The sequence below is a fragment of the Pecten maximus genome, chromosome 11 (genome assembly GCF_902652985.1).
Source record: "Pecten maximus chromosome 11, xPecMax1.1, whole genome shotgun sequence".
Classification (NCBI taxonomy): domain Eukaryota; kingdom Metazoa; phylum Mollusca; class Bivalvia; order Pectinida; family Pectinidae; genus Pecten; species Pecten maximus.
The window spans coordinates 28,558,315-28,702,493 of NC_047025.1; the positions used below are offsets into that span (position 1 = coordinate 28,558,315).

Here is a 144,179-nt window from a genome sequence, read left to right on the forward strand (position 1 = left end):
TTTTATATCCTGATAACCATCAATACGTGAAAACGATATCCCAGGATGCTTCAGTCACGGAAACAGCAATGACGATGAAACTCTGTACAAAATGTCTTTTCAGTGTTATACTTGTTTGGTCAGGCGAACGGACCGTAACCTTTCTCATGGCAGATTGTTTTTCAAACACCAGCTTGTGAGCGGCTGAAATAGTGTTACCACATCACCCTAATGCAGTGAAAGGTAGCATTTAGTAGTTAGTGTGCATGGTGGTTTACCTGTACACCTCTCATGTGAAAACTCCCTTAAAACATCAAAGAGATGAAGTGTAGACAATACTAGGGTGAAGGAAATGACACTTAATGTCGCTTACGTAATACAAAAAAAATAGTAAGAAGTAAAGTACAGAACATTGCATGGTAGTATTGCAAAATCATATGTGGCTAGACTCCAATAGCATTAAGATCATTCAACACCGTAACCAGTGTTACTACATAGACATATGCGTCTAAGTGTTATTTATTTAATCTATCTTCCAAGTGTATAAATTAAATAAACACACGTATGCCACCAATGGTCATGTTGTTAGTTACTACAAAATCATATTCATCATAATATATGACCATCTATTCTAAATTCAATTACTACTGATCGTCTGTACTTTACTGTAGTTTTAAATTATATAAATCGTTTAGTTTGTCTCTTTGGAGAATTTCGGAGCCCATTATTTTAAAAATGGTCGTCCGAGAATTTTTTTCAAATATTCTGTCAAGTTGTATTGAAAATAAGCCCCATTTTAGGTCGACATATCATTTTAGATGCTGGGTTAAGAAAGCCATTTAAATGTTGTTATCCATCAACGAAAAATGGAAGATGTTTCCAAAATTTTAAAGGATATACAGACTTTTATTTCTAATATTCCATTTAATAGGTTCAAGTACGGCAGGTGTGAATGTTGATATACGACATTACATCTTTGTTAGATATCTATTATGACATAATTATATGATTATGTTGAAGCTATAGTTAAGCAGATGTAAAAAGTGATATTCTTTGGTTTCGAGTACAACGCAAGTAATTTGTGAAACGAATCAACATTTTGTTTGCTCAGCGCTTATACATTTTGAAAAATATTTACCATTTTCGTGTACAGTACATGTGAATTGAGATATTATTTAAAGTTTCGAGAACGAGTGCAGATAAAAGTTGTGATATTCATTCAGATTGTTCTACTACAATATATGAAAAGTGTAACATTCATTTTTTTTTTTAAATGAGTATATTATGACGTGATTCCATTGTTAGATGGCCAAATATATTTATAGAGTAAATAGTGGTATATAAACTAAGTAATGTATTATTGTTTGCCTAAGAACCATGGCTGTTTTTACAACACTTTTTTCTTTAGATCCTACTTCCTATATTTACATATTGTGTGAACGCTGAATTCATTCATGAGTTAACAGTTAGAAGTTGGGATCACAACAACAGTTATATTAATACTTTTTTAGACGACACAGTTATGTTTGTGTTTGGCAACAAAGCTCATTACAGCTGGTGATGATTATCTGAGAGTGGAGGTGAGAGTCGGCATGTTATGTCTGGTGTGTACGGTGTCGTGTAGGAGACCAACAATTGATTCTGTTTATTACATTATTACCGTCGTGACCAACGAAATCAGCACAGTAGTCCCCATATTATATAACATATATACTGCTGAATAAGGCTGGCCAGGGGCGATCACAGCCGGCGATCGGAGACACACAAACTAGTCTTTCACACCGGAGCCAAGAAGTTATCACCAAGGTTCTCACCAAACTCTTAGGTATCACAAACACCTATTGTTTTCCTACCTAAGGGATGTTTATCTGTGTAGATTTCCTGTCATAATTTTTAATAAATATTTCTATTCTTTTCTTACAAATACAGTTATATAAATGTTAAATGACCTGAAAAAGTATTTAACCTCGAGGCAGTTTCACTAGATATCAGGTTCTCAAGAAACAACTGTGTATGTACTTGTTCTTTCAACATGGTATACTTAAAACAATATCTCAAAGTGGCAACGACCAAAAGAACCTTGAGAGAAAAATGTTACAAATTTTGATAAATTGTCGCAAACAATGCATTAATGTTTTTGCTTTATTTTGCTTCGAATTACCCGTTAATTATGCATGCATGGGTTACAGAATTCTCAGGTTTAATTCAATTCCATAACTCCGACTGGATCTATTTCACTTCGCTGGGTGGTCATTTCATGGTTTTGCCAAGATTAATGCTGTTACCGGTAAAACCTCTCGACCTTGAAAACAAACATTTTTCCGGTAATGCTTTTGGATCGCGTGCGGATTACGCGGCACCGATAGCAGAGCTGGATTCAGTGATAATACGAGGGGATTCAAACACAGGACTGATGGAGGCAGAACGTGTGTGAAACATTCAACTAACTGTAAACGGCGAGGCGATAACTCCGCCACCTCGACACCCTCCCATGTAGTCTCAATGCCTTGTTCCGTCCTCTTTGTTGTGGGTCATACCACGTCTGGGTATAGGTTACCTTGTGTCCCATTAAAACTAGAGGTTCCGTTACTATTATTATCTGCAGTTAAAACAATAAGGACCACATGGACATTTTGATCACAGCTTGCAATTTTGGAAATCTTCATTGAAGAATATCATTTTAAACAAATGCATAACATATTTTGTCTTGTCTAATCTAAAATTGTAAAAAATTTAAAATTAATGTAATCGATCTGTACATTCTTCAATATGTAGAATTCAGAAATTAACATGTACAATGTAGCTTAATCAACATAATACAACACAATGCGGAAATATAGACACAATTCAATGGTTGATTATCAAATATTCTTCACGACTATGAGATGAATTCTTATACTTTTATCTGACAAAATATGAATGGCAATCAGCATAAATCTTTCGTTAGATGTGAACTATTCATAATTACGTTTACTCTTTATAACATTTCATGTAAGATGTTATAAAAACATACAAACTAAGGATCATATCATATCATGTGCTGTATACCCATACGAAGAAGAGTTATAAAGTACTCGGCATTTGTCTGATTCTTAATCACTTGGCCATTTGATTTTAAAACATTGTAAATGTGCCATATTTGTAATATACATTGTACATGTTCTTTCAACACCGTTGTTGAGAATAATTTTAAAATATTCGTAATATTCTAAATACATTAAAGGTCCGCCAATTTTAATTCCATTTGTGTAAATATAGAACAAAATCCATATACAATGTACCTAGTTTTAACAAAGACATATATTTTTTAGAATTTTGGTCTCGTTTATTTGTCGAATTGTTCAGGGTTTTTGGCCTTCAATAGAAAACTCAAGGAAACCTCTATCTTAAATTGTACCTTTTACCCAGTGATTGCATCATATATCTTTATGCCGAATAAAGAAAACATCAAATATTGGTGAATAAATAGGTTATTTTGGAAATGAATTCATTAACATCCTCAGTATATTAAAGTCAAACACCAGCGAATTTGTAATTATCTATTTCATTAATTAATATATTATATAAATGTATGCCTTATGATAAAAAAATTGGACTGTTTCCTGAATTGGAATGGATAAATCTGAGGAAAGAAAACTAATAAAAAAATCTTTATCTCACAGCTCCTAGCATACCCTGAGTACCTCTTATTGCGAATCAGATTGGCACACTACTGCATGATTTTTATCTAATGGCTCAATCAATAAAGAATCAAAAGTACTTCGTCTGTGTCAAGAACATATCTACATCTCTACTAGATAATTTGTCAGTTTGTTTCATTTTCCAAAGATAAATTAGTTTTATTGGATATGATTGGTTAATCGTACAGTGGAACGCTTTGTCTTGGCATTTTATAGAGTTATTCCTGATAAAATGTCTGAAGTTGCCCTCTGTGTTTAAGCATCTAAAAGTAAGTCGTTGCCACAGGTGGTAATTATTGACTTTGTAGTGTCTATATTTACGGAATTTTACGTAATAAACAGTACTACATTAATCTATGTTTTCGCTTCAGTTCCAATCTACAGAGTTGACTTTTTTTCAATTAAGCCGGCGTCTAGCGGTGATATCTCGCTCCATGTTGTATGTAAGATCCTTTCAATCTTATTATGTGTATCAACCAAAAACGAAATATTTTTATTGCTCCTCCATCTTACAAAGTGTGTACTTATTTTGAAATATCCGATGGCGGCCAGAAGGCAGGCGACTGGAACACAACTACTCGTTATATACTGTACGTACGGGACTAGACGTTCCATGGCGTCTCCGCTGTGATCCAAGAACACAACACCGAACTGCCGCTCCCCATAAACCTTTCTCCTAATCATATGCTGTAAGAATTAGCTGTGTCGGTCAACTGTGGAGAAGATACGGCGAGGATAGAAAAGGACCGTGCAGGGAGTGCGATTTCCGTGTATTTCGCTAATTTAAAACTAAATTCACTCTCAGAATTACTTAGTTTGTCGATTACTCCCCTTTTAGACCCAGTGATTATCTGGTTTAAATGTTCGATTCAGTTTCCCACATAGACTCGTAGAAAATGAAGACCCATTATTGCAGTTTCTCAGTCAAATAGCACTTATCGAGACAAAAACCTTATCCAAAGCTATACGTGTGGATGATACATCTACCTCCATTCATATATAAGTATGTCGTCCAACTAGTATTATATCTGTGCTTTATTTTATCAGCATTTTATTTTGGTTATTAAGTATTAAAAGACACTGGAGACATTTCTTCTGATTCAGAAAGAAAAATGTCAGCAGTAGCCGGATATGGGCAATAACATGGGCAGGATATGAAATAGTAAATAAGGTATCTTATACCATCAATAACAGGATATGATACAGTAAATAAGGTATCTTATATCACCAATAACAGGATATGATATGAACAATTAGGTATCTTATATCACCAATAACAGAATATGATATGGTAAATAAGGTTTCTTATACCACCAATAACAGGATATGATACAGTAAATAAGGTATCTTATACCACCAATAACAGGATATGATATGAACAATTAGGTATCTTATATCACCAATAACAGAATATGATATAGTAAATAAGGTTTCTTATACCACCAATAACAGGATATGATACAGTAAATAAGGTATCTTATACCACCAATAACAGGATATGATATGAACAATTAGGTATCTCATATCACTACCAACAGGATATGATATAGTAAATAAGGTATCTTATATCACCAATAACAGGATATGATATAGTAAATAAGGTATTGTATATCACCAATAACAGGATATGATATAGTAAATAAGGTTTCTTATACCACCAATAACAGGATATGATATAGTAAACAAGGTTTCTTATACCACCAATAACAGGATATGATATGAACAATTAGGTATCTCATATCACTACCAACAGGATATGATATAGTAAATAAGGTATCTTATATCACCAATAACAGGATATGATATAGTAAATAAGGTATTGTATATCACCAATAACAGGATATGATATAGTAAATAAGGTTTCTTATATCACCAATAACAGGATATGATATAGTAAATAAGGTATCTTATATCACCAATAACAGGATATGATACAGTAAATAAGGTTTCTTATACCACCAATAACAGGATATGATACAGTAAATAAGGTATCTTATACCACCAATAACAGGATATGATATGAACAATTAGGTATCTCATATCACTACCAACAGGATATGATATAGTAAATAAGGTATCTTATATCACCAATAACAGGATATGATATAGTAAATAAGGTATTGTATATCACCAATAACAGGATATGATACAGTAAATAAGGTTTCTTATACCACCAATAACAGGATATGATACAGTAAATAAGGTTTCTTATACCACCAATAACAGGATATGATACAGTAAATAAGGTATCTTATACCACCAATAACAGGATATGATATGAACAATTAGGTATCTTATATCACTACCAACAGGATATGATATAGTAAACAAGGTATCTTATATTACCAATAACAGGATATGATATAGTAAATAAGGTATCTTATATCACCAATAACAGGATATGATACAGTAAATAAGGTATCTTATATCACCAATAACAGGATATGATATAGTAAATAAGATATCTTATATCACCAATAACAGGATATGATACAGTAAATAAGGTATCTTATATCACCAATAACAGGATATGAAATAGTAAATAAAGTATCTTATACCACCAATAACAGGATATGATATAGTAAATAAGATATCTTATATCACCAATAACAGGATATGATATAGTAAATAAGGTATCTTATATCACCAATAACAGGATATGATACAGTAAATAAGGTATCTTAAACCACCAATAACAGGATATGATATGAACAATTAGGTATCTTATATCACTACCAACAGGATATGATATAGTAAATAAGGTATCTGATATCACCAATAACAGGATATGATATGAACAATTAGGTATCTTATATCACCAATAACAGGATATGATATAGTAAACAAGGTATCTTATATCAATAATAACAGGATATGATATAGTAAATAAGGTATTGTATATCACCAGTGACAGGATATGATACAGTAAATAAGGTATCTTATATCACCAATAACAGGATATGATATAGTAAATAAGGTATCTTATCACCAATAACAGGATATGATATGGTAAATAAGGTATCTTATATCACCAATAACAGGATATGATATGAACAATTAGGTATCTTATATCACCAATAACAGGATATGATATGAACAATTAGGTATCTTATATCACCAATAACAGGATATGATATGAACAATTAGGTATCTTATATCACCAATAACAGGATATGATACAGTAAATAAGGTATCTTATATCACCAATAACAGGATATGATATAGTAAATAAGGTATCTTATCACCAATAACAGGATATGATATGAACAATTAGGTATCTTATATCACCAATAACAGGATATGATATGGTAAATAAGGTTTCTTATATCACCAATAACAGGATATGATATAGTAAATAAGGTATCTTATACCACCAATAACAGGATATGATATAGTAAACAAGGTATCTTATATTACCAATAACAGGATATGATATAGTAAATAAGGTTTCTTATATCACCAATAACAGGATATGATACAGTAAATAAGGTATCTTATATCACCAATAACAGGATATGATATAGTAAATAAGGTATATTATATCACCAATAACAGGATATGATACAGTAAATAAGGTTTCTTATACCACCAATAACAGGATATGATATAGTAATAATGAATCTTATATCACCAATAACTGGATATGATATAGTAATAATGAATCTTATATCACCAATAACAGGATATGATATTGTAAATAGGGTATCTTATATCACTCATAACAGAATAATGTAATTATGACATGATAGTTTATCCCTTATAAGGATCAATCAAATAAGCATGATAAAAAATTACTAAATAGTTCAAATTGTAAGGAATTTAAAGAGAGACGTATTTACCATGAGCGGAAAACTTCTTTGTTGGTTTGCCTTTCATGCCATAGTTAAAAAAACACAGAGCGAAGTGGATTGAAGTGATATTGATGACATTTATATTGTGTCATCGTTAGTCAGTAATTCAAGTATGTCAGATCAATTGTAGCGGTATTCGTGATCATTCCATGACAATCAAGCAATGCAACTCATTACCCAATAAAAGCTTAGGCCTGTACCCTTACCTTAATGAAATATCACTCGTAGTCTTCACTCCTTGGAATATGACTCGAGTTAATACAGAATGTTTAAGCAAATAGTAGTAGGGTCTTATAACTCTCAACAAGGAAAAATTCACTGAAATTGATATATGACTATGCATTAAGTAAATAAAATATAGTCAATGTTCAAACCCATTGAGAATACTGACATGATAATGAAACTATTATTCTAACTAAATATTGAAAAAAAACTATGTGAAAATACGAACAAAAATAGAATCTGCATGAAACCTTTGATTAAGAAGGAAAATAAGAACATGTGTTCCGAGAAAGTAACCGTCTTCTGATTCGTCGACGACAACCACCATACAAATCTAGGTCACCACGACACCCACCATATAGATCTAGGTCAGATCCGGGTTACGTCATATTCTCAAAATGAGAATTAGTGTGATGTCAACGGAACCACTACCACATTAACTAGCATCGACTTCATATCGCAAAAGAAATTGATGCTTCCAAACGAAATCAAGATCTCGCCTACAAAACACTCGGTCATCAACCTGATTCTCTCAAAACCTATTTTTCCGTCAGTTGTCGACGAAAATCGTGGTAAAAGGGAACAAGTCCTAAAAATATCGAATCAAACGGGACATGCCAACACTGTAGATACGGGAAGCAGCAATATTACTATCTAGAAATGGAAAATGAATCATTGGATATTGAAATTAGCACGCTTCTCATAGGCTTAGTTGTAAATCGTCCTGTTTTGTTATCTAGGGATGTTGTAATTAAAGATCAAGGTAAGCGGCCGATGTTGAAAAGTCTGTATAGAAGCGTCCTTGAGTTCAAGTTATACCGGGTATATCTAATTGACATGATCAATAAAGTCGCTTTTGTCTTTTAAAGATGATGCATCGTCAATATACTTATAGGTGAAATTCAAGGACTTGTCAATGTCTCTGTTGTCTGTTCTGATAAGCTCATATGCCAATGGTCTGTTGGAAGATCTGGTCACTAAACGTAACAAAGATGTTGTTGTTGACAGGAACTCAATCATTTTCATGATTTTATCTTCGGTGTATTTTCTTTTAACCATAGCTGTTGATCATTATAGGATAGATGGCAAAAAGAAAATTTACGGGGGAAAGGTTGAATAAACGAATGGTTATAGTTACGAAAATACACACACAATGATTATGATAGCCAGGATGTTACAAGTAGTCGTGCTACACATACAGCTCGGGAGTGCTTTGTTTAAATGTATAGTTAATCTGTATGCCACGATACCAAATGGGATAATACCTCATAAACAGTAGCACTGTAGAACACGGCATATAATGATAACACCACACTGTCGATATGACAACTAAAGAGTAGAAATGGGTTATGGAATTCATTTTTCCAACATTTCATTTTATAAATCAATGTGTGGAAAGCTAGATACCATGTAAATTTTTGTTTTTTTATTTCTATTTTTGTTTTTTGCTTTTGTTTTTGTTTTTGCTTTGTTTTTTTTTTTTTTTTTTTTTTTTTTTTTTTTTTTTCTTTTTTCTAACACTACAAAACTGATGCACACTTTTACAGTAACAGATGATGACCAGTATAAACAAGCAGGGAGGCAGAATAATGCACAAGATCACTGCCATTGTCCAGTACCCTACACGTGGACACAACTCGCTGCTCCTGTGTACATTAATATGCCACACTACACATTGAGTATGCAAGATATTTTCTGATACGATAGCGATGAAAAAAGGCCCGCATTGTCATATTTGCGGTTTGCTTTTTTAAATATGATTACATGAAGGGGGAAACCGCAAGTGATTAGTTTTTAATTAATGATTAATAATGTTAATGTTTTACACGTAGTTTGAGAACCACGCCCGCTAAACAACCACAAAAGGTGCCAAGTTTATCATGTCCTGCCCTATTCTAGTGTCGGCTAATCTACAAACTATTGGACCGAAAGCGTTTGAAAAAAGAAATACCGTTAATAAAATGATCATATTTTGTCAATTTAAAAAGCATTATTGTTCTCCGGCTATCAGCCGAGCGTGTCCGAAAACCGCAGACTGCCATCAGAGGGGCCGATATGAGAGGATAACTCGATTGGGCCATCTGGACCCATGTAATTGGTAAAGGGACTTATTCCAGGAGATGGGACGCTTTACACTCAGTATGACATCACACATTAGTTAACGTCGGCTAATTTGTCATCATATCATACCAACTTGTGATATTTTCAAAAGATTTTTTTGGTGATAGAAAATTCATTATTCCTTGTGGTTAACAGGAAATGCGATGCCCTCATTGTTTTGGTATAACATTGGATCCCGTGTCAGAAGGGGATCGGCAGTGCTGTATATTTTGTTTGATTTTTCTTTTTAACAAAGAAACATTCCTAATAACTTAGTGGTACAGTATATGCCGAATGATAGATATATTACTGTAACAAACAGATGTATGGCCCCTAAGACTACAGTGATATTATGGACAGCATAAAGCTGTTTGGTCCTTCCATGATTAGTCAATGATGTTAGGGACATCATACAGCTTTTTGGTCTTTCTAGGACTAATCGTTGATGTTAGGGACACCATACAGCTGTTTCGGCCTTCTAGGACTCGTCAGTGATGCTAGGGACATCCTTCAGCTATATTGTTCTTTCGGACTGATCGTTGGTAATATGGACACCATACAGCTGTTTCGTTTTTCTAGGACACGTTAGTTGTTTCGGACATTATACAGCTGTTTCGTCCTTTTAGAACTTGTCAGTAACGCTAGGGACATCATACAGCTGTTACGTCCTTTTAGAACTCGTCAGTGATGCTAGGGACATAATACAGCTATTTCGTCCTTTTAGAACTCGTCAGTGATGCTAGGGACATAATACAACTATTTCGTCCTTCAATGATTCGTCAATAATGATAGGGACATAATACAGCTATTTCGTCCTTCAATGATTCGTCAATAATGATAGGGACATAATACAGCTATTTCGTCCTTCAATGACTCGTCAGTGATGATAGGGACATCATACAGATGTTTCGATCTTATAGGACTCGTTAGCGATGATAGGGACTTCATACAGAAAAGAAGTTGTGCTCTAACAGCCTAATTAAGTTAAAATTAAATTTGATAATTGGATCAGTTCATAAGTACAGTACATGAAAAAACACTTTGCAAATTCTAAGTTAATGATATCCATTTATGTCAATATGACCCGTATAATCCTATGGTCATTGATATATTTCTTGAATATACATATATGTCTTACTAAAACAATTAATAAATCCGAACGATATATTACAGCTTAAGATAATAGGAAATACACTGACAAAGTGATGTATCACTTCCCAGTTAATACCGCTAGTGTCAACTTACATGAGATGTCAAATGGACCGTTAGTTGCAATACGGAAAAAACTCAAACTAAGAATACATTTTAGTAGGTGACTATTTGATTGTTTTAACTCGTAATATAATTATTAGAATCGTGTTTGGGTACGTCTTTTCTTATTTCTGCACTTTTAGCTTTATTAAAGCACCAATAATCAGCAAAAGGACACACACTGATATACAGTATAATGCAATGGTTCTTCTTGCATTAGGTTCAAACATTGAAAATAGACATACCGAACATTCATTTTTACAAAAGACAAAGATAGCCTAAATACTTATACAATGTTTGTAACGAAGATATATCGATATAGATCGTCATTTATAAAAGAAGTTTGTCAATGGCACAATTTAATTAAAATGGTGTCTTGTAATATATTTGTTATATTAGGTAGTAAAACATACATTACCATCAGAGGCATACCTATGGTGGTGTTACCATGTTCCCAGCAGTCATGAACAATGGATATGCTTGACTGAACGTATTTATATTTCCTTTGTCTAATATTCAAGTGGCATTGCTAACATTAACACTAGTTGTGAACATAACATCAATTTCGTTCAACCACTAACGTCCTAATATTTTGATAATTGCTTTCATTGACGAAACAGTAAAAATTCGACGCCATTGTATTAATGAATCAGACAAGTTTGGGTTTTCATGGCAAGGTTATGTTTTCTCATGTATGTTTGATTTTATTCGTTTTTAAGACTGGTGTTCTTGAGAACGATCGCGTGATGTCGGGTCTTCTATTTCTTACGATAGCACCTTAGGGGTTACATTTATATCGTCAACTTTGTTATCCAACTCGTCCAATTTAGGGTGAGCCCTTTGGGGGTCGCCGTTGTATCATCAACTTGGCTATCTAAGTTGTCCATTTTGCAGTAAGCCCTTTGGGGTCACTTTCATATCATCAACCATGGCATCTGACAAATGCATCTCTAGTGACAAGTTCCGACGACATTAGTAGCATCTGTCGAGGAAAGAGGTCATCTCATCTGGTCTAAAACACAACGTCCCCCAGTCGATACACAATTACAAATCCCCAGAAATGTGACCACAGGAACCAATCCAAGTAAGAACGTCCGATGTCGTTCCAAATCAGAATTGCCTTCAACGACATCAAACAATACAATAACACCCTGACAAGGATGTATAATTCGCAGAACCGATTCCGGCCTCACTTTTCCGGATTGGTGATATAGCGTGATATTATCGCCGGGCCTGACTCACTCCGGGTCCGATTGACCAGAGATAGGGAGCACCGACCTCCAAACCAAATTACAATGGCCACATTCCGGGTCGAGCGGGACAGAGCGGGCCGCCGTTTTGGAAAATCTGTTGTAATTATGTGATAACAAATATCACTAACGCGGCAGTCGGTGGGATACATGCCCGCTATCGGAAATTGCGATCAGAACGTTAAGGTAACAAGTAGCATCGACAGGTCTCTAAAGGATTAATACTCCTAATTTCGTATCGAAAAACGCACGAAAATCAACAATTTTCTCATCCTTCAGAATCCCACAGATCCTTGTCACCACGGAAGGAAGGTCAAACCCTATCAGGCAGAATTGCTTCTCGCCCAGACGATAACTTAAGACCATGGTCGACGCCGACAGCGTGAAAGAATGGCTATTTGATTTTAGGTCCCATCTAACCAAGATAATGACTTTCTTTGCAAGAAAGAAGAATCTAAAACACAATAGCGGCATACAGCGAACATGAATTTTGATCATTTGAGAGGAAAAGGAAAACTTAATCGTATTTCTTCTAAAAATAAAGGAATTACTTTTTCTTCAATGACAATAGATAAGAAATATAAATCGCGCCAAATAAACATTTCCAATGAATAATGATGTTTTGAGATAATGATTTGAACTTTTCTCTATCTTAAACTGCCAAATATGCCTCTCGGGGACAATCGTACCGAACTGCTGAATTCAAACCTTTCCATCAATGCTAACTGCGATATGGTGCTGTAATAGGGTCGTTTTACTTCAGTCGTAACACATCGAAAAACAACGTCAGCCCATTTGTCAGAAAATCTTTCACGGCAGACCATTCCTTATATAAAATTCTTTTGGATCGTTACAAATATGTAAAAAGAAATATTAGGGGTTGTAAATAATCTTTTTAAAGGAGGTCATTATTGCTATTTTGTTGTGATGGCCTTATCTGACCATTGCTTGTGTTTGACTTGTGGTGGGGTCCCATTTATTTACATACTATACACAGTGATTTTTCCTCTAGAGGCTTGCCACGACCAAATATGTATTCATCACTAACATATCGAGTGAGAGCTATTTCAATGCAAGACGTATTTGATTTGGAGAGAAAAAGCTAGACATATATTTATAATTGTGATAATTATGATGCATACATGTATATAAGTATTCAATATGAAAGATTAATGTATTTAATATGAAATATAATGTATTTGATATGAAATATAATGTACATTGTATTTGATATGAAATATAATGTACATAATATATGTATATATATGTATAAAAGAATATTTAATATGAAATATAATGTATTTAATATGAAATATGTATTTAATATGAAATATAATGTATTTAATTATATCAATCATAATATATCTACATAATAGTGAAATCTTACTACGTTGTTTAAAGAATCTTTAAATATATAGTAATAGTGATAGTTCTATTTTGTTGACAAAGTCACTTGGTTTTATTTTGTTGACAAAGTCACACGATAATACAAGCAGGGTCACCTATACATATTCCTATCACAAACTATCTACATGTATTAATATAAACTTGAGGAGTTTGGTGTTAGATTCATATCACACACCATCTATTTACATGTACATATATGTATCTAGGGCGTCAGATACTACTTCATTGTATATATTACTTTAGTATATGATACCAATGAATAATGTACAAAGTTGTATTCCTCTTTGCCCGTATGGTTTCAATGCTTTTAACCCCCAGAATATCTTACGAGTCATAGAAAGACAGACATATCAAGAAGATTCATGTTCTACATATACTTTATCTATAACTACATATACTTTATCTATAACTACATATATTTTATCTATAACTACATATACTGTATCTATTACTAAATATAGTTTACATGTTACTACATATGATTATGTATATCCTACTATATATACTTCATCTATTACTAGATTTGTTTTATCTATTACTAAATATGTTTTATCTATGACTACATATACTTTATCCTATACTATATATACTTTATGTATTACTATATATACTTTATATATTATTACATTTACTTTATCTACTACTACATTTACTTTATATATTACTAAATATATTTTACGTGTTACTATATATACTTTATCTATTACTACATATACTTTATATATTCCTTCATATGCGTTTATCTATTGCTACATTACTTTATCTATTACTAAATGTACTTTATCTATTACTACATGAACTCAATATATGACTACATACACCTGATCTATTACTAAATATACTTTATCTATTACTAGATTTATTTTAAATGTGATAATGATAATGCGAATTCACACACACACAATCTATACCTGTATATTGATGGATAGCGATTGGTACCCGGATGTTGTTACGTAATGATTTTCTCGGCAGGTGCGGTTTAATGGAATGTTACTAGATTCAAATCTTGTTCTGAGTGACATTAACTGAAGGAATGTACTTAGGTTTGTAATACTAACGACTTTTTTTTTTTTTGAAAAAATAGTTTATTCGGCTGGATTCTAGTTACGTGCGTAGTCGACTGAAGAAATACTCAGTAGCGGCTTTGCATGCAGTGTGGTCGCGTGGCTGATGAAATCAAACGTACCATCATCGTTAGTGTCAACAGTGATGACGGTACAGGACATCTTTGTATAAAACCTGATGTACAGTCAACACTTTAAGTCTTTTGAAACCAGAGACGTATTTGAAAGTGTAGCTGGTATAACGAGATAATTAATCGCTGCGTATTTATCTAACACCGCCACAGAGACGACACTCGGGTCATCTCTGTACCCTTATCACGTCAAAATGAACATTATTAAATTACAATCGGTTTGTTGAATTTGTACCAAAAAACGCATCTTATTTTTGTCAAATCATCGTTGTCTTGGCGTAAAGAAAAGATGACGAATATGATATAAACGTGATTTTGAGCAATAATAGGAAGACGCTGGACGGAAACAGCCGACTAGTGGGTTGGAAGATATATTTAATTGTTTTGTTGTGAATGTGACTAAGGAGATAGGAACTATGTTGAAGACATAACGAAGTAATGGTGATAGTGTGGTGTCGCCAGAGAGTAGACTGTGAAGTACAATGCGTTATGTTTAGCGAAGAGTCCCCCTTGCAACATCCCGGCGTCCTTGTGTACATTGAAGATTCAAATCTATAACAATATTTGACCTTTTTTAACAATGAAGTGTATGAATTATATCTAATATATTAGTCTCACATTTAGCCATTATGAATGTTACCAATATGAACAGTTCAAATAGACCACAAAGCACTGACTTATCATTCCCTGCCCATTGTCTGACGAACTAGCACATCCAACATGTAAGTGTCCATGTCGTGGGCGCATCATCGAGACCAGCACATGTTATACAAAGATGGCATCCTCGGAGTAATAAAATGCTGTAAATATCCAGAAACACATGCTTATGATAAAAAGAATGTTTACATGTGAAGCTGGTGTTTGATAGTGTTGGTATAATAAGGATACCACCTCGGAGACTGCTCCCCCACAGCTGTACATCCTAACCACGTGGAAAAGGAGAGTGCTGTTCTGGTCGCTGTTCCATTGTAAGCATTATCCGCTTTGCAATCAAGCAATATGTTTTTTTCCGATTCTCATCTTATCTCTTTTCTGATAAATTGTAAAAATGATCATCATTTCAATAATTTCGAATGAGTTATAAATCCCAAAAAGAATAAAGTAAGACAATTGATGAAATAGTTTACATTCAAATGAGCATTAAGCTTACCCTGCACGTGCCTCCAATACCCAGAGTTATTGCCTATAAGGCAAAGGATCAGTGTTTTACGTTAGGTAGTTAGACACCTATAGACGGTCACGGGTCGTTGCTAATGAGGAAAGAATGGCATAACAGCGCATGCGCGGACGAGGCTTGTTGGCATAGTTGCCCATGCTGCCGCGAGGAGCGTGTTTGATACCTATCGCTATACGGTGGTCCACACATCCCAGGTGTTAGTCTGCAATTTCCACTGGAATTAGACTAAAATGGCATCTAATTGGTCATTAGTCCTAGCCTACGCCAGTAACTGGCTTCGCAACATTTACAAAGCACCGACAGGTTTCCAATACACTGCCAATGATAGATAAAAAGAGGTACCTGGCGGGCTCGCAGTTCGCACCACAAAAGGAAATAGGGTTGGTATTTTATCATGGCCTAACACGGTACTAACCGGACCTATGGGGTTATATTTGAAATCCCCAATACAGAACAGGTAACCAAACATGACAAAGCATAAGAAACTGGCACATTATTGTCATTTGCAGTATTTCTTAGAAATTTGTCAACATATCCATCTCTAATTGTTCAGGAAAATAAACATTGCATACACCTAGTGCCTCGGTAAGAGTCCCTACTTCTTCTCAATGGCTTTAGTATGGTCAGAATGCATTGTGGGAATGACTCAAAGAAAGTTTTGGGGATTTGCTATCAATTTATATAGAATATCATAACTATTCCGTATTCTGTTACCACGCCCTTTCAAATGATTTTCTAATGCATTTGTACATTATAGCAGACCATACTACACAAGTCTGTACAGCTTTTAAATTTCTTTGAAGTATATGGAACTAAAAACATAATCAAATTATACTGCGACAAATGACAAGTTATGTTGTGTTTTCTTTTGTTATCTTTTAGTCAAAACACTAATAAGGTATATTTCAGTAAACATTACCAATCCCTTACTGGAGCCCCTGGTGTTGGGACTGACAGAGTGAACATTGTTCTTGTGTTGATAAGTTCGACCCCAATCGTATTGCTATCTCTTCTCCTCTCTACATCGATGAAACATTTGCACCTCAAATAATCTGTCAAAAGATGAAAAACGTTTGACAAGGTGAGAGGTGCACACGCGTAATTTCGCGTTTATCTGTGGGTGAAGGTACAGGCTAGTACAGACTCGTTCAAACGAAGAAACAAATGAGGTGGCAATGGCGAGAGAGAGGCGGCCAGATAGTCATACATAGAAAACAAGCTATTTTCTAATCATGCTATCGGTCTAATGCAAGTGTGATGATGAGTTTGGCTATCAGAATTAAACTTTTTTCGTATATAAACGCGTTATTACCATTGCATGTCTTTGCTCTGAACGAACTTTCCAGCTCGTCGAATATTCGCCTAATGAAGTGGTCCGTTTGACAATCCCCATTTATTAGTTAGTGGTAGAATTAGGAACGGCCCGTGGGTCACGATCGATATATATATAAATGGGATCTTAGATGAGTTGCTATTTACTGAGATTTATGGAACGTTCCTAAGAAGTGTTCATTTTAACCTCTGACGAGATAAAATGAGATTACGTCACAAAATCTTATGAAATAAAAATTCCTTTAAAATCTGCTTTTATCATATGATTTGTTTTCCCTGATTCCCGGCGTTGTATTGTACTGTCTTTTTGTCCTTATTCTTGTCGCTGTATTCTACTGCCTTTTATCCTCAATTCTTGGCCTTTTGTCCTCAATTCTTGGCGCTGTATTGTACTATCTTTTTGTCCTCAATGTATTGTACTGTCTTTTGTCCTCAATTCTTGACGCTGTATTGTACTGCCTTTTTCTCCTCAATTCTTGGCGCTGTATTGTACTGCCTTTTTCTCCTCAATTCTTGACGCTGTATTGTACTGCCTTTTTGTCCTCAATTCTTGGCGCTGTATTGTACTGTCTTTTTGACCTCAATTCTTGGCGCTGTATTGTACTGCCTTTTTCTCCTCAATTCTTGGCGCTGTATTCTACTGCCTTTTTCTCCTCAATTCTTGGCGCTGTATTCTGCTGCCTTTTTCTCCTCAATTCTTGGCGCTGTATTGTACTGTCTTTTGTCCTCAATTCTTGGCGCTGTATTGTACTGCCTTTTTGTCCTCAATTCTTGGCGCTATATTGTACTGCCTTTTTGTCCTCAATTCTTGGCGCTGTATTGTACTGCCTTTTTCTCCTCAATTCTTGGCGCTGTATTGTACTGCCTTTTTCTCCTCAATTCTTGGCGTTGTATTCTACTGCCTTTTTGTCCTCGATGTATTGTACTGCCTTTTTGTCCTCAATTCTTGACGATGTATTGTACTGCCTTTTTGTCCTCAATGTATTGTACTGTCTTTTGTCCTCAATTCTTGGCGCTGTATTGTACTGCCTTTTTGTCCTCAATTCTTGCCGCTGTATTCTACCGCCTTTTTATCCTCGATCTTTGGCACTGTATTACAGTATACATGTACTGCCTTTTTATCCTCGATCTTTGGCGCTGTAATCTACTGCCTTTTGGTCGTGTATTTTTGCGTCTCCTTTGCTGTTGTTGTATTGTTTTCCTCTTTTTCTTTTTTACCTTCGATTCCTGACGCTCTGTCACTTAAGTCAACTTTTGTTCTGTTAATGGAAATTGTTCTCGTCGGTAGCTGTTAATTCATTATCCTCGATTCTTGGCATTATATAACCTGCAGTAACCTCTGATCAATGTTGTGTAACTCTGTATCTATTGTTAATCATTTCTTTAACAGGCAATGTTATTGTTAGTAAAAACAGCAGTTAAGCTCTTTTCAAAAAAATATTTTCTTCCTTTTTTGTGAATAAGTGTCTCTGTAAAATTGATATTTTGTGCTTCTCACATCAATTTCTCCAGCAAGGACAATAACATTCTTTTGATGAGGGCCATTCCATAATGTTGGAAAGTTTGAGACTTTTGTACTTTTGTACTTGTACTTTCATCGGAAAGTGCATTTTTTTTATCGAAGAATGTACATGTGCATTGATGAACAAATGTCAGCAGTTCCCTTCAGAGCATTCAGGAAATGGCACCTTCATTGGTGGTACTATCTTTTTGTATAAAACATTGAGGAACAGGGAAATAAGCCGTTAGTGTCATGAGTGACCATAGTGTAAGTTTTAGGAGTAAATACTAAAAACACTTGTTTAAATGTGATGGCACCTAGATTTAAACTGATAGTAAATCTGGGCGTGCTGTTTTTGTTGGGCTTATCTATAGTAAAAGGAACGTTCATGCATGTCAAACCTCACACACACCGGGACCTGAGAATGGGAATCCCGTAAATGGTTACACGTAATAATGATATATCTAACTTCTGTCCTATGAACGTCAGCACAAACGATACTGATTTCATTTTGATAATTTTAGGAATTATCATTTTACAAAAAAAAAAAACACATTTGCATTTTAAAGTGGTGCTTCAATAACGGTTTGAATGAGAATATATCTAGGCAAGTTTTAACAAAAGCACCGTTGAAAATTTAAAACGGCACGTACAAGTCAATAACACAACTCTGTTAGGTTAAAAATTACTCGATATAAAACACGAGTATCAAACTATTGTAGATTCCTCGTGATTTATTATGTTAACACTTGTTCTAAACGGTGTTTTATGTTTTCGTGTCCAAATTCTATCTCCCTCAAACCAGTGACTGACAGGTATCTGGACATGTCTTATTGCAGAAAACAAGTACCATAAGTTCAGGTCATATCATGGGCCAAGTTTGGTCAAGTGTTATTGGTTCAGGCCGCTGACAGTGTGGCGATAATATACATACCCACGTGTTGTGTTAGAGATATATACATATCGTATTGTTATGTAGATAACAATTGGGCAGATGGACTCTCGTGAGTTCTTCTTTGCGTACGTGACGAATGACGGAGGTTATAGAAGACTTGATGTTTTGCCTATATAGGATGTTGCATATCAGTATTACAACGTCATCACTTTCTCGATTTAAAGTGATTAGTTGTTACTCTGTTAAAAGTAGATGGTGAATTTTGTGTGTGTATTTTTTCTTTTTCTTTTTCTTTTTCTTGTGGAAGAGGGGGGGGGTTTGGTTATAGGGTCACAGGGGCATGTCTAATACTATATCAAAAAATACCTTTTTTATAAATACTTTATATATAGGTATATCTGGCTATTTTTGATACAAAACTAGGCATGATCCTGTGATTGGATTGCACAAATGACACATTAGATATAAGCACATTTGAACACATATTGAGAGTTACATGTAGATATGTTAGAGCCAAAAATTATGCATACCGCTGTTTCTTCCTTCTATAGGGGCTCGTCAGTGATGTTAGGGACATCATACCGCTGTTTCTCCCTTCTAGGGACTCGTCAGTGATGTTAGGGACATAATACAGCTGTTTCTTCCTTCTAGGAGCTCGTTAGTGATGATAAGGACATCATACAGCTGTTTCTTCCTTCTAGGGACTCGTCAGTGATGTTAGGGACATCATACCGCTGTTTCTTTCTTCTAGGAGCTCGTCAATGATGCTTAAGACATCATATATGTTTGGGGGGGGGGGGGGGGGGTGTTTTGTTTTGTTTTGTTTTTTTCCTTCTTGGGGCTCGACACTGATGATAAGAACATCATACAGCTGTTTTCTCCTTCTACGGGCTCGTCAGTGATGATAAGGACATCATACCGCCGGTTTTTTTTCTTCTAGGGGCTCGTCAGTGATGCTATAGACATCATACAGTTTGTTTGTTTTGGTTTTTGGTTTTTTTTTTCGAGGGGTTTTCTTCTTTTCTGGGGCTCGTCAGTGATGTTAGGGACATCATACCGCTGTTTCCTCCTTCTAGGAGCTCATCAGTAATGCAATAGCGATCGAAAAGGTTGGGGGTGTTTTGGGGGGGGGGGGGGGGGGGGGGTTGTTTTTTTCTTGGGGCTCGTCAGTGATGATAAGGACATCATACAGCTGTTTCTTCCTTCTAGAGGCTCCTCAGTAAAATCTGCATTTATCACATGATTTGTTTTCCTTGATTCTCGGCTGGAGACATCATACAGCTGTTTCGTCTGCTAAGACTCGTCAGTGATGATTAGGACATCATACAGCTGTTTCGACCTTCGAGCACTTTTCAGTCATGCTAGGTGCATCATTTAGCTGATTCGTGATTGCTAGGGGCATCACACAGCTACTTTGTCCTTCTATGACTCGCCAGTGATGCTAGGGACATCACATAGCTGTTTTGTCCTTCTATGACTCGTCAGTGATGCTAAAGACATCATATATCTTTTTAGTCCTTCTAGGGCTCGTCAGTGATGCTAAAGACATCATATATCTTTTTGGTCCTTCTACGACTCATCGGTGATGCTAAGGACATCATACAGCTGTTTCGTCCTTCTAGGTCTCGTCAGTGATGCTACGGACCTAAAGTGTGATTATCCAAAGAAAAGTTGGAAAAATTAAAATTGTCCTGAAATAACGTTAAGATATAGAAGAGGTGGTACAATAGTTCCATAATTGAATCATTTGTGTTAATGTTAAATAACTTTTTAAAGGGGTTCTGTTTCATTTGACGTCATTACATGACAGATGATAGAAAGAATAAAAACAGTTGAAGGTGGCCGCTTCCATGATAAAACAATATAGATTCTTCCCTTGACCCGAAAACAATTAAAATTTCCTTTACGTCTTTCAAGGCGGATTACGATACGTCTCGTAATCATGGTCTGATACAGAGCAGTATCACGTTTTTAAAAAAGTGTACTTCAATCTTTTTATCAAACATATAGTGCAGAATCGCCAAACAAAACAATTAAGTATTTGTCTTTAGATATTACTATTCCATTGATGTAATTTTGAGAATGTATGTATCAGGAATACCATAGTCTAGCACTTAAAGCGTGGCAAACGTGGTTTACCTTGTAATTATGAAATGTATAGATGCTATTCTTATTGTATCATGGTTATTTATATTGTATCTTTGTTATTAAGGTTGTATCGTCGTTATTTTTATTGTATCTTTGTTGTTGTTTTTTGTTTTTGTTTTTATTGTATCCTTGTTATTGATACTGTTGTTGTTGTTGTCGTTGTCGTTGTCGTCGTCGTCGTCGTCGTCGTTGTTGTTGTTGTTGTTGTTGTTGTTCACTTGCGCACATTATGTCATAATATCAATCATGAGTTCTGTCTGTACATATTTTTAGGTACAAACCAATTACCCAAACTCCGTCACAGGGAATATACTTTAACCCGTTTTCTATCATACTCTAACACCTTCAACTTTCTTCCTACCATCCTACCAATGGTTTCATTATTTAGTTCCAGTTGGATCTTTCTACATATGACCGACCGTCGGTTTATAAATGTCTGTGGCAAACATGATAGTTGTCCCGTGACATAAGAGAATATATACTTGTTGTTTCTAGAACTTGTACATGCTTCATTAAATAAAACAATAGTGTTTACCCATAGTGATAAGGTTTTATAAGATAACATAGAAAATACCCAGACATAGAGAAAAATGTATAAATGTCAACAGTCACGTACGAAATTCGACCTTTAATTGGAAATAAATGGCAACTGTAATTCTGTTGTAATATCTCCGAAAGAGACCATGTTGATGAAGGCTGTTTAGATGGGTTACTCTATGTTATCGATAACGAAGACATTACGGACAGAATCAGGACGGTTATGACATAGAGTTGGTGTGTTGACTTTGTTATAGATGTCACGGTGTAGTTGTTACCCCTATAAGTGAACTCGATAATAAAGTTGGCAAATGGCGTTTACTTTAAACATATTTTATTGTAAGAACAAAGGGATTAGGCACAAGTTATTCCAACTTATGAAGCCTTCTCCAATAAACATATTATTATTTACAAACGATGACATAGCTATAATATATAGTAAAATCAACATTTATGGGAAGAAAAGAAAAAAAAACAAAAAAAAACTGAATAATTTAATGTAACATGCAATGTACATAATAAAGATATACAAGTATATTATATTCAAAATCTTCTGCTGGACTTTATAAATGACTGCACATGTTCAAATACATAACAATTTACTTCCAAAGCCAAGTTTTCATTTCCATAAAGTAATAAATTTAAATTTACATGTATGTTTAAGTCATTAAAAGCTTGGAGCATTTCAGCACGGGCAGTTAAATATCTCTGACACTCAAAAAAGAAATGATGGACATTTTCACAAATGGCGTTGTATTTGTTTTGTTTTCATTAATCCGTATATATTTTATCTATCACTCATTTCCTATCTAAAAGTTTTATTTATTTATTGTGCGTTTTGTACCGCTACCCTGCATGACAAATCATTCATTTTATGAGATTTTATTAAAAGAGTCTTAGAAGACGAGTTTTATAAAATATCATATTAAATAAAAGCAAATTTAAGATAGATCTACATTTGAACTTTGAATCAAACAACTCGGGGAAAACACTTACATTTTGTCTGGTTTTAAGTCAAAACGTGGAGGTTTAAGAGCTTGTAAACATAGCAAGTTAACCCTGCATATTACTTATATATACTAAAAATATATATTTGTATTCTATACAACATTCGCAATACAGAGTTGAAGGATAAGTAAACTTGTTTTTCTCTGTTTTTAGACCTGTGAAAACCAAAGTAACCACCTCAAAAAAAAATTAACATTGCAAAATATCATGATTTTTTTTTTACACAAAACGACACAATTCCTTACACATTTTTTTCTGAAATATATTTGACATTAAATATGCTTATCTCAAAGACAGAACTAATCTTGTTTTGATAGATGTTCATCATTAGGATCTTCTGCTATCTTACCTCGGCTGTTCCACCCTATATTTTGCTGTAAATCATGCAGGAAAATTAAATCAGATTTTTGAATTTTCTTTTTTTTTTATTTGAAGTCTGTTTATTCTTCTTCGTGTTGAACATACCGATTATAGCTTCTTTTTTTCTTATCACAATACATGAGTAATCTGATTAACAGAACAAACAAAAATCTCATGGCCAGGCTACCCCAAACAGAGGAAGCCATTTTGTTGTGCCATTTATAAACATTAGGTGGGGGAATTAACTTGATAACAGGCCAATCATGTGATATTATATGCGTCGTGTTATTTCAAAAATACATAATATCCAAAAATTACACAAGTGATTGAATGAGGGGGTTATGCTTATGAACCTCCCCTTGTGTGTGTTAACTTTTGTTCTTGTTTGGTCTATGACGTCACTGGCGAGTCCTGGAAGGATTCGTCGCTCCGTATAGAACCTCCACTCTACAAGTGACTTTACTTGAAAGTAGGCTGCCAGGTATAAAAACAATCTTTACATTTAGCATTAAACTTCAACTGATATAAAGTTTTGAAAATAATAAAAATATTTTATATTATACCCCTATGTCGATGCTACAGCTCCTTCATGAAAGGCGATGGAAGGGAGGCAACTCGAAAGTCCCTGTATTAGACCACTTTTTATGAAAATAAAGACGGCATATATGGAGTTCCCTTTCAAAAACATTCAAAATAAGACCATCGGATCTCCACGAAATTGTTAAATGAAAACACTGTTGTGGTTTTTTGTATTTCAGAATTACATAAGCAAACAAGATCTTGAAAAAATACCACATTGTATAATAATTGTTGAAGAATATATTTTCAATATTATATATATTTTTTAATAAATCATACAATGTGTTGCTTATCAATTAAGCTTTCATTACAACTTTGGAAGAAATATGTGAAAAAAATAATCCGCCGTGCCGTAACAGCGACTGACACAGCTCGCTGCCGTGACCAGGATTCGAACCTGGGTTGTCGCGGCCACAACGCGAAGTACTAACCACTATACGATCACGGCTGTATTGGCGGATACGGTAAGACGGGAAATATATTTTGGTAAACCGTTTCATTGTGTTAACAAATTACTATAACGAATTAGTTATCAATTGTGTTTGTTTGTGCAATAATATCAGAATTGTTTGAAAATGTTAATGGTGAAATTATTCCAAAATAGGAGATTATGAAACGAGTCAAAGAGAAATTATTTATTTAAACGAGGCTCAGGCAGCCTAAAATTAAAAGATATGACAAATTTCATCAAAGACCTCAGAAATGATATATTATCATTTTCACAATTTTTATTTTGCCATTTTAGAGCAAAAAAAAAAAACATTATTTACCAAGTCTTCTAATGTTCTTCGTGCAAAGCGTTTTCTTTTTTTTTTTCAATCTTGACGTCATATAATAAATGTTAATGTGTTAAAATCACTTTATACGAGTAGACGTTATGGCAAACGTATTACATTGACCTGCTCACTAAAAAGCCTTTAATCACATGATCAAAATAATAAGTAATGATACATTTTAACAGTTTACTTACTTTAAACAATTATCCTACAGGATATTTTATCTAAAAATAAAGTCATTGCAATACCTGTATTGTGTTTGAAATATTAGATAGCTACATTTACAAAATGTGTTAAGGATACTAATTCGATCAATACGGACTCTTCTGGTATAATAATTATCAATACATCATTTTTAATATATTTCTTAATTAATAAATAAATAAATCATTAATTAAAAATGTAAATAAACAAAATATGATCATCAACTTGGGTTTCTTTTATGAAAATTAAAGAAAAAATAATCCACCGTGCCGTAACAGCGACTGACACAGCTCGCTGCCGTGACCAGGATTCGAACCTGGGTTGTCGCGGCCACAACGCGAAGTACTAACCACTATACGATCACGGCTGTATTGGCGGATACGGTAAAACGGGAAATATATTTTGGTAAACCGTTTAATTGTGTCAGAGACCTATATACTAGTATATAGGTCTCTGATTGTGTTAACAAATTACTATAACGAATTAGTTATCAAATGTGTTTGTTTGTGCAATAGTATCAGAATTGTTTGAAAATGTTAATGGTGAAATTATTCCAAAGTAGGAGATTATGAAACGAGTCAAAGAGAAATTATTTATTTAAACGAGGCTCAGGCAGCCTAAAATTAAAAGATATGACAAATCATCAAAGACCTCAGAAATGATATACAAATGTATTATCATTTTCACAATTTTTATTTTGCCATTTTAGAGCAAAAAAAAAACATTATTTACCAAGTCTTCTAATGTTCTTCGTGCAAAGCGGTTTTTTTTTTAGTCTTGACGTCATATAATAAATGTTAATGTGTTAAAATCACTTTATACGATTAGACGTTATGGCAAACGTATTACATTGACCTGCTCACTAAAAAGCCTTTAATCACGTGATCAAAATAATAAGTAATGATACATTTTAACAGTTTACTTACTTTAAACAATTATCCTACAGGATATTTTATCTAAAAATAAAGTCATTGCAATACTTGTATTGTGTTTGAAATATTAGATAGCTACATTTACAAAATGTGTTAAGGATACTAATTCGATCAATACGGACTCTTCTGGTATAATAATTATCAATACATCATTTTTAATATATTTCTTAATTAATAAATAAATAAATCATTAATTAAAAATGTAAATAAACAAAATATGATCATCAACTTGGGTTTCTTTTATGAAAATTAAAGAAAAAATAATCCACCGTGCCGTAACAGCGACTGACACAGCTCGCTGCCGTGACCAGGATTCGAACCTGGGTTGTCGCGGCCACAACGCGAAGTACTAACCACTATACGATCACGGCTGTATTGGCGGATATGGTTTCTGGTTGAAAAATTCAGACAGTATTCAGATCCCCGAAAAAAATAAACCGGAAGTAAGATATTTGGTGTTTCCGAGTGGCTTTAGGTTGTTATTGAGATTGACATGTTTCCAAGCACACATTATTTCAATAAAGCGTGCATTCTAACACGAATAATAACGTTACGCTACAATCACGGTGAGTGGACAGTATGGTACAAGGCGAGAAGCCCTAACGGAGTAACGCGGCAATCAGAACTCGCCAAGGAAAATCATTAGGCCTATCAATGGAAAGAGAAGACTTCGGTTTTGAACGTACTTATTACTTTCAGTGATTATGTGTTGTTAAACATGTATACTATAGGCTTACACGTTCCCCAGATACGTTATTAATGTGCTTGTGAGTGATATTCTGGTCAAAGGGAGATAACCCAATATTCCATTGCTAATTTGGCTCCTTGCAATACATGGGAGAAAATTACAAAGCTGTCAAAATTATGAGTGACAGTTTTTGTGACAAGTCCCTGTGTCAATGTAAATATCAATGTGAATTTAATCATTAAATTTTTATATATTAGATGTAAGATCAATGTAATTTGATCAAATAAACAAATGATTTACTAATATTGATAATTTAATCATTCCTGTATTAAATTAATTCACATGAATTTCTTTGAACATATTGTTCTAGTTTAACTAACATGCACATCATGACCATTGATATATATTTTATTTCACTCACAACTGAAATAAATCTGATTCATTTTTTAAGAGAAAAATCTTTTTCACTAATTATTCAAAAAAGAATTTCAAAGACATATTATTGAAAAATTGTGATATTTTACAAACTTTTAATAAGTCGCTAATCTGGTGCAATGGAACTGGAGTACATATAAATAAACTTAATTGTTAATATGCATCATGGCTATCAATCGGTCTTGCTTTTGACATTTAATTTAATTGTTAAGCTAATTAACCTGTAAATTTTGGTAAAACATTTCAGGAGAACACAAAAAGCTCATGCGGATCAGACAAAATAATCATGCTGTTATATTGCTCTCAAATGTCCATTTGTTTGACCAGATTTTACTTTATAAAACATGAAATTGCATGATTCTGTTTTGACCTTGAAATGCGAATGGATAGCTGTGATACATATTAACAATTGGTCAAGTTGCTTCTGTTAAATTGCAAAAGAGTCATTATTTGGTCTTGTGAAATATCATTGGATTTACATTTGTACTATTTACATGAACCTTAAACTTTGAATTTTTCATTTTAATCGTGTTCTGAAAAGCAATTAATTATAACAGCTTATTCTAAGCACACAGCTTTATAAGTCTTAGATCCCCATGCACTATGTATAACATATATTTAGCTCACCTGGCCCATATTAAAAGTCTAGCTGTTACTGATACAACTGTCTTATGATCTTATATGCTCAAGTCTAAAATGATTTTACTTGTAAAGCAGATAAAACAGGACAACTAGTTTCACCTCCTGTGATTCTGCAAACACTTGCAATTTCCAAACTATAAATAGATCTCTTGATAACATCTAGTAAGGAATTGCACACTATTATTAAAAGTAAAATAAAACAAAAACAGAAATACATAAAGAAATCCTATTTTATTTATTGTGGTAAATTATAAAAGTATTAACAAAACGACTTATCATATAATAAATGGCGGGACAGACATAACTAGGTAAAACATGTCATTACTACATCAAAACATATTCAACAATAGATATTTGGTATATTTTCCTCAATTCTCATTGGCTAAAACATGGACCTCTGGACATTAATATTTTGAGATAATAACCTGATGCTCCTATATTATGTATATATTTGTCAATAACTATAATATATAAATATAAAATACCCTAGTACAATATTACAAAGTGATGTGTTAATGCCTTTCAACACTTGCAACAAAAACTAAGCATAAAAAGTCAAAGTCAAAAATATGTCAAAAAGCAGGTTTCTTAACCCATAACGTTTTAAACCTGCAGGGACCCTAGTACCAAATATCAATATATGCCTTTTAACACTTGAACCAAAATGTTAATATTAGAACAACAACGCCAACACTGGGGGCCTGCATCAACATTAGCTCTCTCTCTTCTTCAAAGAGACCGCGGTGGCCGAGTGGTTAAGGTGTACCGACACTTTATCACTAGCCCTCCACCACTGGGTTGCAAGTTCGAAACCTACGTGGGGCAGTTGCCAGGTACTGACCGTAGGCCTGTGGTTTTTCTCCGGGTACTCCGGCTTTCCTCCGCCTCCAAAACCTGGCAGGTCCTTAAATGACCCTGGCTGTTAATAGGACGTTAAACAAAAACAAACCAAAAAACAAAACAAAAAATTCAAAGAGACAAGATAAAAATATTTCAACAAGGATCTGTTTAGAAAACAAGTGTGTAAAACTAAGTTGTATATATCGCATGTTAACAGCTAGGGAGGCAGGTAATCTGGACATACATCCTGGTTATAAAGGACTCGCACAACTAAATAATCTACGATATGTTATTACTAGTGACCCCATCCCTTTATTCGCTCGTTTGAAGTTTAAATGATGTGAAATTTATATCAAATTAAAGTTTGAAGTTTTTTCTATCGGATAAATGTTGTTATTATATGGTTTAATTTCCAAACCTCAAGACCCTACACTTTATTCTCATATATAGAAAGTACCCATTTCATATGTTATTTACTCAGGAAAACAGCTACAAACCTAAGAAACACAGGGACTTGGTTCAGGTGAAACACAAGCTGATTGGCTGATTTAGTTGTGTGAGTCCTATAAACACGATCAATGACTGTTATGTTATCCTTTGTTTGTAAGTTATGCAGTAAAATATATAATAAAATCATCCAAATGAAGTGCTGAGACAGAATTTTATATTGGCAATGGGCAATGCTACAACCAAATGCCCTGGTATGTACATAAAGTAAATATATCAATAGGTGACAAAGTGTAAATACAGCATGTTGTGATACTAATCCACATGTTGATATATGTAGCTCTATCAAAAATATATGGTGGAAGAATATACTCACCACAGAACTAGCTAGCTATATCAGTATCAATGGAATGGGTCAGTGTGGCTTGTACATATTATATATATATACTGTACATGTAATCATGGAAATTTATGCAAGGGGAAATTTACGCTAATTACGCAGAAGATTCCTTTTGATCACGAAAATTTCCCCCACGTGTATAATTTTGATGTCAATTTGCGTAATCATGAGCTACAAATGAAGGTGGATCGATCTCGAAAATTACTCCTAAGCATATAGTTTATATATCAAAATCGCGGAATCAACCCCCAATGTAGATCTCGTATTCTCTTGATAAAATTCTGTTTCCACAATGTTTTCAAATATATCTTTATTGTATAATGAACAGAATCTTCTGTATCTATATAAACTTAATTTACTGTACAATAATTGCCAAATAAGTTTCATCAGCTTTCATCAACCCATCTTGTTGGTTGGATGGAAGTGCACAAGTGCATAGGTCTTTGTGTGGAAAGAAACCGGGTTACGGGGGGAAACCCTGGTGACCCCATATACCTTTCCATGTCCGATTGGTAACCGATCCTTGGCACCTAGGTGAAAGGCAAGTGTGTTACCACTGTACCACCCAACCACCCTTCTATTTTTTATTTGTTCCATTTACATGAAAATTTCTTATAGCTTTTTTCAAATATCTTATATGAAAAGAAAACTCATGTAAGATCCTCTCTGTATAATAACAGTTACTAATCCATTACCTCATTTGTTAAAAATTGAATTATACATTATACAGTAAACAAGTATCAAAAACAATTGAGTTAACTGTAAGAAAACATCCATATCACTAACACAGACAGACCTATGATTAATGTAAAGATATGTACTATACATGTATTTATCAGGCAATAAGCCCATGTCAAGAAATAAGTCCAACTAAATTACATCTTGCTGATCAGTTAAATTACCAACAAACTAGGCATTTCCCTCGGAGCCATCACTATTGATGTCGTTGCAGGGAATTTCCCTCAGAGTCATCCCTAGCAATGTCATTGTAGAGAATTCCCTTTGGAGTCATCCCTAGCTAAGTAACTGTAGGGAAGTTCCTTTGGAGTTATCCTTAGTGATGTCACTGTAGTGAATTATCTTTGGAGCCATCCCTTTGGAGTCATCCCTAGCAATGTAACTGTAGGGAATTCCCTTTGGAGTCATCCCTAGCGATGTCCTGGAAGGGAATTCCCTTTGGAGTCATCCCTAGCATGTCCTGGAAGGGAATTCCCTTTGGAGTCATCCCTAGCCATTTCATGGAAGGTAAATCCCTTTGGAGTCATCCCTAGACATTTCATGGAAGGGAAATCCCTTTGGAGTCATCCCTAGCCATTTCATGGAAGGGAAATCCCTTTGGAGTCATCCCTAGCGATGTCATGGAATGGAAATCCCTTTGGAGTCATCTCTAGCGATGTCATGGAAGGGAAATCCCTTTGGAGTCATCCCTAGCGATTTCATGGAAGGGAAATCCCTTTGGAGTCATCCCTAGCCATTTCATGGAAGGGAAATCTCTTTGGAGTCATCCCTAGCGATGTCATGGAAGGGAAATCCCTTTGGAGTCATCCCTAGCCATTTCATGGAAGGGAAATCCCTTTGGAGTCATCCCTAGCGATGTCATGGAAGGGAAATCCCTTTGGAGTCATCCCTAGTGATGTCATGGAAGGGAAATCCCTTTGGAGTCATCCCTAGCCATTTCATGGAAGGGAAATCCCTTTGGAGTCATCCCTAGTGATGTCATGGAAGGGAAATCCCTTTGGAGTTATCCTTAGTGATGTCACTGCAAGAAATTCTCTTTGGAGTCATCCTTAGTGATTTTACTTTAGGGAATTCCCCTTACCCAGTATTATTAAGGAAATGTCTTTTCATATCGGTGTAGGATATCCTTTTAACAAAAGAAACCCTTTAAGCTGCCTCACTTGGTTGTTCGTTAGTAATTTAAGTCATCAGTGCTACCTTCTGTACAATACATATTAAAACATTTGTAACACATTCATTTTATAATGGCATTGCTGAAATATATTACATATAAAAAGAATATATTATATATATGACACTATAGTGTCAGTAAAAACTGTAAAAAATAATTTTAAAAATCGAAACAAAGTAGAAACCATTATATGCAAAAGAAATGAAATACAACATCTGCCATCCACAATAAAGGTCATGAACATTATGTAAAAATAACCACATATAAAGTCAAAGTGTATCACAGACAATATATTATTACAGATTAAGTGATTACTGTTGTCACTATGAAATGCAATTGCTGACTGGACAAATACTAGTAATCCTGACAAGGATCAGGACCTCTACATACATGTAGGAGCGGGACCTATATATAGAATCGAGACTTATATATAGGATCAGGACCTATGGTAGCAGTGTACAGTAAAAATGCCAAATTCTGAAAAATATGGCACATGTTTTAGATATGTAAACATTGCCAGTTAACCTTACATATAACCTCTAATAAAGTATATATATTTGAAATCTGTACAACATTTGCAATTTTAATAGAGCTCTGAAGGATAAGTAAACTGATATTTTCTGTGAGTTTAACAGCTGTGAATACCATGGTAACAGCTTAAAAAATTCTCAAAAATTGCAAAATATTATGATATTTGACCCAAAATGGCACAATTCTCTACACAATTTTTTTTCTGAAACCTAATTGTAATTGTACATCTCTATCCCAAAGACAGAATTAATCTTGTTTGGACATATGTTGTAAATTAAGTTTTTCCGTTATCTTACCTTTCCTGTGGGCTTCCATTTTTCGCCGTAGGCAAAACTAAATTTCCTGTGTAAACACACGTTCGGAAAATCCGGATATTTAAAATCCGGAACCAATTTATTAATTTTTGTTTTAATAAATGTGAAGCCTGTATGTACTTCTTCATACTAAATATACCAATTATAGTGTACATTTATTTTTTCATTTTTTTATGCATATCATAATACAGCAGATATTTGCTTAACAAAAAAATTGCCCATGGCCAGGCTGTCTTACTGTGGTGTGCTATCTATATAGGACGGATGGTTCTGCGACATACCAGATTAGTAACATGAACTGCTATACATGTCTCTAAATTTACACACAAACATGAAAATCATGCAGACGTATAACCAAATCTCCAAGCTTAGTATATGAACTCCACTGGATTCAATACTATTTTCTATAATCCTCATGTATTCTACAGCTGTGTTCTACAAACTCCCATCAGAAAGACGTAGTGATCACACACACACATTTACACCCTTATACACACACATTTACACCCTTATACAAACACATTTACACCCTTATACACACACATTTACACCCTTATACACACATTTACCCCCTTATACACACACATTTACACCCTTATACACACACATTTACACCCTTATACACACACATTTACACCCTTATACACACACATTTACACCCTTATACACACATTTACACCCTTATACACACACATTTACACCCTTATACACACGCATTTACACCCTTAAACACACACATTAACACCCTTATACACACACATTAACACCCTTATACACACACATTTACACCCTTATACACACACATTTACACCCTTATACACACACATTTACACCCTTATACACACACATTTACACCCTTAAACACACACATTAACACCCTTATACACACACATTTACACCCTTATACACACGCATTTACACCCTTATACACACGCATTTACACCCTTAAACACACACATTTACACCCTTATACACACACATTTACACCCTTAAACACACACATTTACACCCTTATACACACACATTTACACCCTTAAACACACACATTTACACCCTTATACACACACATTTACACCCTTATACACACACATTTACACCCTTATACACACACATTTACACCCTTATACACACGCATTTACACCCTTATACACACACATTTACACGGTTATACACACAAGATATCATAGTAGTTTCTTGTCTCTCTACAATTGAATTTTATCCAACAGGTCTGATAATGAATATGATGTCACAAGGAAATTTTAAACTCTCTCTTTTTTAACAATCTTTTCATGCTACATTGTATTACCAGAGACAGAAGAAAACATTCTGCCAACCTTGTTTAATTCGATCTCTTTCAGGTAAGTTTCTATGCCTGTAGACTGGTCAGTCCTCTTTACTTTGGCCATTTGAATCCTTCTCTGCTTCTGCTATTAAATCAATCATGCCATCCACCTAGAAAATATCAAAAGCAGAAATAAGGAGTAATTTTATTGATGAAAACCTTGCTGAAACAGAGTTATCGCCCCTCACTACACTTCATTCTTCCTGTGACACGGTGTCACCCCACTAGTAAAGAGTAATTTTATGAGGCTATATTCCACTGAAATATCCCAAAGGAGGATTCCATGTTTATCAAACAGGTCCCACCCACAGAAGTGGTTGAGGTATAAGACCATGTCATTCAATACGACACCTTTTTTCGGCACCTACCATCATGTACAAATGTACATGCATGTATAGAATTTCTTTATTACTGGGGTCCTTCCATAGAAAATACAATTAATTAATAATAGCCCTCAAGGAATAGAGTTTTTTTACCTTTTTTAATAACTCCTGATCATCAGAGAAACGCTCCTTAGTTATGTTTGCATATTCTCTACCGAGATCAAACTCGCATGCGAGGACCGCTTGTGAAATGGCTAAAAGGGCAATTTCAGTGTCATCTGGTACGAGTTCGAACAATCTTTTTGCACCTGAGAGGGCAATGTCTTGCTGCCCTTCCTTTCTGCGACAGGACACCATGTTTCTAAGGTAAGCCTGCAACATAATGATTAGTCAGGTAACACTATTACAATATTATGTACAAAATACGCAAAAGACAAAAACCTGCAAATGTGATGCGAGATTATTGTGACATGTACAGAATACATGCTAGTCCTTTCCTTAGGTAAGATCAAGGCTAAACATAGTCAATTTTGAGGTTAATTTTTAGGTCTCCTGAGACAAAGTCTCAATTGACCTATTCTTATCCCCTTTTGTCCGTCGTGCGTCGTCCGTCCGTAAACAATTTACATTTTCGACTTCTTCTCCAAAACCCCTGAACCAAATTCAATGAAATTTGGCAGGAAGCTTCTATGGCTAAAGGTCAACCAAAATTGAAAATTATATGGTCCCCACACCCCAGGGGCCTGAGGGGCAGGGCTAAAAAGGGTCAAATTGACTAAAACTTCAAAAATCTTCTTCTCTACTCTCAGATACGATGAAATCAAATACACTTCATAGATGGCAGGGTCTGAAGGTGCTTTACCAAAATTGAGAATTTCATGACCCTGGGGTCTCAAGTTTGCCCCTGGGGCAGGGGTAAACTTTACTATAGTTTATATAGGGAAATAACATTTTTGACTTTTATTTGTTTTATTTCTATTGGAATTCATTCTTATTTGGTAAACATTGTCAGCAAGGGATAACAGTTTGATGGCATGCACATGTTGGCCCTGACTGACCCCCAGGGGCTGATGGGCGGGGCTAAAAAGGGTCAAATTGACTGAAATTTCAAAAATCTTCTTCTCAAGACCGAAATAAAGTGGAATCAAACACTCTTTATTGTTGGGTCTTAAGGTGCTTTACTTAATTGTGAATGTCATGACCCTGGGGTCTCAAGTCTGCCCCTGGGGAGGGGGTAAACTTTACTATAGTTTATACAGGGAAATCACATTTTTTACTATAATTTGTTTGATTTCTATTGGAATTCATTCTAACTTGGTTAATATTATCAGCTTGTGAAGGCAGTTTGATGGTATACACATGTTGGCCCTGACTGACCCCGAGGGGCTGATGGGCGGGGCTAAAAAGGGTCAAATTGACTGAAATTTCAAAAATCTTCTTTTCAGACCGAAATAAGGTAGAATCAAATATTGTTTATAGATGGAAGGGTCTTAAGGTGCTTTACTAAAACTATGAATTTCATTACCCTGGGGTCACGTATTTACCCCTGGGGCGGGGTTAAATTTTACTATAGTTTGTATTGGGAAATAACATTTTTTACTATGATTTATTTTATTTCTATTAGAATTCATTCTAATTTGGTTAACATTATCAGCATGGGATGGTAGTTTGATGGTATGCACATGTTGGCCCTGACTGACCCCTAGGGGCTGATGGGTAGGGCCAAAAAGGGTCAATTGAATTAACTGAAATATTTCAAATCTCAGGTGAATGTTAAGGCCCATGGGCCTCTTGTTATAATTGGGTTTCAGCACATCATTGAAGATTCCAAAAGTAAAGGAGTTCTAAACCTCAACCCTTAATTAATCCAAGGATATTTTATCTAAAGCACACATATACCTTAACATGAGGAACTTTTTCTCCCACTTCTTACCTGAATACAACATCAACAATGCAAGTACGTGTAAATCACAACATAAATCAAATTTTCTAGAACATGCAAAAATAAAAAAGGATATTTGGAATTAATTTTAAAAAAGAATGGTACCTCAGACTCAAAGAACTATGGGAGAATTTCATGAAAGGCAAACTCTTGCAAAGAGCTCATATTCATGGTGTGATATGTCAGATACTGACTGCAAGAATGCAGCATTGGAGCAATGCAATGATGGTCTTTGGTTATAATGTCATATAATGTTAACCTCAAAAACCAATGTCATAATAGTTAACTACAGGTCACCAACTACAGGTCACCAATATCAAATATGATAGTTAACTACAGGTCACCAATGTCATAATAATTAACTACAGGTCACCAATATCATAATAGTTAAGTACAAGTCACCAATATCATAATAGTTAAGTACAGGATTAAAACAATATGGGATGACGTAATTACACAGTGTTTCAAAGCTGATAGATCACATGGATCAGAGAGAATTTTCCATCCTCAGTGTATAACACTCTTCTGGTCTGTGTATACTCTTTAACAATGCGTCTGCGTAAATGTACAGGTACCTGTAAACTGCATGTACATCCACAAGGCTTTTTGTCCGTTTTACAACACACACATATGTTATGGGTGTTAGTGTTTGGCTGGTCAGCACAATGCCAAAAAACAGATCCTTGTTTGATTATTTTTCTCACATGCTTACACATTAACAATTTTCAGTCACAATATACATGTATTTTGATTTAATTCATCTGCAAAAAAAAAACAAATAAAAACATCTAGGGTCAAGACCTGCAGATTACCCATTCAAAACCATTGTATGATATCACGGAAATAAGTAACAATGATGTCACATTTCATCATTATGATGTCATAGCATATGTCAGCTGTCCTTCCATATACCCCTTCATGAGATACATCGTATAGCTATCACTTCCTTAGCATCAACAGGATCAACCTGTCAAGTACACAATGATTATATCCTCTCCTGAGTAAAAACGGGAATGCAGTTAATGGTATTAAAGACAATCCCATGAAACCCCATCATCCTTTAATACCAGAACAAGTCTACATGTTGATCATGTTAATAATTGTACATATATTAAAGTAGTTGACTTACAACACTATCTGGATATTTCTCCAGAGCCGCTTCGGACACTGCTAATAGCATCACTGTATCAACATTATCACTGTTCAGCATCTGTAGCCCAAAGTCGTACACAGCCGAACCATGGCTTGTACAGTCGTGTAAATTGTTCAGCAGTCTCACAAACTCTTGTGCATCTCCTTTAGGAATCAAGTAGTTCACAGCTTTCTGTTGAAGAAGATCTGGGCTATCTGGCCATCTGGGAATGAAAAATGTTTGAGATTAAATTATTCACAAATAAATTTTGCTTTGAATGTAACTCATTCTACTTAAATATTTAACTAAAATGATGTGTGATTTGAAGACCTGTAAATGACACCCATTGTGAGCCCATACTCTATATATAATGACATCATGATTACAGCAAATGAAGGGTTGCAAAAGTTCAACAACATATGGCTGTTCCATCTAAAGGATTCACCCCAACAGTAATATAAGACAGCAAACTACATGTAACTACATGAAATGTGAACAGCAGATCAACATGATGTTTGCCAGGAAACGGCTCTGTCATTTATATTGACAATGTGTAAGATGAGTTTTTAAGCTCAATATGTTACATATTGTATCAAGTATAAATTAAGACCATTATTATTATTTAGTATTATTACTACACTAAATGCCATTGAAAAACTCTCATATGCTTTATTAAAATTCTTGATAACTTCATAGTGATCATAAATATTAGCATTTAGATTTTTTATTTGTTAAAACAAGCAATCAAGTTGACTGACTTTAAAAAAAGTCCCTTATGGGCTTTGTTACTGGTAGCTCAGGAGCCAAACTGAATTACCTAGGAAAGTTAAATGACTTACTTTTCAAAGGCATGGTCTAGTGACATACTGACTGGACGCACTGGGCGTTGGTCCGGAGGGTGCATTTCCGTGTCAAGGTGATCTAGATGGACAATATTGACTGCGCTGACCAGCTTGCTGTTGATAATGTCCAGTGTGATTCGCAAAGCCTCCTCATTGCGTTTCTCCGAGATGAGGTGTTTAGCAATATCAGTCAGGAACCATCCCAGACAGAAATCAACCCGTTCTTCCTTCTCCACAACATCCACTGTATCAAAGACAATATTAATACACTCGGGACATTTGTATGAAAGATCACATGAAACTCAGAGAAAAGTATAAACTGAGAGATAGCTAGGCTGGATCTTACACTCTTGCCAATGTAATACGGAATAAACTTAATAGTTTGATATACATGTATGTCACCAGCCTTAATACAGCAAGTGGCATAATATATATAATTATGGCACTTTGATTCTATCAAAATGATAGCATCCGACCTTGGCAATTATTTGTAATCTTTGCTCCATAAATCATCATAATGAGAGAAACAAAGTGCCAGAACTATTTTATTACATTTTAGTATCAAAGCCAGAACAGAGAATACTTCTTCTCACTCCCAATCAAATTAAAATAAGACTTGTAACTTCCGCTCCTCCATGACACACTGCAATTTACAGTGTGTCGTAGAGGAATGGAAATTACAAATCTAACTTTAATTACATTGTTCTCATTCCATAATAGCCACCTCAACATCGTTAATACTCCATCTTTGATTAAACATTGTACTGCACTCTCCTACAACATGACAGAATGTGTCTGACAATCTGATTGGCTGAGCACTTACACAAGCGTGCAATACTTTTTATCACTGCAGCAAAGTACAGTTTGATGTTAAATGGAATAACATGTGATTGGACATAGACCAATCAGCATCTGATAAAAACTGAAAATATAATACTTAGTAAAATATTGAAAAAGTTTGATAAATTCTACATGGACACGAGTGTAAGATTTTCTTTTATATAACTAACTCATATCTATGATGAAATAAGTGAAGACTTTTAAATTGATTACCTGTATGACCTATGACTCAAATGGAAAGTTACCCCTATCAAACATATAAATGACATCACAACAGTGTTAATACACAGGTGTTTAGAGATATTTAAGACATGGCCATAATTGACAGGACAGAACATGCCACTTTTGTGTAATTATTATACAAAACAATTAAGTTTAAAAGAGTTCAGGGTTTGGTTTGAATATTTTAATGATATGTGAACATATAGAAATAGACACAATTATGCATGGATAATATCATTTGATCAAAAACTGCAGTTAATGCATAATGAAGATCATGCCAGAAACATATTATATATAACACAGGGGCTTGGCACGATTTTCCAAATGATATTGGTCCATATATATATGTATTATAGTGATACTATTATACATATATATATGGACCATCATTTGAAAAATCGTGCCAAGCCCCTGTGATATATAATTTATCTATCTGTAAATAGGTTCTATCTGTCAAATCTACAGTCAACATATTTATCTTGGCCTGCTCAAATTTTAGAGCAAAAGCTAATTAAAACGGAATAGTGGAGTGATAGATTGGCGTACCGACAATGCTTGCCACATTAACCATTGTAGATAAACTACCATTAGCACAATCAAAATTTAGCAAAATTTTCCAAGTGTGAAAATTGCTAAAATAATGTTATTTTACAGTATTTTTTCTACATGTGTATGATGATACTTACAATAAAAATACCTTGTGACTATATAGTACCTGTGACTAGAATGATGAGTTATGGAACACAATGTTCATTCCACAGAGACTTGACATGAATTTTCTACTCACAGTCAAAATAATTATTTAAAATGGACTGTGGGTTTGAAATTCCTGCCAAGTCCCTGTGGCTCAGTCATCACTTAGAAAGAATGAACCATACGCAACCTTGGAATCGTTCAAAAACCTTCATATTTGTGAAATTTTATGAGTATGATGAGGGGGTGATCATGAAAACCATACTAAACATACAGAAAGGCCAAAAATCTTCCAGAGTTTCTGCAAATTGTCCCATTTTCCATCTTGTGAGAAGAGCATTTTCCTGGAGCATGAGATATTGGACATTTCCTGGCAATACATTCAGTGCCTGGAATAACAACCATAAAAAGTTGTGAAACAGTGATCAGAGGCATATCAGTAATATAATTTTATCATCATAATATACAATGTATATAATGGTGGCACAACCATGTCATATGACTGCATGATGACAGAAACCTACTTTTTGTTATGTTTGAGAAATATCCTCAAGTATTATGATGGTATAGGCAAAAATACTTATGGAACTGGGATAATTAGTGTTATTAATCTTAAAATACACATCTTATATTCTTATATCAACTGTTAAAATGTCAAATCTATGGGGCTTCAATTACCATAATAATTTCAACAAAATATCATAAATGAATGATATGATGAGGATAACCATCTCCCTTCTTTAAAATCATGTGTTTAACTTGCACCGTCAGTGATTGTGATTGAAGATCTGGATTTTTTGATAATTTTTGAACTGATGATGCAATATCTAATACATCTGACAATTTGACATCAGTAAAAGCACAAACAAAAACACCGTTTATTAACAATAATAACGCAAATATTTTCATCCAAAATCGACCCAAGTCTGACTACCATTACGGACCAAATCCAAGATGGCGACGTGCATTTCGGCTTATCGGGTAAGTCGGTTAATCGGGTAAAAAGTCCCCGCAAATAGGCAACCCGATTAAGCGGAATGCACTGTACATACATTTGTATGTAGTTCCATATTACACAGATATATATATCACAAAGGATGGGGAAACCATAATGACAACATATTTTATTAATTTGTAATAGGAAATAAAGACCTTGTAGATGCTGAGGCCCTCAAGGAAATAGGTCAGTGACTTATCAAGGTCTCCACGAATGCCTTCAAGGGTACCTAGGTTCATCAATGAAATTGGAATGTCAATGTGGACGTCACCATATGCCTGTCTCTTGATCTGTAAGGACCTGCAGAGTAACAACAGTAAATTAACAAAGGTCAGGTGTGTCCATATTATTATGTATTTCTGTACAGATGTTTCAGTACAGGTGTGTAGATATATAGATGTGATAGTACAGGTGTGTCTGTACAGGTGTGTTACTACAGGTGTGTTACTACAGGTGTGACAGTACAGGTGTATCAATATAGGTGTATCTGTACCGATGTATCATTGCAGGTTTGACAATACAAGAGGGTTGAAGTGTATCTGTACACATATGTCAGCAGAGATTTACCTGAAATAAAATTGCTCGGCTTTGTCCAGGTCCCCTTTCCTTCTGTAGATAAGTCCTATGTTGGTGAAGAGGTTGCCTATCTTCGGCGGTAGGTGACCAAAATTGATATCCTCCTCCATCTGTGAGTGTGAACACAAATCTGATTATTTTCTGTCTCCATGCTTTCTATAAGGTATTGATAGCATGCAAAACAAGACTGAAATTTTAGCCTTTAAAAACGGACAATATTTAACAAATATTCAGTTTTTGTCTTCACTGAATAATTCATTCTGAATCATTTCATCTACCAACTACAGCAACAGTACAAGGAAATCATTTAAATATTTTATTTTTAAAGTACACCTGTATAAATGTTTTGGAATTAAAAACTCTGGAAGCATTAAGGGGATCAACTTTAACGACATTTTTTTTTTTTTGCAAATATAACCTTCAATGCTTTCACAGCGAATTCCAGTGCTTCATCTAGAAGTCCTAAATTCATTTTGATAGTGGCCATGTTCGTGTATGAAGCAGATAGATCACTCGAGTTGGAACAATTTTCTTCTAGTTCAATAGACTTCTCCAGGTATTCCAAAGCCTGCAACAGTAATGAGGATATATTGTATCATCCGTATTGACTGTGCCTGTGTGATAATTCTTGTCTTTAGCTCCAAAATGTAAAGATACTACAGGGCGATAGCGTATACATGTACATTGCTTGTCACAAAAATGCTTAAAATGACATCACGGTATCGACATATACATTAATCAACACAAACTTATTGGAAAACTTAATTATATAATTACAGCATCCTTAAATTGATCGCTTACACAGACCGACAGTTCCACACCAAATATAGTGGTGGAGTACAGTAGAATATTTGCTTAAAATATAAAAGATGAATACAGAAGCTGAACATTTTGGAGGGTGGCAATAATGTGGACTAAATCCTGTCATTCTTATTGAAGAAGAAAGATTTTTTTTTTTTTTTTTTTGCTAATATTTCCTCCAATTCTGCCAAAAGGGAGCCACACCCTGTTCATGCAACAATAGATCTCCTTAGCCCAATAAGACACCAGAACAAATTTCATCCACATCTATACAGTCGTACAGGACAAGTAGTGATTTAAAACATGTCTATTTCACCTACTGGGTCCTGGCCGCCCCTCCAGCATCGGGGGAGCTACACCCTTCATTTATAACACATTAGATCTCCAGTAAGGTATGATGTTCCTAGCGCCCAAACCTACCTTTTCATTATCCATTAACTGTTGGTACAGCCCATGTAGGCCGTGGTATGATGTTCCTAGCGGCCAAACCTACCTTTTCATTATCTAATAACTGTTGGTACAGCCCATGTAGGCTGTGGTATGATGTTCCTAGCACCCAAACCTACCTTTCCATTATCCATTAACCATTGGTACAGCATATGTCGGCTTTGGTATGATGTTCCTAGCACCCAAACCTACCTTTTCATTATCCATTAACTGTTGGTACAGCACATGTAGGCTGTGGTATGATGTTCCTAGCACCCAAACCTACCTTTCCATTATCCATTAACCATTGGTACAGCACATGTTGGCTTTGGTATGATGTTCCTAGCACCCAAACGTACCTTTTCATTATCCATTAACTGTTGGTACAGCACATGTTGGCTTAGGTATGATGTTCCTAGCACCCAAACCTACCTTTTCATTATCCATTAACTGTTGGTACAGCACATGTAGGCCGTGGTATGATGTTCCTAGTGCCCATTTGTCATCGACAGCAACATTGTCCCCAGCTTCATCCACAATCCTGTGATGTAAAAATCACAAACCAGGTAGGTTAATTAATAAATTATCCTAGTACTATATGAAATGATCATCAAACAATAACAATTGTAGCCTTTAGCTTCAGTCAGTGGTGTACATCGTATCTTGTAATTAAACAACCTTTTGATTTGAAAAGTTTGAAAATGTGACCTTAGATCCATTCTAAGCTCAGTTTGGTGTTGATGCAAATTATATGTATCTGTCACGTGACCTCCATTGTCACTACGTTCTACACTATATAAGCTGTGCGCTGATGACCCCTGGCTAAGGCCGAAAGGTGTCGGCAACCAGCTTTAGAAGGAAGAAGAAATTAGAATATTACTGTTTGGCAGCCTGGCTTCAAGAGTTAATTGCTCCTCTTCTTTTTCATTTGTTTACAACTTTTTGAGAGCCCTGCATTTTGAGGCAGGGGATCATGATAGTAGTTGGTGACTACCTCACTGAACAACATACAGGAGGCCTGTTGCATGTCATCCAGATTGATCAGTGTAAATTTTAAGTGTCTTGCCCATGGACACAACTACGACAGCACAGATATGCCTGTTTTTCAGCTTCTGAAGAAACACAAACTGACACAGGCAGACAGCGCGTCAAACAACGCACCATGGATCTTCACCTGGGGTAACATGGTCGGCGCCAGTATGAGTAATCAACTGAGCTATCACCAACCCTGAAGCTTAGGTAGATAAACAACAACACATATAAACACAGCAGGAAGCCAGTTCTTTAAGGATCTCTCCAACAGGATATTTCTTTTTCTTTCGGTTTTATATACATTTATATGTTTCTATGTAAGTGTTTCCCAATGGCTCTACATGAGCTACAAAGATCCCCTTGTGAGGTTTTATAAGTTCACCAGGAGAGGTTTTACACACTATGGAAGCAATGAATATATCTTAACACTAACCGTTGGCGAAACTCCAAGACTTCTCTGTGAAGTTTCTCAGCAATAGCAAACTGACTGTGATCCACATATAGACAGGCTAAGGAATATTTCTCCGTCATCAAAACTTTTTTGTCCTGAAGTTTCCCTGTAGCAACGTTTTCCTCCTGAATATGTTTAATACAAATTCCATAAAGTCATATCAACTTTCATGAACAGGTTTGATAATTTCTTGATTGAAACAATGATAAATAATTCTACTGTACAAGCCAGTCTGGGACGTTATTTTACATGGATTTAGTCAATAAAACCATGCAGCTATATTATAGTGTGAAACGACCTCTAAGAGTTTTGTTTGATGAACTGAATAAAGCTTGATTAGAAATAAATGTTATATATAATGAGTCCAATAAGTTGATGTGACATGAACCTTAAGCTCGTGTTGTATCAAATCATTTAACATATACTAAATCAATTACATATTTCATTAATTATATAATACAAGTGCAAGATTCTTTTCATCACTGACCTCAAAGAATTTAGAAAATCAGACAAAAACTCTCAAACTTATTAAAAACAATCAAATTTCAAATTTGACAATCTAGTTTTCAACAATCAAGTAACATTTAATTATGGTGTCACAATATTGTTGTTACACATCTGCCATCTGATACTGATGACAAGACCGTATTATATAATGGAAGAATATAGCTAGGCCAATTAATGTGATATCTAGACATTTAGGTGAGAATTTTTCTTTTCACTCACACAGATTTTGATATGGTACTCCATTATAATTGATGCTGCATGGAAATCTCCAACTTGTTGAAAGAAGTTTTGCAAAGTCAGCACAGTATCCAGGATCTGAAATTATAAATAGTTTATTACAGGTATATGTATACCCCTGTTACTGAAATCATCAACAGTTTATTACGGGTATATGTGTTTATTACGGGTATATGTATACTCGTGTTACTGAAATCATCAACAGTTTATTACGGGTATATGTATACTCGTGTTACTGAAATCATATACAGTGATATGTATACTCGTGTTACTGAAATAATCAACAGTTTATTACGGGTATATATATGTATACTCGTGTTACTGAAATCATATACAGTGATATGTATACTCGTGTTACTGAAATCATCAACAGTTTATTACGGGTATATGCATACTCGTGTTACTGAAATCATATACAGTGATATGTATACTCGTGTTACTGAAATCATATACATTGATATGTATACTCGTGTTACTGAAATCATATACAGTGATATGTATACTCATGTTACTGAAATTATATAGAGTGATATGTATACTCGTGTTACTGAAATCATATATAGTGATATGTATACTCGTGTTACTGAAATCATATACAGTGATATGTATACTCGTGTTACTGAAATCATATACAGTGATATGTATACTCGTGTTACTGAAATCATCAACAGTTTATTACGGGTATATGTATACTCATGTTACAGAAATCATATACAGTGATATGTATACTCGTGTTACTGAAATCATATATAGTGATATGTATACTCGTGTTACTGAAATCATATACATTGATATGTATACTCATGTTACTGAAATCATATACAGTGATATGTATACTCGTGTTACTGAAATCATATACAGTGTATTACAGGTATATGTATACTCGTGTTACTGAAATTATATAGAGTGATATGTATACTCGTGTTACTGAAATCATATATAGTGATATGTATACTCGTGTTACTGAAATCATATACAGTGACATGTATACTCGTGTTACTGAAATCATATACTAACAGTACATACTTGTACTGCTGAAATCCTTTACAGTGTATAACTGGTATATATCTGGATTTTTGGTATAAACCTGTATCCACAGCAGGTTTGTCTGGATTTCTATGATTCACTACCTTCTGGGACGTTGTGTCTCCACCCTCCCAACCCCCAACCCCCCAACCCTGCAACCCCCATCACCAATCCCCACCTTTGACCTTTCAAACTGTTAATTAATTCTAAGCAAACACCTTCAGTGTGATGTGCTGAAAGCAGTTTGAGATAGAGAGTTAGATTGGCCAAAGCAAAATCTAGATTTTGCATGGAAGGTGATTTGTTTATTTGTATTTAGTAACAGTAACCTCGACCTTTGAATTTGGACACTGAAAAGTAATTTAAAGCAAGCTCTTTCAATAAGAAAGCACTGTATGAAGTTTGAGGTAGATCGGCACAAAGAAAACTCATGTTATTGCAAGGAAACTGATTTTCTATTTATACACTAAAAATCAATCCCAATCTATAACACTTTAAATAAGGAAACACTGTATGAAGTTTAAGGTAGATCGTTTTGAAGAAGAAATTTGATTGGCAAAAGCAAACTAAAATTATTGCATCTATATTTAGCAAGTGACCTTTACATTTGACCTTGACACAGAAAATCAATCCCAAGCAAACAGTGTCAATGAGAAAGCACTGTATGAGCTCAATTGGCCTGTGGAAAAGTAATTGCACAGAAATAAAAGTGCTGAGGGACAGATGGATGGACACTTTTATGTGTGGCCCTTATTATCTTTGTTACATCAAATTTAACTGCTGTGGTACCCGTAACAATCATAACAAACATAAGTTCCAGCAATACACCAAGTATTGGAGAATTGTACCTTGACTCCAACATAGTCAGTGTTTAGCTAGCCTTAAGTTTCAGCAAGTGTCGGAGAATTGTACCTTGACTCCAACAGAGTCAGTGCCTAGCTCGCCTTAAGTTCCAGCAATACGCCAAGTATTGGAGAATCATACCTTGACTCCAACATAGTCAGTGTTTAGCTCGCCTTAAGTTCCAGCAATACGCCAAGTATTGGAGAATCGTACCTTGACTCCAACATAGTCAGTGTTTAGCTCGCCTTAAGTTCCAGCAATACGCCAAGTGTCGGAGAATCATACCTTGACTCCAACAGAGTCAGTGCCTAGCCATAAGTTCTGACCTTACCAGGAGTCTTTGAGATTCATACCTTAACTCTGGCAGATTCCATGCCTCCTGGATTCTGAGAAAACAAAAGTGCTGATGAATAGACATACAGACAGATGGCTGGATGGATGGATGGACAGACACCATGATTACTACAGAACACCCACAATTCCATGCAGATCCTAATAATGTTACTTGTCACAACTGCAATTAATTATCTTTGTAATATAAAATATTAAACTGCAATACATATAGTACTCCTAACAGTCATAATCTCGTAAGTTCCAGCAATACACCAAGTATTCGAGAATCATACCTTGACTCCAACAGTCAGTGCCTAGCTAGCCTTAAGTTTCAGCAATACACCAAGTATTGGAGAATCACACTTTAGCTCAGACAGAGTCAATGCCTACCTCAGACAGAGTCAATGCCTACCTCAGACAGAGTCAATGCCTAGCTCAGACTGAGTCAGTGCCTAGATTTAAGTTCTGGCCTCACCAGGAGTCTTGGACAATTATACCTTAACTCCAGCAGATTCCGTGCCTAGGGTATCTAGGTCCTCCATTTCTAAATAACTGTTGACAATGGTCTGCTTGAGGACTTCAATGTAGCGTTTGGCTATATCTGACCACTCTAGACCGGTTGCCTTCCAAATCTCAACTAGGTACAGGCCACCATCTCTGTAAAACAGGATAAAAACATAATACATAATCTAACTGAAATGTGATGGACAGATCTGAAAAAGACATTTCAATAAATTACAGTCACTTACCCAAAAATGAAATTATACGCCAAGAATGTACAGTAGAGTCTAGACAATCTGTTTTCATTGATGTAGGTCAAAGGTTGAAATGTAGGTCAAAGCAACCTATTTTGATACATGACATGACCTGTGCCAAAGGTATAAAATTCCATAGCCAAAAAATGTAGGAAATGGGCTCAAACTTTTCCCTGATGTACTATGTCAAAGGTCAAAATGTAGGTCAAAATGTCCAGTGACCTGTAATGTAATTTCAACCTCAATCTGTCCATAAAAAGAAATGTAATATCATATCGAGGGCAAATGAACACCATCCCAAACAGTACCCATTAATTAACACACTTACGCGTCTAGTAAAGTCAGGACTAACTGTAAGTCTAGCAGGGCCACGGCGAGGCCTTCAAGGTCTCCCAAACTCTTCAGCAGGTAGGGTAGTTCATAGGCTACACGTGATGCAGTGTAATTCACTTTCCTCTTTCCAGAAAAGTGTCCTAAGCTCTGCAAAATCAATACATATAATTAAGTCTGTCATATTATATCAGTACTACAAATCAGTATATACAGAATACAGATAATTGTGATACTGAACAAAATTTAAAATTAGACTTACCTTTCGTTTTTCTTCAAAATAACTTATAACTCTCTTCAAGTAGTATGAGCTTTAAAAAAAAACGCATATATCAGATTTAGATTTTGAATATATAATAAAGATAACAAAAAATGATAGGGGGAAAATATTCAAGACAGCTCCTTTAGCCTGAATCATTTGAGATCTTCTTTCTTTTTTTGGCATTTTCAAATTGTGAAGAAAAGTTTGAAGCAAAATGCAAACCTGTAACACTTTCAACAATTGATCACATGTTCTCAACAGCTAGCTCACATCCTCATTTAAATAAAAAGAACAGTATCAACATTATATATCCTTCAATTACAAGCTTACTCTCTACAAGTTTACTCCCTACAAGTTTACTCATTACAAGCTTACTCACTTCAAGCTTATTCACTACAAGCTTACTCGCTACAAGTTTACTAATTACAAGTTTACTCATTACAAGCTTACTCATTATATGCTTAAATTACTCTCTACAAGCTTACTCATTACAATCTTACTCACTACAAGCTTACTCACTTCAAGCTTACTCTCTACAAGTTTACTCACTACAAGCTTACTCACTTCAAGCTTACTCACTACAAGTTTACTCTACAAGTTTACTCACTACATGTTTACTCACTACTATTTACTCACTACATGTTTACTCACTACAAGTTTGCTCACTACAAGCTTACTTATTACGAGCTTACTCCCTACATTACAAGCTTACTCACTACATGTTTACTCACTACATGTTTACTGACTACAAGCTTACTCATTACAAGTTTACTCTCTTAAGCTTACTCCCTACAAGCTTACTCATTACAAGCTTACTCCCTACAAGCTTACTCATTACAAGTTTACTCTCTACAAATTTACTCACTACAAGCTTACTCTCTAAAGCTTACTCTCTATCAGCTTACTCATTACAAGATGACTCGTTACAAGTTTACTGATTACAAGTTTACTAATTACAAGTTTACTCACTACAAGTTTACTCATTACAAGCTTACTCACTACAATTTTAATCACTACAAGCTTACTCACTACAAGTTTACTCTCTACAAGTTTACTCAATACAAGCTGACTCACTTCAAGTTTACTCACTACAAGTGAACTCACTACAAGTTTACTCACTACAAGCTAACGCACTACAAGTTTACTCGCTACAAGTTTACTCACTACACGCTGACTCACTACAAGTTTACTTGCTACAAGTTTACTCACTACAAGTTTACTCACTACAAGTTTACTCGCTACAAGCTTACTCTCTACAAATCTACTCCCTACAAGCTTACTCATTACAAGCTTACTCACTTTGTTTCTGGTTTTTGTAGATATCTGTTATATATCGCCGTCCTTAGATCATTAAGTCCGATACTACAACAACAACAGTGCTACACTACAATACAGGCCTTTATCAAGCTAGAGAATTAGGTATAATTTATCTGTATTCAAACTAACCAAAAAGATTCTACATGTATTACTTATGAATGTTCATCAGCATAAATAACCAAAAACAGTATATTACTAATGAACAGTATCATCATAACCATCATCAGCATACAACAGACTCAAAATGTTTTCATATTTACCAAAGTCGTTACATTTTGTGTAATAATTTACTCAATACAAACATCCAGTCTATTAAATGGTATATTATACAGTAGTTCTGCTCTAACAACTGATAATTTACTCACTACAAATGTCCAGCCTGGTCGATGATATAGTTTTCTACAGCAAAGTACAGCGGAGACCAGACAGGCCAGGTAATCCCGTAAATCTCAGTTACCTCCCTTTCTGCCAGGCCCTGTCGGCTGAGGTAGAGGGAGCACATCACCTGTGGGACACATTCTCTATGTATACTGTCACCACATCACCTGTGGGACACATTCTCTATCTATACTGTCACCACATCACCTGTGGGACACATTCTCTATGTATACTGTCACCACATCACCTGTGGGACACATTCTCTATCTATACTGTCACCACATCACCTGTGGGACACATTCTCTATGTATACTGTCACCACATCACCTGTGGGACACATTCTCTATGTATACTGTCACCACATCACCTGTGGGACACATTCTCTATCTATACTGTCACCACATCACCTGTGGGACACATTCTCTATGTATACTGTCACCACATCACCTGTGGGACACATTCTCTATGTATACTGTCACCACATCACCTGTGGGACACATTCTCTATGTATACTGTCACCACATCACCTGTGGGACACATTCTCTATCTATACTGTCACCACATCACCTGTGGGACACATTCTCTATGTATACTGTCACCACATCACCTGTGGGACACATTTTCTATGTATACTGTCACCACATCACCTGTGGGACACATTCTCTATGTATACTGTCACCACATCACCTGTGGGACACATTCTCTATGTATACTGTCACCACATCACCTGTGGGACACATTCTCTATGTATACTGTCACCAAATCACCTGTGGGACACATTCTCTATCTATACTGTCACCACATCACCTGTGGGACACATTCTCTATCTATACTGTCACCACATCACCTGTGGGACACATTCTCTATGTATACTGTCACCACATCACCTGTGGGACACATTCTCTATCTATACTGTCACCACATCACCTGTGGGACACATTCTCTATGTATACTGTCACCACATCACCTGTGGGACACATTCTCTATGTATACTGTCACCACATCACCTGTGGGACACATTCGCTATGTATACTGTCACCACATCACCTGTGGGACACATTCTCTATGTATACTGTCACCACATCACCTGTGGGACACATTCTCTATCCATACTGTCACCACATCACCTGTGGGACACATTCTCTATGTATACTGTCACCACATCACCTGTGGGACACATTCTCTATCTATACTGTCACCACATCACCTGTGGGACACATTCTCTATGTATACTGTCACCACATCACCTGTGGGACACATTCTCTATGTATACTGTCACCACATCACCTGTGGGACACATTCTCTATCTATACTGTCACCACATCACCTGTGGGACACATTCTCTATCTATACTGTCACCACATCACCTGTGGGACACATTCTCTATGTATACTGTCACCACATCACCTGTGGGACACATTCTCTATCTATACTGTCACCACATCACCTGTGGGACACATTCTCTATCTATACTGTCACCACATCACCTGTGGGACACATTCTCTATGTATACTGTCACCACATCACCTGTGGGACACATTCTCTATGTATACTGTCACCACATCACCTGTGGGACACATTCTCTATCTATACTGTCACCACATCACCTGTGGGACACATTCTCTATCTATACTGTCACCACATCACCTGTGGGACACATTCTCTATCTATACTGTCACCACATCACCTGTGGGACACATTCTCTATCTATACTGTCACCACATCACCTGTGGGACACATTCTCTATCTATACTGTCACCACATCACCTGTGGGACACATTCTCTATCTATACTGTCACCACATCACCTGTGGGACACATTCTCTATCTATACTGTCACCACATCACCTGTGGGACACATTCTCTATGTATACTGTCACCACATCACCTGTGGGACACATTCTCTATCTATACTGTCACCACATCACCTGTGGGACACATTCTCTATCTATACTGTCACCACATCACCTGTGGGACACATTCTCTATCTATACTGTCACCACATCACCTGTGGGACACATTCTCTATCTATACTGTCACCACATCACCTGTGGGACACATTCTCTATGTATACTGTCACCACATCACCTGTGGGACACATTCTCTATGTATACTGTCACCACATCACCTGTGGGACACATTCTCTATGTATACTGTCACCACATCACCTGTGGGACACATTCTCTATGTATACTGTCACCACATCACCTGTGGGACACATTCTCTATCTATACTGTCACCACATCACCTGTGGGACACATTCTCTATCTATACTGTCACCACATCACCTGTGGGACACATTCTCTATGTATACTGTCACCACATCACCTGTGGGACACATTCTCTATCTATACTGTCACCACATCACCTGTGGGACACATTCTCTATGTATACTGTCACCACATCACCTGTGGGACACATTCTCTATCTATACTGTCACCACATCACCTGTGGGACACATTCTCTATCTATACTGTCACCACATCACCTGTGGGACACATTCTCTATCTATACTGTCACCACATCACCTGTGGGACACATTCTCTATCTATACTGTCACCACATCACCTGTGGGACACATTCTCTATGTATACTGTCACCACATCACCTGTGGGACACATTCTCTATGTATACTGTCACCACATCACCTGTGGGACACATTCTCTATGTATACTGTCACCACATCACCTGTGGGACACATTCTCTATGTATACTGTCACCACATCACCTGTGGGACACATTCTCTATCTATACTGTCACCACATCACCTGTGGGACACATTCTCTATGTATACTGTCACCACATCACCTGTGGGACACATTCTCTATGTATACTGTCACCACATCACCTGTGGGACACATTCTCTAATATACTGTCACCACATCACCTGTGGGACACATTCTCTATCTATACTGTCACCACATCACCTGTGGGACACATTCTCTATGCTATACTGTCACCACATCACCTGTGGGACACATTCTCTATCTATACTGTCACCACATCACCTGTGGGACACATTCTCTATCTATACTGTCACCACATCACCTGTGGGACACATTCTCTATGTATACTGTCACCACATCACCTGTGGGACACATTCTCTATGTATACTGTCACCACATCACCTGTGGGACACATTCTCTATGTATACTGTCACCACATCACCTGTGGGACACATTCTCTATGTATACTCTCACCACATCACCTGTGGGACACATTCTCTATGTATACTGTCACCACATCACCTGTGGGACACATTCTCTATGTATACTGTCACCACATCACCTGTGGGACACATTCTCTATCTATACTGTCACCACATCACCTGTGGGACACATTCTCTATGTATACTGTCACCACATCACCTGTGGGACACATTCTCTATGTATACTGTCACCACATCACCTGTGGGACACATTCTCTATCTATACTCTCACCACATCACCTGTGGGACACATTCTCTATCTATACTGTCACCACATCACCTGTGGGACACATTCTCTATGATATACTGTCACCACATCACATGTGGGACACATTCTCTATCTATACTGTCACCACATCACCTGTGGGACACATTCTCTATGTATACTGTCACCACATCACCTGTGGGACACATTCTCTATCTATACTGTCACCACATCACCTGTGGGACACATTCTCTATGTATACTGTCACCACATCACCTGTGGGACACATTCTCTATCTATACTGTCACCACATCACCTGTGGGACACATTCTCTATTATACTGTCACCACATCACCTGTGGGACACATTCTCTATTATACTGTCACCACATCACCTGTGGGACACATTCTCTATTATACTGTCACCACATCACCTGTGGGACACATTCTCTATGTATACTGTCACCAATCACATGTGGGACACATTCTCTAGTATACTTCACCACATCACCTGTGGGACACATTCTCTATGTATACTGTCACCACATCACCTGTGGGACACATTCTCTATCATACTGTCACCACATCACCTGTGGGACACATCCTATGTATCACTGTACACCTACATATCACCTGTGGGAACATCTTATCTATACTGTAACGATCACTGTGGACACATTCTCATGATATACGGTGATACACAGAACATCACCTGTGGAACATTCACATAGATGGATATACTGATCACCAAGATCACCTGGTGGACACATGTTGTATCATGAACTGCATCCACAGTACCTGTTAGGATATCACATAAACAAATCATGGACACTAAAACCAAGGAAAATGGATATCACATGAGGATGGATATGATGGATATCACATGAGGATGGATATCACATGAGTATCACATGAGGATGGATATCACATGAGGATGGATATCATGGATATCATATGAAGATGGATATTACATGAGGATGGATATCATGGATATCACATGAGGTTGGATATCACATGAGGATGGATATCACATGAGGATGGATATCACATGAGGATGGATATCATGGATATCACATGAGGATGGATATCACATGAGGTTGGATATCACATGAGGATGGATATCACATGAGGATGGATATCATGGATATCACATGAGGATGGATATCACGGATATCACATGAGGATGGATATCACATGAGGATGGATATCATGGATATTACATGAGGATGGATATCAAATGAGGTTGGATATCACATGAGGATGGATATCATGGATATCACATGAGGATGGATATCATGGATATCACATGAGGATGGATATCAGGGTTATCCATAGGATGGATATCACATGGAGGAATGGATATCAACATTAGATGATATCAATGGATTCACATGAGGATGGATATCATGGAATATTCACATGAGGATGGATATCACATGAGGATGGATATCACATGAGGATGGATATCATGAAGGATGGATATCACATGAGGATGGATATCAATGAGGATGATACAAATGAAGGATGGATATCACATGAATGGATATCACTAATGATGGATATGATATCACATGAGGGAATGGATATCATGGGATATCACATGAGGATGGATATCACATGAGGATGGATATCATGGATATCCATGAGGATGGATATCACATGAGGATGGATATCATGGATATCACATGAGGATGGATATCACATGAGGATGGATATCACATGAGGATGGATATCACATGAGGATGGATATCACATAATGATGGATATCATGGATATCACATGAGGATGGATATCATGGATATCACATGAGGATGGATATCACATGAGGATGGATATCACATGAGGATGGATATCACATGAGGATGGATATCACATGAGGATGGATATCACATAATGATGGATATCATGGATATCACATGAGGATGGATATCATGGATATCACATGAGGATGGATATCACATGAGGATGGATATCACATGAGAATGGATATCATGGATATCACATGAGGATGGATATCATGGATATCACATGAGGATGGATATCACATGAGGATGGATATCACATGAGGATGGATATCACATGAGGATGGATATCACATAATGATGGATATCATGGATATCACATGAGGATGGATATCATGGATATCACATGAGGATGGATATCACATGAGAATGGATAACACATGAGGATGAATATCACATGAGGATGGATATCACATGAGGATGGATATCACATAATGATGGATATCATGGATATCACATGAGGATGGATATCATGGATATCACATGAGGATGGATATCATGGATATCACATGAGGATGGATATCACATGAGGATGGATATCACATAATGATGGATATCACATGAGGATGGATATCACATGAGGTTGGATATCACATAATGATGGATATCACATGAGGTTGGATATCACATAATGATGGATATCACATGAGGATGGATATCACATGAGGTTGGATATCACATGAGGATGGATAACACATGAGGATGGATATCACATAATGATGGATATCACAAAATGATGGATATCATGGATATCACATGAGGATGGATATCAAATGAGATTGGATATCACATGAGGATGGATATCAAATGAGATTGGATATCACATGAGGATGGATATCAAATGAGATTGGATATCACATGAGGATGGATATCACATGAGGATGGATATTAAATGAGATTGGATATCACATGAGGATGGATATCACATGAGGATGGATATCAAATGAGATTGGATATCACATGAGGTTGGATATCACATGAGGATGGATAACACATGAGGATGGATATCATGGATATCACATCGGGTCAGATATCACATGAGGATGGATATCGATATCACATCGGATGGATATTAATGAGATTGGATATCACATTAGGATGGATTTCACATGAGATGGATATCAAATGAGATTGGATATCACATGAGGTTGGATATCACATGAGGATGGATAACACATGAGGATGGATATCATGGATATCACATCGGGTCAGATATCACATGAGGATGGATATCGATATCACATCGGGTCAGATATCACATGAGGATGGATAACACATGAGGATGGATATCACATGAGGATGGATATCACATGAGGATGCATATCACATAATGATGGATATCACATGAGGATGGATATCACATGAGGATGGATATCACATGAGGATGGATATCACATAATGATGGATATCATGAGGATTGATATCAAATGAGGATGGATATCACATTTTTACAGATACAAATGTATGTGCATATTGAAAAAAAAAAATGAATAAAATATTTTTAAACGTATACCAAAAACTTGGCTTGAAAGACCAATATGGCCTCTGTCTACACATTAATATTATATTATGAGAACGTTTTATTGTTATATAAGAAAAGTTAAACACACAAAAGATATCACAGTGATCTAGGACCATCATAAAGAATGGTTTGCTTAGTGATATATCAGTATTCTTTATTACTATCATATTGTGATCTTGCTACGAATAAAGGATCTTATCTGAGTGACTTTATGTGATATGAAATTAATTAAACAAGCTCTATACTTTGACATGACACAAGCCTTCAGGTGAGTTGTATATAAAATTTTTGAACAAGTTTAATTAATTTCATATACTATATAATCACAAGTGTAAGAGTCTTTTTATCACATAATTCATATTTATGAGAATGTAATTAAGTAAAGCCTCAAATCAATTTCTATAATAAAGGCAGTAAAATTTCAAATCAGTTTGTAAGTTTTTCTCTAGATATATACTTGTGTGACAGCATAGCAAAATAAAGCATAGCCGATTCAACTACAGTACATCATAGCATCTCGTACACTTCTTTGATTCTATTTTATTTTTACCATCTCATAACACTATTTTTCTAACTTGGTTTCAATAGGATCATGATAAAGACGTAACATCCTTCAGAGTCGGTCGAGTCTTTCACCACCTCAGACACTACATAAGACAGTGCTAGTACGCTTCACATTGGTCATTAGTCTTGATGAAGGTGACAGTGTAGTCATCGAAACGTCACACTCTTTAATATCATATTGGTTGTGTCATATTATATAACTTCTATCATATTTACTTCACCAGCCAGAAGAAAATGTTCCAGAATAGGAAAAAATGGACTCTATATTCTTGTAGTACCCCTACCTTTGACAAGAAACAATGGAATCTATCTTCTTATAGAACACCTACCTTTGACAAGAAACAAGGGAATCTATCTTCTTGTCCAGGAGTCGAAAGTAGCCAAATGATACCAGCTCCTGTAGAATATCAACATCTGTCATAAATGAGCCATATCAAACAACACAAAATAACGATCATTATTTTATTTTCATTAATACTTCAAAATTTGACAATAAGCTGTCAGATAACTGGTAAAATATTTTCATGTGTTTTATACAGAAACTGTTTCTATAAAAAAGGCCTCACTAGTAAAGTGTAGACTTTATTTGGAGATGAAGGCATTGACAGAGGCTTGAGACGTTATTCTGAAGACTTGTGTCTATAAGACTATACCTCCCTCTAAACTGTTCTAATGATGACATGTCTCTCTTAAGACTTCATAGATTACTGGTATCTGAATGAGGTTACTATACTTACATTGAGAACAATTTTCATGAACAGTGCATTTTCTGTCTGCTTGGCTTGTACAACTTTGTCCACCTGGGCTGGAGACAGTTCTTTTCCGGCCATGCGTAGTGTATTCTGAAGGACATTATCAACTCATACAGGGAGAGAACAGTAATACGGGAAACAGCATGACAGAAACAAAATATGAATTTCATTCCTTTTACATCCCCCCTCCCAATAGTATGACAGACTGAGCTGGATGTTCTAGCAAAACCATACAATGATGTTGTGATAACTACACAATGAGGTCACGTCATATCAACACTGTGTTACATTGCAATATTTTTTTATATATTTGAACAATTGGACCTGGCATGAATAAAAGAGTAAGATGAGAGAAAAGTAGCCATCCACTACCTTGAGGACGTGACAGAGAGATCCCCAACCCTCGGGATGATATTCATGGTCTAACCCTCGGCAGAGCCTTGGGTTAAGCAACCAGGTATACATGTATATAATCAATGGGGTTGGAGATTTCTCCATCTAACCCTCAAGGTAGGAAAATATTCTATTAATCTATGCTCTAGTGTGACAGAATCTCTCAAAAGGTATAATTCTTCACCTATTGATACTCCAAATACAAGTCAGCTTATTTTTTATAGTATTGACAGGCACACCTACCACACAGATTACACGCTGGGTGTCCAGATCAAGGGGAGGTAAATCTATCACACTAAAGTCACGTCTTTTCAATTCATCAATGATGTCCTCATCCGACTGCTTGGTGGACACTACTAGCACAGCCTGCTTTGGAAATGTTGGTAGCCAATATACTGCCTAAAATAAAGGTTGATTGTAAGGGAAACAAGATTCTTGATTTAATTATGACTGTTGAAACAAGTTCAGACCCTAAATATAGACAAATATCATTCATAAAACTGTTTCATTGAGATATTTATTAAAATCAAATCCATCCACAAAAAAGTGGCTAAAGTAAAAGTGGTTTGTAAGATATTAATTTGTCAAAATGAGGTCTATAAATGTACTTTTCTTGAAGGCTTGAACACAAGCAACATCGACACAATTGCAATGGAAATCCCCCGATAATTCACTACTGTAACATCCAACTCTTCATCAATGGAACACTTTATTACATCATCCTTCTGACCAAGTGAAAACTTCATTACATTTCCCTCTTGACCAATTGAAAACATCATTACATTACCCTATTGACCAATTGAAAACATCATTACATTACCCTATTGACCAATTGAAAACTTTATTACATCTCCCTCTTGACCCATGGTATAATTATTACCTGGTAATAAAAGACCGAAGAAAAAAGGAGAGTTTAATCAGTACAATTGTAGTACTCTATTACCTTTTCAGCTTTTGATGATTTCTTCACATTCCCCAGGCCATCAATGACCACCACAGGCTGTTTACCCAATGATGTTAGCCTATCCAGGACCACAGACAACTTCCTCATCAGCTCTCGTACATCGTCTGAACCTTCCTTCTTTGAATCACCATGGCTATTACTCTCACCTGATTTTAGTTCTTCAACTTTCTCTTCTAACTCTTCTGTCACCCTTGTCAGAATACTCTGAATCCCTATAGATACAAAGTAACCATGAGGATGCTAGGTACTCAGTAGAATATAGTTATGTAAACAGATTCCTTACTTTAACTTAGCTTTTATATAGATGTGGTTGTAATACACAGATTAGAGTTCTATGGGTAGTATTGTTGATCAGTACAGGTGATTAGACAATTATATTACAGACACCTGTATCAGACAAAGGTAATTAGACAATTGTATTACAGACACCTGTATCAGACAAAGGTAATTAGACAATTGTATTACAGACACCTGTGTCAGACAAAGGTAATTAGACAATTGTATTACAGACACCTGTGTCAGACAAAGGTAATTAGACAATTGTATTACAGACACCTGTGTAGACAAAGGTAATTAGACAGTTGTATCACAGACACCTGTGTCAGACAAAGGTAATTAGACAATTGTATTACAGACACCTGTATCAGAAAAAGGTAATTAGACAATTGTATTACAGACACCTGTGTCAGACACAGGTAATTAGACAATTGTATTACAGACACCTGTGTCAGACAAAGGTAATTAGACAATTGCATCACAGACACCTGTGTAGACAAAGGTAATTAGACAATTGTATCACAGACACCTGTGTAGACAAAGGTAATTAGACAATTGTATCACAGACACCTGTGTAGACAAAGGTAATGTAACTTACTTGCACTGTCTCTGGCACATCCTACAAAGTGGTGTACTACACAGCAGTGGCTATAGGCAGGGTTCTGCATCAGTTTGTGCAGCCAGTTGCATACTAGAGCTGATTTACCACAGCCAGCGGGGCCTGTGACCAGGTATGGTACAGGGGGTTCTGAATAAGGTAAACACATCTACATGTACATACCATATTTACATCCAAAATTTGTGAAATTTTTCAAAATATTGTACAAATTCATAAAATTATACACAAGTGCTGTTGATATTAAGAAATGGATTAATTAATTCATTATTTCAAGTACATGCCTTGATTACCTGAATCAAAATTTCAAATTACATGTCACAAATACCTTAGTACATGACTATATTTCCAGTTACACAATTATCCAAATGAGTCATTATTCCGTTACATGATTACTTGAGTCTATATTTCAAGTTACTCAATTACCTCAGTCATTATTACCAACTATTTTATTACCTGCATCAACATTTTTCATGAGCTGTGTAATGTAATGGTCGCCACCCTCATACAGCTTGACCTTATTGGCTAGGAAGGCACCGTGGAGGGACTTAGCCAGCGCCTGGCGATCCTCCTGTACTACATGTACACTGCTAATCATCAGGTACTTTGTCAGGTGCTGGTGTATCGCTTTAAACATCAGCTCGGCACCCTTGTAATTTAACACATAGCAGGGTCAATCATTCCATTAAAGGGGCATTCCTTCATTCTGACAGCAGAAACATGCCATATTTCTCTTGGTGAAATCTATGTCCGAACAAGGATTATATGAGTGTTTGTGCCTACTAGTAATGAAAGTAACGTCCAAATGTTCAAGAAAAAGGCGTAGTGTATACAAATACTGTATGTCTTTGCGGATATTAGTGATACTTTGGGGTGAATTAAGAATTTTTAGGACTTAATACTTAAAGAACTTAAGTTTACTTTGTGAGTAAAACTGTCGTATTAATGTCAAGATTATAACTTTAACTACTTGGGAAAATATATATTTTCCATTAAGTTTCATTTTGACAACCTAAACTTTATTCAAATGAAGGAATGCCCCTTTAAGAAATATCAATATCAAATTATATATTAGTCAAAAGAAATAGCTTGTTACCCAATCAGAAAAACAGGGAATACACTTTTGTATACAGAATTGAAAAACAAAAATTAAACTGGAAATCTTTATAAACTCTGTAAAATATATATTGTGTACATTTAATGATACCTCCCAAAATAACCTAACTAACAATTGCACATGAAAAGAGTCATAAAAACTTCATCCAAGATGTGTGCTTTGGACACTGATGAATACTTACCTCTTTGGGATTCTTGTAACACAAATCAACACCCAAGGTCTGAAATATATTCATCAATACAATTAAGCCTCAAAACAAAATCAAAGCATAAGTCAATTCATTATATAATTGAAAAAGAAAAATTGGGAAAAGAATGATTACATAATTGCATAAAGATTTTCACTTTCTCTCCTCAGCAATAATGAAAACTTTTCTCCACAATTTTTTTCTATTTCAATCATAATATACTTGCACAATGTTACTTAATAAACTTTAAAAAGAAACCTTGATATATAATATACATGTATATATATCAGGGTTTCTTTTTAATTTGAGCCCTGTTCTTGTCTAAAACTGATACCCTGCTATTGGTATACATATATATATTGATGCTCAATACAAAATAATAAGGAAAAAATTGTATATGTAAATTCTGTCTAATTTCTTACCAAACTTTCAGTGTCCTTGCATCTGTGTTTGAGATCATCCAGTAATTCTGCGGCATGATCACTCTCAGGCGAATACTTAAACACCATTTTCTTGTCACCTTTCTTTCTTGCCTCCTCACAGATTTTGGCATCATAAGCCTTGATAAACAAATATTTATATACATTTGTATTTACATTTGTGCTGCAACCCATTCATTCAAATACTGTCAGAAATAAAATACTTTGTTTAGATGTTGATGCTTTCAGATCCGTGTCATCTTGATGCTTACATTTCAGCCTTACAAAGTATTTCCATTATATTGTTTTCACTGAAAGTTTAGAAATTTCAACAGAAATACAAGATGCATTGCACATAGTACCTCATCACATATTTCAATATGTCTTTATGATTTAATAAAATCTCTAGAATCTTTAATCTCTAGAAAATATCTAAACTACTAATGTACTGTTAATATAAATTTGAAATGAAAATGAAGAAAATTTCCATACAACATCCTAATGCTATTACTTTGTAAGTTGTTATGGCCCTTAATAGGCAACATACATTACTAACATTAGACTCAAACTGTTCCTTGGTTCTAAATATTGATGTACATATATCTAAAATAAACCTGAATCCTTGTTATATAATTTACAACTCTCATTCAAACTCAAACCTTGTCCCTGAAGCAGAGGTATGCTGGAAGAGATCCTGGGTTATTGAGATGTCCGTGTATAAACTCTAACTCAGTCACGCTCTTGTCACGCACAGAGGACACCCAAGGGTAAGCACTAGTGGCATTGTCAAAGTTTTCCTGGAGGGCAGCATCATCAACTCCATGCCATCCATATCTCTGTGATCATAGAAATACATGTTGTTGGATACATTTACTTAGTTTGATTGTTTTTTATGTTGTGTACAGGTATACAAAAAACTCAATATTTATTTTTTTTGTTTTCAATTCCATCACTTTGCTTTCCACCCATAGCATATCATCATGCTAATTTTCAGAATCTGTATGCATTGCATGCAATTTTATCATAGTTTAAATAAATTTTGAATATCTGAAAATAGTTCTCTTCCGTTTATTAAAAAAGTACCAATAAAATGTATACCACAATGTACTGGAAAATGTTTATTGGCAGTTGGTTTAAATTGATTAAATCCTGTTTTAAACCAGCTGTCAATAAACTTAACTATAATAATTAAGGTATTCCCCATTAGAAAATTTAGATTGCCAAAATAGTAAACATAGGCATTAGGAGAATTTGGGCTTTATAATATTGAACCTTCAGAATATATGACGATCTCCAATGAAACAGGGGCGACAATCTTAATTTTATTAAATCATATTTATTTTCACGTGCCCGATTGAAGTTAAATTTTGCACGTTAGATAAAGGTATAATCTTTATGTTACAGAAAAAAATAATCAACAAATATAAATCAGCGACTTCCTGGACGTGAAAAATACGCCTGGGACACTCCGAGTGCACGCTGCACTGCAACTTCATCGGTGCATTTTTATAATATGTACTAGTCCGATCGAAGCGAGATTTTGCATGGTGGTAGATAATGGGATAATATGTACGTTACAGAAAAAATTATCAAAAAAACTTCATTAACGAATTCCTGGGCGTGAAAAATATCAAATATATGGACACTCATTACTCCCCGGTCACTCATTACATGTACATTTGTAGGTGCACCTCCATTAGGAATCGAACCGGGACCTCCGAATTATTACAATGTACATGACATCATAGTCTTATATTAAACGATCAAGCTAAGAGAAGTTCTCTCGAGGCGAACGCCTAGTATAGATCAGGGTTGTATTTACAAAGTCTACAGTAGACTACAACTACATGTACTTATATTACCTGTCCAAAGAACCCAATGAACATGTCGGACCTGTCCAGCTCCTTTAGACATAGATTGATGACCTGTGCACTGGCCGAAGACTCCGTTGTAATACCCCACCTCATGTCAACAGCCACGAATTGGACCCCTCGAGAGTTACATATATGGTTGATATGTGGGAAGTACCGCCGTGTCAGTTCCTCTCTCTCCTCCTCCATCCCGCCAAACGGAGAGGAGAAAAAGATCCGCAAGGTGCTCGGGTCTTTGAGCATTTTCTGGTAATTTGTCATGATGAATTTGAAGGGATCAACATTAATAAAACATCTAATGTGTACCGCAGTGTTAACGTCCGAAACTCCAGACTTTAGCCCCTAAAGACGCATTCTTGCCGACAGGTTGTTCCTTTGTCAGCACCTTGTAAACGGATGTAAACAAATCATTCTCGCGTCTACCACAAGGGTGGTAGAGAATTTGTGTATCCCGAGCCGAGCCCGAGCCCGAGCTTTGGATATTTTCGTTTTTCTCCTTCATTACTGAATGGATTAAAGTGATTTTTTCTACAAAGATTTGATTTCAGGTTTTAAATCAATCCGTGTAAGTGGATTTTCATAAAATGTATTTTAACGTCCTAAATCGACGATTTTCATTTTTTAGGGGGAGAATTTGTGTAGCCCGCAATCAAGCGTGACTATTAATGTTTTTTGCTGATTATTTCCGATATATGCTATTATTGAGAAATATTACTAGATACAAACAACAAGTAAATATAGCTGATTCTAAAAATATAAATTTCAACATATATCTAATGTGACTTGATGTCAAATTTTGACATTTTTGTAACCGCGCCGACGATCAATGAACTCGCCGTGTTTACCGAGCTTTCACCGAGCCCGTACGCGTGCTAAGGGCAGATAACTCTACCGATCTCGAGCTTTGTGACTGTACATTAGTAAAGCCTTTAGTGATATATGTGAATTGATTGTGATTAAAACATAAAAAATTGGCTTGAGATTAAACTTAATTCCAATTGAGTGTTATTGTTAAGACAAAAAAATAAAATATGTATATTAATATGTGATTCCCCCCCCCCCCCCCCCCCCCCCCCCCCCCCCCCCCCATCAAAATAAGGTGATCACAACTCATTAAATTCCAATTCAACAAGTCCATTGGTGAACACTAATTACTGATCACGGGGCCTTATCCAAACATTGACCTGGCAACTTCAGCTTCTTTTAATCCCCTGATTAGAGATCAACTAATTATCATACAAAGAAGCTTGGGTTCAGTGTTTGATTCTGAACGACATCATACAGGTGAGGACCATTGGGTAGTATCAGTACAGGAGGTAAGTGGTAACGAAGTTTATATTCTTGATAGTTTGATAGGTATAACTAAGCAGAAAGATCATTTGTCAGCGTCATTAGAAATGCAGGTAAGTTCATCATACGGGGAAAATAGGAAAATCTTAAAAACAATTTTACCTAGCATACAACAGCAAAGAAATGGGGTTGACTGTGGGGTTTTTGCCATCGCTAATTTAGTAGAGTTTTGTTTTAATGGGTTTAAAGGTAGTGAAGAAATAGAATTCGACATAGATTATATGAGACAGCATCTAGTAAATTGTATTTCAAATGGTAGGTTTTCTAAATTTCCAAAGAAAAAACTTAGTAAATACAGAAAAAAGAAAGTTTCTCAAGCCTTAACTTATGATATTTTTATTGATTGTGAGTCAGATGGATGTTTTTGATGATATGGTAAGTTGTGACGCTGGTTGCGATAGGTGGTTTCACAATAGATGTGTTTGTGATCAGTCAGATTTTCATTTTTCAAGAGACAGTTTCGTTTGGCATTGTACTAAATGTTCGAAAATTCAAACTAGAATACAATAAGAAAATAGTAATGTAGTTGTATGAAAATCATGCATTGATGAAAATATTTTTTTTACTAAAAGAAATAGCTTTAGTAACAGATAAAAAGTAAACCAGTGAATTGGTTTATACCACAAATGAAAACTTTATTTTCTACGTAAAAAAATACAAAAGTACAGATGTCGATACAAATATTTTAATGTGATAAACAATAATGAAAAGATGGGTAAATATATTTAAAATCATTAAGATGATATGGGCTCTTGGTAGAACTGCGTCCTCGTCGCAGAGCCCGGAAACATTCTTATACCAGAATGGCTAAAAGTTCTACAAAGCTCGGGATCGGTAGAGTTATCTGCCCTTAGCACGGGCTCGGTGAAAGCTCGGTAAACACGGCGAGTTCATCGATCGTCGGCGCGGTTACAAAAATGTCAAAATTTGACACCAAGTCACATTAGATATATGTTGAAATTTATATTTTTAGAATCAGCTATATTTACTTGTTGTTTGTATCTAGTAATATTTCTCAATAATAGCATGTATCGGAAATAATCAGCAAAAAACATGAATAGTCACGCTTGATTGCGGGCTACACAAATTCTCCCCCTAAAAAATGAAAATCGTCGATTTAGGACGTTAAAATACATTTTAAGAAAATCCACTTACACGGATTGATTTAAAACCTGAAATCAAATCTTTGTAGAAAAAATCACTTTAATCCATACAGTAATGAAGGAGAAAAACGAAAATATCCAAAGCTCGGGCTCGGGTCTTCGGCTCGGGCTCGGCTCGGGATACACAAATTCTCTACCACCTACCACAAGTTGCCGAGTAGCATTAGGGGCGAGTCAAATTATTATTGTGAGAGTTACGCCCCTTTGTTCTATGGAGTTGTTCTCACAACTCAAGTGAAGAAACGGGGACTTCAAACCCTGAGATTAAAAAAAAAATCGCGACGTGATTATTTTTTGAAAGTTTCGTTAAAAAATCACCGTCAACTACAGAGTTTCTTATTAATTTCATTATATTCAAGTTATCCTAAATGCGTATTCTATCATTAGGCTACCTGTTGATTATCCAGTTCATTCATTGGTCATTTAAAACTCTGATATGGGCCGACTAACATCAGAACTCATTCCATAGTGATAAAATGAGTGGATTGACTTGTTTATGTATGTTGACATGTATGCCCGTATATGTGTGTTTTCTATCCACGCGACGGTATAGAGGTCTATTAGCTGAAGAAGTACATTTGAATGTGAAACGGTCTCATTTGGAACGAGTTATCTACAGATAAATATCAATGTTTTGCCAAGCATGATGTGGGTTATACTAGAATTATATAGAACTTACAAAAATCATTCAATGGTGATGGGCGCCAAGACCAATCTTGGATCTCTTGGGTTTTTATTTATTTTATTATTTATTTATTTATTTAAAATATATTAACCAATAATTTACTGATCTATGTATTTATCAAATAATTTAACCTAGATCTGTTTGATTAATCAACTGATTTATTTTAATTTATTCATTTTACGGCATATGATGAATATGAGATTACATATGAATTAACGAAATGTGAACGATAGTGTGGTGTCTGTATGGGTTCATGGTTGTCATAACATATGCTGTCTGTCAAATATAAATTATGGTTTAAATATTGTTTTATAGTACCATGAATTTGAAAATGAAATAACCTGATGTGTTCGTTAGTTTCAACTGCTATTTTATTGATAAATCAATACAAACAACAAGCAGTACAACAACATTAATGTCACGTGTTAATGTCTGTTAAATGTAATGTGTAAATATATGTATGTCTCATTCAACTTCAAAATCCTGGAAATAGCTCTTCTCTTTTTTATCTTTGATACTTTCCAAAGATCTTCCATCTGTTGTTTGGTTATGCCAGAGTTGTATTTCGCCTCCTACTTTTCGTTGTATATGTGTATGATTTATCAGCTGTACTTTCTGGGTTTTTTTTCTCTGACTTCTAACTTTCCTATCACATCTATCCTATCCCTGACTCCTCTATAAATGTCTGACTATCTCATTTATTTTATTTTACCCTTTATCCCTGCTGTTCTCGGTGCCGAAAGTATTTTGATGGATGCCCATTACGTAGTGTATCTCTTGTATTTTGTATTCGACAATGACCAATTCCTTGAAAGCACATATGACACCAATCGGAAGGTTCCATGGTAGTTTACTAATCGCTCACTACTTCTTCAAAATTACGCTGAATTTTCTGTTAATTATTTGATTTGTCATTTAACTTAGACGCTTACGGGGCAGACTCCTTTCGATATCGCCATTTTACCCATAGACATATAGTGTATATAGATATTTTTTACGACGCAGCAAAGCAAACTTAAACATTTATTTAAGTCGCTGAACACTTCAAGTAAATGCAGTCGATATGGTTCCGTAGAGTATGTTTATAATGGTCTGTGATGCTTTTGAGGCAAGATATAAGACAGATTTCTGCCCTAAGGTTCAAATTATTTCGAAAGTATTTTTCAAAGCTTTCGGAATAATCGTAAAGGTATCTGCATATTTAAACAAATGAACTATAGTGGTATGGACAAATCGTTTATGTTAATAAAATAAATTATGATATAATTATAATTTTGCCATACAAAATAGCGAAGTCTACGTAATAGCCACCATTCACATTAAAACGGTGGCGGTGTTGGCAAAATACGTCAAGTCGGACAAAAAACTAATAAAGATGATGATGATGACGATGATGATGATGATGATGATGGTGGTGGTGGTGGTCAACCATATTGCAGCTATTTGTGGTAACTTGATAATATGAAATATTATAAAATATAATACATAAAAACAATCAAATTATTGTCTCAGATATGGAAAAGGCTGATTTTCTGCCAATGCTACTTAAACCTCTCCGTTGTACCCGTTTACTCTGTACTCTCAGGTTGATTTACCAATCGAGATCCTTCTGTAAAGATGCCTCCAATGGCAGTGTCGTTGATCATGAATCTGCCACCATGAAGTAATCCAGACTTTAGAGACTGTGAGCCGTGCTTTGGTTTGGTTTATTTTATTTAACGTCCTATCAACATCCAGGGTCATTTAAGGACGTGTTAGGCTTAGGAAGTGGAGGAAAGCCGAGGTACCCGGAGAAAAACCAACGGCCTACGGTCAGTACATGCCAACTGCCCTACGTAGGTTTCGAACTCGCAACCCAGAGGTGGAGGGCTAGTGATAAAGTGTCGGGACACCTAAACCACTTGGTCACCGCGGCCCCATTACCTAGGTATAAGGACCATTTTGTGAAACAGTTTATCATCTGTAACCAGGAAGTCGAAAACCTGGCCAGATTCAAGAAGGTGGTTAAAACTCACTTGTTTACATTTTTTTTTTTTTAATTCTTACAGAGGTCCTGTACTCATTATCATCTGTTTGAGTTGATATAGGTCACATGTTCTGTGTAACACTTGAAATGAAATGTGTTTTAGAGTTGTTTTACAAATCAGGCAGTGCGCTATATCAATATTGTATACTATTGTTATTTCAGTATGAAATACGATTATCCGTCTCCAAAATATAACAAGTGCAATCAATGATTGCGAAAGCTCACCGGTGGCAGCAATCACACTATGCATTCATTTTTTATGTATGTATAAGCATGTCATTTTGAGATTGTATGTCACATGATATCGCTCTTAGACCTCTAATGGATGTATAAACAAAATAAGAAGGGCGTGGACTTACAAGCTTTCCAAAACTAACCCCCAAAATCTTTAAAGTGGGTTTTTGTGTCAAAAAAAGTAAGTCCACAAAATGGTAAAATGCGAAAAAATCAAAAAAAAAATTTCTGCATGATTTTGCTATAGCATCACTCCTAGACCTCTAATGAATGTATTAACCAATTTAGAAGGGCATGAGGTGTATACTTTTGGACTTACAAACTTTCCAAAAACTGACCCCAAAAACTTTAAAGTTTTGGGGTTGGACGCCGACGCCGACGCGGAGGCTGGGGTGACAGCATTAGCTCTCGGTTACTCGTAACCGGTGAGCTAAAAACGGACGTAACTGATTAAACGAAGTACAGATATAAACAATCTGTTTGAATATTTCATTATACGCCATTTATCTTATTACGATTGCTTACATTTCACAGTATATTTACATGTCAATTTAACAAACTGGAGTATTGCTATTTTAAAACGAATATGTGAAAAATTCTTCAGCGTTTTTTTTTGTACCACTTGTTAGAGCTATGCTCTTCGTTGTAGCTATATCCGGTATACAGATGATAGACGGTGATACATCCTCCCTCTCATCTGTTCACAAGCCCTATCATTTTTTGGTTCGCTCCCAAATGCCCTTGAAAGTGACCACATGTTTGACATTTTGTTCAAGACCACTAAATCTAAACCGAAATTTATGTTTAAGATCTAGATATTAGTGACGCGAGCTGGTGTTGTATTGTATGTAATCAATATGTACTTTTCGAACCTCCGCGGGATCAATACATCTAATCCTTATGACACATTGTCTCTCCTTGGTGAACTAGGTGCCACATGTAGCTGTAGTGACTGCATTCAACTCCTGTCAGACAAAAAAGAGAATTATACAGAAGACCTCGTAAAAACCCGCCCAAAGTCATTAGCATCAATTTCCAATCCTTTCGCGATAAACTACGAAAGCCGAGAGAGGTCAAATTTGAAGTGGCGAAAAAATTATAAAAAGTCGTTATTACGAGAAAAAAAGTAATACCTGACATAGTGATTGGGACCGAGACCTGGCTCAATCATAAAAACTGGTCAATGTTTTCCTCATGGATTCAAAGTCTTCCGAGACGAAAGAAAAAACAGATACTGGCAAAAGTGGTGGTGGTGGTGTACTAATCGCCATAACAGATAAGCTCATCCGCGATGAAGAGTATGATCTTGCCCCTAACGAGCCCAGTGAAATCATGTTTCTAACGTAAACATAGTTTGCAGTAACACACCGATGCTCTACCATCCTAAAACATCTGACGTAGATAGACTGAGACATTTTAACTATTCCATCAAGGAAGCTGCCAAACAGGACTGGAAAATAAAGTCTTCAGACCTAAAACTACTCACGCAGACGTTCACTTGTTGGATGTGCTGCCCTCACACAACTTATCGAACAACCAAACAGAAATGGCAATATCGTCAACCATCTCATCACAAATCTTCCAAATCAAATAATTCGCACAGAAATTATACCCGACAACATAATAATCAAGTAGCTGCTAAAAAAATTTGAATACCCAGATTTGTCTTTAAAAGATATGTGTAGCCAAGGGTTCAATCATTTCCTGCACTTTAATTGTTCAGTGTTGTTTACAAACGAGAGCCTGTAATACGAAAATATTGTTTACTATTTCAAGCTAGTAACTTAGTAGATAATAACAGATATCTAGATAATAACTTACATTGTATCCAATGATAATAACTTAAACTTTATCTTATGTTTATAACTATAATACTATCTTATGGCAGTAACTAAAACAGCATCTTATAATAGTAACTAAAAGAGTATCTGATGATAGTAACTAAAATACTATCTTATGACAGTAACTAAAAAACTATCTAGATTCCGCGCGAGCTGGCGACATTGTGTACCTAGTACACCCGGTCACACATTCCCCCGCTTTGGAAAATGAATGCCCTAAAACTCGTGCTAGCAACAATGGCCAATAACACTGCTATATAGATATAGGAGTGTGACGACTTCCACAATCAGAAAACCCATACAATACGGCCACGAGAGTGGAGTAATATATAGGTATAAGGGAGGTAACTCGCATTATCGCTTGCACTGTCTAAAATTTGATAAAGCACAAAAAGAACTAAACGCTTATAAAAACATTTGAGCAATTAAAATGGCCCCAGGTGACACAGGGCTGAGAATACTTTCCGGTACGACTGATGGTTCATATAAATAGCAAATCCACATATATTTTACAAGTCTATAAATCACGGCTCTGGTGCAATTAAACAGGAGTAACTTGTTCAATGTTAGTATATATCATTTCTAACCATTGGTCTTGATGTTGACATGTGATTTATCAAGGTGCATGTTAATTTCGCCAAAACATTTTACATGAACGTCAACTAGACGGCGCCATTTTTAAAGGACTGATCAACGCAATTGTACCGTTTTCTCCTGTTACTCGATGATTTCTGCTCAAAAAGCTAAGTCAAGTAAGCATTTTGTTAAAAAATAAACTGAATATTGCGGAAATGGGTGCACATTATAACTTCTCCACGAGGTAAGCTAACAACAAATGACTGAAGTGTACAGTTCCTACAGAACATTTGACCACGTCACAACTAAATATGTGTCAATACACCATGTGCTTGACAACTATAGTTAATCTGAAACGGAAATTGTGGATTGTGAATAGGCCTACATCAATTAATTAAATACGTTAAAGATATTAGCAAAAATGTTGAGCTGTTTCTTTTAATTTTGTTAACAACACTGGTGTCTTTACGTAGATTCACTGGAATTATATTATCTTAGCAACCACGGCTGCCGTAGTTACCAACGTCGCAACACACCTAGCATTTTATTTTCTTCGTAGTGTATCAAAACGATTTGTTTGATGTAAATATAAGGATTTAACCTCATTTTGGTAGTGCTAACCATAGGAAATGTTCGTTGCCAACTGCGGGCATACTACCTTAAATAGCAGAAAGTGGGAACATCTTTATGAAAACATCAGCATTGATTATCTTTTGACCTTGAAATGTATTAATTATAACTAAAAATCTATGAAATGAGCAAAAGACAGAGCATGCGTTCCGGAAGCGTAAGCGTCCTCTGTCCATGTAGATGAAGGTCAAATCCACCCGGTGAAAAAAAAGATATAGTCCATACGTTGTCTATCAAATGGTAGCCTGACTCGGTCTGGTGATCGCTTGCCTGACTCGGTCTGATGATCGATAGCCTGACTCGGTCTGGTGATCGCTAGCCTGACTCGGTCTGATGATCGCTAGCCTTACTCGGTCTGGTGATCGCTAGCCTGACTCGGTCTGGTGATCGCTAGCCTGACTCGGTCTGGTGATCGCTAGCATGACTCGGTCTAGTAATCGCTAGCCTGACTCGGTCTAGTAATCGCTAGCCTGACTCGGTCTGATGATCGCTAGCCTGAATCGGTCTGGTGATCGCTAGCCTGACTCGGTCTGGTGATCGCTAGCCTGTCTCGGTCTGATGATCGCTAGCCTGACTCGGTCTGGTGATCGCTAGCCTGACTCGGTCTGGTGATCGCTAGCATGACTCGGTCTGTTGATTACTAGCCTGACACGGTCTAGTAATCGCTAGCATGACTCGGTCTAGTAATCGCTAGCATGACTCGGTCTGGTGATCGCTAGCATGACTCGGTCTGATGAACGCTTACTTATTTTCATAGTTTAATATTCATTTAATCCGACTGTTTTAACTTTCTTTGCCATTTGGTGTAAGGGACAACTCTGAGTAGATATTGCAGGTATACCATGGGTAAATCTTTCCCGTATCAGCGCACATCTATTTATCGATACTTTTTGTGGTTTCTACCAAGTACTCAATTGAGCCTAGGTTTGGTTTAGTACTGTTTAACGTCCTATCAACAGCTTAGGCCATGTAACGATGGACGATATCAATTAAACTTCATAACATCCAGACTGACATCAAATATCACAGAATTTATACACCAGTTAATCAAAACACAGTGTATAATCGATTTGTACTACTAGCTGCGAAATTTGAGTTTGTACGCGTAGCTGTGAGTTATGAAGCGGTGAAACGATCACATGGCGCTCATTCTGCGTTGGACACAGGCAAGTTCAACACTTATTCATATGTCTTTTTGTGTACCAATTTTTAAAAAGCTAACCATAGTGTAAAGATAGATAATGTATGCATCACTTGCTAATTTCTTAGCAACGTAAGTTATATATTTCACGTAAAATATCTCTTCTGATCCGAAAAAACTCATAGCCAAAAACCACCAACACCAGGGAAGAGATCATATTGATAAAAGAACGAATGGTTTTAGACATCCATAAACATCGGAATCCGTTCCGTAATTATGTTCAGATATATATATAGCAAAAATGTGCATGCATGATTGTGACTGAAATATGAATAATACGAGATCAAATACATGCTCATGCGACAGAAAATTGTACGATCAGCTGTAAGGTTTGTGTACGATCAGCTGTTGAAATATTGAGAGTTTTTGTACGATCAGCTGCTGAAATGACCAGTTATTTTTGTACGATCAGTTGATATTATTTAGAATTAATTTAGTGTATTTGCCCTCTTTGCAGACATCACACTTGACATTCAAGAACTGATGGCAGCCACATTTGCATGTTATTATTGTGCGGACAAATTCAATATGTTTGCAGAAACAATTGACCACGCCATTATTAACCACAGTAACTCTATACTAAAAGTGAAAATCTTTCATAACCACGGACACAAGCTTATTGAGAACACAAAAAACTACAACATTATCCCTGCAGATTTGGAAGACAAAATTATTGTCCCAAACAATGATACATTAACAGTAAAAATTTCTAGGCGCCCTTCAACTTTATCTCCTTGGCAAACGCTGAAAAATTTAGATGGCAGTCGACCCCTAAGAAATTGGACTTCGAAACTGCAAAAGAATTGGTAGAGGATCAAACCGATGTTCAAGAAAGTAATGATTTAGACCAAACGTTACACAATTCCTTTGCCAACATATCTATCAATGAGACGTCGAAGGAAGAAACGCCTAATGACGTACACTTTGTGGAAGAAACCGCGACATCGTTCGAATCGGTTTTCTCCGAAAAATCTCAAGTGTTTGAAAATGAACCTTTAACAGTTCTTACTGAAATGCTACCGGATGTTATTGATACTCTGAAAATCTCTGGACATTTAGAAACATACATTAAGTTCAATAAACTAATAGTAGAACAAAAACTACCAATGAGAAATATTGCATACTTGTTATTCCAGGACGTTGTTCAGTGGTACTCTTTGGAAGACACCCGTTTGATGAGATACTCGCCAGCCGTTAAGCAGTTTTGGAGAATTGGCCTAAAACTTTTTAAAGGGAAATTTTTGAGTTTTATGTCTGGTTTGAAAAATAAGGGACAAGAAATAGATACATCAACTACCATTGACCCAGGTCTTTCAGAGATTAATTTCGCCGTTCCAAACCGCAATTGTCTTGAAGGTACGGATGTATCAAAGGAACTGTCAAATGTCAAGCCTCGAATTATTCATGAAATGATAAAAGTAGTGCATGATGATGGATCGCTGATGCAAACATACAAAGTGTGTTTTGATGGTAAGAAGGTGAACACCGGCATTGACAGTGGTGATATGGGAGATATCAATTTGTGGGGATACGAAGGTCCTCCGACATAATCACAAAGACAAACGGCTCTAAATGATGACCTGAAACTTGTTCAAGAATTTGAGACCATCGTTTTATCATGTGAATGTAGGGAATTGTCTAGTTTAACAGATTCACCGGAGGATATAAAAGAAAATATCGTCACAAATGCTCAAAAGGTGATTACAACTCTTAGCCATCGGTTGAAAGAACTAAGACCTATCAAAACTAAAAAAGTTATATCCTTGGAAAAGCTAAAAAAAAAATGTGTATCAATGACACAACAAAGAATAAGTATTCATTTGCAATAAGTGCTGTCAAAACATACATATACCGGCTGGAATCCTGTTTTGCACGAACACTGAACCTTATTGACAATTTGGGACGCATAGTTGCCATTCTACATAATGTTTCTTCACTATATTGCTCCGGCAGGGTGTGTGACCTAGGAAGTCAAAGCAACTATCAGTGTTTATCGGGAATAAACAAACCGAATATCACAAAAATGGAGTTGAAATCGGCCGACACATCCAAAATTCACCAACGAACAGATACTTGGTTCAAGGCTCGTTCATTCGCACGTGTGACTGGGAGTACATGCTTTGATGCTCTTGGATTAGGTGGTCTAAAGAAACAGAAGCAGCATTTTGAATATGTGTTCAAATCTGTGCCAAAGCCGTCTCCTTCTCCAGAAGTCGCCAGCTTCATGAAACATGGATCTGACAACGAAATAAATGCCATCGCAACACTAGTGTCAAAAGTCATGCCTGTGTATTTGCCAAAATGTTCATATGTAGAGGAAGGGTGCCGTTGTGTATTTGAAGATGAGGAGTTGCTTCTACTTGTCAGTCCTGATGGTAGCATCAGAAATACAAACGATGAAACATTGGAACCTGCATTGTAAAGTCAGTTTGCCGTAGAAATCAAATGTCCTTGTCCTGAAACTTGTACAAACCCCGTGTATATTATGAAATACCATACTATTATGTACCCCAAATACTTTGCGAGATGGCAGTACAGGACAACGCACCTATCATTTTCATATGTTATAGTTCTGACACAACCGTGGTAATGGAAGCTGAATTTGATGATGATCTTTGGAGGGTAATTACGTCCAAGATTGCTGAATTATACATTGGAAGTGATTGCCAAAGCCCAAACAAACAACAACCAGATATCAAGGAGTTGGAGAATCAGTTGAAGGCGTACGCCAAAAATAAAGTTCGCTTTATAGCGGAAGTTCCTTCTGTGGTGGCAAAAGAATGCAACCATGATACTTGTAACTTAGCTCTGTTTCTATCGTCTCCTCATGAAAACTTTCATCCACACCTTCTACCTCAAAAGAGTCATCCATTCTACAAGAAATGAAAATGTTTAAGCTTACTGCTGCTCACAACTGGTTGTACACACAACTCACAGCTAGGATTACAAAACATATTCCCATGTACACATAAACCGGAGAGCTGACCGTACAGTTTGCAAATGAACCCACGGGGAAAGAAAGTTATACAATTTCCAATATATAATAGGTCAGCTTTATATAGAACCTAGAATATGTCTACTAATAACTGAAAATGTTATACATATATCCAAACTTCCAATTGATTCGTTAGTTTTAACATAGAATGAAGATTTTCGATTGATGACATTGATTTTACCAGTGAGCATAGCTACTTTCGCTTTCAAAAAAAGTGTTGATATGTCGTTTTTTCTAAACATACATTAAGATTGAACATAAACGAAGATGGTAAGTTCTCTAGTGGACCACATGTCAGCATGCATTGCTGGAAATACGTATTGAAATTGTAGAATTTACCTTCTAAACTACCAGCCCTGCTGCCGCCGTGTTCAAAATGTACCGCTTCGCAACTCGCAGCTACATGTACAAAACTCAAATTTCACAGCTAGTAGTACAAATCGATTATACACTGTGCAAAATATACCATTAAATCACAATAGCATCTTCATAGAGTCGTTTTAAATATTGAAATGATAACATTTAGTTACAAAGCTGACTTTTATTACATTAATGTAAAACATCAAAGAACATTTGTCGCTATTGTAATTACTCTGACCAGACAATAAACGTTAGGGACAGATCTGTACACACAGGGCTGTCAGGTTCTGTAGTCTCATCTTCTGTGTGTGAAAATGCAGCGTTCCGTCATAATCTTTGAAAAATCGTGAATATTTTCCATGGGAGATCCTATAGCGACGTTAGCGACATGGGATATCGTTGATATACTGATAGACGAAGTCATTAAATAAAGTCTAGAGCATTTGGCCCGAGATTGCGGCAGGGGAGTGAACTTCAGACAACGGCTGGCCACGCACGAGTTAGCCACAGGGTATGTCGTGAAAGGGTGTGTGATATTATCAGCACGTGCATATCAGACTATTCTCTAATGCTCCAACGGGAGGGTGTCACAGAAGAATATACAAAACAAAATTTGTCCCAGAGTACATTGCGGTACATGTAAACCTTTACGCGTATGCAGCTCGTCCGATTCTTCCTTGCACCCTCCGGGACGATTTGCATTATACAGGAAGTTGAGATAATCGATCGCCCTTTGCTATCGTGATTGTGTCATTGGACAAGACACGTTACCTCTGTTGCTCTGGATAATACATCCCGAATGCTGTTTAAAGGGGTAGCCACCAGCTACTACAAGGAAAGAACATGGTTTTTCTCTAGGCGATAAACCCAAAAAGAAGACACAACTTGTGCGCATGTGACCAAATTGACACAATTGGTAAAATTTTGTCTTACCCTGGGAGTATTGGCTGGACAGACACGCCACCTTGTGATGACAATTCTGTGTTATTCTCGCTATTGTTTTACCTACCCTACCTAGATTGTAATGAGGACAGATTCCTTGGTCACTCACATTTTAATAAAATATCATTGCAATCATGGGTCTTTATTTTGTCATTTATTTTTACCTTTTTCGGGTTGATCAAGCTAGGCCCTTAGCATCACTGCCGAGTCCTAAAAGGACGAAACAGCAGTATGGTGTCCCTAGCATCACTGCCGAGTCCAAAAAGGACGAAACAGCTGTATGGTGTCCCTAGCATCACTGCCGAGTCCTAAAGGACGAAACAGCAGTATGGTGTCCCTAGCATCACTGCCGAGTCCAAAAAGGACGAAACAGCTGTATATGGTGTCCCTAACATCACTGCCGAGTCCTAAAGGACGAAACAGCTGTATGGTGTCCTTAACATCACTGCCGAGTCATAAAAGGACGAAACAGCTGTATGGTGTCCCTAACATCACTGCCGAGTCCTAAAGGACGAAACAGCTGTATTGTGTCTCTAACATCACTGCCGAGTCCTAAAAGGACGAAACAGCTGTATGGTGTCCCTAACATCACTGCCGAGTCCTAAAAGGACGAAACAGCTGCATGGTGTCCCTAACATCACTGCCGAGTCCTAAAAGGACGAAACAGCTGTATGGTGTCCCTAACATCACTGCCGAGTCCTAAAAGGACGAAACAGCTGTATGGTGTCTCTAACATCACTGCCGAGTCCTAAAAGGACGAAACAGCTGTATGGTGTCCCTAACACCACTGCCGAGTCCTAAAAGGACGAAACAGCTGTATGATGGCCCTAACACCACTGCCGAGTCCTAAAAGGACGAAACAGCTGTATGGTGTCCCTAACATCACTGCCGAGTTCTAAAAGGACGAAACAGCTGTGTGGTGTCCCTAACATCACTGCCGAGTCCTAAAAGGACGAAACAGCTGTATGGTGTCCCTAACATCACTTCCGAGTCCTAAAGGACGAAACAGTTGTATGGTGTCCCTAACATCACTGCCGAGTCCTAAAAGGACGAAACAGCTGTATATGGTGTCCCTAACACCACTGCCGAGTCCTAAAAGGACGAAACAGCTGTATGGTGTCTCTAACACCACTGCCGAGTCCTAAAAGGACGAAACAGCTGTATGGTGTCCCTAACATCACTTCCGAGTCCTAAAAGGACGAAACTCTCCATTTATTTTATAAATGTGCCAATATCTTGCGTGTCTTTTGTACGACCTTTCATAGTCTCATTGCTGTAGTCCTTTGTGTCAAGGTTATTCTGATTTCCAATATTAGATCTATTAACCAAAATAGTTTGTGGTATGTTTTACCAACCCGAAATACTTTTTAGTACCAATATGTAACCGAAACCGTTATTCTAACGCGAAATCGGTGAAATCACGAACCATTACAGACAAGGTCAAGGAGAACAAGACAGGGCTCTAGAAAGGTGTCTTCATCTCTTTATGAACGACACTTCCATATCGCTCTGGGTAAAATCCAGGTAATGTCACGTCCTCAAAACGAGGCTGGTGACAACGGAACCAAAAGGCATATCAGCGATATATATACATCTTTACCATATCGTCGTCATAAGCCTATATCTCTAGAAACAAAGCGCTATTAGGTTGGTTTTTATCAGCAGTCGATATCTGTCGCAGAAATCGTGAAAGGGAACAAATGGAAATTTTAGACAATATGATTAAAGTACATTACAAGGTCTCTATTTATGGAATATCTTGTTACCAAACGATGTCATGCTTTCCGGGCCTTTTCACGATTCCATCCTCGGTGTATCAAATTTTACCTTATTCGTGTGTTTGACGAAATGTGGTTCTGTATCTTTCATAGCCTTATACTTGTAATGCAATACTTTGCAACCAAACCCCTTATATCTCACGATGGTTCAGAGCCTTAGCTTATATCACGTATCAGTGACTGTTATAAGGCTACGTGTATCGGGCAGTTATAGAACAACTAAAACGTAGTTTTCAATATGTATCATACATGCATATGCATGTACTTGTATTCAAAAGAAAATTATGTTATGCATCAAAATAGTCCGAACAAAAGTTATGCAAACAGTGTTGGTCGATTTGATAAGTAGGTCAAATGGTCATGGGCAGCAACTTGTTAAAATTTCAAACTTGTAATTTTGACAGGATACAACATAGGTAAACTGTATCTATATTGATTATGAAGTATTCTTACGTCATATTATGTACATTTGTATATTTTCTTATCAAAACTCGGAGTAGTAAAACGTAAAGAATTAGAGAAGACAATCGAAATGACTGCTTTATTTGGTTTCGCTACACATCGACCGTCTCATTCCTTGGCGGGACGACCCTGGACCGACCAATCAGTGGGCCGCTGCATCTTTGCGGGAGGCAGACACCAAGGCAGGTATCGCACCTGTAATCTCGCTAGAGAAGCTGGTCTTGCTAATTACCAGACCAAGGTATGTGTCTGTGCATAGATATGCGAGAGCGTCCACTTCAGGGTGACATAACCGGCTTGTTAAGCGATAAGAACCTCACACAACCCCGTGTTCACACATTCCTCCAGTGATTGTACCAACCTTCACAAACTATTTCTCATACTGCAGTGTACGCTGCATCTACATAAATGCATTACACTCGACTCCCTGTATATTTTCTTAAACACTCTATTTTCTTTGCTTTGTCTAGATTACGTTTTTAATCCAGTAACTAGCTTGCCACATTGTGTCCGACATACCGCTACAATCCAGTTCCCTACATATATGTTTGACAATGTTTTGACTCGATAACAGATTCCTGTCGTGTTTTAAATTTTCATAATGTATCATCATATTATATACATATATTGTTATCAAATGCCGTCTTTCACAATTTCAATAATATAAGTCACCAGGAACATATTCGCAACATCGACCTGGCTCTCCATACAAACGACTAGATATTGTATAATCTGTCTACCCGTCCGTCTATACACAAACGACTAGATATTGTATAATCTGTCTACCCGTCCGTCTATACACAAACTACTAGATATTGTATAATCTGTCTACCTGTCCGTCTATACACAAACTACTAGATATTGTATAATCTGTCTACCCGTCCGTCTATACACACACTACTAAATATTGTATAATTTGTCTACCCGTCCGTCTTTACATAAACTACTAGATATTGTATAATCTGTCTACTCGTCCGTCTATACACAAACTACTAGATATTGTATAATCTGTCTACTCGTCCGTCTATACACAAGCGGTTGGATGTTGTATTATCTGTCTATATACCCACGAATAGATGTCCATCCGTCCGTATATATCCCTACGGCTCAATCTTGTATATTGCACGCGACTGTTGCCAAACACGATTTTGCTCTCCCTACATTACACGAATCTTCGGCAGGAAGTTTTAGGCGTTTCTATGATCCCGCCAAAACTGTGTTACATTTTCCTAGCCCAATGTGTTCAATTATTATTTTGCTATATTTATGTACGTTTTGGAATCTTATCATCAATTAAAATAATTCCACTCTGATTTCCTCTCCTTTATTTAATATTTTCTAATGCAGAAATAAATCATCAATAGTCACGTATTGTAAATCACGTAGAGAAGTAGTCATGTGACCCGTGCTCTCGACGACGTGGGTGGTAGAACTCGGGACCCCAGGGGAAGATACCTTGGGTACGAGTCCTGTGTTGTACACTCAGGTGAATAACTTATTGCTAGATATTGAATACTGGGTGATTCACAAGATTACTGAAGACACGTAGTCAGCTACCTCATCTACCTGTAGCTTGTGTCCTTTGTTCTATGTCTTCCATGTAGTTTTACGGCCTATTGAAAGATAAAACTCTCAAGAAATTAAGTTTTTAAAAATGTTTATTTGTAAAATGTACAATAAAAAGAGCATAAATCGATTTAAATAAATAAATATGTACAAGGAAATATATATACAGCCCAAAAACACGAAAAGAGACATCATTTCAAAAGGTAAAAAAAACAACACAAAATAACAACCTGGGTGAATCGAAATCTAGTTCAGGCAAAATCTCGCTGGTCACATAGAAACAGGCGAGATTTCCCCCAAACGAGATCAAAACGACACAATAGCGATGAATACCTGTATGTCCCAATACATATATAATGTATAAAGTTCATCCACTAGATGGCGTTGGGTTCACAAGAAGGCGACACCTAGTGGAGACAATCGTAGAGTGACTTGTTTGTCCAAAATGAGACTGGATGCGAATAAACACACAAAACAATGAGAGAAGAGTGGATTCACGCGCGAAACAGAATGAGAGAAAAGTTGTCTTTGGATCTACTAACGGTGCATCTGTGTGTGGTTTCCTTGCCGCCATATTGGTTGAAAATATTCTTGGTGATACCACGGTCTGTGACGGTCATTGATGCGCGACTGTTTGGGGTGATTCGCACGTCAAAATGGCGGTATGATATGACGTTCTCCGATTGGGTGTTAGTTATGGTCCTCTCCAGGGCCACGCCTATTTCTTTTTGGTGTTCGAATATGTCATAGCCTGTCAATAAACAATGATTATTTCACTTTACATAAATTAACACTACTCGCACCAAAATATTGCGCTCGAAACAAACGCATTTTGATTTTTACACGTACTCAGATTGATATCAATCCACGGTTTTAGATTTTACATCGATCGGATTAAGATAGTTCATAATCTTTTTGTCATTTCAATTATTTTTATGAATCGTGATTTCCACTCAAACTTACTATAATGAGAAACCGATTTCAATATTCTTGTTAAGTTACCTTTAAGTTCGCCTCCAATAATTGTCTGTCTGTCTTCCGATCCGGCACAGTTGGACAGATCGGCCACCATTCGGATGTTCCGGCCCTTCTGAAGGGAGTACTTGAGTGACTTGAAGGACGTTTCCACACGAACCTTGAGTCTGGGGTCAAGGGTAAACCGAACGTCACCTTTCCTGGAAAATAACAAATCCAACAGTTTTTTCATTAGAAGATGAAGTATTAACTGTAAGGACTCTTGCTATAGTATAGTGTTACTGGAAAGTGATTTGTATCGCTTTTTTGTAAACTTTTCGCCCAAAAGTTTGGCGCAAGTTGCAAAGCTTCAAACACGTGTACACAGCGCGTGTAAACAGCGTGGGAGTTGACAGCCCTATAAATCATAACGATGAGATATGATTTAAACGTTCAGTAACCACATCTATAAATTATTAATTTCAATTGACAATTGGTGCGAGAAATTTAGGACGCAACCACAGCTATAAATCTTAAATTTCAATTTACAAAGGGCGCATAGACGTGTTTAACACCGTATGATGTAATCAGCAAGGTACTGGTAAGTAACACGTACAAAGTAACACGTACAAAGTAACACATACAAAGTAACACGGGTACAAAGTAACACGTACAAAGTAACCCGTACAAAGTAACCCGTACAAAGTAACACGTACAAAGTAACACTACCTACGGTAATTAGCTGTCATAAGAAGGACGGCCTACGGTAATTAAACGTCGTAAGAAGGACGGCCTACGGTAATTAGCTGTCGTAAGAAGGACGGCCTACGGTAATTAGCTGTCGTAAGAAGGACAGCCTACGGTAATTAAATGTCGTAAGAAGGACGGCCTACGGTAATTAGCTGTCGTAAGAAGGACGGCCTACGGTAATTAGCTGTCGTAAGAAGGACGGCCTACGGTAATTAGCTGTTGTAAGAAGGAAGACCTACGGTAATTAGTTGTTGTAAGAAGGAAGACCTACGGTAATAAGCGGTCGTAAGAAGGACGGCCTACGGTAATTAGCTGTTGTAAGAAGGACGACCTACGGTAATTAGCTGTCGTAAGAAGGACGCCTACGGTAATTAAATGTCGTAAGAAGGACGCCCGGTAATTAGTTGTTGTAAGATGGACGGCCTACGGTAATTAGTTGTTGTAAGAAGGACGGCCTACGGTAATTAGCTGTCGTAAGAAGGACGGCCTACGGTAATTAGCTGTCGTAAGAAGGACGACCTAAGGTAATTAGCTGTCGTAAGAAGGACGGCCTACGGTAATTAGTTGTTGTAAGAAGGACGGCCTACGGTAATTAGTTGTTGTAAGAAGGAAGACCTACGGTAATTAGTTGTCGTAAGAAGGACGGCCTACGGTAATTAGTTGTCGTAAGAAGGACGACCTACGGTAATTAGCTGTCGTAAGAAGGACGACCTACGGTAATTAGCTGTTGTAAGAAGGACGGCCTACGGTAACTAGTTGTTGTAAGAAGGACGGCCTACGGTAATTAGTTGTTGTAAGAAGGACGGCCTACGGTAATTAGTTGTTGTAAGAAGGAAGACCTACGGAATAATAGCTGTCGTAAGAAGGACGCCTACGGTAATTAAGCTGTCGTAAGAAGGACGGCCTACGGTAATTAGTTGTTGTAAGAAGGACGGCCTACGGTAATTAGTTGTTGTAAGATGGACGGCCTACGGTAATTAGTTGTTGTAAGAAGGACGGCCTACGGTAATTAGTTGTCGTAAGAAGGACGGCCTACGGTAATTAGCTGTCGTAAGAAGGACGACCTAAGGTAATTAGCTGTCGTAAGAAGGACGGCCTACGGTAATTAGTTGTTGTAAGAAGGACGGCCTACGGTAATTAGTTGTTGTAAGAAGGACGGCCTACGGTAATTAGCTGTCGTAAGAAGGACGGCCTACGGTAATTAGCTGTCGTAAGACGGACGACCTAAGGTAATTAGCTGTCGTAAGAAGGACGGCCTACGGTAATTAGTTGTTGTAAGAAGGACGGCCTACGGTAATTAGTTGTTGTAAGAAGGACGGCCTACGGTAATTAGTTGTTGTAAGAAGGACGGCCTATGGTAATTAGTTGTTGTAAGAAGGACGACCTACGGTAATTAGCTGTCGTAAGAAGGACGCCTACGGTAATTAAATGTCGTAAGAAGGACGGCCTACGGTAATTAGTTGTTGTAAGAAGGACGACCTACGGTAAATAGCTGTCGTAAGAAGGACGCCTACGGTAATTAAATGTCGTAAGAAGGACGCCTACGGTAATTAAATGTCGTAAGAAGGACGGCCTACGGTAATCATCTAGCCATTATTTCCAAACATATTATCTCGTTAATTCCTAAAGCGAGAAGATTATATACATACGTAGAAACTGGAATTTGACCGGAGGTCGAACCAAGGACCAAACGCATTGACGACCCGAGGCTGTGGATCTATGATCATCCTTATGTATACATAACCCGCCCCTCACACAAACATGTCTGTCAGTCACTCGGGTTTATTTACTCGTTTTCATAAACATGATTCTTCTAGTCAGCATAAATATTGCACACGTGAAGTAAACTGTCCCGAAATAAAAGACCGGTATGCATTTATTAACTATAAGTTATAAGCAAATAGAGGTATTCTATGCTGTAGGCTTGTATCCTGTGTAGCCTAGCTCCGCAGTGCAAGTCCAGTGTATAGTGTTAGTAACGCCATATATCAGTATGTTGTTGCATAATATTGAGACAACCTCATCGATTAGTGACTTGTTTAAAGTAGACCCTTACTATAGTTGTGTACCACAATATAGGGTAATGTTACAGCCAATTAGTCCAGTCGCATGATACCTCAAACGAACAATAGATTATAGCTTTACTGGAAGCGTTAGAGTCGAATGAATAATTAATTAGAATTTTTAAATGATTTCGTGTGCATGTGAAACTTTCCCCCAAACAATAGCTTTCACAATTCACCTTAGCCCCTTCTCTGCCTCTTTATAAGACAAAAAATATCCCCTTATCTGTATACCGACATGCCATGACAGCATTTTACATATCAAATAAATACTGTTACAGAAAGTAGAATAATAGGAGTAGGTCAGATTTATAAGGGGCACAGCCTTAATTTAGATCCCGAGTCAACAGGTACGTTGCCTTCCCAAGGATTGTAGCTGGATAGGTATGCAGAGTCAGAATTTATGTTAGCCGTAGTTACGTATCTACTGTTTGGCATCTAGGATCAGAAGGTAGGTTAGCCGTAGTTACGTATCAATTGTTTGTAATCTAGAATCAAAGATGTTATATTTACGAATCTATCATTTAAAAGCGAAATAAAAGTATTTACCATCTGAGTTTAAAGTGTCGTGATTTATTTACATAGCTATCGGAAACGCTACCATTAGTAATCTGTCATAGTTACACAACTTTCCGTCCACTGAGGTTTCTGATAGAAATTATGATAATAAAATATTGATTCGATATCTTAATAAATCTGACGTATACATATTGAAATATATGGTGGCATATTTCTGCCACCGAGTTGCCGACTTACCATTTATAGATGTCGACATATTTCTGAGAAGATGTCGACATTATAAACAAATATGTCGACATAAACCGAAAATATGTCGACTTATTAGTTGACCTGCCGAGATAATAACGCCGGGATAATTATCTAGGAAGTCGAAAACTCGAAATTATATGGTATGGTGGAATATTTCTGCCAACGACTTCCTAGATAATTATCATATCAATATTATCTCGGCAATTAAGCTGATAAGGCGACATATTTTTCGGTTTATGTCGACATATTTTTTGATGATGTCGACATCTTCTCAGAAATATGTCGACATATTTAACTCAGCAACTCGATGGAAGAAATATGCCACCATAGAAATACAATCGCCCACAATGTCGTACTCCACTGAAGCCACATGAGAATGGCCACTTCATATGTACAAGTTACGCTCACTGGGATTACCATTGTAAGTTATCAGGAGCGAACATTTTGATAGTTTAAACTGCATAACCAGCACAAGCAGATTGACATGTTACAGTAGTCATTGATCCGTATCTTATATATGATTTTGAGTTTGACAGCAATAGTTTGATAGCCGCATTTACGTACCTAGTTTTGGGGTTGTAAAGCCAGCAGACAGCGGTAGTTTGATAGCCTTATTTACGTACCTGGTTTTGGGGTTGTAAAGCCAGTAGACAGCGATGGTTTCATAGCCGTATTTACGTACCTGGTTTTGGGGGTGTAAAGCCAGCAGACAGCGATAGTTTGATAGCCTTATTTACGTACCTGGTTTTGGAGGTGTAAAGCCAGCAGACAGCGATGGTTTGATAGTCTTATTTACATACCTGGTTTTGGGGGTGTAAAGCCAGCAGACAGCGATGGTTTGATAGCCGTATTTACGTACCTGGTTTTGGGGGTGTAAAGCCAGCAGACAGCGATAGTTTGATAGCCTTATTTACGTACCTGTTTTTGGGGGTGTAAAGCTAGCAGACAGCGATGGTTTAAAAGCCGTACTTACGTATCTAGTTTTGGGGTTGTAAAGCAAGCAGTCAGCGCTGGTTTGATAGCCGCATTTACGTACCTAGTTTTGGAGTTGTAAAGCCAGCAGACATCGATTGTTTGATAGCCTTATTTACGTACCTTTTTTTGGGGGTGTAAAGCCAACAGTCAGCGATGGTTTGATAGCCGCATTTACGTACCTAGTTTTGGGGGTGTAAAGCCAGCAGACAGCGATAGTTTGATAGCCTTATTTACGTACCTGTTTTTGGAGGTGTAAAGCCAGCAGACAGCGATGGTTTGATAGTCTTATTTACATACCTGGTTTTGGGGGTGTAAAGCCAGCAGACAGCGATGGTTTGATAGCCGTATTTACGTACCTGGTTTTGGGGGTGTAAAGCCAGCAGACAGCGATAGTTTGATAGCCTTATTTACGTACCTGTTTTTGGAGGTGTAAAGCCAGCAGACAACGATGGTTTGATAGTCTTATTTACATACCTGGTTTTGGGGGTGTAAAGCCATCAGACAGCGATGGTTTGATAGCCGTATTTACGTACCTGGTTTTGGGGGTGTAAAGCCAGCAGACAGCGATAGTTTGATAGCCGTATTTACGTACCTGGTTTTGGGGGTGTAAAGCCAGCAGACAGCGATAGTTTGCTGGATGATCTCGTTTGTATCTGGGTCGACAGTATAGAGATCAATCACAGTGGTACCATCCGAATACAACGTCACGTCTCTGAGCAGTTCCACAAACTCTGCAGCGATAACATTTCAATATTAAAATGGATTTAGTATTAAATGACATCCTTATTCATTTTACATGGAATCGAATGTTAATTCAGTTTGTATCGGCGTATACACGCAAAAAACACATTTGTAATGCCCGGGTATACAATATGTTTTCGGCAAGAAATTCGGCAAAGGATTTCAAAACAAGATCAGTTATTTCTAACAGATTACGTTATCTGAGATAGACAGTTTAAGAATCCGCTACTCACCATTACCATGTTTAACCTTCTGGGAGCTGGAGAACTTGATGCTGTTCTTGCCATTGTTACCGTTACTCCTATGAATTTCAAACACATTGATGAAGTCCCCGAATGATGTACGGTCCATATCATTTCGCCCTACCAGGCTGCACTTCCGAATGTCTGCGGCATAGTGCACCTTCCTACCTTCCATCAAGGCCGACATGACACCTTCAAAGTTGTGTAACTTCCACGAGCGGTGTTTTCTAGGAACGGCTATTCGATCATTCATGACGTTACCGCTCTTGTGCCTCGTGTTGGGCTTAACAGGAATAGAGCTGCTACTGTTGGCCCACCTCTGACCGACCTTGACCCCCGTGTGCGCGGCCTTCCTTGCCTCTTCATCCTCTGCATCACTAGACGGAACGTACCTGTAACACATCGTGATAAATAAAATCTATTGAAATTGACATCACATTTGATTAACTCCTACAGAAGTCTACAGCTTGGTCTTGAAACAGTCTTGGTAATCCAAATGCGCATCGTCGGATGTCCACGGTCGATTCCACCACGATACCGCATTGATAAGCGTAGCATTGTGCATTCCACCGTGGATATCAGCCGATGCTAAAAAGCATTTAACCGAAATCAGCTCAAGAAGACTTTCATAACTACACTTGTACTCCTTCCAAACCCAAGCCAGCCGCCTGTTTTGCCTATATATAAACAAATCAAATTATGTGGATACAAATAAATTTGGTTAGAAGCAAAAGGAAGTTTTCCAAATACTTAACGAAAATTCACAGTATCGTAAATTCGACCACTACAATAACTTTATTGGAGCCAAAATTACGTGTGTGGTTGGTGTACATTGACATGTTTGGTACCGTTGGAGAGATGGATATTTTTTCGCTAATGTATCCAAATAAAAAGTATTATCTTACCACAGATGTCCTCCATAACAAACCACGCGCATTTCGGTGTTTTAAAATCACCGTGCCACCCTGGAAGGACGCACATTCAGGACTCACATGCATAACTTGAATTTGTTTTGCGAGAAAAGTTAGGTGGGGTCGAAATTTCGACATCGCGAACTTTTTTATTTCAAGATTTTAGACCACACAGCGGGTCGCCATGTTTAACGATTGCTAATCTAAACTCCCCTACAACGTCTAATAAATTCAAATTCCGGCTGTCTTTGAGTCGGCTTTTAGCACATATAGGGATCTTTCCTTAACCTTTCCTATTTCACATGACTGTCACGTGCCCACGATCGTTAATGATGTAGTTTATCACTTTGGCACTAAAGTACGCCAATATTACAGGCTGTATAAATGCTACATTACGTTCTGGGTTAATTATGTAAATGAAGTGCACCTGAGTGGATATCAACGCTCAATCATAACCATCGTTTCTTTTTGCGCCCTCCGCTGCTGTCTAGTGGGGGTGGCAAGGTCTTGTAAATGCTTGATGATAACTAAACGCAGTATTGACAAGGACATTGCATTATATTTGTCCGTGAGCATCACCTGATCAGGACAGTGACAAAGCGGTGGTTAGGGGATAGTTGTATGGACATACGTTAGACATTCACTAACGATAACTCCTACTTGTCCTCGGGCACAAATTGAACATGCACCTCTATATATTAGAGATACATAATGATAATTCATGTCGACCTACCTCTCGCCTTTAATCTTCTTTATCTTTAACATGTCATAAGGACTAACAGTCTTGACAACCTCGCTCCCATCCTGTACCCGGTACCATCCCTCGTGCCACTGGAGCGAGGCTTGTGTCAGGGTCGCAGACATCGCGATCCGCACCTGTCGGAAAAATACAATAAATATAATGAAAGGAACGGCGTGCTAGGCAGTGAGGTAAACTGGTCGTCATTGTAACTAGATAATGTATGACACAATCCCTGTACATTCATGTTCCTGGTGATCGATCGAAGTAATATATCTTGTAAATTGTTATTCTTTATTTTATCGATATGACGAAAGGACGGAGCAGTGTGTGTGCCCACGAACCCCCTGCTGAGGTGACATGGTACGTGTGCCAACCTATCCCGTCTATCAGTTAAGACAGTTAACCACATATTTGTGTCAGAATCATACAGTGTAAAATCTCTTACACAAACATGTAGGCTAGTTCGATCTGTCTTTTGTGTTATTGTTCAAATCGTCACCATCAATAAGCGTTGTCAACGCCAACCAAGACTGTCCATGACACGACAAGGCCACAATGGCGAGATCTTCGCTCCTTTTTGCTGCTGACAACACTCCATACTGATTGCGACTGCGCATAGCTTAAACAGATTGTTTTATTTTAATGTGTTTGTCCTTTCGACCCCACACCTGCAGGTCGGTGAGTGAAAATAGAAAGTATGTCTTTTTTATTATCAACAACATTGCCGCAAGATGCGACTCCCTGCAGTCACGCAGATTTGAATTTGGAACATTGAAATGCCCAAAATAAACATTCCATTGTCGATGCTTTATTTTCTCTCTACCTCCTAACAGTATGCTTCTTTCCAAAACATTGGTTACACATCACCTTTTAGCCTTAGCGAACAATGCTTTAGGTTCTATCTCTTGACCAAGGCAGACAAATGTCCATTAAATTGGTACATGCGGCATGGTGTTCAACTTCGATTGGCAGTATAAGGAACTTATTAGCCAATTGCCAGTATAACCATGGCAGTATATGAAATGGGTAAGTCCATTGTCAGTGTAACCCTGGTAAATACTAGCTGCAATATACCGCTCGGCTAGAGAGATATCTTTAGCTCGATCGATGAGCGAAAGACTAGAAAGCCAGAGGTTCCGGGTTCGATCCCTAGCGGGTCAGTGATTTTAATTACTCATGCATCCTGTTATATCACTATAATGTGATTAGCTAGAGGGTGTGCCAGTCACTATATTACACGTACACATTTAAGTGGTAATCTTATTCTAGCTCTGTATCCGCTTATGTCGTTCCGATGGACTATGAATGCGCTAACGACAGTTTCTACGGGAAGTACTATGGAAGAAGTGTCATCATTGCACTGACCTGTTCAGATTCAGTTTTACGATTAATTTAAGTTCGCCAAATTAAACCTGTTTACAGTAACATTTCAGTATAAAGTCACCGTGAAACATCCTGGAGAGTCCCATCATCCGTGGGCACCGTCAGTATGTTTATGATTTGTTTCGAGAAGGTGTCACCGAAACAAACAGGCATTTACCAACCGAGCGGGATTGTCGTGTTTTATTCTCATCTACCTCTGTCTGACTTCAGTCCATTACGTGTTCTATGAACACACTACTGCGAGAATTTCCGAAAAGATCGAAAGGACAAAATAACTTTAAAATGAACCGAACGGTCGCAATTGTTGTTTACATAATTCAATGTCCAATTGTTGTAAATATCGTTAGTGATATAAACAGAAGTGCTATGCTATTTGGTTTGCTTATACATCATGTGTATGAGAAAATAATCACACTAAATTCATTGAATAGAAATGTCAATAAAGTTTGAAGGCTGGTAGGTCGAAAGCAAATTGTTGATGACAACTGACGGTTTTAAGAGAATCTACAAGGCGTAAAGCATTTGCTAAAGCAAGTAGGGTCATGAAATGCTCTTCAGACGTTCAACTGTAGGTGGGTAGGGCCTGGACAACGCCTTGTCGGGACCATGTCTAGTATATTACTTTGTCATTTCCGTGACGTATAGAACTAAAAGTGGTCCCATAACTAGGGGCATCGTCTTCGTAGTCAGCTTAGCTGTTGTTGTGACGTCCCAAACAAAGACAGCCACCATTACCGACTGATGATTTATTCTAAATGACACTTGATTTACAGACTTGTCAATTGTTGTTCTAAAGAAAATTGTCAATAATGTAAGTCGGTTTTACCAATGTAACAGAAACAAAGGGACGTGTACAAGGGTTGTAACGGGATATAGCAGCCACCAAAATATCACACTATTATGTAGACATTTGGGAAAGTAAACAGTAAATGTGAGCGTTCAAAAGTCATCTTTATTCGATAACAATTGGGATGTTTACAAGCGTTATAAAGGTTACAGTTTTTATGTTTTGGGTTGTTTGGTTTTTTTTTTAACTCTTGGTGGTCTGTAATTGTAAACACGGAGAAACCTCAAGTTGCCTAGGGACCAGAACTCCGGAAGTAACTCGGGAGGGCCGGGGGGAGGGGCAAAATCCGAACGACAGCTATCAGTAAGATGCTAACGTTCACAGTACGTACGGTTGCGACATTAAATAAATGTTTAAAATGGGATAAAAAGCTTTCGGGGCAGATTTATACCGATATGTAGCTGAACCATACAGGTAAGGTGTAACATGCACGACACAGTTAGACACGTGTGTGTAATGATTTACTATCAGGAGCCATCATCTATCCCCCGGGTAGTCTCTGTCCTTAATGAAATGATATTTACATTAACACAAAAAAGTGTGTGATAGTCAAAAGGTTTTACGGCAGACACACAACTGTCTAGCGCCTTTAAACGGGAATTCATTCATAGATGTAAGTGTAAACTTCATTTATTGACAACAATTGTGAAACGTTAAACCAACTTATATTCATCACGATTTTTGGCCGGATTGAAGGGCGCAAGAAGTCTAACTGGGGGAGGAAACCAGAGTACCCGGAACTGGTGACCTGATACCTTTTCACGGGGAATCGAACCCCGGCCGCCTAGGTGAAAGGCACATACAACGTACGCGATAACGAATATAGAACTGCAACATACCGCTAGCAAAATCTACGTCATCAACGCCGTTAACACTAAATCTTAGTCTATCAAGCACGATTCTAGTTCTTGAAAGCACTGCCATAGATACAGGGTTGTCGCCCCTCATGTTATCCCTCGTTTTCTATCTTACCAGCGAGTGTTCTGTGCCTGGCTAATGGAAATGGAACTTCATATCGGGTTTAATATAGGATTTTGTTAAATCAATTTAAGTTCGTAAGAAAATAATTCTAATGTCAGTATTAAATGTTAGTGAGGTGAAATAATGAATATGGCGTTTTCCAGGGTGAGATCGTTAGAAGGGTCGCGTTTTGGGGTTTTCGGGTTTTTTTTTCGTCGGAATTTGAAATGTTATAAATGGGCTCGTCCCAGCAATTTTTTTGTTGATTTCTTTCCTACTCTGTTATTCAAATGCAAACTGTCTGAAGAGGACGGGGAAGATGGACGAGTTGGTCGCTGGGATACAGACTGCAGGGCCCGACAATCGTGCACGGGGAGAATTTGATAATTGTAACAATAGCTGTGTCATTTAGCTCCGTGGAATTTGTCACTTGTGCCATGTTTTGTTGCTAACCTCTAAATTTTCACACGTGACTCACAACGGTAATACACGAACGTTTGATATGTTGCTTGTAATGTCACGTAATGTGCCACTAATCACAGCCGGGTCCGTGTTCACTTTGGATTTTAGTGTGTACCGTAATCCGGGTTTTGTGTCCAGACTCCGAACCTTTGATATTAATCACCCTCAGACCGCACAGGGATATGTACATGGCGTCCTTTTCTGTAATCCAAGTGATAGCAACTGACGGATTTGAAATAAATTAATTCATTTAATCTGTCACAGAGATTTAGTTTCCACGTCTATGATAAATGCTACAGTCATTTTATCTACTCAAGTAGGTCACTATGCCTTTGAATTTGTATTTGGTTAAAGCGTCTTAAGGGCACATCATTTATCTTTGTCATTTGAACAAGACACACTCACAATTGCGTAAAGGTGATTTCAGTCAGTTTATATTCATTCACTGTATTTGCCGTGTCGTGGAGGGACTTATGGAACAAAACGGCTTAATTGTAGACGTGATCGTTGTCGACCATAAGGTCTCCGAGTGCCGCGCTTGTCGTCTGTGGATAACACAATATAACAATTCTCTGTGGCGTCTGAAGAAATCATTGTTACAGCAAACAACCTATCTTTTCAGTGATTGTTTGTGTATATTTTCCTATAGCCTTATTTCAAGGTTATTGCGTTAGTTTGTCCATTTTATCATAAAAAATAACTCGCGGCAAAAGGGGTCCAACAGGATGTGACCTTTGACCTCAATTGAAACGTGACTTTTTACTTTTATATGGACGTTCGACATTGGTATTAATGTAAATAGTAGTTATTTACTCTCGGTCACGCACCCTCGTGTAATAAATCGCTGTCCCTACGAATAGAGATGGCCTTTTTCTGTACCACAGCAAGGCGTGGCGACTATGGGGTCGCTTATAACACAGCGTGTCACTTGTGACATTAAAAACAAGGCCTTTCCTTGTCTCGCTTATAAAAATTCAATATATTTACAGACATGAAAAACAATTGGTATGTAATGATAGGTAAACATTTCGTGTTCGGTACTAACATGTTACGTTAATTACACAGAACAAGCGCACGGGCTACAAACAATGCTCAGCCATTATCGCCTGACACTTTTCCGCCATAAAGGATTTGACGCAACGATCGAGATGAGCGGTTTTCGTGTACATCATCGCGCACGAAGCGTTTCTGCTAGTAATTAGTGCTACTACAATCGACTGTAAACGTCAACTTCCACGAATGACCGCAGTACGATCATCGTCGTTTACCTCCTCTCCCTACCGTCAGGTCGAGTTAGTCCGTGCTCACGTGCTACTGACTCCGACAAGACGATAAGTCAGCGTTATATCTGCGGATAACCGTGTAACAGCTGACGTAACACTTCTGTGTGTAAGGTATACATACTTTTACATGGTCGTGCACAGTCTCGCATCAAATGTTGAGCACGAGATCACCGCGAGATTCGACAATCCCATCACCTCGGTGCAATAACACCATAAAACAATTTGTATATGTAAATGAAATAAAACCAATCGGGAAATCCCAAACACAGACTAACTCCAATATTTCCAATAAACTGATTCGACTAATCGAAAAGCTCCGAAAGATGAATTTCAAAGCTCAATCAGCGTGACTTCAAAAGAGAAATTGTGGTAAAATAAGTGATGTTCCGATATACGGACGGACGGACGGACAGCTAGCGTATATGACAATTATATCAGTCAACGTCGGCTGAGTGAGAGTTAATACTGCACTTTTCAATTCAGTGTTAAAAACACAGACCGTAGGCCAGGAATTTGTTTATGATGTACATATCCTTTATTATTATAAACAATATTAATAAAACTATATAAAAAATATTGGCCCATGTTGAGCGTCCATTTGTCCAATTTGTCAATCCATTTTATATCACGATATATCAAATTGTGATTGGAACGTGTTTATCCATGTTGTTACCATGTTATGCTGCGACGCCTAAAGTACACGAACTATACACAAAGACTGTAAAACTATTGTATTATTAATTACTTTGGCATGGAGACACGAAACATTATCAGAAAGTATGTCAGCTGTAGATCTCAGGACATGTACAATGTATATCAAAATTAAGGAACCGACCGATAATTAACACAGATAGCATCATTAAGTGATTCACACTGGTACTGTGTGTTATATATCCTATTGCTAAGACACATGATGAAGCTGTTGGAGTGAAAATTAAATGTATTAATATTTACATGAACCCGCACCCCTGGGTTTATTGTTGGACCCCGTATACACCCCTGGCTTCCCTTGATACGTCACTAGGGCGTGTGGAAGCTGAACAACGGTTAAATAATCAACTACCCATCAATGCACGGCAAGGCATGCTAATGAAGCGCGTGTTTTACGTATCTTTTGCACGACATGTGCGATACTGTACATTACATGTTTTCGTATTTCAAGACAGATTTAATGAAAAAGGGTTTGATATATTGGACTCACTTATGATTCCTCCAGTTTACGGCCCTTTATGAACATTCTATTGACGACATGTGGATATATATATACAGACATAAACGAGCAGTAAGCAGAAGGCGCTATACGTTCGAGTATATAATCTATAAACGGTAAAATTGTCTCGACGTCACTTGGAGGCGGTGGGCGGTGGACACAGGGTGTGGTATGCTGAAGAGGACTAGATTAAAATGTCAAAATATAATATGTATTAATGATTAGGTAAATACACACATTTGGTATACGATTCCTTTCATTAAGTTGGAATATCCGTCCCAGTGAACCCAAGTAAATCGCACAGCAGTGTGCCGATAATGATATTTAATATAGGGCCCCAGCCAGTCGACACCAGAACGCCCTTCTCACAATGACAGATATGGACCTAGCCATGTTAATGATGACTGTTTTTTTTCAAACTTCTAACAAAAAGTGTTGTCATCCGTCACAGGCAGACCCGAACACTACCATCTGTGTAAACATCTAAGACTGTTGTTTGGCTCCAAACCTCTTATTTTCAAGGCATTTTATTATAGTCTTGACTTTTGGCAGTTTTGTTTTGTCACTAACCCCTAATTTTTTAGGCGTTTTTACGTTAAAACCTCAAATTCTGAAATAATAATTGTTGGGAATGCTTTTATATCATCTAATCAAAACCTAGAGAAGGTTTTTTAGCAGCTGAGAGGAGGGAAGGCTCGCCGTGGTTTGTAACTGTCTTCCATAGAAAGAAATCTTCCGTAAAATATCTGAATGCTCCGTCGATTTTCTAATTAAAAAATCCTCTCTCACGCTGACAGTGGTATTTATTTCCGAGTATTTTAAGAATCGCATTATAGTGTTTGTGTAATGGAGGTACTATCGTGATACCGCGTCCCGTGACGACCATTTCTGGATCAAACGATAACGTAAAGACCATATCAATCGACAAAGTTATTTGGACAAAAAGGTTCGAATTTTTGCGTGATCTTTATTGAATTTCCGTAACACCCGGGTCTATAAAAAACCTATCGATGTTATATCTCCTATTCACTTCACTGTCTTGCTTACCGGATGCTGCTCAGCAATGTTTGAACTACCGAGCGCCGTTACTTCTCAAATTTACGTTTTAATCGTTAATCTCCACCTTCGCCTCCAAATTCAGTGTTGAAGGCTTGGTTAAACTTGAATAGTTAAATTTCTCCTTTTGAAATCTTGATTTCCTCAATTACTTGGTAACTCTGATGGATAGAGGCTATCATTTATATACAAAACTACTTAATTATTCGACTTTGACGCAAAAAATTGAAACGATAACTTAACCATGCCTACATGAAGCTACATAACGTTGACGTCAGTTTTTACTGTAATCATCTCATCGTTTTCCATGCCTATCAATTAAGTTGGTTACATTTTTTGTAATGATATCATCATTTTCTCCAAATCAATTTTATATTTCTGCCCACCTTACAAACAAGTCGATTTATTTTCTTCTCACTGTTTTAAATGAAGTTTATGTGTCACCGAAGCTAACCAGGCTTTATTATGTGGATATGCAACAATGAATGTCCACTGACGCATGGATCTCAACGCTGTATACACCTGATACGTAAAACATTGTCTCTGTAACACACTCACTAGCGACACCTCTGATAGTTAGCGACATCGCAAATACCTCTGATAGACACATTTTCACATAATTAATGATTAATTAACCTTAATATTTCATCAATTAATTCAAAATTAAACTAAAACATTATTGGAGTATGGCGAAGACTTGTTAAGTGCCTTTTTAAAACTCTGTTATGCTTTCATGCAGAAAATTTTAATGTGGTATGAAACACTCGTCAAATGCTACCTCCCGAGAAAAAGATTTCTAATCGAACGTCAGACCTACTTACTTAAGATTACTTACTTGCAGGGAAAGTTTCTCAACTAAAATATGAGTCTCCTATCCATACTAAACATTTACAAAGACTAGTGGCATTGTCCCATCCTTATTTTGAAATGATAATTTTTTGAAAAGTTGCATGATTTCTCAAAAAAGTCTCGATATTTAGAATATTAGCACGGAAAGGCATGGAGCTTTTTTGCAACAAAGCAAATGGTGGCGCAAAGATCATTCGTGTGAATTAATTTTAAAGACAACTGGCTCATTATTCCCTGGCCGTGTCCCCAAAGTTATGAAATCTCCTCACGTCGAGGAACATTGATGAACCTTGGGGCCTAGATCATGTAGTGGCACTTTCAAATAAGAATTTTATTTAAAACTAACAACAGGAATTTGTTCATAATATCACATTGTCTGTTTCACTTTCACAATAGTATTTTAGGAATTCCTGTAGAAAATATCTGGTTTTGATGGACTTCTCAGTACCGAAAGATTTTTTTTCTTTTTCCATTTTGTACCAAGGAACCAGCTATCTCCAAAAGAACAACAAACTGTTAAGCCCACCTATATGTACAATCAATGTCTATGATTCCATGTTCCAAGCGTGACTCCGTAAAACTTCAAGACCCATCTGAAAAGTGGGGGTACAGAGCCTTCTACTTCGGCATGGCATTCACACACTATTTATAATATATTCTCTTGCTTAACAAATGTATCCATGTATTATATCATATGTCCTGTACACATTTGTATGTATGTACAATTTAATTTTCTACACTTTACATGTTTATGAGGATAAAGTCTTATCATTGTCATTACCATATAGACTCTCGTAAACTTCTCTGTGTTTTTGGGTGGTAATAATGACAATGATTGGCATGATATAAACCAATGACGTGGAGCGCGTTAGGTAAATCGAGAATCGTACCCTCGTATCTTAAAGATGTCACATTTATTACAGCACTCGTTAATCGACAAAATGATTCAACACCTTCATTCATTCCATACCTGTTAGTCATTTGGTTATAATTCACGTGTACCGTCAAAATTAATACAGTTACATGTAGTATTGACGTGATATTAATTAATGTGCATGTAGGTCAGTGTGACAGTCGAGGTCACGTGGAGTGGTGACAGGTGATGGGACTAATTACCTAGTCAGACAGGTGTATACCAGGTTCCATGTTAACAAGTCGCCCGACCTTTGTCGGGATCTATGTGAAATTGCCCCGGTAATTTATTTTGACTGAATTTTACACATCAAACCTTTTAAACTTGTTTGTACCAAGTTCACGCTCGTATTAACAAGTAAATAGGCATGTTTGCATTCGATATGTCTGTGTATCGGGTTTGAAGCATGCACCTGACCTGGTCGGTCTCACACACTCAGGAACCGGAGGTGTAGGCTGCGAGCACGTTACGTAACTGGTACTTTAGTGTGATGTGAACTACTATATACCTATGCTAGGCGAACATGTTGTTGCTCTGTCATATAAAAACCTGTTGATTTTCACTGACACCACATACTGACACATGTCAATCAAAATGCTTAAAAACAAAGTAATCGACATTTCTAATCAAAAACACATAAACCAAGCTATAACAACACCATAAACGGAAATACTGTAAGTTGTATTGGTATATCCAAACTTTAGCTAGCTCTAGCAGACCGTTATAGCCAGGTACAATGTAGATAGCTATAGCAGGTAGATACAGACCTAAAATAGCCCGAGAAAAAAACGCTTTACAATTATTACTGCTGAAATATGTAGACACCATACAATATAGAAAGCACCAATTGCCATTTTTGCGAAATTCAGAAACAAATTAAGTTCACCATCTTCAGACAAAAACTCAAACTGCCAAAAACGAGAAAAAAAATAAACAACTGGAATAAATGCTGACACATGGGAAGTCAAACTACAACGACAGTAACAATATCACACGGGAACTCAAACTACAACGACAGTAACAACACCAACATCACACGGGAACTCAAACTACAACAACAGTAACAACACCAACATCACACGGGAACTCAAACTACAACAACAGTAACAACACCAACATCACACGGGAACTCAAACTACATCGACAGTAACAATACCAACATCAAACGGGAACTCAAACTACAACGACAGTAACAACACCAACATCACACGGGAACTCAAACTACAACAACAGTAACACACCAATATCACACGGGAACTCAAACTACAACAACAGTAACACACCAATATCACACGGGAACTCAAACTACAACAACAGTAACAACAACAACATCACACGGGAACTCAAACTACAACAATAGTAACAACAACAACATCACACGGGAACTCAAACTACAACAACAGTAACAACATCACACGGGAACTCAAACTACAACAACAGTAACAACACCAACATCACACGGGAACTCAAACTACAACAACAGTAACAACACCAACATCACACGGGAACTCAAACTACAACAACAGTAACAACACCAACATCACACGGGAACTCAAACTACAACAACAGTAACAATACCAACATCACACGGGAACTCAAACTACAACGACAGTAACAACACCAACATCACACGGGAACTCAAACTACAACGACAGTAACAACACCAACATCACACGGGAACTCAAACTACAACAACAGTAACAATACCAACATCACACGGGAACTCAAACTACAACGACAGTAACAACATCAACATCACACGGGAACTCAAACTACAACAACAGTAACAACACCAACATCACACGGGAACTCAAACTACAACGACAGTAACAACACCAACATCACACGGGAACGCAAACTACAACAACAGTAACAACACCAACATCATACGGGAACTCAATATACAACAACAGTAACAACACCAACATCACACGGGAACTCAAACTACAACGACAGTAACAACACCAACATCACACGGGAACTCAAACTACAACGACAGTAACAACACCAACATCACACGAGAACTTAACTATAACAATAGATGGATTTTTACAGATGTTATGTATGCCAAATCGTTAATATAAAAACTGAATATAAAGCTGTCTCGTCCTTCTGTGAACTCATTATATACAACAATTACAACAGTAAAACCCTGGACTTGAAATACAACGGTTCCACCCTATACGTGTTCCGTTACACCGGACCGGACGGGAAATGATATCGGTTCGGTGCCAATACCTACATTGTCATCATTTCATGGTTATTAATTCTAACTACCTTAGAACGGCAATTAACAAACTTTAATTGCTACCAACGGTGGACACGTTAGTTACTCCAACACAATACGAAATACAACAATTATAAAGGTCTCGTGGACACCGGGAATTTAGAATTGTCTAGACCGGATGACTATTAACAGATACAAAACGGTCGAGTAGTTAATATCTTTGTCAGTTTATGAGGTTGTAAAACCGTCGATAATAACCTCCTGGGACATTCGCCATAAAATCTGCGTCCAGTGTCGCCCTCTAACGACCATTTCTCGGTCACGTGTTTCGCAGTTGGATTCTACTCCAAAATTTGTAATCACCGTTTGACGCTTACCTATAAGGTATCTGTATTGTGGACGATTGATAGTTATTGACTTCTGGCGTTTTAATCGATTTGTCATTAAAACGATCCCTAACAGGACTCACGCCGGGTCCCGTAAACCCCTAACCATAAACACGACGTGCAGTGGTATAACAATATTCGCATGGATTCACAAAAGCCCACTTGCCCTGTAAAATACATATAATCCTCCTGCCACGGTCCATCATCCCCTTGGCTAGGACGACCGCTAGCCGTTAACAGCCTTTGATCGGTCAGTTTTATCATTCTGTTTGTCAATTATTACATGTTATCATAACTTCAATCACAACAGGGGACAATGTTAGCATTCCGCTGGACTTTGGGACGACATCATAGCGAGGATGACCAGGCAAAAACGGACAAAAACACAGTCCACGCAGTAAACCGTGAAATTATTGAAATAAAGTATGACAGGGTCGTGAAACATCTATCGTTCTGTCATCACTTGTAACTCTTTTCATAAATAGATAAATCATCTCCTATTTTATAGTACGTGAAAATGTGTTTGATTCACAACTAACAAACGTAATACAAAAATGTATTCAAAATAGTTTAAGAAAATAATTAAAATCAAACACAAAAATATGGTATTTTATAATATAAGAGAAATCTGAATATCTATCTCATCTTATGCCTATAGTTGTATAGCATTCGCTACTTTTTCACATAACCTCACACCTTATGCACTGGTGCCACAGAGGGCGCGAGCGGTGATACTAACACGATTTGAAGTTAATGGACAATGTTGTCAAAAGGTACAGCGGGCCTGTCAGTACCAATTTTCTGCAGTCGATGACATACTTATGTAAGGATACCGACCATCTTGATCGTCTGTAAATAGCGTTTCTTAAGAGAATAAAGTAAATAGGATTGATAGGATTTACTCTTTAAACCTACGGACTCCTAAATATCAGCCCGTGTGCTGATGTCTAACATTTGCCAAATTGTCCACGCAACATCTCAGTATGTTAAACTATTTCATAGCGATACCGTGATGTTTTGAATTGTATTAAATGCCTATAGACACTGTCGGTATGTATACTGCCTGAGCATGACTTCATTGACATTTGAATCATAATCTATTTAACATACACACGACGTCACAAAACCTTTAACAAAATTCTTCTAAAAGGACAGAGCAGCCTACTGGAAAGGCCATCATGTGAGGAGAGTTTAGTTTTAATTCTAATGCTACATGTACTTCTTGGAATTGTTTACATAGTTTTTTACTGTGGGACATTGGAATTGTTTACATAGTTTTTTACTGTGGGACATTGGAATTTTATTTTAAGTCGTCTAAAACTTTATTATAACACCTTAGATGGGGACAAATTCTTTAATGGATTGGCATGTATTTATTTCGAAATAATTTATGCTGGGCAGGGAGGGGGCGATTGGTACGACACAGAGGCACACTAAACCAAGGGGATGTGAACGTGCTGATCGTCCCAGGCCGAACGCTGCCTCCATAAACGGCTGCAATATCGGAGTTTAATGACTCGGCGCCATTGTAGCCGATAGATAGATACAACAGGCCTCAGTCGAATTAAAACTATATTACCCAACAACCAGTCATAGATTATCACTGCATGACCGGCATGCTTTCATGTGTAAATTAGAACGTATACACAACACTAGACAATAGCATACATGTATCATTAATCAATATTGCATATATATCATTCTCTTCCATTTTTTATTAATGAAAAGTTTTACTAAATGGAGGATATCGGGTTCACGGTTACCTGAGGCTGAGCTAACCAGTATCTGGTAAATAAACTCAACACTCGGAGTATACATTACATTTATAGTCACGAATACATCAATTGGTCCTGTTCGGATGGCGTCAATACTCACAGCCATAGCATATGTGATACAATATGAGTTGTCCCTAGTACAGACGTGGGGGTCAAAGATCATCGCAAGCAAATTCGCCAATTTACAAATCTGCTCCACAAAGGATGAAGGTCACGCGTTATACATGGCGAAGGTCAGCGTTTTGATTTAAACGTCATTCGCCAGGCTTATATGATTAGGCAAAAAACTTTCTATGGCAGTCATATAAAATGATTCACTCACGGACGACTTATTTGTAGTTTAGATTTGACATTAATAAAAAAAAAACACGCTAAATAGACACACTGGTAATATAATACAAGAAAATCAGTTTATACTTCTCCACAAAATATCTCAATGAACACATGCTGGGTCGTACTTTGGACATTTCAAATGTTCCCGGTCGGATAAACACGTAAAGGCAAATTAAACATAGCATAGAGCAGAACAGAGAAGGGAGATACTCGCGAGTTTGTCGGCGTGAACGAAAGTTTCGGACGAGAATATCCTCACACTATGTCCTCTATATATGTTAACCTACACTCGTTATGTTTTAATTTAATGCAGACTCGACAATATTACATTATTTGACAGGACAGTGTCGTTTTTAAAATGCACATATTGCACAACGCATACATATACTAATCTCTGTCATGATGATATCATAGTATATAAGTTAATTAGTGCCAAGGTCACACATGACGGAAGGACCGCGAGAAACGTAACACAGGACCGCTTTTATCTAACACATTTTTTTACCAGGCACACTGTCAGGTGTGATACAAGGTAAAATCAACAGGTGTAAACCATTATTACACCGACAGTATTTACCGGATACCTGTGGGGTACCACTATATACCTGACACACCGACATGTATGGGGTACCACTATTTGTGTGTAATGGTATAAATTAATATTATATCGGTTGTGTTCTCCGCCATCTTGTTCAAATGAATTGTAATGTACGTTTATGTATTATGTAATTCCTATATGTTGTGCTACATTCGGAAATAAACTAAACTAAACTAAATATACCTGATACACCGACAGGTATGGGGTACCACTATATACCTGATATACTGACAGGTATGGGGTACCACTATATACCTGATACACCGACAGGTATGGGGTACCACTATATACCTGATACACCGACAGGTGTGGGGTACCACTATATACCTGATATATCGACAGGTATGGGGTACCACTATATACCTGATACACCGACAGGTATGGGGTACCACTATATACCTGATATACTGACAGGTATGGGGTACCACTATATAACTGATATATCGACAGGTGTGGGGTACCACTATATACCTGATATATCGACAGGTGTGGGGTACCACTGTATACCTGATACACCGACAGGTGTGGAGTACCACTATATATCTGAAACACCGACAGGTATGGGGTACCACTATATACCTCATTCATCGACAGGTGTGGGGTACCACTATATACCTGATACACCGACAGGTATGGGGTACCACTATATAACTGATACACCGACAGGTGTGGGGTACCACTTTATACCTGATACATCGACAGTTGAGGGGTACCACTATATACCTGTTACACCGACAGGTATGGGGTACCACTATATACCTGATATATCGACAGGTGCGGGGTACCACTATATACCTGATATATCGACAGGTGTGGGGTACCACTATATACCTGATACACCGACAGGTGTGGGGTACCACTATATACCTGATATATCGACAGGTGTGGGGTACCACTATATACCTGATATATTGACAGGTGTGTGGTACAGCTATATACCTGATTTATCGACAGGTGTGGGGTACCACTACATACCTGATGTATCGACAGGTGTGGGGTACCACTATATACCTGATACACCGACAGGTGTGGGGTACCACTATATAACTGATATATCGACAGGTGTGGGGTACCACTATATACCTGATACACCGACAGGTGTGGGGTACCACTGTATACCTGATACACCGACAGGTATGGGGTACCACTACATACCTGATATATCGACAGGTGTGGGATACCACTATATACCTGATACACCGACAGGTGTGGGGTACCACTATATACCTGATACACCGACAGGTGTGGGGTACCACTACATACCTGATATATCGACAGGTGTGGGATACCACTATATACCTGATACACCGACAGGTGTGGGGTACCACTATATACCTGATACACCGACAGGTGTGGGGTACCACTGTATACCTGATACACCGACAGGTGTGGGGTACCACTACATACCTGATATATCGACAGGTGTGGGGTACCACTGTATACCTGATACACCGACAGGTGTGGGATACCACTATATACCTGATACACCGACAGGTGTGGGGTACCACTATATACCTGATACACCGACAGGTATGGGGTACCACTATATACCTGATACACCGACAGGTGTGGGGTACCACTATATACCTGATACACCGACAGGTGTGGGGTACCACTATATACCTGATACACCGACAGGTGTGGGGTACCACTACATACCTGATATATCGACAGGTGTGGGGTACCACTATATACCTGATATACTGACAAGATGACGGTTAGAACTGTTGTTGTTGTTTGCATATTCCTGCAGAATTTATTGGTATGTATTTTTTTAGTGAATGTACAGTTAACTAAAATAAAATGCTCGTGCTCGTGCTTAATGAAGATTTAAAAGATCATCTTTTATTTGTTTATTACACCACGATATCAATTTATTTCTATTGAATTTGAGAATAATATATCATACCGAGAGTTTTTCCATCACAGAAAAAGTATAATAAAGGAGTTGATCACAGTAAGCACACTCTTATCGGGTTTTATAAACTTGTATTTATTACAAAGAGGATCTGAATGACTCAATGTAATAAAGAACTTGACATGGTTTATTGAAATGAGTGGGGTAATATATCAATATATGTTAATCTTACTCTGTAAATCTTTCCATTGTTATTCCAACTTTCGATATTTGTAGAACTGACTAAAATCGGGTAACCCTTCCCCAAATGATCAGTTTATGCCGTGTCCATTGGTATAAAACTTCCCCAAAGTATCAGTTTATGCCGTGTCCATTGGTATAAAACTTCCCCAATGGATCAGTTTATGCCGTGTCCATTGGTATAAAACTTCCCCAAAGTATCAGTTTATGCCGGGCCCATTGGTATAACTCGTCCCCAATGGATCAGTTTATGCCGTGCCCATTGGTATAACTCGTCCCCAATGGATCAGTTTATGCCGGGCCCATTGGTATAACTCGTCCCCAATGGATCAGTTTATGCCGGGCCCATTGGTATAAAACTTCCCCAATGGATCAGTTTATGCCGGGCCCATTGGTATAACTCTTCCCCAATGGATCAGTTTTTGCCGGGCCCATTGGTATAAACCTTCCCCAATGGATCAGTTTATGCCGGGCCCATTGGTATATGCCGGGCCCATTGGTATAACCCTTCCCCAATGGATCAGTTTATGCCGGGCCCATTGGTATATGCCGGGCCCATTGGTATAAACCTTCCCCAATGGATCAGTTTATGCCGGGCCCATTGGTATAAACCTTCCCCAATGGATCAGTTTATGCCGGGCCCATTGGTATAAACCTTCCCCAATGGATCAGTTTATGCCGGGCCCATTGGTATAACCCTTCCCAAATAGATCAGTTAATGCCGGGCCCATTGGTATAAACCTTCCCCAATGGATCAGTTTATGCCGGGCCCATTGGTATATGCCGGGCCCATTGGTATAACCCTTCCCCAATGGATCAGTTTTTGCCGGGCCCATTGGTATAAACCTTCCCCAATGGATCAGTTTATGCCGGGCCCATTGGTATATGCCGGGCCCATTGGTATAACCCTTCCCCAATGGATCAGTTTATGCCGGGTCCATTGGTATAACCCTTCCCCAATGGATCAGTTTATGCCGGGCCCATTGGTATAAACCTTCCCCAATGGATCAGTTTATGCCGGGCCCATTGGTATAAACCTTCCCCAATGGATCAGTTTATGCCGTGCCCATTGGTATAAACCTTCCCCAATGGATCAGTTTATGCCGGGCCCATTGGTATAAACCTTCCCCAATGGATCAGTTTATGCCGGGCCCATTGGTATAAACCTTCCCCAATGGATCAGTTTATGCCGGGCCCATTGGTATAACTCGTCCCCAATGGATCAGTTTATGCCGGGCCCATTGGTATAAACCTTCCCCAAAGGATCAGTTTATGCCGGGCCCATTGGTATAAACCTTCCCCAATGGATCAGTTTATGCCGGGCCCATTGGTATATGCCGGGCCCATTGGTATAACCCTTCCCCCAATGGATCAGTTGCGGCCATTGTTCCCCAATGGATCAGTTTATGCCGGGCCCATTGGTATAAACCTTCCCCAATGGATCAGTTTATGCCGGGCCCATTGGTATAAACCTTCCCCAATGGATCAGTTTATGCCGGGCCCATTGGTATAACTTGTCCCCAATGGATCAGTTTATGCCGGGCCCATTGGTATAAACCTTCCCCAAAGGATCAGTTTATGCCGGGCCCATTGGTATAAACCTTCCCCAATGGATCAGTTTATGCCGGGCCCATTGGTATATGCCGGGCCCATTGGTATAACCCTTCCCCAATGGATCAGTTTATGCCGGGCCCATTGGTATAAACCTTCCCCAATGGATCAGTTTATGCCGGGCCCATTGGTATAAACCTTCCCCAATGGATCAGTTTATGCCGTGCCCATTGGTATAAACCTTCCCCAATGGATCAGTTTATGCCGGGCCCATTGGTATAACCCTTCCCAAATAGATCAGTTAATGCCGGGCCCATTGGTATAAACCTTCCCCAATGGATCAGTTTATGCCGGGCCCATTGGTATATGCCGGGCCCATTGGTATAACCCTTCCCCAATGGATCAGTTTTTGCCGGGCCCATTGGTATAAACCTTCCCCAATGGATCAGTTTATGCCGGGCCCATTGGTATATGCCGGGCCCATTGGTATAACCCTTCCCCAATGGATCAGTTTATGCCGGGCCCATTGGTATAACCCTTCCCCAATGGATCAGTTTATGCCGGGCCCATTGGTATAAACCTTCCCCAATGGATCAGTTTATGCCGGGCCCATTGGTATAACTCCTCCCCAATAGATCAGTTTATGCCGGGCCCATTGGTATAAACCTTCCCCAATGGATCAGTTTATGCCGGGCCCATTGGTATAACTCGTCCCCAATGGATCAGTTTATGCCGGGCCCATTGGTATAAACCTTCCCCAAAGGATCAGTTTATGCCGGGCCCATTGGTATAACCCTTCCCCAATGGATCAGTTTATGCCGGGCCCATTGGTATAACTCGTCCCCAATGGATCAGTTTATGCCGGGCCCATTGGTATAAACCTTCCCCAAAGGATCAGTTTATGCCGGGCCCATTGGTATAACCCTTCCCCAATAGATCAGTTTATGCCGGGCCCATTGGTATAACTCGTCCCCAATAGATCAGTTTATGCCGGGCCCATTGGTATAACTCGTCCCCAATGGATCAGTTTATGCCGGGCCCATTGGTATAAACCTTCCCCAATGGATCAGTTTATGCCGGGCCCATTGGTATAAACCTTCCCCAATGGATCAGTATATGCCGGGCCCATTGGTATAAACCTTCCCCAATGGATCAGTTTATGCCGGGCCCATTGGTATAAACCTTCCCCAAATGATCAGTTTATGCCGGGCCCATTGGAATATGCCGGGCCCATTGGTATAGCCCTTCCCCAATGGATCAGTTTATGCCGGGCCCATTGGTATAGCCCTTCCCCAATGGATCAGTTTATGCCGGGGCCCATTGGTATAGCCCTTCCCCAATGGATCAGTCTTCCCCAATGGATTAGTTTGTACCGGTTCCAAATTATTGAACACATAGATAAACTTATCAGAAGACAGAAACTACGAGAAAATGTTTCGATATTATTTTCTAGTTGGATAAATGTTTCAAGAAAATAGATAATGCGTTGTGTAAGTGGGGTTCTTTTTATAAAAGAATTATTTTCAAAGAGATCTAGAAGATTGTACGCTTAACGGACTAAAGCTTGGGTAAATTTGTTGGCTAATCCTTATCTAAATCAACAAACTTTCATCTTTTCATAAACCATTCTTGTCATATTCGATGTTTAGTCTTTATGGTGAAACAAATTGACACCGCTATATAGAGCCAAGTTTGTCTTTAGGAGAAACAAATTGACTTGGCTATATAGAGCCAAATTTGTCTTAGGACAAACAAACTGACTTGGCTATATAGATCCAAATTTGTCTTTAGGACAAACAAATCGACTTGGCTATATAGATCCAAATTTGTCTTTAGGACAAACAAATTGACTTGGCTATATAGAGCCAAGTTTGTCTTTAGGAGAATCAAATTGACACCGCTATATAGAGCTCAAGGCTTTTGTTTAACAAAACGACAGTAAATATTGGCATTATTTTGTTTTCAATTTAACCTACCTGCTCGCCATTTATGTTCGCTAGACATTGGCGCCTAGTGGTGCCTATGAACTTCTTGGACCCAAGTCTACGCCAAAGCATGTTACACTCGGCGCTCGAGTTTAAGTCCGACACGTCCAGTTGTTTTATCGTTGTAAAATCAGTCTTCAACATTGTTTTCACTTCCTCGGAATTAAAGTTGTAGATTTTCATATCAATCATCATACCTTTATAGTCGGTTCGTAAACTGTACAGCCACTGTTTAAAAGGGGCCCGATCGTAGTTGATATACTGCTCCACATAAACATTGAATGAATTGGGAAGAAAATGAATTTGAACGGGACGGAAGATGAACTGCATGGATAAATGTCTCTGGTCTATTGACAGATTATTTTTTACATCTTCCAGATATTGCTGTTTATTGCTATAAAGTCCTGGTAGAAATTTGGACAGCAGTCGCAGGTCTTTGTCCAAATGACCTGATGTTTTGGGGAATAAAATAAAGAAAATCACAACCAAAAATCCCCGTGAAAACACTGTGTGCCAATGGCAAATACTGGTGTCCGATGACGCCATCCTGGAAGTCTTTGAGAAGACAATGGTTAAAAGCACATAATCAATTTTGTTTACAAAAGGACAAGTTAAAATCCCTACTCCATCCTATACTGTTACGGCGATTCCATGTTTAGGCCTGTGGTCGGAGCAGACGTTACTTGGTGTATACCACGTACATATATGTTTTTGTCCCCCAGGTAGACACTTATATATACATGTACACAGCAGGAATATGATAGAGAGCCCCCACCGCTTAACACTCTATGCTTAACACTCTATCGTTGTACAATGATGTATGCGGCCAGGCACAGTGTATACAAATGATGTATGCGGCCCTACGCTTCGTCCTAAAACGTAATACACAGTAGTCTAATTACGAGCTATAGGAAGTCCTTTATACTGTTACCACGTGCTTTAATGAATGAACATGGACGGAGGCGGGAAACTAGCTATATTTAAGGGCGGAGGGAAGGAAAAGGATGTTTACTACTCTAAATCTACAGGGCCCACTTACTCTTCTCGTTATATACTGAAACACGCGCGTGTTGGTTCTCGCTCTCTACTCCAAATTAGGTGTGCGGTGTAATTTCTTGCAAATATTTGCTCTATGGTTTTGCCTACTTTCTACTTAGAGATAAGGATGGGATATAAACCTTCAGTGCTGCACGAAGACTGGGACTACATGTATTACTTCATCACACAAGTACAGTTATTGACCCCGTATTTCATTTTAATATCACGTCATTGATGTTGAAGTTCAAATATCATTTCACAGAAACGCGATACAATAGACGTTTTTGTTGATTATGATATTGGATTTTGTTATTTGTAATCCAGTTCCCAAGGATTGTGCAAAAGATATACAAGTGTTTAAAGGCACCCTTATTAACATAAATTTTGTAATAAAATTCAATTCTATTCAAGTTACTAGTACTTTATTTAAGCGTCACATGTAAAAGGTACAATTATTGCAAACTTTACAATAAGTCTTCTCACCCACCCTGACATCCAGTCTACTATTAGACGTATGAGACACTCGCTCTTCCCCTGTCCTCTCACCCATCCTTACATCCAGTCTACTATACGATACACTCGCTCTTCCTCTGTCCTCTCACCCACCCTTACATCCAGTCTACTATTAGACTGATGAAACACTTGCTCTTCCCCTGTCCTCTCACCCACCCTGACATCCTGTCTACTATTAGACTGATGAAACACTTGCTCTTCCCCTGTCCTCTCACCCACCCTTACATCCAGTCTACTATTAGACTTATGAGATACTCGCTCTTCCCTTGTCCTCTCACCCACCCTTACATCCAGTCTACTATTAGACTGATGATACACTCGCTCTTCCCTTGTCCTCTCACCCACCCTTACATCCAGTCTACTATTAGACTGATGATACACTCGCTCTTCCCTTGTCCTCTCACCCACCCTTACATCCAGTCTACTATTAGACTTACGAGACACTCGCTCTTCCCCTGTCCTCTCACCCACCCTTACATCCAGTCTACTATTAGACTTACGAGACACTCGCTCTTCCCTTGTCCTCTCACCCACCCTTACATCCAGTCTACTATTAGACTTACGAGACACTCGCTCTTCCCTTGTCCTCTCACCCACCCTTACATCCAGTCTACTATTAGACGTATGAGACACTCACTCTTCTCCTGTCCTCTCACCCACCCTGACATCCTGTCTACTATACGATACACTCGCTCTTCTCCTGTCCTCTCACCCACCCTGACATCCAGTCTAATATTAGACTTATGATACACTCACTCTTCCCCTGTCCTCTCACCCACCCTTACATCCAGTCTACTATTAGACTTATGAGACACTCGCTCTTCCTCTGTCCTCTCACCCACCCTTACATCCAGTCTACTATTAGACTTATGATACACTCGCTCTTCTCCTGTCCTCTCACCCACCCTGACATCCAGTCTAATATTAGACTTATGATACACTCACTCTTCCCCTGTCCTCTCACCCATCCTTACATCCAGTCTACTATTAGACCCATGAGACACTCATTCTTCCCCTGTCCTCTCACCCACCCTGACATCCAGTCTACTATTAGACCCATGAGACACTCATTCTTCCCCTGTCCTCTCACCCATCCTTACATCCAGTCTACTATTAGACCCATGAGACACTCATTCTTCTCCTGTCCTCTCACCCACCCTGACATCCAGTCTACTATTAGACTGATGATACACTCGCTCTTCCCCTGTCCTCTCACCCATCCTTATATCCAGTTTACTATTAGACTTATGAGACACTCACTCTTCCCCTGTCCTCTCACCCTCCCTGACATCCAGTCTACTATTAGACTTCCGAGACACTCACTCTTCCCCTGTCCTCTCACCCACCCTGACATCCAGTCTACTATTAGACTGATGAAACACTTGCTCTTCCCCTGTCCTCTCACCCACCCTTACATCCAGTCTGCTATTAGACTGATGAAACACTTGCTCTTCCCCTGTCCTCTCACCCACCCTTACATCCAGTCTACTATTAGACTTACGAGACACTCACTCTTCCCCTGTCCTCTCACCCACCCTTACATCCAGTCTACTATTAGACTGATGAAACACTTGCTCTTCCCCTGTCCTCTCACCCATCCTTACATCCAGTCTACTATTAGACTGATGAAACACTTGCTCTTCCCCTGTCCTCTCACCCAACCTTACATCCAGTCTACTATTAGACTTACGAGACACTCGCTCTTCCCTTGTCCTCTCACCCACCCTTACATCCAGTCTACTATTAGACGTATGAGACACTCGCTCTTCCCCTGTCCTCTCACCCACCCTTACATCCAGTCTATATTAGACTTATTAGACACTCACTCTTCCCCTGTCCTCTCACCCAACCTTACATCCAGTCTAATATTAGACCCATGAGACACTCACTCTTCCCCTGTCCTCTCACCCACCCTTACATCCAGTCTACTATTAGACTTACGAGACACTCACTCTTCCCCTGTCCTCTCACCCACCCTTACATCCAGTCTACTATTAGACTTACGAGACACTCACTCTTCCCCTGTCCTCTCACCCACCCTTACATCCAGTCTACTATTAGACTTATGAGACACTCGCTCTTCCCCTGTCCTCTCACCCACCCTTACATCCAGTCTACTATTAGACTTATGAGACACTCGCTCTTCCCCTGTCCTCTCACCCACCCTTACATCCAGTCTACTATTAGACTTACGAGACACTCACTCTTCCCCTGTCCTCTCACCCACCCTGACATCCAATCTACTATTAGACTATGAGACACTCGCTCTTCCCCTGTCCTCTCACCCACCCTTACATCCAGTCTACTATTAGACTTACTAGACACTCGCTCTTCCCCTGTCCTCTCACCCACCCTTACATCCAGTCTACTATTAGACTTACGAGACACTCACTCTTCCCCTGTCCTCTCACCCACCCTGACATCCAGTCTACTATTAGACTGATGAGACACTCGCTCTTCCCCTGTCCTCTCACCCACCCTTACATCCAGTCTACTATTAGACTGATGAAACACTTGCTCTTCCCCTGTCCTCTCACCCACCCTTACATCCAGTCTACTATTAGACTTACGAGACACTCACTCTTCCCCTGTCCTCTCACCCACCCTGACATCCAGTCCACTATTAGACTGATGAAACACTTGCTCTTCCCTTGTCCTCTCACCCACCCTTACATCCAGTCTACTATTAGACTGATGAAACACTTGCTCTTCCCCTGTCCTCTCACCCACCCTTACATCCAGTCTGCTATTAGACTGATGAAACACTTGCTCTTCCCCTGTCCTCTCACCCACCCTTACATCCAGTCTACTATTAGACTTACGAGACACTCACTCTTCCCCTGTCCTCTCACCCACCCTTACATCCAGTCTACTATTAGACTGATGAAACACTTGCTCTTCCCCTGTCCTCTCACCCATCCTTACATCCAGTCTACTATTAGACTGATGAAACACTTGCTCTTCCCCTGTCCTCTCACCCAACCTTACATCCAGTCTAATATTAGACCCATGAGACACTCACTCTTCCCCTGTCCTCTCACCCACCCTTACATCCAGTCTACTATTAGACTTACGAGACACTCACTCTTCCCCTGTCCTCTCACCCACCCTTACATCCAGTCTACTATTAGACTTACGAGACACTCACTCTTCCCCTGTCCTCTCACCCACCCTTACATCCAGTCTACTATTAGACTGATGAAACACTTGCTCTTCCCCTGTCCTCTCACCCACCCTTACATCCAGTCTACTATTAGACTTATGATACACTCGCTCTTCCCCTGTCCTCTCACCCACCCTTACATCCAGTCTACTATTAGACTTACGAGACACTCACTCTTCCCCTGTCCTCTCACCCACCCTGACATCCAATCTACTATTAGACTATGAGACACTCGCTCTTCCCCTGTCCTCTCACCCACCCTTACATCCAGTCTATATTAGACTTATTAGACACTCGCTCTTCCCCTGTCCTCTCACCCACCCTTACATCCAGTCTACTATTAGACTTACGAGACACTCACTCTTCCCCTGTCCTCTCACCCACCCTGACATCCAGTCTACTTTAGACTGATGAAACACTTGCTCTTCCCCTGTCCTCTCACCCACCCTTACATCCAGTCTACTATTAGACTGATGAAACACTTGCTCTTCCCCTGTCCTCTCACCCACCCTTACATCCAGTCTACTATTAGACTTACGAGACACTCACTCTTCCCCTGTCCTCTCACCCACCCTGACATCCAGTCCACTATTAGACTGATGAAACACTTGCTCTTCCCTTGTCCTCTCACCCACCCTTACATCCAGTCTACTATTAGACTGATGAAACACTTGCTCTTCCCCTGTCCTCTCACCCCCCCTTACATCCAGTCTACTATTAGACTTACGAGACACTCACTCTTCCCCTGTCCTCTCACCCACCCTTACATCCAGTCTACTATTAGACTTATGATACACTCACTCTTCCCCTGTCCTCTCACCCACCCTTACATCCAGTCTACTATTAGACTTACGAGACACTCACTCTTCCCCTGTCCTCTCACCCACCCTTACATCCAGTCTACTATTAGACTGATGAAACACTTGCTCTTCCCCTGTCCTCTCACCCACCCTTACATCCTGTCTACTATTAGACTCATGAGACACTCGCTCTTCCCCTGTCCTCTCACCCACCCTTACATCCAGTCTACTATTAGACTTACGAGACACTCACTCTTCCCCTGTCCTCTCACCCACCCTTACACCCAGTCTACTATTAGACTTACGAGACACTCACTCTTCCCCTGTCCTCTCACCCACCCCGACATCCAGTCTACTATTAGACTGATGAAACACTTGCTCTTCCCCTGTCCTCTCACCCACCCTTACATCCAGTCTACTATTAGACTGATGAAACACTTGCTCTTCCCCTGTCCTCTCACCCACCCTTACATCCAGTCTACTATTAGACTTACGAGACACTCACTCTTCCCCTGTCCTCTCACCCACCCTGACATCCAGTCCACTATTAGACTGATGAAACACTTGCTCTTCCCTTGTCCTCTCACCCACCCTTACATCCAGTCTACTATTAGACTGATGAAACACTTGCTCTTCCCCTGTCCTCTCACCCACCCTTACATCCAGTCTACTATTAGACTTACGGGACACTCGCTCTTCCCCTGTCCTCTCACCCACCCTGACATCCTGTCTACTATTAGACTTATGATACACTCGCTCTTCCCCTGTCCTCTCACCCATCCTTACATCCAGTCTACTATTAGACTTATGATACACTCGCTCTTCCCCTGTCCTCTCACCCATCCTTACATCCAGTCTACAATTAGACTTATGAGACACTCATATTATTACTTTGACAATTTCAGGGGCCATTATTTCGTGCTCCTCCCACGCCCCCCCCCGCCTCCCCACGCCACCCCCCCCCCCCCCCCCCCCCCCCCCTCCCCCCTTAAATCCACCAGTGACTCTTGCAAACTACATTTATATTCAAAGTACAAATTAGAACATGTACATCATAAGCTCTCCTTCTTCTTCGAAGAGAAGAGCTAAAAAGAGGTCTTAGTACCACTTACATTAATTTTTTTTCTTCCATTTTTAAGGCTATAAAAAACGATTTCCTCCTCCGAAAATAGGGAAAATTTACCTAGAATACTGTAGGTATTCGCTTTAAAAACTGATTATTTTTCCTTAATAATTGACAGGTTTTTAACTTTTTCGAATCTGATAGAATGTGTATCTAAAGCGAACCCTATATGCTGCTAATTTGTCGACAACAGATGCCAGTGCCATTCGTACCTGTTGGTAATTTGTATTACTCTATTCACGTTAAAACCGCGCATTCTTAACCATGTTGTGTTTCTGTCTTGTTCTCATTATGAAATCAATCAACTTCACAAATTATCATCAACTTATCGAATTTATGTGATGAGGTTCAGCAAAATTCCGTATTAAGATATAAATATTGACTTACCAGGCTAGTGCAGACGACCGACACACAGGTCTAAGGATTGATACTAGTATAAAAGTCGGAATGTTCCGGATGTACAAGTTTTTAAAATTTTAAAATTTACAGATATTTATCGAAATAAATATCAAATCCGTTAGTTTTTTCCCATTTTTAAGATGATGGATGTCAAAAAGTGTGTGGTGGGGCGCAAAAAGGCATGTTTTGCCCCCCCCCCCCCCCCCCCCCCCCCCCACTTTTTGACATCCAAAATCTAAAAAAAAAAAAGGGAAAAAACTAACTAACAATTGCCCCCACTGCACACACCCCCACCCCCGCTAGACGCAAATCAGGATATATATTTTATAGTAAATATATGTAATATTCAATGAGAAACCATTCGATATCCTCTATGTGTCGTTACCAATATAACATCGCCACAGTCATGGAAGGGTATACCCAGTGTCTGGGCGAGTCTTTCCCAGAGTATCCTCATTTTTTTCACACATAAATAGATTATGTTTTAGAAATGTTTCACTCCTGTGAGACAGACGTATTTTTGGACGAAGCTAATGAGGTCTCTAGCCCCGAGTAGTAATGGCTTATTTCATATTGTTCCCCATTTTTATGTTGTTGGCCATCTGTTCTTCAAAGCGTTAAATTATTGAATTCTGCTTTCGGGGAGAGACCCATTGATAGATGTCATCTGAGGTGTCTCCTCCGACACCCCCGGGACCTGTTAGTGTCGACGTCGCGCCCCCGGGCCGTTTAATGAGGGGGTAATTAAATGTGGACCCACATTGACAGATTACTGTGTAATGGTTCTAGACACTCGCCGTCAACAGAACTTTGTCGGCTTATCTGTCGACTTTCGCGCTATTGTCTTCTCCGGATAAATGAGGCAGCATGGTGTTGTGTACCTATAGACCAAATTTCTACAACAACCATGTTCCTTTCCAATCCGATAGGTGGCGCCTTGATGATGATTAATAGTTAATGTGTGCATGTAAGGATCGATCTCTGGTTATGAATATATACTGCAATTGCGAAATAAAAACAATTGACGTTTTAGATAAAATCGTTTTGGTACAATAATCACTCTTTCCTATCATCTGCTGTATTTTTGTTACAGGTGATATATTCTATACCGGATATGCATTTTAACAATTTGCATTTTTAAGTTTTGCGTTCTGTTAGAAGAATAAACAATCTGGCAAATTAAATATTTATAATATTCCAACATTGCAAGTCATAAGCTTCCAACGTGTTTGCGAATTTGTCTAGAGACCTGTAAAAATATTATAGGTCGCTGATTTGTCCTACAAATTGACCAAAATTAAACACTGTCCTTATTACCTAATTGTGTTCTTATATATCAGTATAAACCCAACAAACAGACGATGTTTCGTTAAGGTTATAATGTCGCCTTGTATAGGCTAAGTTCAACAAAAGAATGTCCTGTGGTATATTTTGTAGTTTGACATTTACGTAGAACATATAGTTTTTATTATCCTATAAAACAATAACACTTTACCTGTCCGTAGTCGGTCAGCGACACCTGCTCTTGTAGAAGATTTACAGGCATAAGTGTATAACATTGTGTAAATAATTATTTACATGTATGCCAAGCGATATATTCGGTTTTGTACCCGGGACTATGTTTAAACTATGAGGTATTGCAAATTCGTGTGTTTACAATGAAACGGGATTTTCCTTTGTGTACGAACTATACAATTTAATTTGATAAAAGTCTAGGTCCGAGTATTCTTTTTTTATTTTTTATGTTGTCAATGTGATGTAAATTTGTATATTGTGTATGTGTAGGCTACTGATGAGTCGGAAGATTCAAAGTTAATAAAGAACGTGAGGTACCTAAATTCACTCAACCAGCGGTACTAAGGATATTTTTTAAACAGCGAACAGATTATTTTAAGAATAATAAGTATGTAATTTCTTCTATAAGTATGCAAGTTATAATAAAGTAATAGATGTATCTTCTATACGGAGATGACTTATTATAACAATGGTAATAAGTCTACCTTCCACAAGCTGACCGTACCGGAAATGTGTCCCGACCTTTTCTTATCTACAAGCTTGTTATCGACCTCATGTGTGTACGCACGTGGTCAGTGTGTCAAACACGACCTTGACCTTGATCATCGGTTGTGTAAATTGGAATTAAGATGTCTGATGATTATAACATTAAAATTGAATGTTGGACCTTAAAAACCTCTCGACATCCGAGGATATTTCTTTTAAAAACATTCAAAGCCTTCCATAATTATTTCCTAATTTGGACAACTTCGCGAAGAATTTTGAAATTCTCATGATTCATAGACAACAGGCATAACGTTAAATACTGTTTTTACATTTAGCTAGAATAGTTTGATTCAAAGTGCTATCGAAGTAGCATACCTATCTATACATTTATTCAAGGGTTAAAGGGTTACGGCCTTGCGGCCTTTCAGCTGACGAGAAAAAACAGGTATAGTTCAGGTAAGTTTTTATTTCATCCAAATGCAAAACAAGCATGAAAGTGGTAGATGGGGTATAGTATGAAGTAAAAGGAGAAAGTGGGGTGTGAGAAAGGGGAGTTGTCTGTTCTTGGAAACGAATCCAAGATTCATCATACCAACAAAGGATTCAAGTTGTATGCCGGTAGTGAATTTAACCAAACACAAATATTAAGTCAGTAAAGCAAGAATGAAGCAAAACTGCCTAACATAACAAGTAAAATCAAGTCAACTAATTTCCGGTACAATGTACTAACAAACATAATAAACAAATACATATTAAATCGTAGTCTTTCTGGATAAACTCCAAGTCGTGAATGAAATATCAATGTGAAATGGGATAACATTTCTTTACTAGGTAAAGAAAGAGAACATCCAAGGCCGTTTGAACCTTTGTGAAATTGTCATAGTGAAACTCGTCGGCTTGGCTACTCGGCTAACACGGAGCAATGTTCTAAATTGATAACGATTTGGCCTCCAAACCTCTGACACTAGGGTCACTATGAACCACAGGGACCTGAAATATCCTAACTGTGTGTATATTGGGAGTGTACAGATAAGTATGAGACGCGGGGACTAGATCAACACTCAATAAAATGTCTCTAAATACGGTATAATATCGTGAATAATGGAAAACTCGCGATGGCGCTTGATAGCAATAAATGAAAGTACATTTGTACATGTAAAATATGGATATGTCCTTCCTTTTCTTTCTCTAACCTATCCCCCGTTGTATATTCATAAGGTTGACGCCACGCTACAGTGTCATTTGTTCTATAACAAATATTTTGCAAAAATAGTAAAAATGCTTTACGGAAGGCGTCTGCTTTAAAGCATACATGATCAAACATCAGGCGGGGTTACGTCAAGATCAATTGCAACGTTTCGGCCAATTCAAGACTCGGAATAAAAACTCCACGGCATTAAACCGAGGTGTATCGATAGACCAAAATGGCGGCGTCAGTTAAATAGAACCGAGGAATGTGCAATAGAATCAAAAAGAATTTTCAGCTAACACAACGAGAGACAAATAATTTGCGTGTTTCCTTATTATCAAAAATATTCTTTCTCGGTTTCAACGTTTTTTCCTCAATTCACGATTGACCGTTTCCAACTGTTTTCCGTATATAAGTTATATACACGACAAAAACCGAACACATCGCTGTATATCGTCATATCGATCGTTATACTCTCACAAGAACAGGTCAAGATGATTAGGTAAAATAACATTCTTGAAAATTGATTACATTTCCTTAATTGAATTAACCGGTGTTTTATTTGTTTAGGAATAGTGTGTAATGTGCAACGTGATGCCGGTGGGTAGAAAACACTATCTTGCGTTATAGCTAAACATGTCAAACTAATCTAAGGGACAAAGTTCAACCGAAAATAGACAACGTATGTAACCATCTCTTTATGGGAATTAAATTATCTATTTAGAGAGACACCAGGTGTCTGTCTAAACTTACCTGTATCGCGCGCCGGAGGTATTGCTCACAGCCAATGACAGCAGACCACGGAATATGTATGTGTAGCGATGTCCAGGAACTCCCGACGTCTAATCAGATCTAGGGATTCCCAATGACTTGTCCTGTACGGGAATTCCCGACGTCTAGGCAGGTCCGGGGAGGTCCGATGTTTAGTAAGGTCCGGATACCCTAGAGGTCTCGTTAGGTTGTGGAACTCCCGACATCTAGGCAGGCCCGCGGAAGTCCGATGTCTAGTAAGGTCCGGAGACCCTCGAGGTCTCGTTATGTTGTGGAACTCCCGACATCTAGGCAGGCCCGCGGAAGTCCGATGTCTAGTAAGGTCCGGAGACCCTCGAGGTCTCGTTATGTTGTGGAACTCCAGACTTCTAGTCAGGTCCGGGGAGGTCCGATGTCTAGTAAGGTCCAGGGACTTCCATTGGTTAATCCTGATCAGGGACTCCCGATGTCTAGTCAGGTCCGGTGACTTCCGGCGTCTGATCAAGTTCGTGGTGTCCCGACGTTTAGTGCAATCGGGATACCTCGGATGTTCTTCAAACATCACAAGGTTGTTGCGGTGAGTTCTGAGTGACGTTCAGTCACGTCCACGGACTCTGGCCATTGGCTGAATTGTCATGTCCAGGGATTCCCGGCGTCTAGACTGGTCCAGGGACTGGCGTCTGGCAAAGACCGTGTTGCCCTGGTGTCTTGTACGACCGAAACTCATCGACTGGCTTTACTTCCCACAATACGAGGCGATGTTGTGCGAGTCACATTTGCAGAGTTCCGAGTGACGTCTAGTCAAGTCCATGGTCTCCATAGATCTAGCCATGTCTGGGAATCCCGACGTCTAGTAACTCCGGACGTCTAGCCCGGTGTGGGACTCCAAAGTTATAGCTGTGACAAGATATTGCCCGAGTCTTGTCTAATTTTAGTCTATCCACGGCTTGTCATTATGGTTTAATCTTCGTATTTTTTCAGCAGGATGTAACCTATGTACTATCTAGATAAAAGAATCTGACGTTGTAAATAAATAATAATAAAAATTTGATTATCAGGACTGAATACATACAATGACAGAATGTCATTCTCTAACGTGTAATACGCGGGGACTGTTTCGTCGGATGGCCGTTCTAAAACAGCGGTTTACCAACGGACGTCATTTCTTCTTTTTAATGTGATCAATTCCGTGATAAATGTATTTCTGGCTTATAACAGTAAGTATTTTATTTGGACATTAAAAGTTATCTAGGATTCTTGTTTTTTTATATGTTTTGTCAGAGTTCATTGCCACTTACCACAAACCGGGACTTTCGGCATTTTACGGCACACCGCAATTACCTTATGCCATCATACCGGAATAGGAAACGAAAACAGTAAAATCGGGATCCTAACCTAGGATATCCCTAAAACTTAGACGGACGCTCCAGCGTTACTGAATGTCAATCAGTCGGCTCTTTCCATCATTCTTAAGAAAAACACGAAGAATGACGGAAAAACCTGTTGTGTGAATTTCAAGAGGCACGAGCCTCCTTTGGACGTGTTACATACACGGTCTGTGCTTACTCTCTTTTTATATGCCTAATACCTATATAGCAAGACAGAGCTACACTATATCGCCGGTAATGTTTCCCCAACTCTGTGTAAACTGTATGCTAATTCACACAGAATGTGACCGACAGAAACTTTTAATGGCGCTCAAGATAAAGAAAAGGGCAGACCTTTCACACATTACGGAGGCCCCAATGCAAGCCAGATTGGCAGCCGCGACAAATAAAACTACTTTCTCTATCGTACAAATCAACTAAGGCAAACACATTTCGTACATTATTTTAAAACGTATTTTGCATAACACAGGTAAAGAGGAAAGGCTGCAGAGTTTTACACGGTTCATTGAAACGTTACTAAGGGTAGACTTAAAAGAAACGCACACTTCAATTAAATTACTTAGAAATATTTATTTGAAAGATGAAACAGGGCGTAGGAATGTCTGCGGGCTCATCTGATAGACCTCCGACGGATGTATTTTAAAACGTTACAGTTAACATTTTGCGTACGTCACGATGATTTCCCCGATAATCTGATGAAAACATACAATATTGAATGATTATGTACCCCGATGAATAGGTAATGCCCCGGGCAGTCCGGTCCCTCGGTGCATCATTTCCGTGCTAGGGGCAGCCTGGCCCTTAATAGATATATCCCCTTGCTGGTCAGCTTTGCTACCTCGGTAGATCTACCCCTTTCCGGGACAGGTTAGTCCCTCGGGATATATCCCCTTCCGGGACAGCCTAGCTCATAGGTATTCCTATCCCCTTCCCGGACAGCCTAGCTCATAGGTATTCCTATCCCCTTCCGGGACAGCCTAGCTCATATGTATTCCTATCCCCTTCCCGGACAGCCTAGCTCATAGGTATTCCTATCCCCTTCCCGGGACAGCCTAGCTCATAGGTATTCCTATCCCCTTCCCGGACAGCCTAGCTCATAGGTATTCCTATCCCCTTCCCGGACAGCCTAGCTCATAGGTATTCCTATCTCCTTCCCGGACAGCCTAGCTCATTGGTATTCCTATCCCCTTCCCGGGACAGCCTAGCTCATATGTATTCCTATCCCCTTCCCGGACAGCCTAGCTCATAGGTATTCCTATCCCCTTCCCGGACAGCCTAGCTCATATGTATTCCTATCTCCTTCCCGGACAGCCTAGCTCATATGTATTCCTATCCCCTTCCCGGACAGCCTAGCTCATAGGTATTCCTATCCCCTTCCCGGGACAGCCTAGCTCATAGGTATTCCTATCCCCTTCCCGGACAGCCTAGCTCATTGGTATTCCTATCCCCTTCCCGGACAGCCTAGCTCATAGGTATTCCTATCTCCTTCCCGGACAGCCTAGCTCATTGGTATTCCTATCCCCTTCCCGGGACAGCCTAGCTCATATGTATTCCTATCCCCTTCCCGGACAGCCTAGCTCATAGGTATTCCTATCCCCTTCCCGGACAGCCTAGCTCATATGTATTCCTATCTCCTTCCCGGACAGCCTAGCTCATATGTATTCCTATCCCCTTCCCGGACAGCCTAGCTCATATGTATTCCTATCTCCTTCCCGGACAGCCTAGCTCATTGGTATTCCTATCCCCTTCCCGGACAGCCTAGCTCATTGGTATTCCTATCTCCTTCCCGGACAGCCTAGCTCATATGTATTCCTATCCCCTTCCCGGACAGCCTAGCTCATATGAATTCCTATCCCCTTCCCGGACAGCCTAGCTCATAGGTATTCCTATCCCCTTCCCGGACAGCCTAGCTCATATGTATTCCTATCCCCTTCCCGGACAGCCTAGCTCATTGATATTCCTATCCCCTTTCCGGGACAGCCTAGCTCATTGGTATTCCTATCCCCTTCCCAGACAGCCTAGCTCATATGTATTCCTATCCCCTTCCCGGACAGCCTAGCTCATATGTATTCCTATCCCCTTCCCGGACAGCCTAGCTCATTGATATTCCTATCCCCTTTCCGGGACAGCCTAGCTCATTGGTATTCCTATCCCCTTCCCGGGATAGCCTAGCTCATATGTATTCCTATCCCCTTCCCGGACAGCCTAGCTCATTGATATTCCTATCCCCTTCCCGGGACAGCCTAGCTCATAGGTATTCCTATCCCCTTCCCGGGACAAATTAGCCTCTCGGGAGATCTACTCTTTTTCGGGACAGTCTAGCTCCATGGTATATCTATCCCCTTTGCGGGACAGGTGAGCCCCTCGGAAGATCTACCTTTTCCCAGGAGATCACCTTCCAAGAGCTACCTAGCATCACGGTAGGTATATTCAAATTTCTGAACCCTCGGCATGACTCCCCATTTTCCTGACCATCTGGGCCCTCGGTAGGTATATGTCATTCTAGGGACCCATCGGCATGACTCCCCCTTTCCCTGACCATCTAGCCCCTTGGTAGGGGCCCTTCGCCAGATCTATCCCCTCCCTGGGGCATCATAGCCCCTAGGACAAAATAATTATTACTGCATTCATGCTTAACGCTTATGGTAAACTTATTTCATCGTGGGTCATTCTATTTCAATTTGATGTTGATGAAAAAGAGGACGAAAAACTCAGGGATATGTTGAGACTAGTCATTACGGCTACACGATTCGTGAGACGTCAACAGTGAGAAATTAGTCATGTGAATTTCCGTCATAATCTAAATTTGACGCCGAGATCTGTCCCATATGGCGGTACAAAATGTTTCCGACTGGAAAATAATACCATAAACATTACCTGTTTTGTAGGTTTAAAGGCTGTATATACAGATGAGGAAATAACAAACAAAAACATAACAAAAAAATGTATATAAGTTTTATGTTGATAATTAGACTACAAGTTAATGAGTCTATGATAATAAACAGAAATAAGGTATGTTTTGATGACTAGATTACTCTTTAAATAGTCCCCGCTAAATGTAAAAGTAAAATCTAGATATGTTTTGCTGTGCAGTATAACGTGTGTGTCACGTGTAAGTGACGGCGGTCATTTTATCAGGGAATACGCATGACCTCAAAAGGGTTTGGTGTGTAGCCAGCACCGAGAACATTATGGTGAACTCCCTACAAGTTGAAGCGAAGAAATGCGTACACTATGGATGAGAAATAGCCGAATGCAGTTTAAGTGTTGTTAACACCTAAAAGATAAACTTCAATGCGGACAAATTATTTGGCACTTTGATAATAAAGAAGCGCAAAAATGGTTTCTTAAGAGAAAAAACCGTCCGCCGATCTTGTTCACTGCTAGCTGATTGGTTCCGGGTTGGAACAGAAGCCTTTCATAACTGTTGTCAAAGCTCTTGCGTCAGTTGTTTGACGGTATCGGAGATAATTAAGCTCCGTAGGAATTCTTTAACTTGCTAAACTATAGCCGTTCTTACGCTGAACAAATATCTGAGATATCTGATCTAATGCATACAGATCAATGCTGGTGATACCAACACATTGGAATTAAAAATTAGTATAGACTCATACGGGACCGTCCGACTAAGGTTAACTATAGACTCATACGAGACCGTCCAGCTAAGGTAAACTATCGACTCATACGAGGCCGTCCAGCTAAGGTAAACTATAGACTCATACGAGACCGTCCAGCTAAGGTAAACTATAGACTCATACGGGACCGTCCAGCTAAGGTTAACTATAGACTCATACGGGACCGTCCAGCTAAGGTAAACTATAGACTCATACGGGACCGTCCGACTAAGATTAACTATAGACTCATACGAGACCGTCCAGCTAAGGTAAACTATCGACTCATACGAGACCGTCCAGCTAAGGTAAACTATAGACTCATACGAGACCGTCCAGCTAAGGTAAACTATAGACTCATACGGGACCGTCCAGCTAAGGTAAACTATAGACTCATACGAGACCGTCCAGCTAAGGTAAACTATAGACTATTACGAGACCGTCCAGCTAGGGTAAACTATAGACTCATACGAGACCGTCCAGCTAAGGTAAACTATAGACTCTTACGAGACCGTCCAGCTAAGGTTAACTATAGTCTCATACGAGACCGTCCAGCTAAAGTAAACTATAGACTCTTACGAGACCGTCCAGCTAAGGTAAACTATAGACTCTTACGAGACCGTCTAGCTGAGGTTAACTATAGACTCTTACGAGACCGTCTAGCTAAAGTAAACTATACACTCATACGAGACCGTCCAGCTAAGGTAAACTATAGACTCATACGGGACCGTCCAGCTAGGGTAAACTATAGACTCATACGAGACCGTCCAGCTAGGGTAAACTATAGACTCATACGAGACCGTCCAGCTAGGGTAAACTATAGACTCATACAAGACCGTTCAGCTAAGGTTAACTATAGACTCATACGAGACCGTCCAGCTAAGGTAAACTATAGACTCATACGAGACCGTCTAGCTAAAGTAAACTATAGACTCATACGAGACCGTCCAGCTAGGGTAAACTATAGACTCATACAAGACCGTCCAGCTAAGGTAAACTATAGACTCATACGGGACCGTCCAGCTAAGGTAAACTATAGACTCATACGAGACCGTCCAGCTAGGGTAAACTATAGACTCATACGAGACCGTCCAGCTAGGGTAAACTATAGACTCTTACGAGACCGTTCAGCTAAGGTTAACTATAGACTCTTACGAGACCGTCTAGCTAAGGTAAACTATAGACTCATACGAGACCGTCCAGCTAAGGTTAACTATAGACTCATACGAGACCGTCCAGCTAAGGTAAACTATAGACTCATACGAGACCGTCCACCTAGGGTAAACTATAGACTCATACGGGACCGTCCTGCTAAGGTAAACTATAGACTCATACGAGACCGTCCAGCTAAGGTAAAATATAGACTCATACGGGACCGTCCACCTAGGGTAAACTATAGACTCATACGGGACCGTCCTGCTAAGGTTAACTATAGACTCATACGAGACCGTCCAGCTAGGGTAAACTATAGACTCATACGAGACCGTCCACCTAGGGTAAACTATAGACTCATACGGGACCGTCCAGCTAAGGTTAACTATAGACTCATACGAGACCGTCCAGCTAAGGTTAACTATAGACTCATACGAGACCGTCCAGCTAAGGTTAACTATAGACTCATACGAGACCGTCCAGCTAAGGTAAACTATAGACTCATACGAGACCGTCCAGCTAGGGTAAACTATAGACTCATACGGGACCGTCCAGCTAAGGTAAACTATAGACTCATACGGGACCGTCCACCTAGGGTAAACTATAGACTCATACGGGACCGTCCTGCTAAGGTTAACTATAGACTCATACGAGACCGTCCAGCTAAGGTAAACTATAGACTCATACGAGACCGTCCAGCTAAGGTAAAATATAGACTCATACGGGACCGTCCACCTAGGGTAAACTATAGACTCATACGGGACCGTCCTGCTAAGGTTAACTATAGACTCATACGAGACCGTCCAGCTAGGGTAAACTATAGACTCATACGAGACCGTCCACCTAGGGTAAACTATAGACTCATACGGGACCGTCCAGCTAAGGTTAACTATTGACTCATACGAGACCGTCCAGCTAAGGTTAACTATACTCATACGAGACCGTCCAGCTAAGGTTAACTATAGACTCATACGAGACCGTCCAGCTAAGGTAAACTATAGACTCATACGGGACCGTCCAGCTAGGGTAAACTATAGACTCATACGGGACCGTCCAGCTAGGGTAAACTATGGACTCATACGAGACCGTCCAGCTAAGGTTAACTATAGACTCATACGGGACCGTCCAGCTAAGGTAAACTATAGACTCATACGAGACCGTCCAGCTAGGGTAAACTATAGACTCATACGAGACCGTCCAGCTTAGGTTAACTATAGACTCATACGAGACCGTTCAGCTAAGGTAAACTATAGACTCATACGAGACCGTCCAGCTAAGGTTAACTATAGACTCATACGAGACCGTCCAGCTAGGGTAAACTATAGACTCATACGAGACCGTCCAGCTAAGGTAAACTATAGACTCATACGAGACCGTCCACCTAGGGTAAACTATAGACTCATACGGGACCGTCCTGCTAAGGTTAACTATAGACTCATACGAGACCGTCCAGCTAAGGTAAAATATAGACTCATACGGGACCGTCCACCTAGGGTAAACTATAGACTCATACGGGACCGTCCTGCTAAGGTTAACTATAGACTCATACGAGACCGTCCAGCTAGGGTAAACTATAGACTCATACGAGACCGTCCACCTAGGGTAAACTATAGACTCATACGGGACCGTCCAGCTAAGGTTAACTATTGACTCATACGAGACCGTCCAGCTAAGGTTAACTATAGACTCATACGAGACCGTCCAGCTAAGGTTAACTATAGACTCATACGAGACCGTCCAGCTAAGGTAAACTATAGACTCATACGGGACCGTCCAGCTAGGGTAAACTATAGACTCATACGGGACCGTCCAGCTAAGGTAAACTATAGACTCATACGGGACCGTCCACCTAGGGTAAACTATAGACTCATACGGGACCGTCCTGCTAAGGTTAACTATAGACTCATACGAGACCGTCCAGCTAAGGTAAACTATAGACTCATACGAGACCGTCCAGCTAAGGTAAAATATAGACTCATACGGGACCGTCCACCTAGGGTAAACTATAGACTCATACGGGACCGTCCTGCTAAGGTTAACTATAGACTCATACGAGACCGTCCAGCTAGGGTAAACTATAGACTCATACGAGACCGTCCACCTAGGGTAAACTATAGACTCATACGGGACCGTCCAGCTAAGGTTAACTATTGACTCATACGAGACCGTCCAGCTAAGGTTAACTATACTCATACGAGACCGTCCAGCTAAGGTTAACTATAGACTCATACGAGACCGTCCAGCTAAGGTAAACTATAGACTCATACGGGACCGTCCAGCTAGGGTAAACTATAGACTCATACGGGACCGTCCAGCTAGGGTAAACTATAGACTCATACGAGACCGTCCAGCTAAGGTTAACTATAGACTCATACGGGACCGTCCAGCTAAGGTAAACTATAGACTCATACGAGACCGTCCAGCTAGGGTAAACTATAGACTCATACGAGACCGTCCAGCTAAGGTTAACTATAGACTCATACGAGACCGTTCAGCTAAGGTAAACTATAGACTCATACGAGACCGTCCAGCTAAGATTAACTATAGACTCATACGAGACCGTCCAGCTAAGATAAACTATAGACTCATACGAGACCGTCCAGCTAGGGTAAACTATAGACTCATACGAGACCGTCCTGCTAAGGTTAACTATAGACTCATACGAGACCGTCCAGCTAAGGTAAACTATAGACTCATACGAGACCGTCCAGCTAAGGTAAACTATAGACTCAAACGAGACCGTCCAGCTAAGGTAAAATATAGACTCATACGAGACCGTCCAGCTAGGGTAAACTATAGACTCATACGGGACCGTCCAGCTAAGGTTAACTATAGACTCATACGAGACCGTCCAGCTAGGGTAAACTATAGACTCATGCGAGACCGTCCAGCTAGGGTAAAATATAGACTCATACGAGACCGTCCAGCTAGGGTAAACTATAGACTCATACGGGACCGTCCAGCTAGGGTAAACTATAGACTCATACGAGACCGTCCAGCTAGGGTAAAATATAGACTCATACGAGACCGTCCAGCTAGGGTAAACTATAGACTCATACGGGACCGTCCAGCTAAGGTAAACTATAGACTCTTACGAGACCGTCCAGCTAGGGTAAAATATAGACTCAAACGAGACCGTCCAGCTTAGGTTAACTATAGACTCATACGAGACCGTCCAGCTAAGGTTAACTATAGACTCATACGAGACCGTCCACCTAGGGTAAACTATAGACTCATACGGGACCGTCCAGCTAAGGTTAACTATTGACTCATACGAGACCGTCCAGCTAAGGTAAACTATAGACTCATACGGGACCGTCCAGCTAGGGTAAACTATAGACTCATACGGGACCGTCCAGCTAAGGTAAACTATAGACTCATACGGGACCGTCCACCTAGGGTAAACTATAGACTCATACGGGACCGTCCTGCTAAGGTTAACTATAGACTCATACGAGACCGTCCAGCTAAGGTAAACTATAGACTCATACGAGACCGTCCAGCTAAGGTAAAATATAGACTCATACGGGACCGTCCACCTAGGGTAAACTATAGACTCATACGGGACCGTCCTGCTAAGGTTAACTATAGACTCATACGAGACCGTCCAGCTAGGGTAAACTATAGACTCATACGAGACCGTCCACCTAGGGTAAACTATAGACTCATACGGGACCGTCCAGCTAAGGTTAACTATTGACTCATACGAGACCGTCCAGCTAAGGTTAACTATACTCATACGAGACCGTCCAGCTAAGGTTAACTATAGACTCATACGAGACCGTCCAGCTAAGGTAAACTATAGACTCATACGGGACCGTCCAGCTAGGGTAAACTATAGACTCATACGGGACCGTCCAGCTAGGGTAAACTATAGACTCATACGAGACCGTCCAGCTAAGGTTAACTATAGACTCATACGAGACCGTCCAGCTAAGGTAAACTATAGACTCATACGAGACCGTCCAGCTAGGGTAAACTATAGACTCATACGAGACCGTCCAGCTAAGGTTAACTATAGACTCATACGAGACCGTTCAGCTAAGGTAAACTATAGACTCATACGAGACCGTCCAGCTAAGATTAACTATAGACTCATACGAGACCGTCCAGCTAAGGTAAACTATAGACTCATACGAGACCGTCCAGCTAGGGTAAACTATAGACTCATACGAGACCGTCCAGCTAAGGTTAACTATAGACTCATACGAGACCGTCCAGCTAAGGTAAACTATAGACTCATACGAGACCGTCCAGCTAAGGTAAACTATAGACTCAAACGAGACCGTCCAGCTAAGGTAAAATATAGACTCATACGAGACCGTCCAGCTAGGGTAAACTATAGACTCATACGGGACCGTCCAGCTAAGGTTAACTATAGACTCATACGAGACCGTCCAGCTAAGGTAAACTATCGACTCATGCGAGACCGTCCAGCTAGGGTAAAATATAGACTCATACGAGACCGTCCAGCTACGGTAAACTATAGACTCATACGGGACCGTCCAGCTAGGGTAAACTATAGACTCATACGAGACCGTCCAGCTAGGGTAAAATATAGACTCATACGAGACCGTCCAGCTAGGGTAAACTATAGACTCATACGGGACCGTCCAGCTAAGGTTAACTATAGACTCATACGGGACCGTCCAGCTAGGGTAAACTATAGACTCATACGAGACCGTCCAGCTAAGGTTAACTATAGACTCATACGAGACCGTCCAGCTAAGGTTAACTATAGACTCATACGAGACCGTCCAGCTAAGGTTAACTATAGACTCATACGAGACCGTCCAGCTTAGGTTAACTATAGACTCATACGAGACCGTCCAGCTAAGGTTAACTATAGACTCATACGAGACCGTCCAGCTAAGGTTAACTATAGACTCATACGAGACCGTCCACCTAGGGTAAACTATAGACTCATACGGGACCGTCCTGCTAAGGTTAACTATAGACTCATACGAGACCGTCCAGCTAGGGTAAACTATAGACTCATACGAGACCGTCCACCTAGGGTAAACTATAGACTCATACGGGACCGTCCAGCTAAGGTTAACTATTGACTCATACGAGACCGTCCAGCTAAGGTTAACTATACTCATACGAGACCGTCCAGCTAAGGTTAACTATAGACTCATACGAGACCGTCCAGCTAAGGTAAACTATAGACTCATACGGGACCGTCCAGCTAGGGTAAACTATAGACTCATACGGGACCGTCCAGCTAGGGTAAACTATGGACTCATACGAGACCGTCCAGCTAAGGTTAACTATAGACTCATACGGGACCGTCCAGCTAAGGTAAACTATAGACTCATACGAGACCGTCCAGCTAGGGTAAACTATAGACTCATACGAGACCGTCCAGCTTAGGTTAACTATAGACTCATACGAGACCGTTCAGCTAAGATTAACTATAGACTCATACGAGACCGTCCAGCTAAGGTAAACTATAGACTCATACGGGACCGTCCAGCTAGGGTAAACTATAGACTCATACGGGACCGTCCAGCTAGGGTAAACTATGGACTCATACGAGACCGTCCAGCTAAGGTTAACTATAGACTCATACGGGACCGTCCAGCTAAGGTAAACTATAGACTCATACGAGACCGTCCAGCTAGGGTAAACTATAGACTCATACGAGACCGTCCAGCTTAGGTTAACTATAGACTCATACGAGACCGTCCAGCTAAGATTAACTATAGACTCATACGAGACCGTCCAGCTAAGATAAACTATAGACTCATACGAGACCGTCCAGCTAGGGTAAACTATAGACTCATACGAGACCGTCCTGCTAAGGTTAACTATAGACTCATACGAGACCGTCCAGCTAAGGTAAACTATAGACTCATACGAGACCGTCCAGCTAATGTAAACTATAGACTCAAACGAGACCGTCCAGCTAAGGTAAAATATAGACTCATACGAGACCGTCCAGCTAGGGTAAACTATAGACTCATACGGGACCGTCCAGCTAAGGTTAACTATAGACTCATACGAGACCGTCCAGCTAGGGTAAACTATAGACTCATGCGAGACCGTCCAGCTAGGGTAAATATAGACTCATACGAGACCGTCCAGCTAGGGTAAACTATAGACTCATACGGGACCGTCCAGCTAGGGTAAACTATAGACTCATACGAGACCGTCCAGCTAGGGTAAAATATAGACTCATACGAGACCGTCCAGCTAGGGTAAACTATAGACTCATACGGGACCGTCCAGCTAAGGTTAACTATAGACTCATACGGGACCGTCCAGCTAGGGTAAACTATAGACTCATACGAGACCGTCCAGCTAAGGTTAACTATAGACTCATACGAGACCGTCCAGCTAAGGTTAACTATAGACTCATACGAGACCGTCCAGCTAAGGTTAACTATAGACTCATACGAGACCGTCCAGCTTAGGTTAACTATAGACTCATACGAGACCGTCCAGCTAAGGTTAACTATAGACTCATACGAGACCGTCCAGCTAAGGTTAACTATAGACTCATACGAGACCGTCTAGCTAAGGTTAACTATAGATTCATACGAGACCGTCCAGCTAAGGTTAACTATAGACTCATACGAGACCGTCTAGCTAAGGTTAACTATAGACTCATACGAGACCGTCTAGCTAAGGTTAACTATAGACTCATACGAGACCGTCCAGCTAGGGTAAACTATAGACTCTTACGAGACCGTTCAGCTAAGGTTAACTTTAGACTCATACGAGACCGTCTAGCTAAGGTAAACTATAGACTCATACGAGACCGTCCAGCTAGGGTAAACAATAGACTCATACGAGACCGTCCTGCTAAGGTTAACTATAGACTCATACGAGACCGTCCAGCTAAGGTAAACTATAGACTCATACGAGACCGTCCAGCTTAGGTTAACTATAGACTCATACGAGACCGTCCAGCTAAGGTAAAATATAGACTCATACGAGACCGTCTAGCTAAGGTAAAATATAGACTCATACGAGACCGTCCAGCTAGGGTAAACAATAGACTCATACGAGACCGTCCAGCTAAGGTAAACTATAGACTCATACGAGACCGTCTAGCTAAGGTAAAATATAGACTCATACGGGACCGTCCAGCTAGGGTAAACTATAGACTCATACGAGACCGTCCAGCTAAGGTTAACTATAGACTCATACGAGACCGTCCAGCTAAGGTAAACTATAGACTCATACGAGACCGTCCAGCTTAGGTTAACTATAGACTCATACGAGACCGTCCAGCTAAGGTAAAATATAGACTCATACGAGACCGTCTAGCTAAGGTAAAATATAGACTCATACGAGACCGTCCAGCTAGGGTAAACAATAGACTCATACGAGACCGTCCAGCTAAGGTAAACTATAGACTCATACGAGACCGTCTAGCTAAGGTAAAATATAGACTCATACGAGACCGTCCAGCTAGGGTAAACTATAGACTCATACGAGACCGTCCAGCTAAGGTAAACTATAGACTCATACGGGACCGTCCAACTAAGGTTAACTATAGACTCATACGAGACCGTCCAGCTAAGGTAAACTATAGACTCATACGGGACCGTCCAACTAAGGTTAACTATAGACTCATACGAGACCGTCTAGCTAAGGTAAACTATAGACTCATACGGGACCGTCCAACTAAGGTTAACTATAGACTCATACGAGGCCGTCCAGCTAGGGTAAACTATAGACTCTTACGAGACCGTCCAGCTAAGGTAAACTATAGACTCATACGGGACCGTCCAGCTAAGGTAAACTATAGACTCATACGAGACCGTCTAGCTAAAGTAAACTATAGACTCATACGAGACCGTCCAGCTAAGGTAAACTATAGACTCATACGGGACCGTCCAACTAAGGTTAACTATAGACTCATACGAGACCGTCCAACTAAGGTAAACTATAGACTCATACGAGACCGTCCTGCTAAGGTAAAATATAGACTAACTAAAAGACTAAACTACAGGGAGTCATTGATTAACGTAAGAAATGATGTGATATTACTGTGATGAGAATCCCTATTGATTCCGTGAACTTCAATCAAAGTTTGATATAAAAAGCCTAAAACTCTTGCTGTAGCGATGAAAGAAGACAGATGACAACCCCGTTAAGATATAAGGCATGGACGTGAACTACGACGTGTGTAATTTAATACCAGCATTTCGATAAATCATCCTTTTCAATTTGTCAGTCGTTGATTTTGTTACATTCTTTACTAAAATGTGGCTTAGCGCCAATAGGATGATGGGGAATACCGACGGATTCACACGTTGTTTGGGTGTGAAAACATGAACGAAGTAGAGAAGGCAGTTTGAGTGTAAATACTGGTTATAATAAGTACATTGATGTTTGTTTAAATATCAAGTTTTCAAGTTATTCAAAACTTTAGGCCATTGGTTCATCAGTGTAACAGCAAAAATACAATAGAAATACAATGTAAAATAATGTATAGAGAACGAATCTCTGATAACATACAATTTACGCAAATCAAAACATATTAAGCGGTTCTTAGCTTGTTTGATTCGAAAATATATTTACCTTGTATGGACATACAGTAGTTCATAGTTAATCCTTGCGAATTGAGCTGGATAGCCTTATAAACTGAAGCGTTTTTCCAGTATTTTTTTTTCAATTGTCCATTACAATTTTCACGTGATTCAATGTGCCATATATAAACTTTTTTTTTATCTGCCGTTGACATCATTTTCACCTCAACAGTGTCATTTCACTGTCATTTTTACTATCTGATAACAAATCATTTATCACAGTACTGATAATGCAACATAATTTCACAATTTCTCTACACCCATATAATAGATACTAAATATCAGATGATAATTTCACTATTTCTCTACACCCATATAACACATACTGGAAATATCAGATGATAATTTCACAATTTCTCTACACCCATATAACACATACTGGAAATATCAGATGATAATTTTACTATTTCACTACACCCATATAACACATACTGGAAACATCAGATGATAATTTTACTATTTTACTACACCCATATAACACATACTGGAAACATCAGATGATAATTTTACTATTTCACTACACCCATATAACACATACTGGAAACATCAGATGATAATTTTACTATTTCACTACACCCATATAACACATACTGGAAATATCAGATGATAATTTCACTATTTCTCTACACCCATATAACACATACTGGAAATATCAGATGATAATTTCACTATTTCACTACACCCATATAACACATACTGGAAATATCAGATGATAATTTCACTATTTCTCTACACCCATATAACACATACTGGAAATATCAGATGATAATTTCACTATTTCTCTACACCCATATAACACATACTGGAAACATCACTTCATATAATACGGACAATGTCACTTTGACGTAACGAACATGATTTTTCTCTTGTTAACAAAGACATTTCCAATATAAAACAATGTCACTCTGCCGGATATGAACATGTTAAGGATCAAATATCAAGTCGTCTGACCATTGCCACCTCGGTCTAAACAATGTCATGTCCTCTAAGTATTGCCACTTTGACTTACAACATATAATTAGCATCATTTTCTCGCTGTTAACAATGTCAAGTTCCCTAAGCATTGTCACTTGAAACTCGGTGTAAACAATATCATTTCCCTAAGCATTGTCACTTGAAACTCGGTGTAAACAATGTCAATTCCCTAAGCATTGTCACTCGGATCTCGGTGTAAACAATATCAATTCCCTAAGCATTGTCACTTGAAACTCTGTGTTAACAATGTACCTAAGCATTGTCACTCGGATCTCGGTGTAAACAATATCAAGTCCCTAAATCATTGTCACTAGGACCTCGATGTAAACAATATCAAGTCCTCTAAGCATTGTCATTTGGACCTACTACATAAAATAAGCATAATTTTCTCGTGAAAAGCACGTCTGTTTTTATAACTTAACAGATGTAGTGTTTTCTTTCAACGGTGGTTTTATTGATAAAGGGTTATCTCATTTAACCATTAGACGATTGTTCTCTAACAAAGCGCGATATGTCACGCGTCCAGGGTCAGAGTTCACATTGGTCTTGTTCGCGGCTTATTGGACAAAATGGTATTACACGCGCGCAGATAGTTGGACGTTATCTCGCAAACACCTTTAACGTGTGTGCATCTGTGTGAAATCAAATACAAACGAACAATATCGTAATTAGCCACTCACTTACCATGCATTATGTATTTGCCATAAAACATGAGATTAAAACAGTCTTCCAAAGCATAAACTGTACAAGGAAACTGTTGTTATGGAATGATAAAACACAGGCGAGATTAACCAATAAAAGTCGCCAGATTAGAAGCGACCCTGCCTCAGATCCCGTGCCATCTCGCCAGCTGCTGCAGCGCGTTCTGGTTTTGGCCGGACCATATACCAGCACTAATCCGGAGACCATGCGATAGAGAACGGAGAAAACAAAAGACAAGCCGGCGTTGAGTAGATGAAATGTTTATTGTCGGGCGATGCGCGTGTATGGCCTGTCAGTGTTGGCACGAGATGATACTCCCATAGACAAGCATTTGTACTCATATCTTTATAAATATAAGGAGGGCATGGTGCACTCCATGTTTCCTTAAGTTCGTTGTGTTTATTTTCAATTTCAAGTTCGTTCACGTGACCTACATTCTACATCTGACAAAGTAAGTGCGTGCTTTCACTTGATTCCGATATAATTTTTTACACATTGCACACCGCTAATTCTTCCATATATCCCCTTCTTCTCCACTCTCTCACCTTGTATTCTATATCGCATATACCTCCTTTCCCCGGTAATGTGTATAAGGAAATTCAGAGTGCACTGCATCCAATATTACACATACACAAGTGTTAGTTTCTATTTATTGTACATCTCGGGAAACATAATCACATACTTTTTAATATCCCCTCGACATGTAGTGATTGACGGGAAATATTTCCTTTTTCATTTCAGAGACATCATGTACAATATTGTGACGTCACATACAATAGGCATCATAACTCCCTTTCCGTTAGTTCCTTTATCGGGTTCGTATCACTTGTACCCGTTGTGACGTTGAAAATGGACCCGCGTTGAAAATTGACCCGCGGTCTGTTTTCAACGTTGAATATTGACCATGAATTCCGTTGAAAATTGAACCATCAGCGCATTCTTCACTCCGACCTATGGAATAAAGACCCCCGTTGAAAACTAACTAACCTTATAACAAATGGTTTACCATTTCGTTACTAAACCTACCCTGTCGACACGATTAATATAGTCTAATCGAACGCGCCAAATGTCAAGGGCATTAGGTCAAAGTTCAAGGTCAAGTAATGAGTTTCATTTATCGATTTTACGTAAGTGAAGCATGGTCAAGAAGTTTTCACTATCCAAGGAGGGAACTTTTGAATGCCATGCAGCTCGATACACGGCATTCAACATTCAGCTCGATACACGACATTCAACATTCAGCTCGATACACGACATTCAACATTCAGCTCGATACACGACATTCAACATTCAGCTCGATACACGACATTCAACATTCAGCTCGATACACGACATTCAACATTCAGCTCGATACACGACATTCAACATTCAGCTCGATACACGACATTCAACATTCAGCTCGATACACGACATTCAACATTCAGCTCGATACACGACATTCAACATTCAGCTCGATACACGACATTCAACATTCAGCTCGATACACGACATTCAACATTCAGCTCGATACACGACATTCAACATTCAGCTCGATACACGACATTCAACATTCAGCTCGATACACGACAGTCAACATTCAGCTCGATACACGACATTCAACATTCAGCTCGATACACGACATTCAACATTCAGCTCGACACACGACATTCAACATTCAGCTCGACACACGGCATTCAACATTCAGCTCGATACACGGCATTCAACATTCAGCTCGACACACGACATTCAACATTCAGCTCGATACACGACATTCAACATTCAGCTCGATACACGACATTCAACATTCAGCTCGATACACGACATTCAACATTCATCAATGAATATTGTATGGCGCGACATACAACGCCATGCGACATCCGGATTTTGAATGTTGTGAAGTTCGACATACAACATATGGCTTTTAGATTTTGAATGTTGTGAAGTTCGACAAACAACATGTGGCTTTTAGATTTTGAATGTTGTGAAGTTCGACATACAGCATATGGCTTTTAGATTTTGAATGTTGTGAGGTTCGACAAACAACATGTGGCTTTTAGATTTTGAATGTTGTGAAGTTCGACATACAGCATATGGCTTTTAGATTTTGAATGTTGTGTAGCATGACATACGGCATACGACATTTCGTATTTTATGACTATGTGGGGTCCTTACTGATCTCTCAGTGTTTTAGTTACATTTCGTTAAATTTTGACTCCCTGGTATCATGGAGGGTTTATGGAAGTTTAATCTAGCCCTCCCGCCCCACCAAGAAAACCCACACAAAAAACACAAAATCTCTCTACAGACTAGGATATGGGGTCAACTAATGTCCATGTGAATTCAAGGCTATTTATGTTTAACTTGGTTGGAATCACTTGATCAAGCCTACGCGTGTATCAAGCTGTACTCGGTGGGAATCACGTGATAACGCTTCATTCTTGTAGTTTGAGCCGCGCGAAGCCGTATTTCCCTGTGTATATGCATTGCCGTTTTTTTGTTTTTGGTTTTTTGTTTTTAATATTTTCTGATATCGGGTACAAGTATTTTTAATATCGAATTTCTGATATAAAAAATTGAAAATTGCTAATATCAGAATATAGTGAATAAAGTAGTAATTATCAATGTGAAAATAAGGAATGAGGAGACCACATTGAACTATTAGAGATTGCAGAAGTCTTACATCAAATGGCATGTCAGGACACGACCACGTGACGTCATTTGAATATTGTTTACTATACCATAGGAAGTCTGAGGACCAATCATGTGGCTCCAATGTCAGAAACAACGGGAGTTTACCGCAAACAATACGAGAGCTTCTAGATAGTGAAAATGACGTAAAATTAGGTAGTGTGAGTACGATTCTTCTGGATTATCTTCCGGATTATCATACCTTCCGGTGACTGTGACGTCATATTTGATGGGAATATCACACTCAAACCACGTAATTTTACCTGTTTTACTATCTCCAAAATATTATATAACCAAGCCTGAATATCTTATGGTCTGATAAGTGCTTAAACAATATCAAAATAATCACGATTATGTGGACGAACGGACAAAACATTATTATACGATGATGGATTGGGAGCTTATGCAAGTCCATTACTAACACAGAAGAGGGCGCTTACAGGTAGAGAGGCGATCAAAGAACCCATGCATTTTATGTCAAATGGAATAGATCGATGAAGCTCAATTTTGAACTGACCATCCGTTTAGAATTGACCTGTTATGCTGTCATTTTGTCAACGACACGACCTATTTTCAACGGCATTCAGGGTCCATATTCAACATTGAAAACTGACCCAGGGTCCATATTCAACATTGAAAACTGACATAGGGCCAATTTTCAACTTGGGTCAATTTTCAGCGTTACATCGGCACTGTTATAGCCTGATGCACCAGGTTAATAGGACTGAGACCACAATTAAGTACTTCCGGGTTCAGGCTCCACGAATGAAGTCCCCTCAAAAATGTATGTATTTCAGGAAAACAAATCAAATGCCTCTTTGAACTTGATTTTTGTTGATGAATTTAATGTGGATTTATAGTAGAGATGTCAATCTAGGTTTTGTGATGTAAAATAATGATATTGATCATGTATTATGTGCTCCAGGATCCTGTGTGAGGAGTCCTGATTTGACCTCTACCCCCGACCCGGATGTATATAATCCACGTTGGTGACACATTTTGACAGCTATCTCCAGAAAATGTCCCAACATGCTGGGTTGAAACTTTTATACAATGTATTTTGCTTCTCAGATGATGGTCTTGGCCAGGTGAGATGGAAAGTTGCATATGAGATTTTGGGAATTTATTATGAATTTTAATGTTACAATGAAACATATAGCGAGGCTAATTGTGGTCTTAGTCCTAATAGGTGTTGTAGGCTTATGGTGGCAACTGCCTTCAGCATTGCGTCAACGTGGAAAATGTGAGCAAATGTAAAAACGGTTATGTCCTACATATCGTAAGATACATGTGTTACAACACTATAGTGATGTCATCCATAATTGATGACGCCTGACCACATACCGTTCGAGCACAGGCATTGGTAGTTTTATAGAGAATAATGAAGATAACAAAAAATCTAGTATAGGTCTTTGTAAGCACGTCACTTAGTTACGTATATAAAACATAGAATAAAACACTCGTTATGGCGCGATATTAGATTTATCAAACTGTTTGGTTTATTTCTATTTCATTAAAATTTGATTTTTTTTTTTTAAAGTTAGTAAAATGAATTATTACATAAACAGTCGTGTGAGATCCTCTACTATAGTATATAAGGAGCTGTAACTGTGGGTGTTCTCGGTGTGACAGTAGCACCAGAATCACTTTAGGACTTCACAACCTTTCCCTCTCTCTAGGGTGTCGTTACACCTTAAACCTGGTACCACACGGAAAACTCTTCATATCAACATTCAACAGACTTTTCATATATTTGCATTTTTATCATCGTTTTTCATCTTGTATTGATCACAGTTTTGATGGCATTGTTAAAATGTCTACTACAGAACATGGAAAACTTTCCAAACTTGCCAACTGTCGACAGATCTGACAGACATATCTCCACCGTGGGACCGCGAGGCACAGGGCGTACTAACCTATCAATGCCTTTCTGAACATTTTGAAAGTTGTATGACTGCTCTGGGAGACAATAGAATATTGAACGATTGTAAAAGTGTTATAAACAATGGTTATTCCTCACTTGAGTACCCAAGGATGAACGCTTCCTCTAATGCAACAAATGTCACTACAAAGGCTTCACGATTTGACTTACATCATGGTTACCGCATACATGTTTTGTAAACCTTTTAACTAGAATCATCGTGAAGGGAAATATTTGATAATTGCGTTGTTGTTGTTGTTTTTTTACTTCCGATGATAACTGTAATAATAAAGTACCTATACAATTAATCAACAACTGCATTTCCGGTTTATAAACAATTTGCCATTAAGTCCACTTCATACCAAAGCATACTAAGGACTCTGTTGATCTCACATAAAATAATACTAATACTGATAGGGGTGGGGGGAGTGGGCGGGGGTGACGAGGAGATAGCAGTGAGATGACAGGGGTGGGGGAGTGGGCGGGGAGTGACGCGGAGATAGCAGTGAGATGATAGGGGTGGGGGGAGTGGGCGGGGGGTGACGAGGAGATAGCAGTGAGATGATAGGGGTGGGGGGAGTGGGCGGGGGGTGACGAGGAGATAGCAGTGAGATGATAGGGGTGGGGGGAGTGGGCGGGGGTGACGCGGAGATAGCAGTGAGATGATAGGGGTGGGGAGTGGGCGGGGAGTGACGAGGAGATAGCAGTGAGATGATAGGGGTGGGGGGAGTGGGCGGGGGGTGACGTGAGATAGCAGTGAGATTAATAGGGGTGGGGGAGTGGGCGGGGGTGACGCGGAGATAGCAGTGAGATGATAGGGGTGGGGGAGTGGGCGGGGGGTGACGCGGAGATAGCAGTGAGATGATAGGGGTGGGGATGGGGGAGTGGGCGGGGGGTGACGCGGAGATAGCAGTGAGATGATAGGGGTGGGGGAGTGGGCGGGGGGTGACGAGGAGATAGCAGTGAGATGATAGGGGTGGGGGAGTGGGCGGGGGGTGACGCGGAGATAGCAGTGAGATGATAGGGGTGGGGGGAGTGGGCGGGGGGTGACGAGGAGATAGCAGTGAGATGATAGGGGTGGGGGAGTGGGCGGGGGGTGACGCGGAGATAGCAGTGAGATGACAGGGGTGGTATTCTTTGGCTCCCTAATGTCCCTTAAAAACAAGGTACAAAGACAGAGCAGTGAGGACAGAATGGAAAGTTTTTACATTCCATGTGTTGCAATGGGACAGAAGACCTATTTTGGTCTCTTCAAAATCTCCTACAAAGAAGACACTGAAGAAAATGACCAATTCTTCCAGGGGGAAGGGGGAGGGGGGTGACGCTTGGTCGCCTTCTACGGTAATCATGAAGTGAGATGCCGGGGGGGGGGGGGGGGGGGTATCATTTGGCTCTCTAATGTCCCTTGAAGAGAAGTCAAAAGAAACCATCCCCGACACTGCTGGGGTGGGGGCACATTAGTCGCCTCTTACGACATACTATGAGACACGTCAGGCATATTATTTCCTCGCTCCTGCACGTGGTCAAATGTCTTTGTCGCCTACCTTTACTTTTATTTGATACGATATAGTTAATTTGTCGGGCTATATATAATACACACACAGTAGCACTATATTGTGATGTCACGTATACGTGATGCTACACCATTGTTCATGACATCACGCTATTGTCTCATTAGTGAAAATGTGACGTCCGTTGAAAAACATGTCCCTCGAATTTGTATATAAAGTCAATTGTCTTGGGATAATTAGTCAACCAAAACATTAGCACATGACACGTACAGCATGGCAGTGCCGACAAATCTTAACTGAGATTATGATTCAATAAAAGCGCTTTACACTGTGACTATCATGAGATGTATACTTGCATATTCATACGACCTATTATATCTATGAAGTAAAATGCAACAGTAACTCAAACCTCATCGTCGTCGGTACAAATGTCATTATCCCATCACATGTAAGCCGCTTCATTTTTAAACGGATTTTGATAAAGTTTTTATATCATTGTCAAGTATGGGAATACCTCATACGAGTTCATGTTCATTGAGCCAAGGGCAAGGTCATTATTGATATTTAAGGTTTGTACACAAGACACACAAGATATTAGTTAAATACAATAGAGAAAAAATAAATTATACTTCACCTTTAAGAAACTCATTGTTAGAGCTCTAGCGATTCAAGCGAGGGAATGCATTGTTTTATTGTCTAGTAAATAAAATGTAATCAAGTAAGTAATCACGGAATGCATTGATCAGGAACGGGAATGATGTAGAGACC

At 38.7% G+C, this 144,179-nt stretch overlaps 3 protein-coding genes and 3 non-coding genes across 7 annotated transcripts; all 6 read right to left on the reverse strand.

Annotated features, from left to right (window-relative positions):
- Positions 1 to 24,848: 24,848 nt before the first annotated feature.
- Trnah-gug lies at positions 24,849 to 24,920 on the reverse strand. Its single transcript has one exon. It is a non-coding gene; the product is annotated as a tRNA-His (tRNA).
- An 827-nt stretch (positions 24,921 to 25,747) lies between these two features.
- Positions 25,748 to 25,819, reverse strand: Trnah-gug. The gene has a single exon. It is a non-coding gene; the product is annotated as a tRNA-His (tRNA).
- An 864-nt stretch (positions 25,820 to 26,683) lies between these two features.
- Positions 26,684 to 26,755, reverse strand: Trnah-gug. The gene has a single exon. It is a non-coding gene; the product is annotated as a tRNA-His (tRNA).
- Positions 26,756 to 33,672: 6,917 nt separating this feature from the next.
- Positions 33,673 to 50,444, reverse strand: LOC117338196 (nephrocystin-3-like). 2 transcript variants are annotated; one of them, XM_033899449.1, is made up of 17 exons: positions 50,185 to 50,444; positions 49,802 to 49,864; positions 48,503 to 48,551; positions 48,239 to 48,390; positions 47,653 to 47,812; positions 47,176 to 47,208; positions 44,936 to 45,031; positions 44,192 to 44,334; positions 43,159 to 43,267; positions 41,918 to 42,067; positions 41,491 to 41,609; positions 41,079 to 41,223; positions 40,201 to 40,315; positions 38,169 to 38,415; positions 37,327 to 37,552; positions 34,409 to 34,627; positions 33,673 to 34,042 (listed from the first exon to the last, which is right to left on the reverse strand). In XM_033899449.1, the coding sequence occupies exons 1-17, from the start codon at positions 50,319 to 50,321 to the stop codon at positions 33,974 to 33,976; spliced, it is 2,232 nt and encodes a 743-aa protein (XP_033755340.1). In that variant the 5' UTR covers positions 50,322 to 50,444; the 3' UTR covers positions 33,673 to 33,973. The 2 variants fall into 2 exon arrangements, with proteins under 2 accessions (XP_033755340.1, XP_033755343.1); XM_033899452.1 differs by lacking the exon at positions 47,176 to 47,208.
- A 3,966-nt stretch (positions 50,445 to 54,410) lies between these two features.
- LOC117338197 (TPR repeat-containing protein DDB_G0287407-like) lies at positions 54,411 to 64,472 on the reverse strand. The gene is made up of 11 exons (XM_033899453.1): positions 64,083 to 64,472; positions 62,880 to 63,056; positions 62,224 to 62,361; positions 61,796 to 61,834; positions 60,954 to 61,146; positions 60,480 to 60,629; positions 59,585 to 59,817; positions 58,885 to 59,040; positions 58,234 to 58,338; positions 57,826 to 57,893; positions 54,411 to 54,439 (listed from the first exon to the last, which is right to left on the reverse strand). Exons 1-11 carry the CDS (start codon positions 64,350 to 64,352, stop codon positions 54,418 to 54,420), a joined length of 1,551 nt encoding a protein of 516 aa, XP_033755344.1. The 5' UTR covers positions 64,353 to 64,472; the 3' UTR covers positions 54,411 to 54,417.
- A 17,502-nt stretch (positions 64,473 to 81,974) lies between these two features.
- LOC117337976 lies at positions 81,975 to 110,799 on the reverse strand. Its single transcript, XM_033899134.1, has 6 exons — positions 109,954 to 110,799; positions 90,038 to 90,180; positions 88,385 to 88,785; positions 88,003 to 88,141; positions 82,903 to 83,075; positions 81,975 to 82,651 (listed from the first exon to the last, which is right to left on the reverse strand). Exons 1-6 carry the CDS (start codon positions 110,506 to 110,508, stop codon positions 82,395 to 82,397), a joined length of 1,668 nt encoding a protein of 555 aa, XP_033755025.1. The 5' UTR covers positions 110,509 to 110,799; the 3' UTR covers positions 81,975 to 82,394.
- Positions 110,800 to 144,179: the final 33,380 nt, after the last annotated feature.

Bases quoted from the DNA above. Each gene is read 5' to 3' on its own strand.
- LOC117338196 (XM_033899449.1), bottom strand. From the start codon at position 50,321: ATGTGCTCCCTCTACCTCAGCCGACAGGGCCTGGCAGAAAGGGAGGTA. The intron at 47,813-48,238 runs GTAAGTGTGTTA...CCTGTTTTACAG, and splicing joins GTCCTGACTTTACTAGACGC to AGATGGTGGCCTGTACCTAG. The intron at 45,032-47,175 runs GTATGAATCTCA...TTATAATTTCAG, and splicing joins TGGAATCTGCCAGAGTTAAG to ATCCTGGATACTGTGCTGAC.
- LOC117337976 (XM_033899134.1), bottom strand. From the start codon at position 110,508: ATGGCGTCATCGGACACCAGTATTTGCCATTGGCACACAGTGTTTTCA. The intron at 88,786-90,037 runs GTAGGTCGACAT...GATGTGTTACAG, and splicing joins AAGAAGATTAAAGGCGAGAG to GTACGTTCCGTCTAGTGATG. The intron at 82,652-82,902 runs GTAACTTAACAA...GTTTATTGACAG, and splicing joins TATTGGAGGCGAACTTAAAG to GCTATGACATATTCGAACAC.
- LOC117338197 (XM_033899453.1), bottom strand. From the start codon at position 64,352: ATGACAAATTACCAGAAAATGCTCAAAGACCCGAGCACCTTGCGGATC. The intron at 61,147-61,795 runs GTAAGTATTCAT...TTAAATTACAAG, and splicing joins GTTACAAGAATCCCAAAGAG to GGTGCCGAGCTGATGTTTAA. The intron at 58,339-58,884 runs GTAGGTGTGCCT...AATGTCCTTCAG, and splicing joins CCCAGCGTGTAATCTGTGTG to AATACACTACGCATGGCCGG.